The sequence below is a fragment of the Xiphophorus couchianus genome, chromosome 9 (assembly GCF_001444195.1).
Source record: "Xiphophorus couchianus chromosome 9, X_couchianus-1.0, whole genome shotgun sequence".
Lineage (NCBI taxonomy): Eukaryota > Metazoa > Chordata > Actinopteri > Cyprinodontiformes > Poeciliidae > Xiphophorus > Xiphophorus couchianus.
In genome coordinates this window covers 4,445,169-4,588,999 of record NC_040236.1, presented here as the reverse complement: position 1 = coordinate 4,588,999, position 143,831 = coordinate 4,445,169, and the positions used below count along the sequence as shown (strand labels likewise).

Sequence of the window (143,831 nt, the reverse complement as noted above, 5' to 3'; positions counted from 1 at the left end):
ATTTAAAAGAAAAATGGATATGAAAAGTAGAAATGTTTTTTTTTGTTGTTTTTTTTTGCTTGTTTCTTCTCTGGTTTGTAAAGCCAGAGAAGAAGAAACGACCAGAATTTCTTTGTGTTATTTACTAAATAAATAGATTTAAATGTTAAGCCAATAATTACTGGGGTTTCAAATCAAAATGACACAAAATAGATTTATTTTAAATAAAACTAATATACAGTAGAATACTGAAGTTACAAAAAGATTTTATGCTGTTATGTAAAATACATGTTTTGAAGGAATCCCTTTGATCTTATAAATTAGTAAGAAGACGTGGAGCTTCTGCTACATGAGGAAACATGGAAAGAGCTAATCAGAAATAAAAATAGATTTAAAAAAGTTTGACTGCTTTAAAGTCAGTCAATATTTTTTTATTGATTATTGAGGAATGTTATAAATAGTTGAGTTACTTTGAAATTCTTACATTATCTTTTGAGGTGCTGTTGTCATTTCCTATCAGAAATAAGTTTTTCATCTCCAATTGTCAGGTATGAAGATGTTTATGTTAGTGATGGGTAAATGAGGCGTCATGTATCGTTTTGACCCAAAGCAAAACTGTATTGATACCGCGTCAATACTGTGTCACTGAATACTGACACCTGCTGGACATTAAAAATCCCTACAGGCAACGCAGTTCACAGACTGATTTGATGCCCTAGTCCAGTGGTTCTCAAACTTTTTTCAGTGATGTACCCCCTTAAAAATATATTTTTAGTCAAGTACCCCCTGACACGGGCAAAACATTTTTGGAATAAAAAAGAGGTACAGTGCTGTAAAATTACTGTCTGATTTGTTAAAGCCAAACAACTTATATCAGTGAACCTGACAAATACATCCATATTGCAAACATTGCATGGTTAAACAAAAAAGAAAAGCAGAAGACGGTGACCACCAGGAAGGTATAAAACCAGTCAAAACTGAAACATGCAAAACGCTTCTAATTTATATTGGTCTCTGTAATGGTACAAAATTAAATCTATACATAAATAACTAAAATGTGTTCACAGAAATAAATCTATAACTTAACTATAAATAAATTATATTTTGTTTACAAAATAAATTAACTTAATAAATAAAGATTTGCTCACAAAAAAATAAACGTTACCTCTTTTAGGATAAAAAAAAAGAAGATTGCACTTTAATCACTTTGCATTGAACATTTGATTTGATTTGAACAGTATGTAACAGGCAGTGATTTATGAACAGGAAAAAATTACTGAGTACATTTTAGTGAGAAATATGGGCTTGCACCTCACTGAGGATCTTTGTCATTCTTGGTGGCAGGGAGGCAACTGCAGTGATCAAGCTCTTCTCCAGGTACAGTCTGTTTCTTTGCTTTGTTTTGATCAGCATCATTGCTGAGAAGGAGGCCTCACATAAATATGTTCGCCCCTCCATTTCTTTGCAGAATAGGATGTGTTCACAGATGTCGTCCGTGTCAATGTATCTTACAAATGCAACAAGTTGCGCATTTCCACTCACATCTGTGGATTCATCCAGCTGCAGTGAAAATGAGTCGCCAAGTTTCCCCACAACTTGTTCGACAATGTCTGTGCCCATGTTATTTATTCTGCGGCAAACGGTGTCATTGTGATGGATTGAAATGTGGTTATTTCAGAGGCTGGCTAGTCTGATTTGTCTGAAGCAGTGGTCAAATTCAACCAGCAGGGGGAGTCTAGCGCTTGCGCTAGCTATAGTGAAGAGCACCGGAACTTCCTCCTTAGTTAATAATAACCGTTGGAGCAGAAGCACCGTGTCCAGCTCTTTTATTAAAACACTCCCCTTCTTCAGGGCATTTACATTTGGAGGCACCGCTCGGATGTTGATGGTGAGGCGCTGGAATCCTACAGCAGAGGAGAACGCCCCATATCAACCATCCCATTATCAAAACCCAGGTAGTGGAGAGTGCAGCTACAACAAGGTGACGCCCAGCCAAGAGGACTTTGTATTCTGAGGTGCAGAAAAGCTACTAGGAAACAACAGTTCTGCAGTAACTGGCAAACACTATTCTTCAGCACACTTTACCACTGACGTAGAAGAAGAAAAATATATATATACATATATGAAAAAAATGGATTCAGAAATGGACAATCTACAGTTTGAGATTAAAGGAGCCCTCTTCCAACTTACCAGTGACCAGCTGAGCGAAATATGTGATTTCCTGGGAATTTCAGGAACAAGCAAAGACAATATTACAGGCAAAAGTCGTAATATTCTTGTTTCAATGATCATCAAGTATATTGAAAGTGACGAACTGAGACAATTAGAGGATGAAGGAATGTCAGCTTTGCTGAGTTTAATGGACATGATAAAATCAGTGCAGACAGTTGTCAAAAACAGCGCAGCAGAAAAAGAAAATGAGGAGGAGGAGAAATTAAGCAGAGAACTGGAACAACTAAAACTCATAGTTCAACAGAAAGAAACTGAAATGAAAACCCTGGCAAACAAAAATACAAAGGACATTAGAACAGCGTTTGCCCAGGCTTCCCCTGCCCATGAAAACAACCTCCCATGGAGAAAAGAATTTAAGATCTCAGGTCAAATTGGCGACCCTGGACAAAAGGATAGGTTAACATTTTCCAGTTTGGCCCGCCAAATAGAAAATGGTCTTAGCAAAGGTTACCCTGAACCAGAGATAGTGGATGCTGTCATTAGGGCAATAGTACCTGGCCTACAACTGCGCAGCTACTTAGAAGGAAAGAGTGACCTGTCCCTTCCCACTCTTAGGAGAATCCTTCGTTCACATTATCAAGAGAGAAGTGCAACTGAGTTATATAAACAACTTACCACAGAAGTGCAGAGCAGCAGAGAGACAACACAGAATTTTGTGATCAGAGCAATGGACTTGCGCCAAAAAATATTGTTTGCTTCACAAGAGGCTGAGTCTGGCCTTAAGTACGATCCAGCATTAGTGCAAAGCATGTTCATGCACACGGTTCTCACAGGCCTTCAGAGTGATAACATAAAGACTGATCTCCAACCTCACTTGTTGAAATCAAGTACTTCAGATGAGCTGCTCTTAGAGGTTCTCAATACTGCCTCTGCTAATGACAAAGAGAGACAGGATAAGAAGAGAAACACCACACAAAGGTCCACCGGTGTGCACGCAGTTCAGTCTAATGATACAAATAATGAAAGGAGACATGGGGGACACCAAAATGTTGCTGCACTTCCCCCAGATGTGCTGTCTGACCTGAAAGAAATCAAAGCAGATATGGTTTTGCTCAAAGATCTCAAAACTGAAGTTGCACAAATCAGAGAATCCATTTACAACAAAGAAGATAAAACTAAATTACAACCTGATGTGTGTCAAGAAGCAGAATATGGTTTTCCCCACCACAGGGCTTATGCTACTCCACAGCTTGCTCCCTGGAGCACCGAGGGTGCAGCTGCTCATCATCAAAGAGGACCTCTGCAGGAATATCAAGGAACCTATGATCCGAGGTCAATTAGAGGAACTACTCAATTTCAACAGAGATTTGCACCACAAAGATACCCAGTGCCACGCCCCAGACCAAGGTGCCTTGCATGTCAGCAGCAGGGAGAAAATTTCTGCCAGCACTGCTACAGGTGTGGAAGCAGCGAACATTTCCAGGCTGGATGTAGAGGATATCAACGCACGCCCTCCACTGCAAGAGAACACCCTTTAAACGAAGGAAGGTTGCCCCCGAGGGACAGGGAGTAACCATGTGCACCAAAACGTCCCAAAAATGTGCCAATTGTGGAAGAATGGAAGGATCCCAAACGTTTGGACAATGTTCAGTGTGCAAAAGAGTACTTTACTGTTCCAAGGAGTGCCAGGAGAGTCATTGGCCAGAACATAAAGAGTGTAAGCCACCCACAAACACTGAAACAACTGCTGAAAACATACATCTATGCACAACTATGACAGGTAAAAAGAAAAACACACTGTCACAGAAAGACTCTACATTAGTTGACCTTGTTGGGAAGAAGTGTCTTGTTAGCTGCTATCTACAGCAGAAGAAAACACAGGCGCTCTGGGATACTGGTTCGCAGGTTTCTGCAATTGATGAAGCCTGGAAAGCGGAGAACATCCCAGATGCGAAACTTCGAGATATAGCAGAAATTGTTAACTCAGATGATCCCCTACAACTTGAGGCTGCTAATGGCACAGAAATGCCATACATAGGATGGGTAGAAGTAATGTTTAAACTAGCAGCTGGTCTTGAAGGGTTCTATGTTCCAATGCTTGTTATGAGAGGCAGCCATCTTCCCCGTCCCATAATAGGCTTTAATGTTATTGAACGTATTATTATTAACAGACACAAACAAATGAACTATGAAGAGACAGAGGAACTTTTAAAAACAGTGAACATGGCTTTCCCAAAACTAAAAAAAGGAAATGAAAAAGCTTTCATTAAAGCAGTGAGTGTGGAGCGAACAAGTGAGTACCTAGTTAACACAGCATGTCAGAGAATGACTGTACCAAGCCGTAGTACCGTCCAAGTAAAATGCAGAATAAATGTCCGACCTTTCAAAGAGGACACAACTCTAGTGTTTGAGCCAGATGAAAACCCACTGTGGCCAGAGGGACTTCAGTTTTGTGACACACTATTTCGAATACACAGAGGTGCACAGCCCAATGTTATCCTTAGTGTACAAAACCCCACTGATCGTGACATTACACTAACAAAAAGAACAGTTATAGGCACAGCACAGTCAGTTACATCTGTGTATCCATTCAGCCTAAACGACGATTCACATTTGTCTGCTTCTGTAAATCAGATTCAGACCCACCATACCAAAGATGACGCTTCCACAGAACCCTGGGATCCACCGATTGATCTCAGTCACCTGAATGAGATTCAAAGACAGATCGTACGTGAGATGTTAAGAGAGGAGTCAGATTCTTTCTCCCTATCAGATAGTGATATTGGCTGTATAGAGAAACTACAGTTAAAAATTAAACTGAAAGATTCTGAACCGGTTGCTCGTACCTACATGTCTGTTCCTAAACCCTTGTACGATGAAATGAAGAACCACCTAACTGATTTGATTGTGCAAGGATGGATTGAGAAATCTCACTCATCCTATGCTTCCCCCATTGTTTGTGTCAGGAAAAAGTGTGGTTCGTTGCGTTTGTGCATCGACTACAGAGAACTAAATCGGAAAACTTACCCTGATCGACAGCCAATCCCCAGAGTTCAGGATATTATGGATGGACTTGGTGGAAACACCATGTTCTCACTGCTTGACCAGGGAAAGGCGTACCACCAGGGGTTCATGGCGAAAGACAGTAAGGAGTTGACAGCTTTTGTCACGCCCTGGGGCTTATATCAGTGGGCTAGGATTCCATTTGGGCTTATGAATGCCCCAGCAGCCTTCCAACGCTGCATGGAAGAGTGCCTAGAAGGGCTGCGTGACAAAATATGTGTACCATATTTAGATGATACACTAGTTTTTAGTAAAACATTTGAAAGTCATGTTAATAATGTTCGAAACGTTTTGCAAAGACTCAGACAACATGGGATAAAACTAAAACCCAGCAAATGTGAGCTGTTTAAGAATGAAGTCCGTTACCTCGGGAGGATTGTATCAGCCGAGGGAAATAAGATAGATCCTTCTGACACTGCAGCTGTCCAGGTTTTAAAAGACAAAGAACCAAAAACAGTCGGTGAGTTGAGGCAAATTTTGGGACTGTTAAGTTACTACCGTCAGTATATCAAAGATTTCTCCCGCATTGCTGCCCCTCTGTATGATCTAACTAAGGGGCCAGTTAAAGATCAGAACCAGTCGTGCTGTAAGGGGAGGAAGTCACAAAACTGCAGGAATGCAAAAGTAGTGCCATCCCACACTCCAATTGAGTGGACAGACAGTCACCAACAAGTTCTTGAGCAACTGATAAATTGTCTGACTCAGCCACCCATATTGGCATTTCCAGATTTTTCTCTCCCATTCGTTCTTCATACAGACGCATCCAGTAAAGGCCTTGGAGCCGTACTGTATCAAAAACAAAACGGAAAATTGCGCGTCATTGCATATGGATCGCGAACACTGTCAGCACCAGAAAAAAATTATAATCTTCATTCAGGCAAATTAGAATTTCTTGCTCTTAAATGGGCTATCACAGAGAAATTTTGCGATTATTTATACTATGCCCCCTTTTTCACCGTTTACAGTGACAACAACCCTCTAACTTATGTGTTATCAACTGCAAAGCTGAATGCCACAGGGAGTAGATGGGTTGCAGAGCTCGCCGACTTTAATTTCACAGTTAAATATCGTCCGGGCAAAGAAAACATTGATGCTGATAGCTTGTCTCGGATGCCACTGGATGTAGAGAACTTGATGGCTGAGTGCACAGAGGAGATGTCTTATGATGCTGTAGGAGCGACTGTAATGGCAGTAGAGACACAGTTCGAGCCAAATGCCTCCTGGTCAATGCCTACCTCTATTTGCAGTATGCTAGACACTCAGGGGAACTCTGTTTCATTAGCCCCAGCAGCTATACAACAAGACCAAAAAGATGATTTACTTACTGGGGTGGTGTTGCAGTCCAAATTGTCTGGAGTGAGACCCCCACGACATGAGCTAAACAGGCTTGGGCCACAGGGTCGGTGTTTAGTAAGGGAATGGGATAAATTGGAGTTGGATGAATCTGGGGTGCTTTGGAGAAAGACTGCCCACAGGAAGCAATTGGTTCTTCCAGAACAACACAAAGCAAGGGTCCTAAATGACCTACATGATCAGATGGGCCATCAGGGCACTGATAGGACAGTATCATTGATCAGGGATCGTTTTTTTTGGCCCTACATGCGGCGCGAAATAGAACAGTATGTAATGAGATGTACCTGTCTGAAACAGAAAAGACCTAGCCGTGAGACAAGGGCTCCCCTTGTAAACATAGTCACCACACAGCCCTTTGAACTTGTGTCAGTGGACTTTCTCCATCTAGATAGGTGTAAAGGTGGCTATGAATACATATTAGTGATTGTGGACCATTTCACACGATTCGCACAGGCATACCCTACAACATCAAAATCTGGAAAGACAGTAGCTAACAAAATATTCAATGATTATGCACTAAGATTTGGGTTCCCAGCACGGATCCACCATGACCAAGGTGGCGAGTTTGAAAACCAACTTTTCTCTCAGCTCTCCAAATATTGCAGTATGGCAGGATCAAAGACTTCCCCATACCACCCTCAGGGAAATGGTCAAGTCGAACGCTTTAATCGGACACTGATTCAGATGCTCAAAACCCTCACAGACAGGGACAAGACAAACTGGAAAGACTCTCTGAATAAACTTGTCTTTGCCTACAACTGCACACGCACAGAGGTGACAGGATTCTCACCATTTTATCTGTTATATGGCCGCTCCCCAAAACTACCCATTGACTTGTTGTTCGGCCTACCAGCAGAAACCGGTAACCAGGATCACCATGCTTATGTTGAACAGTGGAAAGAAAGGATGCAGCAGGCGTATGCCATTGCACAAGAAAATGTGCAGAAATCTGCCCAAAGAAACAAAAGAATCTATAATGCAAAAGTAAGGAGCTCAATGTTGTTTCCAGGAGACCGGGTGCTAGTGAGGAATTTGACTCCTCGTGGTGGTCCTGGTAAACTCAGGAATTATTGGGAGGATGTCATACATACCGTTGTTCGCCAAGTGGGAAAAGATGTCCCAGTGTATGAACTAAGACCTGAACATGGGAAAGGAAGATGTAGAACACTTCACAGGAATCACATCTTGCCTTGCGATCACTTACCACTGGAAACTAGGACAAACAGACCTGTAAAGAATAAAAGAAAAGCTACAGCAAAAGAGGACACTAGGGAGGAATGTGAGGAAGAGGACGATGAAGATGATTATTATCCCATGAACTTATTTCATTCATCAATTCAGCCAGCGACATCAGCAAGTGAGGCACCTGTAGCTACACCTGATTCTTCTGAACCAGCACCAATGGAGCGCGCATTGGAAGCTCACCAGCTTGACTTTGATTCTGAACATCAGTCAGGAAACCAGGTGATTCAAACTCAACACTCACCTGATACTGGTGCAGCGACATCCATGACCCCAACTGATCACACTTGTTGCTCTTCTGAATGTGAAATGGACATAAGACCACATCGACCACAAAGACTGCGTCGGCCCCCAAAGACACTAAAATATGATAAAATGGGTTCTCCATCGTGTTACAGTATTGCTGCACTTCCCTCTTATGCAAGACTTCCAACTTGGATGCATCCTGTACAGCTATGCAACAACCAGCACCTTTACTTGTATGGACTGTAAAATGAAATATGTGGACTTTTTCCAAATGTGGCACTTAAGAAGTGATAAGGAAAACAGACTGGTTTTGAGGATGCTTAAGGCACCAGAAGTGAGGACATTATAAACTTGCTTATATGATTTGTAAGAAATACTGTGAACTGACTTACGTGGAAATTTAAAATTTCAATGTTCTTTAGCAGTGTTCGTGAAGCTTTTCTAAGTTTTTCGAGTGACAAAATGTGACTCAAAAAAATTGTATGTTTCATAACTCCAGGTTTGTAAGACTCATTGTAGAACCGCCCTTATAAAAGTATTTCATGATGTTGAGGACAACATCTAACTTTGAGGGGGAGTATGTGATGGATTGAAATGTGGTTATTTCAGAGGCTGGCTAGTCTGATTTGTCTGAAGCAGTGGTCAAATTCAACCAGCAGGGGGAGTCTAGCGCTTGCGCTAGCTATAGTGAAGAGCACCGGAACTTCCTCCTTAGTTAATAATAACCGTTGGAGCAGAAGCACCGTGTCCAGCTCTTTTATTAAAACACTCCCCTTCTTCAGGGCATTTACATCATTAGACAGAGGCACAGTTTTTAATGTATCCGCTGATTTTTTGTCCAGCATAGTTTCCACCAATACAACAGCAGCGGGGAGCAGTAGGTCTTCCGCTATGGTGAACGGTTTTTTGGCTTTAGCAACGAGCAAAGACACCGCGTAAGAAGCCTCCAGGGCTTTGGCTGATGTAGTGGAGGCTTTTCGCATTGTGGCTTGGGATGACTTGAACTCAGAAAGTTTTCTCCTGAAGAACTCTGGTGACTTACCAACGTGACATCCATGTTTTGTGGTGAGATGCCGCTGGAGGTGTTCCGGCTTCATGCTAGCGTTGGCTAATTTCTCCCCGCAAAAAAAACATAGTGCCTGGGGGGGGAGGGGGTCAGAGATCGTGGACGTAAATCCCATTAAACCATACTTTTCCATGTACGTTCTGTACTTCGTCGGCTCTGGTTTTGCCTTCTTTTTCACTTTATCTGTACTTTCAGCAGCATTGCTGCTACGCTTTAGCCACGTCTCCATAGTTACAGTGTAATCATGATAACGACAGGTCGTTGACGAGTGCCCTGGGTCCGTGGGTCAAACTAACTTGGTGGGGGGGTCCTTTTTATTTTAAAGGATATTGAAACTAAATACTGAATATAAAATTCAGTACATTTATATTTTATCGAACTTTTTACAAAATAATTTTTCCCAAGACTTATTATGAGGAGCCTACTGATTTTTTAAAGATATTTTGAAAAGCTTCACGTACCCCCTGCAGTACCTCCACGTACCCCCAGGGGTACACGTACCCCCATTTGAGAACCACTGCCCTAGTCTATACAATAAGATTTAAGTCATTTAATTTCATCGTATATTGTATAATGTCATATCTTCAGTTAAAATCAAAATATATTTGATATTCTTCGATACAGTAAATAAGTAATGTGAACATGAACCAAGTGATGAAAATGAAAGCGATCGTGTTTGGAATGAGGATGCTTGTGGACTGGGGTTTTTTTGTTGTTGTTTTTTCCCACTAATTTTCATTAAAAAAAAAAAAAAAAAGTTTTTCTAAAATTTAGAAATTTAGTCTGTTCCGTTTTTTTGACACAACTTCTCCTGCTGTAGAAAAAATGAAGTAAACAAAACATTTATATGAAATAATTGATAAAAATCAGCTGAGTAATTTGTAGACTGGCTGTATACCTGAGTTTATCCAGGTGTATCTGTGACTTCATTCTGATGCCCTATGCCTCAGCATTGAGGAGGTGAATTTATTTAAATAAAACAGATTTTAGTGACACTGTATATTGTTCACATAACTTACATTTTTTCTTTTATATTTTGTACGCAGATCTTTATGGATGTGTTTTGCTGGAAATGTCTTTTTTGTATTTATTTATAGCGGGATTGTCTTTATTTCCCTTTTTTCTGCCTAAAGATTTTTATTTATGGAGGGTAATTTAAGAATAAAATTATGAAATGTATAATTTCAAAGGAGAAACATATGCAAAACGTCTTTTATTTTGTTTTTTTCTCTCTCCGAAGAGTTTTTGCGGCGCTAATGGCTCGTATTTTTTTTGACAGTAGGCAGACAGGAAGGAGGGTGGAAGACATGCGACAAAGGTCGTCCAGTTTTCAGGAAGAAGACTCACTTTGCTTGGCTGGATGGTAAGGACCTTTGACTTTTTTCACCTAAAACATTGATTTCAACTACATGAAATCAATTTTTCAGTAACAGGTGAGATCAACTGGGGAAAATTTTCAAAAACATTCAAGGCAGAAAACCGGATTCCTTTTGCGGTTGTAACGTGTTTTTCCTGCCACCGGTAAAATAAAGACTGTGGGCTTCACCGGCGATGGAAGACGAGGAGAGTACCCTGGTTACTACTGTGATGGCCGACCTGGACACTGCACTGACTGTCAATACTGAATGCAAGGAGAATATTAGTTGCTTTCCACTGTCTTTCACACATTTCAGTTGTCACACATTGTTAGTTTTTTTTTTTGTGACATGCCATTTGAAATCATTTCTGCTAAAGAATATTTGCTTTTTGACTTGTGCAGTCATCCTTTTTAATAATGTGCTCTTTCAATATTATTTACATTTTTGAATGTTCCTTTTGTTGTAGCTCAGTTGATTTACATTATTTAGTTTTCATAGAAATGGTGCCGTTTCCACACAAAGTTACAATGTGGCTGTAATTTGTTGGAGAGAGTAGAACCAATAATGTAGTTGTAAATATATTGTAGCAGCGTTGTTTAACAATAGGATGACCTTGTTTTAAAAATTTTAAATGCAAGCAAAGCTAATAACTTGCAATATTTTATATGTGTAAATACAATGTTTCCTACACTTTTAGAACAATGACTGGAATCAATACAAATTTTCTTTACAAACCTGACATACAGCCAAGTTGTTTATGTTTTAACAGAATCAACTGTTGGGGTTTTTTGTAATAAAGTAAGCACATACAGAAACATATTGTTCAGTTACAAAGTCATAATACAAACATAACATTAAAGGTATCCTGAGCCGGACTTGATGAAGGGAGATGAGCCCGGCGCCGTTAGGTTGGGATGGAGACACATGATCAGGTGATTGGCTGAGCAGGTGAGATGAAGACAGTTATATTTAGAAATTACACATCGGTTTAATTTATGTAACCAGTGACTTTATTCAAAAAGGTTTTCATATAGAAAAAAGATCATTCTCTCTGGCAGTTACCAGCGCAGTGTCTACTGCCGGGGTCCGAGTCCCAAAGATTATTTCTTGTCAAATAAACTTTCTAAAACCTACTTTCTGTGTGAGTCTTTCCAGGTTGAAGCTGCATTTAAAGTTTTAAATTAATCCCTTTGGGTTTTGCAACAATTGGATATTTAAGGTCTTTATTTTATGAATCGATTGCAATTGGTAGAATTGATATGGGATTTCTAAATGGAATAGTGGGACACCAATCAGTTTACTGGTTGAGCTGGAGTCCTTATAGCAAAAGTTTCCAATGAGACTTTATGGTAAAGAAGGATAATAGTTGAGCCAGGTCACCTGCAACCAAAAATATTCTAGTTTTCGGAATGGCACTTGTTAGAAGTTCAGATGTCCTTTGGTTTGTTTGTAAATTATATTCATAATGTGAATAATAAGAAAAATATTTGGCTAATAAGCAACAAAAGTGCACTGTGAATGGACGTACTAAGTTGGCCAAAATTGTTGACTAAATGTTTTACAGACCAAACCTCTTTTCCATCTAGTTCTTATTTAATAATCCATAGGCTATTATAGTTTAGATTGTAACTTATTTATTTTAAGAGTACCATTCACAACATCAAAATATATTATTTAAACTTCATGTGTTTATATCTGTTTTCTTAATCTGCGATGGACTGGCGATCTGTCCAGAGTCAGCAGCCCTCATGACCCACTATAGGGATAATTCATAATAATTAATGGATGGATAAATGTGCTCTTAATGTAATGTACATTTGTCTCCAAAATATTGATTTGATTCATGTTTTATTACTTTTGTTTGAGATAGATTGGGTGTAAGGATAGATAAATACATCTCCATAATGTTTCCTTATTGTTGCTTATTCTAGATTGTTTGTTACTAATATAATTTTAAATAAAGATTTAATACAGATTTGAAAATAAAAAAGTGACTTACCACGTGACAGACATACCACGTGACATATCACGTTTTGTAGCCATTTCTTTACTATTTAATTTGTATTTTTAATGTTGAAAGTCTTCTTGGGTGTTTTAAAAGGCGTTGGCAAATAAAATACGTTATTATTAGTATAATTATTATAACACGGTCGGTACAGGAAATAGTGTCACTAGCGCCCCCTTCATTTCCGGAATGAAATAGTCACATTTCCATATAAGGTATGAGACTGACAGTGGTCCGTCCCCGCCCCTTTCTGTTTGCTGCAGCGAGGTCCTTCTCGTTTGTGGCCATTTTCACGTGTCTGAGGCGCTAATGTAAAAACTGAGTTTAAGTTAAATAAAAGTGCTATGTAAGTCAGACAGTTTAAACTGTAATTCTGCTTCAAGGAAGTTCATTTTAAAGTCAAAATATAGATAAAATAATAATTTAAAAAAATGTCTGGCATGTAGCAAATCGTCCCTGTCCTACGAAATGTCCTTCGTCTTTTTTGTGCCAAAAGTGGGACAAAAAAACACCTGCTGGCCAAAACATAGGGTTTTGGCCAGCAGGTGCCAGTATTGCTCTGCAGTAGGGTCATTCGGAACCTGTGAAAAAGAGCCGTCATCATCAGAGCCTCAGGATGTTGCTGTGAGCTCATCAAATACAAAACCAGACCCCAAGGAGAAAAGTCCTGAGAACCTTGACATTTGGTACAAAAATGATCCAAAGACAGAATCAGGTATATGGAAAGTAATGACAAAAGACTTAAAAAGTTATCCTAAGTGGAAAAGTTGCATGACGTTTATAGATGAATTTAGCAAAGTTCACCAAGTTGAAGAAAAATAAAAACTCTATTACAGTTCAGTAAATTGTAAAGTAATATGAATTATTTTTATGATAAATAATACTATCCTTTAAGCCATTTAAGTATTCTGATGACTAGTATAATCACAGCTAAGCCCACATTTATTTATACCTCTTTATATTTGGAATTGTTTTCATTCAGCCAAGATATTTGTTTCTGATGAGTTGGGTATCTCAGAAAAGATCAAACGACTTCAAAGGAGTATTAGATTAATAAACGCTGAACATATGTATTTTTATCCAGATTTTAGTACCATTGTGTCAATAATTCAATTTGGTATTGTGGAAACTATGTAGTTTTCTCAATGATATAAAAAAGTTGTTGGGCGTGCCGTGGTGGCGTAGGGGTTAGCGCGACCCCTATTTGGAGGCCTTGAGTCCTCGACGCGTCCGTCCCGGACCCGACGACATTTGCCGCATGTCTTCCCCCCTCTCCTTCCCTGTTTCCTGTCAGCCTACTGTCATATAAGGGACAGTAGAGCCCACAAAAGACCCCCTGGAGGGGAAAAAAAAGTTGTTATAAGTATTGCAGTAATTATACAACCGTACATCCATGAAAAGCAGAAGTGGAGCCTCCTGCACAACCAACAAGAATGCAGCAAGTTTTCTTTCTGCCACTTTAAGTGGAGGAAAATTATTCATGGTTTTCAAAGTTTAAAAAAAAAGAAAAGAAGAAATCATTTTCAGTCCTATTTCCTCGGACACCCCTAAAGAAAATGCAAATGGATTCAGAAATTGCGTAGTGATAATGTCATTTTAATGCGGCCGTTCTGCGAAGGCCTCAGAGGTTTGTTTGAGAACATTATTGGTTGATACGTGATCAAGTGTCAAGAGAGACAGAATAGCATAACCTTAAAATAACAGACGCAGACATAATCAATGTTTCATATTTCAATTTATTTATAGCCTATCTATTGCAGTTGAGCAATTCTGTTTTCTTCTTCGTCTGCTTTGCTTCTTTCGCAAAGACACACTGAAGGGCCTTCAGGCACACAGAGATGATTACCCAGAGTGGAGAGGCAGGAAATGAGAGTGGCCCCATCAAGTCCTCTCAGGGAGCCTATTTATGTTGCCGTGAATCAGAAGACACCAGAAGGAACCTGCTGCAGCTCGTAGCAGACGAGGCGTGCAATATGTCAGCACATTTAACTTAGAGCACTTTTTTTTTTAAAGCTCCAACCGGCAGAATTGATTAGGGAATTAATGTTGCAGCTAATTATGTTGGATATTTATCTGTTTTTTTATATTTCAAGCTTATCTGACAAACAGTTTTTAATCGAATAACGTACACAAACACTCAGAAAAGAAAATTCTGTTTTACATGTTGAAGGTTTCAAATGTGCGACCGCAAGTGGTGGAGTAAAAAACAAAGAAAATGAAAAAAACCCCAAATACCTATGGTAAATTAAATAAGCCGTACACACTGCCCTTTATCCTAGACTGAATCATGTGAATGTTCTTCACTGAAAACATGAACATATCGTTTTGTTTTGGGAAACGTCTACAAAAAAAAAGAATCTAAAAATAGGCTGAGGTTGGAGAGGGGAGGAGTCTAAGAATGATGAAATGAAGCTGTGAACCTTTAGCATCCATCTGTGCTCTCTGAAAGAAATGTCGGTGTGATTTCTTTTTAAATTTTTTATTTTTTTAAATCTCCAGTCATGTGCACTTAGGCTCTGTTCACAGCTAACAAGTGGGCTCTGAGCACCAGACAACAAGCGTAGGCTGCAGGACAAGGCTGTTGGGTTTTTGTTTCTTCCATTAGGGGAACAAAACATTTCTGAGACATTTAATGTACTATCCCACTTTGGAATGGGGAAAACATCGACTTTTTGACGTCATTTAAACTTTAAGTTTATGACTCATGCCAGAAATCCAGCTTAATCAGAATACAAATTATAAAATAACCTAATTAATTTTTCATCTTTTGAAATATTAACACAGGTGTGTTATTGTTGTATCTGTTTAATTTGAGAAGGAAAGGAAATCATTTTTTAGTTGACCCATTGCACTGAAGAAATGACCTGTTAAAGATTTCTTGTTGGGTCACATGGCACTACTCACTTACAAGCCAAAGAAGAAACCTTTGGCAGCTAGCTGTTAGCAGCTAGCTGTTAGCAGCTAGCTTTTAGCTACTGTCTATTTCAGAGCTTCTTAGTGGCACCAGAAGGCTTTTTCACAGCTTTTTTTTAATGAGTGTCTGATCATCTCTTGTTCAAAATCTGAAATGCATAAACTGAACATGAATTATGTAATTCTACTTTGAAAATACAGTTTGAGATTCTTGACACCTTCCCATTATTTACATCACATGAGCTAAGTGTATCGCTGCTAAACAGGCTGATGTTAATTACAGTGATAGTAATTACAGTAGTAAGGCTTCTTTGTGCTGAATATTATTTTATTATTAATATTACTATCACTATTGTTGATGCTTTGTAACCCCGGGGGGGCGTTACCGCCCCCGTTGAGAAATGCTAATATAGACCCTCTCTGGACAGCTTCCCTTTGTTTTACCGTCAGCAGCAATTCAATCCACAGGGAGCTTGTTTCACCTTTAACTCTAGACAACCAATTGCCTGGGCAGGGTATGCCATACTATCGCTTTTGTTGATTTAAAAGGTGCAGAGGTTTTTTTTTGTTTTAAATCATGTGAGCTAATGCATGAGTGCAGAGCCCAGCTGGCGTGACCAAGTATTCCCTGGGAATCCCAGAAGCGACGTTCCCAAGAGATCCGAGGTTTTTGCCCCTGGTGTTGTGTAATGGAGTTATCTATCTATCTATCTATCTATCTATCTATCTATCTATCTATCTATCTATCTATCTATCTATCTATCTATCTATCTATCTACCTATCTATCTATCTATCTATCTATCTATCTATCTATCTATCTATCTATCTATCTATCTATCTATCTATCTATCTATCTATCTATCTATCTATCTATCTACCTATCTATCTATCTACCTATCTATCTATCTATCTATCTATCTATCTATCTATCTATCTATCTATCTATCTATCTATCTATCTATCTATCTATCTATCTATCTATCTATCTATCTATCTATCTATCTATCTATCTATCTATCTATCTATCTATCTATCTATCTATCTATCTATCTATCTATCTATCTATCTATCTATCTATCTATCTATCTATCTATCTATCTATCTATCTATCTATCTATCTATCTATCTATCTATCTATCTATCTATCTATCTATCTATCTATCTATCTATCTATCTATCTATCTATCTACCTATCTATCTATCTATCTATCTATCTATCTATCTATCTACCTATCTATCTATCTATCTATCTATCTATCTATCTACCTATCTATCTATCTATCTATCTATCTATCTATCTATCTATCTATCTATCTATCTATCTATCTACCTATCTATCTATCTATCTATCTATCTATCTATCTATCTATCTATCTATCTATCTATCTATCTATCTATCTATCTATCTATCTATCTATCTATCTATCTATCTATCTATCTATCTATCTATCTATCTATCTATCTATCTATCTATCTATCTATCTATCTATCTATCTATCTATCTATCTATCTATCTATCTATCTATCTATCTATCTATCTATCTATCTATCTATCTCTCTCTCTCTCTCTCTCTCTCTCTCTCTCTCTCTCTCTCTCTCTCTCTCTCTCTCTCTCTCTCTCTCTCTCTCTCTCTCTCTCTCTCTCTCTCTCTCTCTCTCTCTCTCTGTCTATTTGTCTCCTTTGGCCAGCGGGTTACATGGCAACGGTCTCCATATGGTAATTAATTGGTTCTACTTGCAGAACCCTTGATTGTGACGTGGGTCTGGTGCATCAGTAACAACCTTCACTGTTTATTCGGCCCAAGGGGACAGACTGAGAGAAGCTCACGTTTAGGCTTCAACAGACACCAGTTTTACGCTTCAGATTCTGTAACTTACTATATTAAGTTATGAACAGCACCCTTGATTACATAACTTAACAAAGATGGCGCAGGGATTTAACTCGCTGGAAGGAATTAGTTTAATTAAAGTCACAGTCTTTCCGCTATGGTTAGCTGCACCCGTCCCGTCCAAACTGAATCAGCCACGGCGTTCCGACGTCCAGTCACACAGTACGGCTCTCCGCTTTGATGTTACAGCTATCTGCAGACAGCTCATTTAGAGAGTCGGGTTTGAATCTGCGTTCTACCTGTGTGTTTAAGAAATCTACTATGTTTTTATGCATTGACCACTGTTCATCCCTAATTCCTCAATGCTGTTATTTTTATACACTGACCTGCAAAATTACCATCATCTCTGTACTTTTTTTTTTTTTTGAAGAAAAAGCAATGCAGTGTATTTTGCTGAGATTGTATGCTCTACGCTACCACAGGAATGATATAGAATTGTGATGGAAAATGATGTGTAATGTGCATAATGCATCATTGCATAATTTAACAATTAATTTTATTGCACAATCAAGTAACTATGTTAACCTCAGTAGTTAAAAAATGCATATTTTATTTTTTAAGTCATGAAAAAAGTTACATTGTAATTTAACGTCTGGAAATTGGGCCTCTGTCTCTTTAAGAACCTCCTGCTCTTTCTGAAACTCCGCCTACAGGAAGTCCTCCCTACATTGCTGTGGTCAGGAAGGCAGACACAAAGCAGCATTTCAAAGGCAAACTGATCAAACTCATAGGAAAAGGACTGAGATTTATTAAGGACCACCGGTAAGCCTTTCACTGGACGTAGCTGAAAATGTCGTCTGGCTTTGGTTTTATATTTGAGTAAAAGAAATGTAGAGTTTATTTATGGAACAGTTTGCACTGCTGGTTTTTAAAGTTCGACTCTTTTAAATGTATATCTGAAATATTTAATCTAGGTAAAATATATGTCCTGAAAGAGAATAAAAGAGTTTAAATCTAATCTAATCTGGGACGATGCTTGACTTCATGTAGGATTTGATTCAAACAAACGAAGGACTCAAGGATACAATCCTTGAATTAAAAGAAAAAATCTGTTTGATTAAAATTGCGAAAGACATGCATGTCTAAAGTTACTGATGGAATTGACAATTAAGATAGATTATTCAATTTAAACTAAATGTCTCTAAAATGTGTGTTTAGAATTTTTGTGTGTGTTTGGTTGGTTTTCACCACTTCGCCGATGTAAATGAAAGAGTGAAATCCTGAAGCGTCATTAAGTGTTGGAAGCCATGAAGTTATAAAACACTTGACATCCACTGAGGACGTTTCCTCCACATTGAGATGGAAATGATAAAGTAACGTAAATCCTAAAGCGCTGCATGTCTAGTTTTTCTTAAGATCGCCTCATGTTCCCATTTCTGCTCTAGTTTGGTTTTTTTCTTGTCTTTTCCTTTTTAAATGAAATTGACGACAAACTACAGTAAAACCACAAACGTTAATATTGCTCCGTCTCTTTCCATTGAACGCTCACAATTCCACTTTACAACACTCTTCAAAAACTTCCTCCATAGTTAATAACAGAAACTTCCTCCGAAGTGCGCTGCTGTATTGACACGACTAAGCATTTAACACAGTGAAACATGGAGTTGAGATTTGATTTTGGGAAAGAAACTGTGTTTTGTAGGCAGGTATTCCACCGTGTTTTGCTGTTTGTACGAATTGTTTCGAGAAATGCACCAAAATCAACCGAGGAAAAACTGTGATGCGGTGGAGCGAACTGAAAACACATCAATCCCTCGGCGAGGTCTTCAACTTGAAGGTTTTCCGAAACTTTAAGACTTCCTGTTGCGTTCATGATCACTCATGTGTTCATACATAAATCAGCTGCAACCCTTCTGACATTTTTTCCCCCCCCAGAAGGGCCAAAAGGCCCCTCAGCCCAATAGTTGTTCATGTGCTGCTGTGATTAACTGATGAGCCGTCTCGAATGAACGGCGCACCACCAGGGAGCCACTGAGTTTCTAACTGCAAGATAAAAAAACAAAACAAAACAGTAGTCTTTTTGTTTCACAGAAATTGTTTTTTTTTTTAATTGAAGAATTTGAATTTCTTTCAATGAAAATCAAACGTCCAGTAGACATTTTGCTGGACAGAGGAAGACTTCTACAGAGGTCAAAGTTTGTTTTTTTTCCTTGTTTTTTTTTCTTTCTTTCTTTCTCTCATTCATCCATTTAAAAGAAAAAAAGAAAATAAAACGGTTTGATCATGAAAATAGAGAGTTGAAAATAAAAACGGTTCAGACAAGAATACTGATTCTTAACTTACAGGTGTGATTTCATTTGTAATACTCTGGTAAAAACAGATAAATATTTATTGCTGCTTCTCTATCAAAAAAGAACCTTATATAAAAATAAGCAGGCTTAATCCGCCTGACAATGTTCATCGTAACATTGTTTTGTTAAACCTTTACATTTCATTAAAACCTTCATGTTTGCTTCCTCTTTAAGGGCTGGTGGGAACAATATTAAAGCTGAAACAACTTTTTGAAAACAAATCAAAAACAAATTGATCTAGTGAAGAAGTTGTTGACTCTTCACTTTTATTTCCTTTACAATTTAGTAATCAGGTGCAGAAATATTATACTTTAGTATACAGAACCTTCCCAGAAGGTAATGAGCATAACAAATAGTAAAGGTTGGGAAAAAAATGCTTATCAAACAACAACAAAAATATCTATGAACAGCAGGGAAAATAAGTGGTGAACATTTTCAGCTCCTTCTTTGACTTTCCTGGCAGATGTTGGCAACAACCAGAATATCCACAGAAATCTTACTTTTAAAAAGTCAATAAATGATGTGTCACAAAGTGAAACGACACAGGGAGCAAGCATTTAACACAGTACAGGAAATTCATTAAAAACTCAATAGAAAAGCTGTTAATAACTATGATCTGAGTTATGTGCTTCGCTCAGATTTGAGTTTTGACCCTTTAACATAAACCGTCTTTAGATTTTCAAATTTTTCCATAGATTTCCACAGATCGGTTGATTGACTAGTGGGGCGTTCTAGCAGCATTATTGACAGGCACCGAGATCCCCCTCGGCTGAGTGTTTGGTACCATTGCCTTGCTGAATTCATCTTTGGGTTTTTATCAAGAACATCTCTGCACATTTCTCCACATTTGATGCTTCTTCTTCAGCAGCGGAGTCTTGCGCTGCAGACATTGATGGAGGCAGTGGCGGTTGAGTGGACTTATTGTTTTCGTGAAACAATATGGAATCTGCTAATGGAAGTTGATCTGAAGCTCTCAGTGATTGGTCCGCGGCTCTTTGACAGCTGTTTTCATAATTCTTTTCCTTTCTCTGCCAAAAATCGTGGAAGGTGCTCGGCCATGACCACTTTGTGATGAAAATGTGCTCTTTCCAATTCTAGATGTTGACACCAATGGAACTATTGGAAGTTTAGAAATGCAACTGTTTTCTCTTACTCACCAGGACATGTTGAGAAACCTTCTTCTCTGCCAGCTATTTTAAAATTCTTAACTTTCTGTCCCTTTTTGCGCTGCTTTCATTCATTCATAGCTGGTGTCATCTCACTTTATGCCACATTATTACTTCATACAGTATGTGGACTTATTTGTTTTCATGATTTCCTACTTATGGATCGTATAGGTTGTTACCAACATCTGGTCTGAATCCCAAGTCAATATGTCGATTCTTTTCCTGCAAAATGAATTCAATACTTATTTTTGCCCAACTGCACATTTTTCTATTCTCTAGCAAATTACTAAGAAATATTATCATCAGACAAACCATTTAAATGACTATTAAGAAAATATTAGTCATTGTGACCAACGTAACAACCATTATATGGTTCTCCTTCTGTTGTCATATTTCACCACATTCCATTTTCTCTCTTCTGTAGATGAATGTGAACATCAACAAAAATCAGTTCAGGCGAGATATTGTTATTATTATTATTATTATTAGTGATGAATTCTGATGAAGCATCCAGTATGGGATCTATTACACTTCCTATTGTCCGTGGCAGGGGGAGACAATGTTGCTTTAAACTTGATTTTTTTTTCTTTTTTCAATGATTTCTGTCAACAACTGTCAGCCTAAATTTCTTTGGATGGTTGCTGTGGGAACCATCAGTTTTTAATCAGTTTTTAACTTAATTATAAGCAACACTTTGTTACTTTGGTATCAAATATATACAAAAACTAATAGCGATACAGGTATAGTCGAAATGAAAAAACAAAAAAAGACCATTTCCATTACACCCTTCAAAAACTTCTTTGGATTTATAAGCTCCACTAAGAGGAAATCGTAACACATTTAATTAAATCGGCTGAAAAATGATGTGCTTCAGTGTTTATTGCTGTTATTTATGCCTCTCTAAACTGACTCGGCTCTTTTTTTCTCAGCTAAATGTCTGTCTACAGTAGGATTTTAACCAATCAGATGAAGTCGGTCATTTGCTGCCTTTATGTTCACATTCCTATTATCTAACTAACGTTTACATCTCTCATTCTTGTAACAGCCACGGTGTTTCCCACCTTTTAAAGAATCAAAAACACATTAACTGTACGTTAATATGTTTTGTTAATCACAGCTGATGCAAACTGAATCATTCTTAACAACAGACATTTTCCATTTCCAGCTTATCTTCACCTTTGAATTTCCCTTTTTCGTCATGATGAAACATCTACCGATGGAAACCGATTTCACACCATTTTTCATTTCCTACAGTGGATATTGATTAAAGCAATGTCATCACACAATTGTTTAACATACAGATTAGATTAGCTGTTTATCCCCTGATTTGGGTAATATGCATAGATTCATTTTAAACAGAAAACAGGTTGTGTGGATTGATTACGAGCAGTAAATGTTTTACCTAAAAATAACTGGAGCTGTTCGCACAGAAGATACAAGCTAACAGCTTCCCAGTGCAGGGCCAGTTTCAGAGCCGTTATCCAGCATCCAGAACAACATAAGCTTAAAATATTCCTTGTGTTTTGAGGGAATGCTACAGTTGGTATTTTTACATCAAGACAAATTCACATGATGCATTACAATTGATTCTACTTTGTCTATTTTCTCAATCAATCGTCTTCTGTGTTACGACTTGATAAAACCTTGCGCATTTAAAAGACAGCCAGAGTTTTGTTTTTAAATTTGGTGTTACAATGACATAAATATTGCTCAGACATTTTAAATAAACATTTCCCTGATCAAATTTATGTCAACTTTTTCTTCAGTTTTATTTGTTAAAAAAATTGGTTCTTTATATTGAGGAGATTAAAGGATATTTGCCTGAGCTAAATGATAGTGATCAGATGAAGGATGTTTTTTTTTATCAGCACATGGTCTTTTCTGGATATAAAAAAAAATCTCATGATAAAATTATAATCTCTCAAAATACTTTATATAGCATTTGGATTTAGAATTTGAGTTGTTTTAACTGGTTGATTTGGCCGTGAGATCTCTGACTGAAGTTACTACACTGAGATTCCTGCTAAGATACTGATGCCTTGTAACTGCTCCACACAACCACATTTTAACAAAAATGCAAACTATTGCTTAAGTTTCATATGGAATATATATGAGTTTATGGATACCAGCCAAAAAAAAAAAAGACCTGGTTGCTTACATGCTATACACAAGTATGGTTGTAGTTCCTTTAGGTTGTTGTTCTTTGTCAGATTACAATGAACAGCTTTTCATGGGTGACCTTCATCAGGATAAGCCTGGATTGCTCCAGCATGTCCTTAAAGCATGTGAATGTTGCTTTTCATCACTTTTGCTTTTGTGGTTTTTATGTTAAAACCATGACATGAATGACACGTATGAATTCATCGCAAGTGCCGTAGTAAGTCATAAAGTGTTTGTTGCTGTTTCATTTTAGTTGATCGTTACATTCTTCGTCAAACTAAAAGCACATTTAATGTTTCCTGCTCTCCGGTAGAAATTAGAGTTTTTTAAAACAAAGCTGCGAAATGATGTTCTGCTTTTGTGACTGAATTCTTAATGTCTTCCTTTATGCTTGTCCAGCAAATTACAGCATTGCTAGACGAGCTGAAGAGAAGATCCAGAACATTACTACAGGTGGCCAAGAACACGTTCTACTTTTAAAGGTGCTTTTGAATCTGGTACTGCACACAAAACGGTTTATTTAGGAAATATATTTACACCTAAGATGTATCATAAGGTCCTGCCAAAAAAATAGCGTTCTTAACTCAAAATGACCGCATGAAAAAACATTCAAGTTTTGGTGAAGGAAGGAGGTCTATCTTTTCCTTAATTGTAGACGTTACTTACCATTGCCATCTACACACTTGCATTTTCAAAAAGAATCCCTTTTTAAGGGTTTTGTATTTGTTTTCAATTCTCTTACAATTCTTAGCTCTACCTATGGCACTTTGCATTGTTCTGCATTTTTACTCCATGGATAAAGTTAAAGGAATCTGTTGCTTGGTCAATGAGTTAGCGTCAAATTTCCGACTCTCTACGATATGATCTTTGATCCAACGACCTGGTGGCCTGTAAACGTTCAAACTCATGTCGGCTGTTCCTGTCCGGACTCTGATTTGCCAGTGCTCTGCTCCCGCCGCCTAAGTCGTCGTCCTCCTCCTCGTCGCGGTTAAGGAATGCCAGCTCGTTTTCATAGCAGAAGGTGTTGGAGCTGGGCATGAGGAACTTGTTCTCCACCATGTCCTTGGCACTGCAGCGAGGTGTGGACGGCACCTCGTACGTTTTGTGAAAGTGTGAATAATCCACCTTGTACAGGTTTTTTTCCTCAAACAGGACAGGTTCGAACCTGTGGCCCCAAAGAATCTCAGAGGCCAGGTAGGAGCTGCGAGCCTGCGTGGTCATGGCGGTCGCTTCAACCATTCCCTCTAGGATGACGACGATCTCAAAGTCTGCCGTCTCCAGGTCCTGCTTGCTGATTCCAAACAGAGGGCTGTCCTCGTCTATCTCATGGAGAATAGTGATGGGTGAAACCAAGAAGATCCTGTCCAAACCTTTGTCAAACCCTACATTAATGTCTATCTGGTCTAGCGGAATATATTCCCCTTCATCGGTTATCCGAGGTTTGATTAGCTGTGCTCTGACATGGGCTTCTACAATGTGACTCTTGCGAAGGTTTCCCACTCTCCACATAAGAGACAGCTTTCCATCCCGCATGGCAATGACCGCGTTGTGGCTAAACAAGAGCGTTTGCGCTCTCTTCTTAGGCCTCGCCATTTTAGCCATGATGGCGCCTATCATGAAGCAGTCAATGATGCAGCCAACTATCGACTGGAAGACGACCATGAAGACGGCCACTGGGCATTCCTCGGTCACGCAGCGGTAGCCATACCCTATGGTCGACTGTGTTTCAATGGAGAACAGAAACGCGGCCACAAATCCGTTGACCTGCAGTACGCAGGGAGTGAAGTTGTCGTCTCCAGCTGGGTTGTCCAAGTCCCCGTGCAGCAAAGCAATGACCCAAAAGGCCAACCCAAAGGCCAGCCAAGATATGACAAACACAAGAGTGAAGACTATCAGCATCCATCGCCAGCGGATGTCGACGCACGTGGTGAAGATGTCGGCCATGTAGCGCTGTGACTTGTCGTCCATGTTGGCAAACTGCACGTTGCACTGGCCATTCTTTTTCACAAAGCGGTTGCGGCACTTGCGGCGTGTGTGGATCTTGCCATTCCCAAAGCCGTTCATGCCATGCATGGTAGTGAGGCGGAGGCCCTCTTCCTCTGACGAAACAATGCTGTAGCGGTTGATTCTTCCCACACTCATGCTCCTTGATGTCGTCTCCAGCTGCAGGGCTTTTGTCAGACGGGCAGGCCTGGAGTCCAAGTGTGTGATCAAGGCCCCTAGCAGCTTGATCACTGGCTAAGCTGCATTTTAGTGAGTCATTTAGGGGGCAGAGTGGGAGCTCAGTGGATAAATCCAGTTCCTGTAGAGAGCGTCAGGAGAGAGTAGTGTGAGTAACATGATGGTCAGGTCATGTAAAACAGCACACCTGTTGGCAAATAATAAACAGTACAAGTTTTTATCTTTTTAAATTACAGAACCACTTATTTGCGAATAAGAGTTTTCTGCAGGGCATTGGCAACTGTGCCTGTTTCTTAATTTTTTTTGTTGGATATAAAGTCCATGGAATATTTTATTTGTGCCCTATTTACCAAATACATGTATGTATGGATTGAATCATAACTATTTTATAGATTTCTTTTATAAAATATTAATATAAAAAATAAAAAATATTTATATAAAATAAAAATATAAAATAGGAAAAAAATTTCCTTCTGGTTAATCCAGAAGGAAACAGGAATGAAGCCCTAAGGAGAAAAATTACACATCTAGTAGGAAGTGTTTGTCTGTAATTCCCAGTTCAGGGTCTTCAGTGTTAGAGCTCATCCAGTTACTGTGGTTACTATCCTCTTCTTCTCCTGCCCTCTTTAATCATCATGACATTAAATCCAATTAATGCTCCCAGAAGAGTCTTCCTGCCTTTTGATGTGAGCTGAACAAGAGCAGGGCTGGCCTCACACAGTCGCCACTTATGTCAAATTACCTTTCCTGTGTTTTTCTTTAGAATTATTAAGAAAGTTGGAAGTGACAGCTAATCAAAGGGATAGTTTGGGATTTTATAAATCATGTTCTGTGTGAGGCTTATAATTGGTTAGCATCTCTTGGATCCAGATTAGTCGGAAGGTGGAGGCTGAAACTACGACAAACTAAGAACAAAGCGGGCTTCTACCGTTTAAAGACAACTTCAGTCTCAAAGATTTAAAACGGTTTATGAGGAAACTGTTTCATAAACCTTGAAAACTTGATAAAATTGTTAATTTATGTAGGAGCTAAAGATTATGTATACTGGAAATAGGAGGTGACGGTGCACCACAACTGATCTTCCCAAAGTATTTCCATCCAGTAGTGAGCTAAAACTTTGTTACTGTACTTCAGTAGCTCTATTTATTTTTCTGATGATGCTTTACTCCCTTCAGTTGAACACAAATAACTGTCCTCTCTGCTGACTACATTCTCAAAACTGGCTTGTTGCTTCGATGTTTATCGATGAAGACAAAGTTGTAAGAAAAGAGGGAAACGAATTGGGCAAAGAGAAGTGATCCAGTAGGAGGACGTTTTGTCAAACAGAGAAAAATATTAACCGCAACATGGATGAAGACAGTAAACATTATAAACAATGACAAAACAGATTCAGATTACAAGGCATTGCCCATCTGTAGCTGTGTTTTCTGCGGACCAAAAAAAACAATTCTTTTAAGAACTCTTTTTTGTCAAATCAGAAAAAAAACAAAACAAACACTTTTAGGTAAACATGTTTCTAAGGGAGATTATGAGCAAACGAGGACAACTTTTTCTTTTGTAGATTTATAAAGGATTATTTTGTATGTTTGAAGGTGAAAGTTATATTTCTTTTACATTTAACTTTTCTACTATAATTTAAAACTTGTACTTTATTTTACTTTCACGTAAGGAAAGAATGGTAAACTCACCTTTTACTTCAGTTCTTTTACCGAAGTAAATAATGTGAACACTTTTGCCACCTCTCCCTAAAGGAAAGGTAAGGCAGTGAGAAAATAAAATAAAAGAGGATTTGCTGAACTGTCAGATTATATAAAGCAATAGTTTTGCTTTACACCTGAAAATCACCAGTGGCACACAGAATGCAACCTCTATTTTATGTGCTATTTCTTCTTAAATAACCAACCAGAGCAAATGGGACAGCAGTTCAAAGGTTCATAAAATAGTGTTAGCATTATGTTTTTTAGGATTGGATTGGATGTCAAGGCTGTAGAGAAGACGGTCAATTTAAATTTGCTCTTTCTCAGACTAGCCATTAGCTTCAAGCCATTAGCTTCAAACAACAAAATAGTTGACCACTGCAGATAAATTCAAGAGATTTTAACAGCCAATAGCTGGACAGCAGGAAGCTAAACTATAGTTTCTTGTGGAAGTGCAGATATTTAATATCCATAAATGTTTTCCCTTTGAGAGGTTTTGAATTGCCAAAGTCAGCTGAAACGATTGGCTAGACAAGCTAGCTGTTAGCATGTTACCACACATGGCAACATGCTAACAGTTTCACTGTTTCATAAACTCACTGTACTATAACATTTGGCTCCAATAGGTGAGGGAACTATGGCTGACAATAACATCACAGAACCTCATATCAGAAAGTCGAAACGATCCATTGAAGCCACAATAATTCAATGCAAAATGCCGTGATGACAGTTCGACTGTAAGATTGTAAATTGTTTTGCTAATTGAAGAGGCGCGTCGTACGTAATGTATGCTTATCAGAAATAAGGACGGCATGTCCTGGCTGTATTTCTGGTCTTTCAGCAACATGCTGTGCAGTCATCACACATCTAACAGACAAGGTGTGCTCCCCTGTTTGTTCGCCTGTGGCCTAAGTTTACCATTGTCCTCCGTTTACAATATTTATACTATGGGAGAACTGGGGGGGGGGGGGGGGGGGGGGTTGTGTGTACTGGAACTCCTGTGGGATTTGTGTGTCGGCCACTGATTCATTGGTCACGCAATTCCAGATGCTGCAGAGATGCAGACCGAAGGACTCTATTTATTTGACCTCATTCTGTAAAATTTGCAGTGTTATTAATCATGCAGTGAGGATGCACTGAAATAGGCTCCCCTTCCCTTGGTGCTTCCTACAAGAGTAAAGCAGATTTCTCACCAGTATCCTGGCCTTTACCATCTGTAATTAAACACATTGCAGAAATCCCGACCAGTAGGAAGCCAGTTACAGAGTTAGAATCCAATCTAACAATGTTCAGTGCTTCGTAGACATGTTCGGCCTTGAACTTTTTCACATTCTGTCATGTTCCAACCACAAACGTTATTATTTGGGGAGGACTACAAACTAATATACACATGCATTTTTGCTTGAAGGCCAAAAGATGTACACATTTCTATATGTAAAATTTTGAAAATTAGGTATTCTGGTAATTTCACCCTACAAATGTGAACAAATGTGCAATGTTCGGTTGCACATGAAACATTGTGGTTTTAACGTGACCAAAATTATAAAAAAATTTAAAGGGGCAGTGTGTTTTCCAGCCACATAGTATAAAGTAAAAATGTTACCTTCATTTGTATAAAAATGTTTCTGTCTGTCTGTCTGTGTCTGTGAAATGTGTATATCAAACATGACATTACAGAAGTTTGACTTCGTAATTTAACACCTTGAAATTGGCCTCTGTTTCTTTAAAAACTCCTGCTCTTTCTGAAACTCTCCTTCAGAAAATCATCACAACATGGCTCCTCTATTAACCCTTTAACAATGTTTTACCAGCAGAAAACTGAGAAACGGCTCCTATGATGAGATATGATGGCTGCTAATTGCTTGTGGCTAGTCTGAAGGAACTGAGTGGGGGACACGGGGGTCGCTGGTGATTGTAGAAACTTGGAAACTGCGTCCTTGAAAACTGCACTAGGTCCACCCAGGCATTTTGCACAGCTGAATGGTTGCCATGGGAGATTAAAGGATTTCTCATACATGCATGAAAGAATCAAAGCAACATTCCAGGTATGGTTTGAGGAGAGAATCACATTATAACATGATGTAAAGCTCAAAAAAGTTTACTTTACACAATACTGTCCCTTTAAGGGAATGAATACTTTTGAAAGGCACTAGATGTCCCAAAGAGTCTGGACAAAAAATGAGCAGCGGGGATGATTTTGGGACATCTCTTATATCATTGCCTCTGTCAGGCACGAGATAACCTTACCAAAGCGCTGAGTGCTGAGCCCTGGGGTCAAGATGTTTACCTCCTGGGAGGTGGACTGAAGTCAGACAGCTCAATTGTTTTGCATTGTCCGCTTTGTGGGTCTGCCTGTCTGATTTGGACCCCAAAGACCCGACAGTTCACTCATGTGCGCTCCCAAATCCCGAGTGCCTTGCCGTCTGCCACGCACACTACAGCCCCGGTGCTTTACGTGTGCGCTCCCTCACATGGAAGCTCTGCTGATCTGCGGCCGGATCTCCACGTTCCGTCCCTCGGGGTCAAACACATGACCTCCGCAGGAAAACGTACTGTAGCCAACGGAGCTATTTTAGTACTTTTGACGACATAGCTCATCACAGCAACAGCTGTCGGTGCTAAAAATAGGGTTCGTTTTGCTCAATTCATTACACCCTGAAACACACGTCGGACCTTTTTTTTTTTTTTCTTCTTATACAAATGTAACAGCTGGGGAGGTTTGTATTTTACAGACACACAACTTCACTGACTCTGTTATGTAACTGAAACTAATCAAGAACTCCAGCATTGTTTTGGTGTGTCGCACCAAAGCAGGCCTGACCTGAGCAGCCCCGTACGGCGCAGAGCCTCCACAGCCTACCGCAGCCACGCAGTGTCGGGTGTCCAACTGGTTCATTGAATGAAAGTAGAAATTCCTCCTGAGCCCTTGGAGTCAGTGGATAAGAGCCTGAAAATCCTAAACTCTACCTTGTAGGCCACATTGTGCCTCAACAATCAGTGCCACTCCAGGTAAAAACGTCCACAAAGCCCAAAGATTAGCTGTTTTCCTGTGAAACCAAAGTCCTTGCTTTCTTTAGATTAACTTCCGCACTGCAGGTGGCGGCTAAATAATCTCTGCTGCTTCCTTAACTTTCTCACAGGTCTGGATGTTCTGAACGTTTTAATTCTTGCTCTGACTGCAAATATGAGGAGACAAGTAGATTTTTTTCTTGTGACCATTTCCTGACTGGTGTAGATCAACAAGGACCCGGCTTGCATCAATGCTACAAGCTGTTGTCTTTCCCATTTTGAATAGTGGCTAAGAGATAACATTGCTAATGTAAAGTTGCTAGCCACTCAGATCTACTTAAAACGGCAAAGTACTGATTAAGAAAATGTTTAAGTTCAAGGCAACTGGACTTCTCTAGCTCCTGGAAACAGGAGGCGTCCACATGCTGCGACACGAAGCTGTTTAGGATCGTTTATGTCCCAGATGACTGAAAATGTATAAAAATGATCAGAAACACAATCTGAGAAATATGAACACCAAATTGGGATAAATCCTAAGAGAATTTACTGCAATAAATAAGTAACTGAAATAATAAATCATAGTTATCAGCCATCTTAATGACAAAGCATATTGGTGGATCAAAAGTTAAACCCTTTTTGAGCTCAATGACTTGATGATTCGGTTTAAATTACGTAAACTTACAGTTTCACAGTTTGTGTTCACAATGTTGCAATTTAATAAACAATAAAAAATAAATAAACTAATGATAATAAATTGACGTTTTATGTGTATGAAGTGCAGAGATGAACTGATCAGACCTGCTGTTGTTGCTGCTTGTTTTTTTCAGGTCTGACCTGCAGATTTTGACCCCCCAGAAAAAAAAAAAGCTTTGGGTTCTTTGATAGAGATCGCTGCTTTGACAGAATCTACCAGCATTATAAGTTTATCTCCATTTATGTACTGACCCTGAATAACTACTTTAAAAGAAATAAAAATGAAAAAAGTGCATGCTGATTCTGTTATAGATAAAAAACACAGGGAGTTCTTAATTTTAACAAATTTACTGTAAATAAAATAAACACTTTTTTCACCCATCTGGACCAATCAGTGGAACAACTCAAATTCCAAAAGTATTCACACCCCTTGAACTTTTGCATCCATATTTTGTCACATTACAACCGCAAACATAAATATATTTCTTTGGACGTTAATGTGAAAGACCAACACAAAGTGGTGTACAACTGTGAAAGAGAAAGAAAATGATACGAGTCAATGTTTTTTTAAAACAACTGAAAAGTGCGGTGTGCAAATGCATTCAGCTGCCTTTCCTCTGAGTGCAACAAGTTGCCTCCAGAAGTTGCCTGATGGCTGCGGGTAGAGTCCATCTGTGTAATCTAATCTCGGCAGTCCATAGACGTGCCAGAGAGAGCAATCTTGAATTTCTTCCAGAACTTTTTTCCGATACTTTTTTTTTTTTCATGGAATTTAAAAGAAGAGACCAACAGAACGCTGATAAATATACTCGATGCAATAAAAAATAAGTGGGATGGAATGGAGAGAACAACGAAGTCCGCTGGGAGAGGGGGGTCCATCTCAAGTAAGACGCACAGGAAACTGAGCTGCTGAGGATCCGCCTCAATCTCCCCCTTTATCCCCCCCAGAGACCATTGTGAAGGAAGCTCAGAGGCTCAGGTGTCACTTTATTTTCCTATAGCTTACCATGTGGAACTCAGCCGGTCTCAAGTGACCTAAAAGCACTTCCTCATAATAGGTAACGTAGCATCTTCAGACTGCAGAGATGCCACCTGAATGCGTTAGATTATTGAAATAATCAGGGTTGCCAGTTCTATAACTGCTGCTCACAAACATGATGAAATCCAACAGATTTTGGATGGTGACTGACCCTGCAGGCTCCTGAATCTAGGCCACTTCCTGTACATTATTCAGGCTGCTCTTCCCAAAAAAAAAATAAAAAAAATGCTAACTTACAGCAAACCGACAAAACTCCACAGAACCGAGCACTCCCACCCCCCCGCTTCACTGTTCTAATAAACGACTCGACTCGGCGTTTGCACCTGCAGTCGCTCCGTCGCACAAACACCTGACGGTTCCCTCATCACAGCTTCCTCCCTGGGCCGTGCTGCGCTGTGGTGGTGCAGCTTGTTTTATTATTTGTACGACTTCACAAAGCCCGACTCACCCACATCACACCTTCGCTCTGTAATTTTCTAATTTTAAACAACACTGGTTAGTTAGAGCACACACACCAGCTCCAGCCCGTTACCTAACACACCGCAGCCACGACGAGTCTTAAAAAGCAAAAGAACAACAAACAAACAAAAAAAATCAAACGATTTTAAGCTTTTGGAAAGTGACATATTCATGCTCGCATTTCGTCCTGGTGAGTAGGTGAATGAAATCGAAATAGTCTTAAGAAGACATGACCTGCAGATCTGCATTACATAACCTACATAACCGTCTTTTTCTGGGTTTTTTTTTTTTGCACCTGCACGTCAATGATTGTTTTAAGCGAGAGCAGCACCTGAAGCAACATGTTCATCCAGTAACACGTCAGCTTTCTGTTCTCAGATTCTTGTGCTTAACTGCTTCCTTACTGAGGCAAAATGTAAAACTTGCTGATTCAGACTTTATAGTTTGTTCACATTGACAGGATTTCTCAAACTTGAGCCATTTTTAAAAAAATATATAAGGTTTTATCATATTTCTCCAAGACCTAATTGGAAATTTGCATTGTAATTTACCAAATTTAATATCAAGATTCTAAACTTGGATATTTCATCAGCTACGTTAATACTCTGGCTGCTACTGTTATTAATTATAGCCATGATAATCATGATATAAGTGGACTTTATGTAGCCTGTTTGTGTCTTAGAGCAGCCATCTTGGTTTAGGTTGTTTCTGTTGCAGCTAATTTGTTTTTAAATTCTTAAACTGCCAGTTATTTTATTTTCATAAATGTGAAAATGGAATTGATTTGATAGGGTTTCTGTTTTAGAATATTGATAATTTTGTGATTAATTAAAATTTTATGAATATTTCAAACCTAAAAAACATTACATTATTGTGTCTAAATCATTGGTTTCTTCATCTTTTTATAGTAAAAAAAAAAAAAAGAAGCAACTTTGGACATTTTGACAATGTGTTCAAATAGAAGAGAGAGGAACTCAGAGTATGTATTTGTATAAAAATAATAAATAAATAAAATGTTATATTAAAATGCAGAAATGAGACCTATTCAATTGTTTAGGTTGCAAATTGATCTGATTTCTGAAGTTGTTTCATTTTTAATTTTTGCCATTTTCATTTCCATCAGGTGTTTTTTTTTTTTTTTTTTAAGTTTTCATCCCCCTGACAAACTAAATGGCTGAAATAACTCCATCTGGTTTAGTTTGCTGTCTTGATTTCAACTGATACTTCCGGCCTGTTTGGGAACGGATCTTTTTAAAAATGTCCTGTGAGATTTTAGTATTTACAGTGAAATGATTGAGGACGTGTTCCACTGGGACGCCCCTCCGCTGCTCCAAACAGTGACAGACGTCGATGTGACAGACGGGCTGAAAGTTTGCGGTAAACTTCCTCGTCTTACCTCTATCCCCACCTGTCTGAGACTGGGGCTCCAGAACCGCGGGGCGCTGCGTCCTCTCCCAGTGCTCCCATTAACCAAACTGAGGCATTCTGCACGTCTGCAGCCGCAGCTTGTTCTCCTCCTTCTACTCAAAAACAGAAGAGGGCCACTCCGTCATCCTCTGCACCTTTAGGTCTCATCATCCTTTTCCAGTGCAGATGAAATGCAGCTGCCACCCTTGAACCTCGGGACCCCCGCTGCTGCCACTCGCTCTCTGCCTGGACCTGCAAAGTGGGGTGCAAAGCTTTTTAAACAGAGCTATCCAAAAGACAATTCTGGTTTTTGCATCTCCATCCTTGAGGCAGTCGTTTCAGCAGGTCCTTCTTACTTTTAATCCTTCACTCTGTCCTTTTTTTTAAATCCTAAAAACCAGTAAATGTCCCCCAACTGCTCTCTCTATCAGTCTTTAGCAATCTGATCTATCTGGACGGCTGTTCCCTCTCTCCTCTCTCTCTCTTCCTGCTTCGTGTGGCATCACAGCCGCCCTCCTCTTTCTCTCCCTCCCCCTCCCTCTATCCTCCTCTCAGTGTCTCACCCTCCCTCCCACATCATGGCACTACCAGTTGACAGCAACTTGATGCACAGACTCATCATTCAGAAAACACCAGCAGACCTTCAGAGCTCCATCCGTGTTTCGTGAACAGTAGGTGAAGCATCCTCGTGAAGAATAGGAGCTTCATGTTGATGTTGCACACAAAAAAGGGCGGCTGAGTCACCGCACATCTCGTCTAGTGCATGTCTGCAGAGCCCTGCACAGGTGCATCTATGTACCGCTAAAAAGTCAAGTGCAACAGTTGTCTCCAGAAGTCACTTGATTGATCAGTTGTTAGAATAATTATTAGTACAACAGTACAGGACTTTCAAAATTTTTTACATTTACTAATTAAAGGACATCTGGACGAAACACGTGGACTGGATTTTACTCGTGGACTTGTTGCTGGACACTACGGTGTCCATAATTGTCCATAAAAGCAGTAGTTTTAACAAGCCATTCCTGTTGAGGTGAGAAAAAGATTTCTGTGCCTCAAAGAAACTGTGATCCATATGAAATATGTCTGTTTATTGAAGGTTTTGTGCTCGTCTCATTTTAGAATCGTCTAATGCAAATAAAAAAATAAGCTTCACTATGCTAACTTTGTGTTTTCACACAGAACAAATTGGCTTTATGTAATTTTTTCAGCGCATAATTACCCACAATAAGTGTAAGCTTATTAAATTTTGATATAGGGCAAACCAAATTACTCCTTTTTGTTTGTTTGTTTGTTTTGTGTTGATAGGAAGCTACAAAACAAATCATCATTAGCATCGTTAGCAGCTGGCTGCTAGCCACTAAGGGTATTCTCACTGCCATTACGTATATTGACATGCACTGCCTGTCACTCTGTTACCATTGGGTTTTTCTTTCCATCAAGTTTTCATTTAAAATGGTGCTAGACAAATCATGTAAAAGCTGGTGCTGGCTTCTTCTTCTGTGCTTTTGTTACCAAGCAGCGTCGGTCAAACAGTCTTTAGAAACCGACTCTATCAACACAGCAGGGTAGTTCAAGGACTGCTTTCTTTGTTACCTAAAAATAAGACTCCTAATTACAAAAATTGAGTGTCAAGCTTAAAGCACTCCCCTTTACATTAGGCATTAATTTGCCCCTACTTCGCCAGACAAAGTCATGGTGAGGAACCTAATAGTGCTTCCAAAATGTCAGATGAGAAATTTACTGGCATTTTCATCTCAATAATTTACACACACAAAAAATAGTTGTTTAGCAGTTTAGGTTTTGCCGGATTTTGTGCTCAACTGTTCCGTCACTTTTCTACTCTTGTGAATTGTTCGGGCTAGGAGTCATTGCTGCATGACATTGGTATGTGGAAGTCAGCAGTAGGAACCCCTCCGCCCCCAGCTAGATTCCCAATGAAAATAAAATTCTAAGTTAGGATGTTGAAAGTTTGTTTCTGACAACAACCTTAAAATCTGACATGGCTGCCTTCCCCAAAACAAGTGGTGACAGTAACGCATTGATTTGAGTTGTATCACTTCATGTGTCTTTAAATAAACTGACATGGACTGCATATAAACAGTAAAATTTTATTTTACTACCAATAGAAGTTAAAGTTTTAACTGTAAAAAAAATAAAAAAACAGGGAAATTCCACAAGATAGAAACACCACTGAGTTGTGTGTACTGTTAACTTTCTTTTTAAACAAATAACTCTTTATATGTTCACTTAAAACATGTATTGTTTACCATGGATTTAATGAACTGAACTAAACTGAAATGCTGAAAATATTCTGTAAGGATGTTTCCACACAAGACAATGTTCAGGGAACATATTTGTGCTGACAGGCTGTTATGACACTTTTTGCCAAAGGTTGGTGAATTCAGTCCTACTTCCATTTTACACTCTAGATAACCAACGCTCTAGAGGCATGCAGCAACTTCTGCAGCCATCAAGGTGTTTATGGGTGGTGGCCGCATCACGGTTTTGAAAATGCTTTTCTTCAGCATGGACGGTAAAGCCTGTCAGAAGATAAATGAAGCTAAAGAGAAGACGAACCTAAAGGACAACCTGGCATGAGCTGCAATAAGACAATGAGCCTTAAATACGCAGCCAGAGTTACCGTATGGTGGAGTGGTTTTCATATTAGAATGGTCCAGTTAAAGTCTACTGAGAAGAAAAGGCTTGAAAATCCTTGAGGAAAAAATGTCAGTATCCAGTTGGTGGAGAAATTCTCCCAACAGACTTGCAGCTACAATAGCAGCCAAATGTATTAAACTGAATCAGAGGCTATAAATACAACAGTGAGCCAGACTTTTCTGATTATAATTACTGTGTATACAGTATGCTTCAATGTGAAACAATGTGAAATTTACTTTTCATGTCATATGAAAATAATTTCAATGGTGCAGCGTTGTACGTAAGGTTATTTATAAGGTGATTTGTACGCCTGGGTGTCAGTCTCAAACGAAAAAAAGTAAAAAACTCAATCGAAAAATTTGTATCTCTCCAGTTGTGTGACTAAACCAGAGTTTTACCGTTTGTCCTACATCCACTTATCCTGCCATTAACCCTGATGCAAAGTTAATGAAGTCTGTCACATCAGCGTGAAAAAAATGGCCTTGTCTTTGTGGTGGAAGGTGAGATGTACAGCTGCACAGCGTGACCGGGTTGAGTCTTCACCTGTCTGTTTGACCTGTGTTAGCTCGTTACGCTAATGGCTAATGGCTAATGGCTGCCGCTGCGTCTTATTGCAGATTTGTCAACAACATCTAATCTACCAAGTTTGACCTGGTGATGTGTCTGTGTGTTCATGTGTATCTGATAGTTTCCTCCATGCTGGGACCCCCCGTGTTTTGATGAATTAGAGTTATTAACGCGCTGCCAATCGCGCATTGGCTCGCTTTTATGACGCCGTTTTAGTGCCATTGTAGATGGAAAAAAAGGAGTACATTCTTGTCAAAAAACTCCGACATTTTGAGATTAATCGCTGGATTTTTTTGGTAAAAAAAAAGAAGAAGAAACAAGGAAAATTTGGAGCTCCTGAAGTCAAAAATTTGTGAGGAAATTTTTTTTTGAGATGGTCAGAAATGTTCTGGGGGGAAAAAAAAAACTTGGAAAGTTCAGAATGTCAAAATTTTGAAAATTTTTGAACTATAAACTAACAACATTTCCAGAAGTCGAGGCCAGTTTTTTTTCTTCTTCTTCAGATTTTAACATTTTTAGCTCAGACATTTTCATGTCTTTTCTTCTAGAAGATTTCTGAGAACAATCCCAAAAATGTGTGGAGTTTTTTGGCGAAAATTGACTCCTTCTGTTTTTTTCTGTCTACAACGGCCCTAATATGTCATTATACACTTGTACACACTTTTACCTGAAGGAAAACAGACAACTCCTCCTAAGCAAGGGGTGTAGTCTTTGTCCACACTGAAAACACTGAGATAAACTCCGATACATTTTCTAGAAAACACTTGAGAAATTTCTGAGCTCCAGAATTCAGAACTTTTTGACTTTGGAAACTCAGAAATAGCCTCTATTTTTTCTCAAAAATTTCTGACATACATTTCAAATTTTGAGGATTTTTTTTGCTTGCAATTTTTTTTTTTTTTTTTTTTTTTGACTTTTCAAGCTTGGAAATGTTTTACTTTGTTTCTAGAACATTTTTGAGATTGGTCTCAAAATTGTTTTGCGGAAAAGTACTCCTTTGTCTTTCTGCCTACAGTGGCCATGCTTTCGCACACTTAATCCTGAAGGAGAACAAACCACCAGGTGTTGTCTTGCTTCTCACTGAAGGCCCTCCTTGGTGTGACACTGACCCAGCAGCATCTGCCGGCGTCTCCGCTGGTTCTGCTGCTGGACGGACGGGCTGCGGCTCTGAGAGGCTGAGTTCCTGTCTGCTTCCCTTGACAGACCAAGTGTGACATTATCCTCAGCGGTCCGCTTCTCTTCTCTCACATCGTTCCAGTGGTCCAGTCATCAGTCAAGTCCAAAAAAAATAAAAAATAGAAATGACAATTAGTAAAGGAGGGGGCTGAAAGAGTGAGAAGTTTCTAAATCCAGCCTCACTGGCTCGGCCCCAGCTTTATCACTAATGATTCATCAGTGCAGAAACCCTGTGTCTTTTTTTCTCTTTCTCTGCTCCTTTTCTGTTTTTTTTTTCTTTCTTTCTTTTCTCTCCCCACCATCCAGGCTCTGATTTCAGAGTTGTGAGAGGTGATTTGCAGTCGCTTGTGTGCGATCATCACCGGGCCATTGTGTTCGGCTGAGGGACGTCGACTAAATGGAGCTCCTTTTTCAGGCGCCTCTCGGTCTGCGTCGGCAACAGGTACCACGCCGGGCCCCGCATGAAGGGAGACTTCAGCTCTGGGAGAACAGTGGATCACAAGGTTCACACGTTGCATTCAGACTGTAAACCCTTGTTATGTAACGGCGGCATAATCACAGGTGGCTGCTCAGATATCCTTTGCATGTCTGCGTCTAAATGAGGAGGGCTTTGCCTCCCAGGGACGCCGCTAAGTGGGACTCGCTGCTGCTTCCATGGCTACAGTTATAACACATTTTCACTATTTTCAGAACCAGTAAGAGCTGGCGGAGATGTTAGAACAAGGGGGGGAGAGGGAGAGGGAAAAGGAAATCAAATCCTGCGCTTGTACGCTCTGATTACCACTGCCTAGAATTGTTCTCTCACCAGTGGAGATACTTTTAGTTTTGCCACTTGTTGGATTTCAATTTTGTATCATTTCATGTTAATCTGACTGCAAAAGCCAGACGACGGGTGCAGCTCGGTTAAAGAATCCGAATATGAGCGATGATGGAGAATGTCAGCAGTCATCATGGTGAAACGGCGGCCTGCGTTTGTTCTCGGGACTGTACTCCTGCCGCTTGCTTCAGCAGCAAGGTGTAATTTGCATTAATCAGGAGGGTCCTAAGAATAAACTTTTCATAATCTCTCTGGTGATGGTGACGGTGGCATTTCATCTTTTACAATGGCACTCACCTCCGGGAGTCGCTGCATGGGAGCTCTGTTGACTTATTGCTGCTGACAGCTCAATCTCTCTCCATCATAATCAAGAGCTATCAAGGAAAGGGTTTTGCCACACAAAGGAGAACATCCACTGTCCGTAGCTTGCGGTGCTAAAAAATGACATAGTGTTGGTGGGGGGTGGGAGAGGAAGTATTTGCCTCCAAACAGATTAGTTCCACTTTGTCAGTGTTTGAGGTTTCGCACACAAAATCAGGTGTCGGTAAGTATCAACTCTGAAGAAAGACTTCCAGAAAACTGCAAAACAGGTGAAACAACGAGTTCCTTTATAGCGAGGCTCAAAACTCCACCTGTTTTTAGTTGCTTTTGAACCATAATATAAATGGAACATTGACCAATGTGTGATGGATACGGTTTATTTTGACGATGGCACTTTGCTAAAATGTAATGTAGGTTAGTTAGTAAAACTGTGATGTGTTTATAATGGTTTTTTTTTATGTTTTCACAATGTAAAGAACTTTGAACTTCCGCGATGTGCTACACAAACAAACTTGACTGATTGATTGACTGATTGATTTATATTGTGGTGTTCAGGCATTTTCACACCTGTAGTTTATTGGTCCCAGTCAGTTTGTTGTCTTGCTCATTTTTCCAGAAAACTTTGATCAAATCAGAACCTGTCACTCCTGAGCATGTGAGAACGTCCAGGCCGTTCACCGGTCAGATGTCTCAGGAAGAAAATGTTGTGTAGTAGAAAAATATTGCTGTCATTAGTGGGATTCGCTGCACTATTCCTAAAACGATCTTATGAAGTACCCTGAAATGTTTTACGAAGGTGTTTTGTAGCGTAGGGTGGTGTGCTAAAAAAAAAAAAAAAAAGAAACAGAAGAAATCACAAGCTCTTCTTCACGATTCTGATAAATACTTCTCCTTTGACCCTTGACCTTTCGTCTCAGGAACTATTTGTCTGACAACAATGCCTCAGATTGGTCAGAGGACCTGAAGAGCCGTGGTCCCAGTTACACGCCCGTTTGATCTGACTTCATTTCTGTTCGGCAGGGATTAGAAATGTGATATTCTTGTACTCCCACTGACTGAAGCAGTTGTGAAAAGGCCTTCGTGTTTTCAGGTCCAGCTGGTTGTTGTTTACTGTGGCAAGAAACCAGCGAGTAGTAATAGCATCTTGCACCAAAAATAAAAAATAAAACAAATAAAAATAACTCACCCAGAGTATAATCACAAAGCAACAATTTATGCTTAGTGGAGATATATTTGATAAATTGCATATTTTGACTTCTGGATCTCTTTATTGAGTTTATTTTCACTGTTACATAAATATATGGATGCATCATAACGTTTTTCAGCTGAATAAAAATAAAATTGAAGTCATTATTTTTGGACCCAGACTTGAACAATCTGGACTCGGCATGCAGCTTCAGTTATTACACCTGGAAAGCAGCGATCAGGCCTGAAGTCTGGGTTTAGTGATGGGCTGAACCCTCAGAGGCACATAAACACAGTTACAAAGTCAGCCTTCTGTCACCTGGAGAACATTCCCAGGATTAAAGAACTAACGTCCTGCCAACTCCTTCAGGATTTCTTGGTCTGATAAAGTTTTTTGACAACTTTAAACTGGGTTTGTGAATCTATTTTAAGTCAGTTATTCTTGGGGAAATATCCCACCCTTATTATCAGTCCTTGAACGTTTCTCAAAGTCAGTGGACTAACTGCTAATTTACACGACTTTTGGGCCATAAACCCTGTTAATCAGTTAGTGACTATATATATATATATATATATATATATATATATACATATATATATATATATATATATATATATAAAAACTTTTCAAAAGGGGGCAAATATGTTTTCACAACCATATGTTCTTAAGAGAGCTAATTCTGTACAGATTTAAGAATAACTCTGGAGCTCAGATGTAGGTGGAAATAAACTGGCATATCGTCTGGATGTGGAATTAGCTGCTGAGTCACAATCTGTCTCACGATGAATGTTTGAAATGAAACTGTTTTCAGGAATACTAAGTGGTTTAATAATTGTTTAAATTGGAATTTGATTCATAAACTTTCATAAACCATCTATTTAACAACACAAAACAAGAATCAGACAAGGAGAACCAACATTTAGTTTTATCAGAACAAGAATCCAGAGAAAACCCTACTAGTTTATAAATTATGGACTACTTGTTGTTATTGAACATGGGGAACCAAGTTTTATACTTTTACCTTCTTGTCTTTCTTTTGGTTTGTTGTTTTGTTTGTATTTCCTTCCAATTTACATAAAGCACTTTGAGTTACCTTGTTGCTGAAAATCTACTATGTAAACAAAATTACCTTACCATAAATAATTCATAATTGAATCATTTATGGCATCTTAAAATACCACTAACTGTTAGATGGTAAATGTAACATATGATGAATGTCAGCACATATCCATCCAACCAACCAGCTCCATCTTTGCTGCTGGTCATAAGTACGTATCGTATATTTTAACATCTCCTTATAGATTTTCACATGATGAATACTTTGACTGAAAGACTTTTACCTCCTAATTGTAAGGTGGGATACGCAGATTTCAAACTGTTTTAAGGTTAGCTTAAAGCTTCTGGATGATTAGCGGTGCAGATCAAGGTACAGACTTTTAGCGGCTCAATCCAAGTCAGATTGGACCGGGCAGCGCCTCTGAACGTCCGGTTCAGGTTTAGCTACGGATTATGTCCAGGTTTTAGCTTAGATTTGCACTGGGCCATTGTGGCACAGAATGCTGAAAAGGATGTGGCATACTGCACTGTTCTCAGACAACTGAACAAGTCCGCCCAGTCAATTTAATAAACATCTGAAAGAAAGAGCAATTTTCTGAGGTACTATAAATGCACCATCCCTCAGTCTTGAACCTCTACGTTTCCACAGTTGTTTCATTTGGTTACAGAATCCAGGGGTTGTCGGCCGACTGTCCATGGATGCGTTTGGTCACATCTCTGCAGCTCCTGCACCGACATCCAGGGGGTGAAACATTAATCGGCTCAGTGTCCAGTGTCCTCCTCTGGCGACCTTGACCTTCCGTCAGAATACTAACTGAATCATTGGTGAACTAATCAGGAATATTAACTCATCAGTCATTTCGTTTAAAAACTTTCTCTAACACATTTACATCGTATTTCAAATGGCAAATATTCCTAATTGATGATCAAGTCTTCATGGATGTGCTTAGTCAGTGGGATTCATTTCTCTGTTCTCACCTGAACTCTGATCTTAAGGTGTGTTCATGTGAGCTGGATTTATATTACAGCTATTTGTAACATGAAACCTGTCAATAGGAGCAAGTTAGGCGTGGAAACATCAAGTCTGCTCTGTGTGGACGATGCCAAACAGCTAAGTGACAAAATTAGGGGGAAGAAAAAAAACAAGCTACTGTGACACGTTACCTTGAGAATGAGTTAGCTTGACGCTGCTGAGCGACAAGCTAACCTGTCCTTTTTAATGGTAGAAACCTCCATAAGAACCCGACTCCAGGTGTTCTGACTGACAAGAAGAGAGCAGTGAGAGTTAATGATGCGAGTGACAGGAACAGCTCCAGCATTGTCTCCGTCCAGTGAAGAGACGCAGCTAAACGCTGAGGCACCGAGCCAGGTGAACAGCAAACGGCATGCACATTTACACTTTGGGTTCCTGAACAATCTTTCAACAAATTTAACTTTCCTTGAACTTTTTAAAAAAAAATTTTTATTTACCCAGGCTGTTTTTGTGTGTGTCAGCTAAAAGCCAGGTAGTTTATGTAGGTACATTACAAAAATACAAAGTCTTACCAAGTATTTTTAGTCTAGTTTCTTGGCTGTATCGAAATTGGTGTATTTCACAAAACTGCAATGGAAACACTTTTTTCGCACCCCTTCAGTCACATGATCAATTTACGTTGTCACTGGCAAAAACCACAAAGAAGAAGACAGGAAGTAGTTGGAGGGTCATGGTGCTACATGTCTGTAATGACTTATCATGTGGACAAACTTATTCCCATGTGATTAATTGAGTTTCTCAGTGGAAATACTTCAATTGCAAATTTGTGTCTATTTTTTTCTGACATTAGCAGAATATTGGCAAAGTTTCACAAACCTTTGTAACAGAAACGCTGCTTCTGAATACATTGTGACTTCCATGTGTGTTGCCTCATCCTCCTGTTCTTCTAACCTTGGTGGCGGAGCAGCGACCATGGAACAGTCTCTATGTCTTTGACTTGGTTTCTAATAATGTGGCCAATCACTGAAGTGTGAACATGTGACTTCAGTGGAAGTGAGGAAAAGGGCAGAAAACGAGAACACGTGGCGTCACGCTCCACAAGGACGCGAAGTAGAATGAACATGACGTCCTCACCCAGAACTCTTCCTGAATTAAGAAAAAGAAAAAAAAGGTAATAAAAGCTGCTGTGTGTTTAAACTGTGAAGCGATCCATGTGCTCATGTTCACACCGGGATGTGTGGGCGGGCTCACATCTGCGCTCCAACTTGTCTCCTTGTTCCTAGCTTCTTTTATGATCGCATGATCCACACAGGAGAGTGTGTTTGTGTGTGTGTGTGTGTGTGTGTGTGTGTGCGGAGGTGGGTGTGTGTGTGTGCACGCACAGCTATTTGTAGCAGGTCTGGTTCCCTGGGAACCCATCCTCCATCTGTCGGTTTCACACAGCCCAGTCCCGCCAAGCCCTAATTTTACCCTAAATTTACCAGCAGCTGACCCCTTTTTTATTTCTTGGTGGCATCACTGATACCTTCTCCTTGCTCTCTCACTCACTCTCTCTCTGCTTTCTCCTCTTTCTGACCAACACACACGTGCACACGCACACACACCCATCAAGAACTATCTTTACTCTCCATATGCTCTTTCACACACTAAAGCACACTTTCACACCTCTACACTCTGTCCTGACATGAGAATAGACTGAAAATGGTACATTTATGCTAAGCGGCAGAGAGCTTTTGGAAGTCAGAAATACCACCAGCTGAAGGAAAAGCCATGACGAGTTTTCCCTGAGTGTTGGTTTCTGGCATATAAGAAGCAAACAATCAGGCCTTCAGCCATGGAGAAATTAATTAATCAGTGTTGCATATGGTGGAGGGAGGGGTTTTTTGTAAGCGTATGGCGAAATGTCGCTTGTCCCTTCAGCTCGGGGACTTTTGGAGGAAGCAGACAGGCCATTCATAAGACTGAACTGAGAGGTGCTGGTCTATATGAGAGACGGAAAAAGAAATAAAAATCAGGACATGCAAGAAGCTTGTGCTTCATTAATGACAAAAAAAAAAAAAGCTTTTTGTGTTTTTAAAATGATTGTGACTTGAAAAACACAATTCCTTTAAAGCTGCAGTATTGAACTTTTATAAAAATGTATGCTTTGTAGATATTTGTTCAAATTGTAATTATTTCGTGACGGTATATGACAGATAATCTGTCAACAGATTCTAGCTCCTCTGCCTTTTAAATGCATCTGTCTCAATCTGCTTTCAACTATCCCTTGATTAAAGTACAACGCATTCAGTTTTTTTTTAAGACGGATGATGCGCAGCAGCCGCTGGCAGCAGAGCGACAGCACTCTCTACGTGTCAGCTGGATTCTCTGCTGAGGCTTTAATTCACCTCATCCCATCCCAGCAAAAGGCGCTCAATGGCTCCGCTCGTCAGACCCAGGGGCCAAACATTTCTGCCTTTGTTCCCTCGGCAGAGATCGGGTTTAAAGGGATGACCAGGACAAGGGACGGTGTTCAGCAACCTTTTGGGTCGATTGTTGCTGTATGCATAGTGGGTTAAAGGGGGGATGTTAGACTGTACTTTCTGTCAATTGTTTGTATAAATCTGACAGAGAAGCAGATGCATTGTGTGGACTCCAGGTGCTGCTCGTGCTTTTGATTTCCAAAATCTGACCTCAGTCTCTCTTTGTAGGAAGTGCAGATTAGATTACGTTAGTAATCGCTGACCTTGTCCCCAATAATGAGTAAAATTCACTGTTGGCTTTTATTCCGGCCAATAACTTAGCAACGCCTTTAATCCTGTGTCAATCATTTGTTTATATGTAGATTTGTAAGCTTGAAACCCCTTCAGTATTAGTGTACCAATGGGCCCCAGGTGTTTGCTTTGAATTCAGAAATTACCCTCTTTGCAGATGGCCATAGAACTTAAAGGGGCAGTATTATGTGTTTTCCAGTCGCTATTTTATAGCATTATCAAGTAACTGTTACCATCAGTTGCTATAGAAAATGCTATATACCAAATATGACTTAGAAGAATTTTGACTTTGTAATGTAACACCTTGAAATTGAGCGTCTGTGTCTTTAAGAACTCCTGCTCTTTCTGAAACTCCGCCTTCAGGAAGCCGTCACAACATGGCTCCTCTATCAATCCTTTAACAAGGTTTTTACGAGCGTTACATTGAGACATAGTTCCTGTAATGAGCTCAGTAGAAGCTCAGTTCCAGGTGTTTGCTAATTGCTCCTGGCTAGTCTGAAGGAGCTGAGTGGAGGAGTCACAGGGAACGGTTGTTCCGTGACGAGAAAGCTAGGAAACTGCTACTCTGAAGTTGGGGCTAGGTCCAACCAGGTGTTTTGCACAGCTAAATGGTTGCCATGGAGATTAAATGACTTGTGTGAACTTTTAGTTTTATTGAGCCAGAGCTGAATTTGCTTCAGTCTTATCCAAAATATAAAAAGCTGACCAAACCTGAGCTGTAACTAGATTCAGTGATGAGTTATTCCTTACTGAGCAATCATCTTACTGTGTTTGTCAAAATATAATCAGAAATTTTTTTTCAGTCTTTTTTTCAGGTTTTAGCTTAACTTACAATTAGACAATCATAAACGGTGCAGTTTGTTGGCTGAACTGAAATGTTAATTCTACTAAACAAACTGTTTGTGAAATCAAACTTAGTTGGAACATTTCTTTTACTCTATGGTGTAAATATAAAAATTCTTTTACTTTTAAAGGAAGCCAAGTTTTTAATGATCAATGACGCTAAGGCTTTAGTGTAGGTTTTAAGCAGTCCGTGTGCCCAGAGACACCGTGGCATTCTAACCGTGTCTACCTGTGTGTAACTTGGTGTCGCTGACCCAGTGTAAGCTAACTGGGTGGAACGGTTCTTTTTTTACGCCACTGTCCCTCTAACAGCTCTCACCGTGGGCGTGTGGGTTAGAAGTGAGAAACAGACTGAGGCTGTGTGAAACGGTTGAAATCAGCCCTTAAATGATTTGTGGGAATCACGTCGTGTTTGGCTAAGTTTAAACCAGTCTGTCAAAAAAACACACTGAGGGACCTCAGTATCGACTGCTAATTCAGTTCTTCTAGCATGCAGATCAGGTTTCAGTGCCAATATTTAGTAAAACGTGAAGCTCTTGGTTTAGAACAGCATCACATTTTAGCTGTGAGCGAATGTGACTGTTGCCATTTTAGATCCTGACAAATAAATCTTGAAGGTGCAGTAACTTTTATGTTTGGTTTTTTTTTCAACATTTTTTTTTAAACTATACCTGGTTGAAGAAATGCATCAATCAAAAACAACCAATCAGAGCCAGGAGGAGTTTTATCAATCAACCTCATGTACTCGCTGCTAAATGTGCTAATGGTGGAGAAACAACCATTTATCCTCCATCATCGGTGGCTATGCTAGCTAGTTAGCTGTACTTGACGGGCTGTGGGAGAAAGGGAGAGAGGGGAATGAGCAGCACCATACGGAGGGATGATTGACAGTGCTAAGACCCGCCTCCTGGCTCTGATTGGTTGTTTCTAGTTAGCATGAAGGCAGAGGAGCTTGATTTTTTTTTTTTTTACAGATCATCTGTCTCATACTGCCATGACAGAGTGACAATTTCAACAAATATATAAAAAATATAAAACACTCAAAAGATATATTTGTATTTTCTTATATCACACATTGTGAAATTACAGTTTTCTTATAGATTTTCCATTTTGCCTTTTTCGCTTCTCACGGTGTGTTTCGTACGTATTTTATTTTTTTCTTGCTTTCGTTTCTTGATGCTATCTCTTTGGACTGCATGCTTTTTAAACGAGACGCCACATTTTAAACATTTTCAAATCAAATTTATACAATTTACAGTACTTGCAGAAAAAGTGCAAGCGTGCTTCACGTGGAAGAGGTTAGTTGGAACGAAACTAGCTGCAGACACGTCACACCTGCACCCATGGTGGTGGCAGCATCATGCTGAGGGAACACAGCTGGAAGGAGGATGCTGGTCTAGGTGGACTGAAGATGTTTGGAGTTAAACGACAAAAAATGCGACATTTTTAATACAGAAATGTGAGCTTAATGAAAAGTATGCTTGACCTACATAAGGGTTGTTATTTTGAAAATCTGACAAACATGCCTGCATATCCTAACGTGTTAACTATGACTGTATGGCTGCATGAAGAGCAACATTTTCTTTCCTCTTTTAACCCCTTAACTGGCGCCAAAAAAGGCAAAGTATTCAAACAAACTAGATTTGTCCCATGGATGGGATACCGCCAGTTAAGTGGTTAAAATATATGATTCCAACAACAACCTTTGTAACATGTAGCTAATTATATTTCTAAAGAAGTTTCTTTTTAGTGAGAAGAAAAAAAAACATTTCTGAAAGCTAAATAACTAGCCATGGCCTCTGAATGGCATGATGCTGCATCACCACTGGGATCTGGACTAATGACATTTTTAAATCTTAAATGACTTTGAATAAAGAATAGTTAATACAGAATATGTTTTTTTCATGTTTTGCTCCTTCAGAGCATCTCATGTTGATCTGTTAACAGCCAGAGCTTCCTCCTGCTGTGCTCCTGTTTCAGCCATCAGCCCCCTGCGTGTGTCGGCCCCGGGACTGAACCTGCAGCATCATGAAAGAAGAGGTGCAAATTGGGAACTCAGCACTGGTCTCTGTTACACTGCTATTAACCCTGATAATACACGCAGCGGGGAGATCAGAGACAGAGAACACCTCCTGAGGTGTCATCTCACCTGTAACTTCATCTCGTCTCTATTAAAGAATTAAGCTCTTTGAAAAAATAAAAATAAAAACAAAACACTCGAGGGCGATTCAGGTAAGATGGAACAAAGAGCGAACAGGGTTAGTGGAGGACTTGCTGCAATTTCAGATTTAGTCAGAAATACTCAGACCCTGTCTTTTTTTTTCGACCTGGTCAGTGTCCAAAATTTTGGATGCAGCTGCAACATCTCTGAAAATAATCCCCACCCACAGGCAGCTCTTAGTCCAAACCGGCAGCCTCCGCAGATGAGTTTGTCTTCTTTGCCGAGTTTTTATTTTGGGCCCCAAAGATAATCTGCATGTCAGAATCGTCCCAGTGGCTCAGAGTTACTCAGTGTGCTGCGTTGGAGCTGCGCAGGCCAACAGCAGCAGAGGACAGGAAGTTCCCTGTTGCTGATGTTCAACGCTCTCATTCTGGAGGACCGGTTTTATTTTTGGCCCATTTGCTCGCTTATGGAAGTTTGCATTTGCATTGAGGTCACCTGAGCCGAGATACCGACTGACACAAGCAGCAGTGTTTTTCCCTATTGCCACATGTGTTGTATTAGACAGCCTGGTGAAACACCAACATTATGTTAGGGAGAGTCTTAAAGTGCAACTAAACCCTGTGTGAAAGCATACTGCCGCGTGGAATGCTTGAAATACTCGCTTTGAACATTTCTAGAGATTTGTTTTAAAACATTTTGCTACTAACTTGTAGTTTTCACCTTGATATAATTTAAGTTTTTTGTGTTTTCCCCATTGGACAAATGATTTGGAAACAGTTTTTCCAGATCATTTGGTTCTCGGTAAGGAAACCAAAAAAGTTTGGAGGAAAGGCACTTGACCAAATTCACCCAGAAATCAGATGTCATTCTCCCTCCCACTTTGCTGCGATTTAAAAAAAAAATAAAAAAATGGTGTCACTTTGTATTTGTTCTCGTCTCTCCCTGAGGAATGATAAAGTGCTCTGTGCTCTCACAGAGCTCAGCACTGCTGAGCAGGCGTCTGTCCAGCAAAGTAACCGCAGCACTGTCACAGAAGTGAGATTCCCCAAGCACAGCAGGGCTTTCAGTATTTTGCAGGGTCATTGTATTGTTGTTTTGGTTTTTTCAGCTACTATTGAACTGCTGTGACACCCTGGTTACGCTACTGATTATTTTAAAACTGACACTTTTTTTTTTTAACAGTTTCTATTTTGTTCTGGATTCTAGTCAAAAAGTGTTTAACACCTATGCTGCACAAGTTCTAATATCGAAACTAATGACACCCAAAAGTTCAAAGAAGAAAACCCTGAGCATGGCTAAAGAAGTGTTAGTTAAACACTGGAAAACTTTCCCTGAGTTCTTTGACACTGTTTCTTATCAGCTTTTCACTTCTTCAGCGAACATGTGAGGTTTGATGGAAGCAGAATCAGGACAGCAGGAGATAAAAGTGGACCTTACAGGAAGAGGAGAATGTATATCTTACGTGAAATTAAACATTTTTATAAAGTTATTGCCAGAATAAATTTACTGACACTTTATACAGTTATGGTTCCAAAACTTCTACAATCTTCCATCATAGTATGCCTGCAGTTTAAAGTTGTTGAGAGACCAGAGAAAACATCAGTGGCACTATTTAAAATTTTTTGAATTGTTTTTTTTTTGTTGTTGTTTTTTTCTTTTTTAGAAAAAAGACAAATTTGGTTTGTTTTAACTAAAGTATAAGTATTTTTCAACATCTTGGCCTCAAGATAAATCAAGATAAGAATAAATGGTAGAATATTGTTGTAATAAACATGCTATATTATTTCAGCAGCTAATTTAATCAAATTAGAATAAGACCATGTTATACAATTTTGTGCACATTTTTTTAAATCTAAATGCCATGTGAAAACATGAAACCGAGGTCGGGTTTATAGCGTATTGTTGCACTTTGAATGTTGGAGCATTTAAAAAAAAAAAAAAAATTCCGTTGCAGCTTTGTGAAATAAACCAATTTCAATACACCTCATCCTAATGCCAAAATGTTTTTTAAAATAAAAAAAGAAGTTGTTTTCTTTTTAAATTGGCATGGTTTTATTGAGCAAATTTATTCTCAAAATGCCAAATTACACAATTGTACGGCCAATGGAAACGCAGCTCATGACATTTCTTGTTGTGGCATACCAACCACTGTTGTTGGCTTTTAATGATATAATAGTGTTGTAATGTGAACGTTTTACGTTCATAAATTTCACCCAAAAGGAGAAAAAAAAAAAGATTTTTCTGCGATTATTGTGTATGTAGTGATGTAGAAATTGGTATCTGTTGCTGTAATGAGTGAAAAAGACTTTTTGGTCGTGAACAAAATCTTCCTGCCATTCGGCCGTGGAAGTGACCTTGAAGAGGTCATGTGTTTTGAAGGAGCTGCGAGGCAGACTGAAGCCTGATGGGAAGTGACAGGAACGATCAGCACCGACCCGCCCATACAGGCAGACATCCAGCTGAGAAACTTTTAGCAAAAATTCACTCAGCATGGTGAAGTCACAATGCGATTTTCTAGGAAATATCCTGTTCTGATCTGTGTAGATCACTCCACCTATTATAGAAGTTTAACTTCTGAATTATTACTTAACAAAAAGTCCCAGCTTACAGCTGTAGTGTACAAATATTAGTGACACTTTGACACTTTAACATTACGCTTCTGGCACAAATTAGATATCTATTTTTAGCATCATCTCCAAATAAGTGTTGGCATGTTCACGGCTGCTTGAGAATTGAATCATGAGACGGCTTAGTCTTGTCTTTTCTTTAAGAAATGTCTCAGTATTTGGGCCCAAAACCCCAGTTTTCTGTTTGGCTGTAGGTCGAAGAGTCAAAAGCGTTAAATCTTGGCAAGTAAACGGGCATTTTGAAAGCCACCTAAAGGTGAGGAAATGGAGGCAACTTTGTGGAACATCTTATTCTGTTTTTGATGTGCTCTGGTTCACCATAATGTTTGCATATGGAGAACAATGGGGTGGAATTCACAGTGTTCTGCTGCGTCATGACAAGGTGCATTACTTTTCCATGTCATTTTTTTCCTTTAGTTAATGGGGTTATACATCTTAATCATCAGTACAACAGAATGCCTTCACTTGCACGTTCAGTCTGTAGCATCTGTCCACCTCAATCATCTTCCTACAGTAGCATGAGATCACACATTGCTTCTGAGAACTATTGTGCTCAATAGCTAAAATATTCAATATATCCAAACAACTTTCACATAAATGTATTTCTCTTTAATTTGGAGCCTGTAACATGATCCTTAGCTTTGCTTAGTAAAAAAAGGCTGTTTCACAATAAGACACTGAACACTGTGCAGTTTATATTAACATTGTCTACTGACATTTAAAACCACATCCACCAACTTTTGAGGACATTAACCTACACATAGCAACACATGTGCAGTAAAGATGAATCAGATTTCAGTTTAAATGCTTAGCTGCGAATTGTTAGTCTTCCTACTCATGCCGAGTGTTTTGTTCGACCACGCTCTCTTTGTCTGCTCTCCTGTAATCCCTCTCAAAGTGAATCATGCACCACTCCGAGTACCTCGTTTCTGACCAGGTTAGATGCTCTGACGGAACATGTGCAACATCACAACAAACACCAGCCAGACTCATCTCTGCGTCAATTCTTTGAGTTTGCACTCATTACCCTCCTTTCAGTTTAAATGAGCTAAACCATGGATGACGAACAACATGACCGTCTGCTTTTCTTTGAACAGACACAATCAGAGCAGAGTGGCAGAACGATCGTGGAGCATTTTTATAGATAATAAGAACGTTAACAATAGCAGAGAGGATAGAAAAACGTCACAGCTGAAAGGGAATCTCTGCTTTTGTTCCTGTTTGCGTACAAGCTAACATTAGCATTGCAGCATAGCTAATGTTAGATGAATAAGTGAATTTAAAACTTATGTGCTAATATTTAAAAGTAAGACATTGACTTGAAGGATTTTTTATGGATTTTGCTCATGTGTTAAGTGTGATGACCAAATCTATGGCCACACTCCTATGTCGGTAACTCTTTTTATGCACAAAACACAACACTTTAGTTTCAATAACAACATTTATTAGTTGATTTGGATACATTTGTTCCATTTGTTAGCACGCACATTTAGTTAACATAAGTATTTATATCAACTTAAAGTTAATTTTGTTTGCTTAGGATTAATTCTTTGTATGTTTTCCTGCTGGTACTTACCTGCCTTGGAGTTGCCAGACAAAAGATGGGGCCCAGGGCCCAGCAGGCTTAAATGCTGATTGGACTGCACCACTAGTTCCTGCTGGCAGGGGGAAATTGTAGTTTCTTTGTTTAGATAAGTTTTGTATCTAAGTAAATATTAGTATTTAAAGTTTAATATTTTAGATTTTCATTTTTGGGTCTTCGGCCAAGCTTAGCTGTACTGTTATTTGTTTTTGTGTTGTAACTGTATTCTGTTTAGTTACCCCTAATGTGTCTTAATTGGTCTTAATTGGTCACTAAATCCAGTATATAAACCTCTGTGTGTCATTTCTTTGTTAGGTCAGTTATGTTTGTTTGTGCAGCCAGTTTGTTTACATTTTTGCCTGAGTTCAATTTTGTTTCTTTGATCTCTTTTATGAGCTCAGTTTCTTTTGTCATTTATAATCTTTGGGTTCAAATAACACACACACACACACACACACACACATATATATATATATATTTCTAATATATCCTGTGACTCCTGTTTTTTACTCGGTCCATCACATTAAGTATTATAGGCAGATTAAAAAATTTTTTTTTTTCTATTAGTTTTCCATGTTGTGTTCACAAAGCTTATAGCCACTGTTATCAAAGTTTCTTGGTCAGAACATTACCACCATAACACTGCTGCATAGCTGGTTGTCATTTTAGTGCCAAAGAAAAACATGTTGCCATGGAGAAAATCACACTCAGTTGAATGTGGATTTAACAATATAGTGTGCTGAACCAGGCTGTGACAGACTTTTTGGACATGTTGAAAAATTCCCCAAAAACCCAAAGGTAACATTACCTAACGTCATGCTATTCTGTCTGCACTGATTAGAGGTGGGCAATGTGGACTTAGAATTTTATCACGATATTTTGAGGTATTGTTGTGACAACAATAAAGATCATGATTTAAAAAAAAACTATTTAGCCTACTACTTATTTTTTAGGTAGGTGCAACATTGTACTTAAAAAAAGATTCCCATTTGAAATAGGACGCTACTTACTTTAAAATAGGTCATGTATGTCATTAAACTACACACAGTAACAGCATGTAATAATAATTTGATATGGACATATATGTTTTTGCAAACGTGGAACAGTAGAGAACATAGCAAAAACAACATTTCCAATAATACTGTCAGAATTGTTTTTCTGAACTTCATAACTGATATTTATCATAACATTAAATCAGAAATGCTTATGGGAAGTTTTTCACGATAAATGATAATCAATACAATAATCGCCCAGCCCTAGCACTGATGAAGTGTGAGTCACCTCTTCATCAGAGTGAGACTTCATCCTGAGATATTTAATTAAAAAAAAGTAATAAAACTAGAAAACTAGACCACTGCTCCCCATTCTGTTGCAACAGAACACTAAATCCCCAACAAGTGTACACTATTCAGAACAACTTGTTTGGTAAATTGTATAGTAAAGGACAGAATGGTTGGTTTAATAATAATAAATTCTGTTGTTCTGTCTATTCTGCTGCATCATTTTTGTTTTGACCTAATTAACATACTACTACTAATAATAATAACTATCCCTCTGCCTTGAATCTGTCTTCAACAACTGAGCACCAACAGCTGAGATATAGGCTAAAATTACAGGAGCACATGGTGCCGCGTCTCTCATAGACGTAAAAAAGGAGCAGAAGCTCACACCTTAAGACCTGTGATTATTCATTTTCACTTCCATACTCCGGCTGACACTTTACAGCAGGAGGTGCTGCGCGTTAAGTCCAGGACTTCTGAACATGGCGACCATTTAGAAAGGTGTGTGCTGATTTGAGTTCTGCTTGTCCAGCTTTCCATGTTTTCCTGCCTGCAACAAACATGCCAGAATTCCTCCTGTTCATTTTGAACTTTAGCATGGGCGCCGGTTGCCATGCCTACAATGCCACACCGGTGCACTTGAACACAGTCAGGTGGAAACACCTGCATGCAGTCAGCATCATTTGTCACTTTCACCACGCAGCGCAACAGATCCACACTCTACCTGTTTATATGAGGATGTGAAGAAGCTTTTTCCATACGTTCTCACTTAGAAATTGAAAACACTTTGTTCATTCATGCTTTATTTATTGATTCATTATCTAGCGAACATATCATCAACTTCCTAAAATATTGACCTAAGTGATTTTTTTTTTTTTGCCAAAAGTGATTTTTGTCAAAAGAAAAATCTTTTGACAAAAAATGACTTATCCATTATTTTAGGAAGGTGACCATATATTTATTATGAATTAAATTGATTCCTGCAGTTAGACTCACATGCCTACAGTTCTGCTTCAAGTTACTAATTCAAAATCTGCTCTACTAATGGATGATTAAGCACCTTATCAAGGCCTCAACGGAACAATTCCTGCCCAGGCGGTTTTTTTCCTCCCCATACAATGAGGAAGGTTGTGTTTGCTGACATGGCTGCATTCCCTGCAGGGTCCGGTTTGGCCGCTTCACTTTTTTTCCATTTTTGCCTGATGAGGCTGGCGTTGGCCGCTCCTTTCAGCGGGGCTGTCTCCTCACTTTCACTGCACAGCGCTGAGACAACCTGGCGCGCTGCCCCGTCCGCCTGCCCTCATGCATTGTGTTTCCATCTCACCTGTTGTGTATCCTGCCTCCTCAGCCTCCCACCCCACCTCCATCCCCCCTCCACCCAGGGGAGCTACAACAGTGCTCCATCAAGTGAAGATGTAAACCAAGCTAGTCCAACGCCAACACACCCTCTTTCATTATTCATTTGCTCCTTTAATGAGTTTTCCATCCACCTTCAGGTGTCTGTCTCAAATGAAAAAAAAAATCATTATTGTGTTTGATCACTTTAAATTGATCTCATTAAAGCGTTATGTGTATATCTTGAATTATAATTAAATTCCTTGCTGTAACTGTAGGAGCTGTGGAGATCCACAGATAAAAGTCGGAGAATTTGTTGACAGGACAAATGTCGCTCCACGAATCTGGCCTTCATGAAAGAGTGAACAAAGTTGGAAGAAAGGAAGCCATAATGAGATCTATTTACATATATGTGTTAAAGACAAGAAATTACTTATCCATTAAGAAAAATCTGGCTAAAAATGACTGAAAACAAGGTGCATCCTGCAGTGGCGCCCCCAAGGGGTAGCCAGAGGAGGCCATAGCCACTCCAGGAACATTTCTGTTCACTTATTCTTATCACGTTCTTATCATCTTTTCTTAACAACATAATTTAAAATTTCTAATTATTCAAAGTCTTTTAATATGTTTATTTATTTTTTTAAGTTTCATTGTTGTGGATTATTTACAGAATAATCAACTGATCAGGGTACTCTGTTAAAAAAAACAACTAAAACTCAGACAATTAGATCAAACTGTTTGCTCACTGTGCAGAATGTAAACCGGCCTTCAGTCTGATCGAATCTCACTGAAATTAATTTGACAAATAATCCTCGTCTGTGACCGTCTTTCCTTCTATGACGCTGTAGTCCTGTCTAGGCTTTCACTGATGTGCCAGGCTAGGAGATCGAGTGTCAATCAAACAGATAATATGCTTGTTTACATACCATGATCATGAAAAGGAGGGCAGATAAATATTTGATGACTTCTTCAAGTTACTCAGGAACCTTGAGTTGGACCTAAGCAGTGAGGGTCATTGTTAAACACCTCTGGACAGAAGCAGCCTGCGCTTGAGGACAAGACTCTGGACGCTTTCTGTTTGCGCTTCCCAGATGCATTTCCGTCGAGGATACACTGCGCAGTTTCACATTTTGAAAATAAACGAGCTTCATGGGAATGCTTCACAATATTGGAAAGCAAAAAAAAGTCAGGGTTTTTGATAAAAAGGTTTTGGCGTTAGGACCGAGGTAGTTTTCCTAAGCCAAATTGAAATTTCGCAAAACTGCAACAGAAATGATGTCACACGATCATCAACCGGATGTTGCCACTGGTGCAAACCACAAAGAAAACAGGAAGTAGCTGGAGGATGACGGTGCAGCATGTTTTTTTGATGACTTATCACGTGAACAAGCTTATTGACATGCGATTTTAATTGCGTTTCTTATGTAATGGAAACACCTCAAATGCAAAATTGTGGGGGGTTTTCGGCAATAGTAGCATATCGACAAAGTTTTGCACACATTTGTAATGGAAACACGGCTAGTGTCGCAAACCATCAGCCTCTTTTTCTGGAGTGCACTCAAAAAACCCCGACATTCTCATCGGATTCTCATCCTGCTGACCTCAGGTCAACTTTTTTTTTTCTTTTTTTGCGCACTTGCCTTCACCCTTCACACAGTAATCCCAAGCAGCGTCCCAGTAGACGGAGCTTATCCACGTGACTCCGATCCGTCTGCACACGTTCGGCGAGACTTGCTGCCACGCTGCTCGGCTCAGCCCACGCTCGCCTCGGTCCTCCTCCTCTGAATGCACAGCGGCGTCTCTGAGAGCTCAGACAATGTGAAACGTATAGTCCAAACAAAAGGCCCAGAGAGAAGACAAAAAGCGAGTGGGACGGGAGCGAGGTAGAGAGCCAGAGATGAGACAAAAAGTCTTTCGACACGGCAAAAGAGCAATTAGACGCTTAGTCATGATAGACCGTCTCATCCTACTTTCTGTTGTTATTGTGTTGCGCTAAAGATAACGCTTGAAGCTGGAATATCAAGAAACTGTCAGACGGCTTTTGTGAAGTGATCATTTCTCGTTAATGATAGCGCTTTAAGATGGAAGCCTGCAGGCTGCTCCATAGCCTTGAAAAAAAGCTCCAGACTGTTTGAACTTTTTTCTAAATTTTTTTCTCTTTAATGTATTCTAGTATAATTTTATGTGACAGACCAACATAGAGTAGTGTATAGCTATAAAGAGAAAGGAAACAGACTCATTGTTTCCTAATAATAAATTGACATATTTCCCTGTTGAATACCTTTGTATTGTTTTTAATGACGGTCATCGGGACACCTGACGCTCCCATCTGTGTTAGAGCACAAGGTTGACCTGGTAAGACGAGGAGATCCCCCAATTACAAGCATCTAATTACCTCATTGCAGCTCCTTAATTACAACATAAGAAGCTCTTGCATTATTTTTTGCCCCTTCCCTTTCCTTTTTTTCCCCTCCATGCTGCTGCCTCAATGTTCCCTCCGCCATATTTCCCTCGGGGGTCTCTGAAACCCCTAAATAATGCACACAGAGTGAAGGGCTAAAAGGAGCTGCAAGATGGATCCAGGCTGAAGCCTATTCATCATTTCCATAATGACACGGCACTCAGGTGGATTTCTAAACAGCTATATTTACTCCCACCCCTCAATGATCCAGTTTTTAGTTTGTGACACCGCAGGAGAAATGGGTCATTCAGAAGCAATGAGGCAGTCTGCTTACTGGGTGAGACTTCACAAACTGTTTGTAAATTTACTGTAACTTAGGTTTTACATATGTTACAAGAGTGTGGAAAGTACTTTGCGTCTCTAAGATCTGATTTGAGTTTCAAACTGGTTTTACATTTTGTTTGTGATCATGGGAAATGTGTGCAATGAGTCATGAACTTTGGATAACCTCTGTGCTACCAAGGTTTTGGTGACACAAAAAGCTCTTGCAGTACAAACCAGCGAAAACAACAAACAAAACTTTGTTGTTATGTCTGTCAAAGCTGACCTTTGATCGTCTGCATTACAACTCACAAATGAAAACTTATGCTGCACTAATGATGACTAAGCCACCACAAACGTTTGACACCATTTGAAGAATCAGGTTGTAGTTTTTTGTAACGGCTCTTTGAAAATATTGTGAATGGTCTGATCACAGTAGCACGATCATAGTCATAAAGCTAGCTAGTGTGCTGCTTATCATACAGATTATTATTTCTTCATGCCGTTTAATTTCTTGGAGGAACACTGGGAGTTTGACAATTGTTTTAATTAGCCGGTCAACGCCTCAGTTAGCTTAGCCCTGCTTAGCACACCTGTTGCTTTATCTTCAATGTTACTCACTTACTGTACTCAGCCTCTTGTCCATCTCTGATTCAACAGCTGAGTCATCTTAGTATTTCTGTAGATGACAGAAGTCGGAGTTGTGCTGGAAGTCTGAAGTGTAGAGAGTGAAAAGGAATAGTGAGAGTACAGAGCCCTGTGGTGCTCCTGTGTTACTGACAAGCTGGTTGGACACACCGTCCTTCAGTCTCACAAACTGTGGTCTGTTAGTGAGGTGGCCATAGATCCAGGCGTTTGTTGAGGCCTCCACCTCTGTCTGCTGGAGTTTCTCACAGAGCAGATCAGACTGAATTGTGTTAAATGAAGAAATCAAAGAACATGATGCTCACAGCGCTGCCTGCTTTGTCCAGATGGCAATGGGTTTGTTGAAGCACGTGCATGATGGTGTCTTCAACTCCATGGCAATAAGCAAACTGGAGGGGGTCCTGACATGAGCTTGTCTGCTTAGTCAGGTGGGCCAACATGAGTCTTTCCAGGACCTTCATGATGTGGGATGTCAGGGCAACAGGGCTACAGTCGCTAATGACTGAAGGATCAGTTATAATCTCAGCAAGTCTTTAATTCTGTGAATAAAGGTCCAGTGAAGTCTGGTCAGGTTGTTGTGCGACTGGGATGAACGATAACACAACAAGCTGGGACCAAACCCAACATTTCGTTCAAGGAGTAAAAATTATTTTCTACTTTAAACTATTAAAGACTGCAGCACTGAACGCTTTGTGACCGTGACCACTGGAGGATAAAACATTGATGTCAGCGTTTTCTTTGTACTGTTAAATCTTCTCTGCGTCTTATCAGTTTTGACGTGAGGACGGAAACATTCCTCCCTGTTCGGTATCAGAGATGCGTCCGTCCTCACTTTGATTCAGCTAAGCCAGATGTAGTTGCAGGCTCAGCTTCCCACTCTTTCCTTGCCTGACCTCTTGTCATTTAGAAGATTACTTTACAATCCGTCTCCCTCGAGGATTCCGTTACAAACCTGATTTTCTCTTGGCGACACTCACAAGGTTCTGTAGCTGCCATGAAACATTTATCCAACCTTATTCTTCATCCCCCCCCAACCCCCTGTGCTGCGTGAGGACGTTTCTGTCTATGTAGGACGCGTTGGTTCCACATTTAAACCAGGGCCATTTAATTTGACCACGACTCTGTTCACTCCTGTAGACTTCACAGCCCAGATGCCTGAGGTGGTACCTACTGACGTCATGCTGCAGCGTCTCTGGACCTGCTGTTCAAATGGCTCCATCATGTGGCTGCATGCAGGCTGAGGACAAAGGAAAACGTCCCTAAAACTCTCCAGAGCGCAGGAGGGGGATTGTCTGCCAAGGTGACCCATTCCAAGGATTTCATCCAATCTACAGTGAATTCTGAGTTTGGGGATGCCAGAGCTCAGTTATTACACAGCTTTGTAGTGGATGAACGCAGAACAATAGTGAACAATGAATGTGTGAGATTACCAAACGTCACGCTCTTCTGGTTTTCCTTTTACGGCGAGAACATGAACCTAAGTCCCCACTGAAAAGCCCACAGGTTTTTATTATTTTATTTTGCATTTTTTTTGTTAGCTTCCTAAAATCCACCAGTGAACTCAAATCCACCGACAGTTTCTGTTTGTGTTGTAAAATGCATTTTTAGTTGTCCTTACTGTAACAACATTTACCCTGAAAGAAAGTTTTCTGCCTTTTGGCTCAGCAGGAAATAGTTTCATCAACATCGTCAGAGTTTGAAATGACTTAATCTTATCTTCCAGGTGTGGAAAAGTTTACAAATATTTTAAAGATAGAAATCTGATTTAGTTTTTGTCTTGTTCTAATCTATTGAAAAAGAAAAGAAAAAGAAAAACAAGTCTGTAAATAACCATTAAAAAAACTTTTTTTTTTTTTTTTTTTTACAAAGTTGCTTACAGTATGTCACTTAAATATGCTACAACAGCAAACTTCAATGCTGATTTCAAACCTACTGTATAAAAGTAGAAATGTGGTGCATTCCTGCAGAATCACTTTTTTTAACACTACTATAGCTCTAATTATTTTTGGGCAGTCTCTCTGCCAACCAGGTGTGGAAAAGTTTAAAATATTTTAAATATGATAATCTGATTTTATTTCTGTCTAGTTTTAAGTTACTTAGAAAGGTAGGGAAAAATTAAATCACTATATTACCATTTTTTATTCATTTATTTTTTATATATGTATATATAAGTAGCTTTATTCTGCTAAACATTATGATGCTGCAGCCACAAACTTCAATAGGGAATTCAAATCTGCAGCATAAAAATGTGGGGTACTTATACTAGTTTGTCTGAAAATTGTGTCCATTTTTAATGCAAAAATAACTACAGCTCAATTAAATTACTTTCAAAAAGTAAATGCTTGTAGCCGATTCATAAAACAGTAGAATTTATTTGTATTTTATGGGTCAAATCAATAAGTTGCACCCAATGGGAACTGATTGGTTTTAATTGCCATACACTTCCGCCCCAGGAACCGGAGCAACACAATTCACACCATTTTTCCTTACAGTTGAAGTTCTTAGAATCTATTAAATTATGTTAATTATCACTTTGTTGCCATCATTTCTTTTAAATGTTAGGACTGCATATTACATGTCAAAGCAACCTGTACCAACAAAGCAGAGTGAGTGAGTGCTCTGCATGCTCTGCCTCCAGATACTCACTCTGTTTTTTCATGAGTCATGATGGAGGAGAGAATCTTTGACCCACCTGCAGGCCACTGTTACCATTATCATGATTGTGTGAATCTTTTCTAATGGACAAACTGAGCTCCTGTTTCACCACCAATGTATCATTCTAATTCCAACAGCAGAAGGAAAGGTCAAAGTAAGCCTGCCATAATGTCACCGTATGATTGTTGAATAGTATTAAAACACTCTGGGCCGTTTGAGCTTACATAAACTCACAAAGGATAAATCTGACAATGAAAAATATTTGTGATTCGTTACACTGGTTTTATTTTATATATTTATATATATATATAAATATATATATATATATATATGAAAAAACAAACAACAGCGAGTCATGAAAAGGTGATAATATAAAATGATTTTGCACAAGTCTGCTGTTCTACATCTTTGTTTTTCTTGCAAAAGTTGTGACAGCGCTTTGTACTTTATGGAGAGGAAAAAATAAAAAGATGAAGCCTCAGAGTGAGCAAAACTTTTTGTTGTTGTTGTTACTGCCAGCATTTTCAATGATGACTGCACTGAGCCAGCCCAGGTAAGGTTGAAAAATGATTCAATTTAAGAAAGGTGAGGAAACTGAAACATTGAGGTCTTACTAAGAAAAAGAAAACACGTAACAATTTTTCATGCTACCGTTTGAAGATAGCACCTATGGTAGATTTTCAAATAAAATATTTAAAAAGTAAAAAATAATATATATATTAAAAAAGCGTTTTTTTATTTTATCCAAAGTGGATTATCGTATGCTTATTATCCCACAGAGACGTACTGTCCCCCACACACGGAGCTGTACTAGCTAGCATGAGGGTCTTTGCTAGTCACACAATCCCCCCTTTGTCCTTTAAAAACAATGGATATCAATCAGGTAAAAAAAAAAAACAAAACTGCAAAAAACAAACAAAGTGAATTTTAAAAAGAACCTAAGCTTTAAACATTTCACTGTACAGTACGTTCAGTCCACGTCAAGTGCCATCATAAACCTCACAAAGGTTTCAAGCTGTGAGAATACTTTTTCGAGGCGGAACATGCGACCAGTAGCTTGGTCAAGAGTGACACCTTGTGTTCAAATGGAGTCATGACTTTTTCCCTCATTGACTCAAATTCCTCCTCAGCCAGTCGTCAGTGAAGGTGCTCACCTGGCAGAATCGTGTATCAATCAATCAATCAATCAAATTTTATTTGTATAGCACATTTCAGCAGCAAGACATTTCAAAGTGCTTTACATCATTACAAACACAGAATCACAATGCAATATAGAATCAATAATCAAAACAAAGCATTAAGTCAAGTTCCATCCATAAATTTGTAATTGATTACATTTCAAATACAATTCTAAACAGGTGGGTTTTTATGGGTGGGTGTAGGTGAAATGTAACGAAAATATTAATATAAAGAAATGGGTTGGAAGTAAAGAACGAGAGTGTCTTTTAATTGATTAAAAGTTATATTGTTTTCTTGCGTACATTTATGCTTTTGTATTTCTTTCTTTAAAATACTCCAATAAGAACTTTTTTCTCTTTATGTATTACAGGAAGATTTAGTGGAAATGTCTGTGAAGCTAAAAATAAGTTGTTTTTTTTTTGTTTGTTTTTTTATGGTCAATTTGCAGGATTATGTGGGGAAAGATCTTGCAATGCAAATGCTTGATTCATCTTTGGGTCAAAAATTTTAACTTTGTAGGGTCGATCCCAATGACCAATTCTTATCTGTTGTACTGCCTTCAACTCCATGATTGTTGTTACCTTCCCCAAACCAAGATGTAGCATGTACAGACACCTGAGAAAAGAGAGACATAGACTCTGGAACAGCGATTCCAAATATTTTATTGATTACTGAATTCATCTTAAATGTAGATTTCGAAAAGCAACTTGAGGTCAGTAAATTCTCACACATGTGGCTCATTTGTAGTAATGTTCACAGCAAATATTTGAGATTACCTGTCACTTCTTATTGAAGAAATTTTGCAATAATTCTGCTCCATAAATTGACAATAGATGTTCGACTCCATGTTTTCTCTCAACTTTACAAAGTATTCAGTCTTCAGATTCACTTCAAAAGCAGGATGCTGCTTATGAAGCCACAATACTCTAATTTACAACACAAAAACCCGCAGATTGTTATTCAAGAATGGTTGACATACCCGGTAATATTCTAATAAAGTCTAGTGCCATGGAAAAATGTTTAGTAGTTTGTAAAACAACATCCCAAGCTTCAGATGGGACCAGCAGGCGGCGGTCACGCGCAATGTCCACTTCTATTCTAATACAAAGCCAGGAAGAAGAAAAACAATGCGGAAGATGTCAGAAAACCAACGAATAAGGGCCTACGTCTTTAAAAACCCTAGGTGACGTCACTTGATTGAACGCGTTGATTCTCTGGATGTATAAACAAAACCCGGTCACGCTTTAAGAAAGTCATAAGGCAAGGTAAGCGTTACATTAGGGGAGAGATATTTTCCCCGTACTTGAAGCAGCTGTATGTTTTACACTACGTAATATATATTTCTATATATTTTTAAAACTTAATTCACAAACTGGTGAATGCCATCTCTAGCTAACGGCTAAGATGCTAACATGTAGCCTATAATGCAGGGGTGGGCAACTCCAGGCCTCGAGGGCCGGTCTCCTGCAAATTTTAGATGTGTCTCTACTTCAACACACCTGAGTCAAATAATGAGGTCATTAGCAGGACTCTGGAGAACCTGACTGTTCTTAGGAGGTGATTCAGCTGTTGGATTCAAGTGTGTTGGATCAGGGAGACATCTAAGAGTTGCAGGACACCGGCCCTCGAGGACCAGGATTGCCCACCCCTGCTATAATGTAAATGGTTTGCGAAAGCCTGCAGTGGTTTTTTACAGTGAGTACTTTATAAGAAGCGGAGTTTTAATTTGTGGTTTTGTTATTCCAGGAGTGTGCGTTCATTCCCACCAGGATGAAGGTGGTGAATTTAAAGCAAGCCATTCTGCAGGCTTGGAAAGAGCGCTGGAGTGACTACCAATGGGCAGTCAACATTAAGAAAAACTTTCCAAAGGGAGCAACATGGGACTACCTTAACTTCGCAGGTTCTTTAAGCATACTTTACGTTGCATTGAGTCCGTTTATAGGCGTTTCCTCTTAATGTTTTCCCCTCTGTGTGTGTTTCAGAGGCTCTGATGGAGCAGGCGATGATTGGTCCATCTCCCAACCCACTCATTTTGTCTTACCTTAAATATGCCATAAGTTCACAGGTACGGCAAGAGCAGTCATAAAAACAGAGTACTAATCAGTGTTTTGCTCATTCTAAATATCTCCCTGTTTGTGTTAGATGGTGTCTTATTCCAGCGTTCTCACTGCCATCAGCAAGGTAAACGGCGGGCTGATAAATGTTACTGCAGCATCACGTTTACTGGAGGATTTTCACAGTTTTCTCAACCAACATGTCTTCCAGTTCGACGGCTTTTCCCGGGAGCTGTGTGTCAAATCGTTGTTGGAGATAATGGACATGTTCTGCCATCGTCTCAAGTATGTGCACAACTAACGTCAGGTTAATGCTACCACGTATAAAACAGAACTGCACAGTTTAATGTCTCCAATCAGTACAGCAACACCACAACAGACTGCTTGAGTTTGATATTTGGTAGAATATGAAGTGTATTTACTCACTGCGGTTGTAAATGCAGCCACTTAATGCTCAAACATCATTTGAATTTAAGAGTGACTTAATTTCCCTTTGGGATCAATGCGATATTTTTGATCTGAATTGAATTGAAAGCAGGTGCAGCAGCACAGATTTCTGAACATCAGAGATGGTGATGGGGGAATTATGAGGACAGATAAGAAAAAGATGAGAGGAAAATATGCATCCATACATTTGTGCAACATGGAGCAACTTTTAAATCCCACCAATTCAAAGTAGGACTTTGAATTTGATCACAAATTCAAAGTCCATGTGTCAGAGCATCCCTCCTCCACTCAACTCCTTCAGACTAGCCAGCAGCAATTAGCAAACACCTGGTGGAACTGCACATCATCTGAGCTCATTATGCAAGCTACTTCTTAGTGCAATACTGGTTAAAAGAAAAGTTGCTAGAGGGTTAATAGAGGAGCCATGTTGTGATGACTTTGTGAAGGCAGACTTTCAGAAAGAGCAGGAGTATCTTAAAGAGACAGAGGTCCAATTTCAAGGTGTTGAATTACAAAGTAAAATTTCTTAAGTCACCTTTGATATATCCATCACTTTTATAAGAAGGTTGTTTTCACTGAATTTCCAAAGGTAGTATTACATGTTTTCCAGGCACATAATACATATGTGCCTTGAAGTTAACATAGTTATTTGATTGTGCTACAAAATTGCACTATTTGCCTGGAAAACACATAATGCTGCCTCTTTAAATGCAGTGAACACAACCTTCTTGAGTAGCTTTACTGATAATCCAGCTGGTTTTCTGCATACCGTTCGTTCAGCTGCCACGGGAAGGCCGAGGAGTGCATCGGGCTGTGTCGGGCCCTGCTGGGAGTGGTGGTGTGGCTGCTGCAGGGCTGTGCGTTTTACTGTGACCAGCTGAGAGAGCTGGGGCCGTCGGCCAGCACCGAGGCCATCCTGAGAGCCTGCCAGGAGCGACTGCACGGCCTGATAAGCAGCACCAAGAACAAAGCTCTGGTCCACATCGCCCGGCTGGAAGACCCAGGTACCGCTAACCGCTAGCTGCATGACGACACCTACACCAAAGTGTATGGCTGATATATGTTTTGGAGTTAATAGTTTCATAGCAAAGGGTGCTGAATAGGAGATCATTATTATTATTGTATGAAAACTGTGTATATTTTTCATACAGTTTTGGCTTAGTTATTGCTCTCAGAATGTTCTTTCAAAAATTGGCCCTTTTTTTTGAGTCTGTGTACTCCAGTTAATGATTAATCGATACATACAGTATAATCGATTCCTTCTGATTAATTGCCCCAGCCTTACTTTGAGGTACTCTGATCACCATGTGAGATCTCCTTGTGTGTTTCTGCTGCCCCCTGCAGGTTCCTGGGGTAATGTTGAGGAAACGATGATTGCGGTGACAGACGGCCTCTGTAATGTTCCTAACGGGACACTGAGGACTTCCATAGAGGAAACGCTGGCTTTGGTGAAAAGGTGAGGGCTCCTGGATGAATTTGGTGTGGCTAAAGCGGGAATCTCAGTCCAACCTGATGATCTCTCTCTCTCTCTCTCTCATTCCTCAGTATTCCCCTGATGCTCTCTGCGCAGAGTGAGCCTCCACCTCACGCCTCCTTCCCATCTGTCCACGCCTTCATCATGCTGGAGGGCACCATGAACCTGACGGGGGAGACGCAGCCTCTGGTGGAGCAGCTGATGATGATTAAAAGGATGCAGGTGAATATGATGTGTGGAAGAAATCCTGCAACCAAATCTGCACACATGAAACTCTCGATAGTTTGAAATATTGTAAAGTTTCGCCTTTTAACTCAAAGCCTGACTTCCATCCATGTGCTTTAAGTCCAGCCTTCTAAGTTTTAGTTTGTATTGTTCTAATTATCATTTCAAACTAGAGATGCACCAATCTGCTTAGATTGGTGCTTAGATTATTAAAGAAAAATTTCCATATTTCTTTAATATTTAAGCTGGAAATGGTGCAAGATGCTGATTTTAAATACGTCAAACGAACAGGGAAATAGAACATTTCTGTGTTTGATTGCAGACCTCAGATCAATAAAGAGGAAACTGTTTGTTTGGTGGTGCATTTGCCAATGTCTGAGTCATCATAAACATTTGCTCAAAAATGACACGTTACACATCCAGGGTTAAGTAATTATTAGAGGGATTTCCCTGATCTGGTAATATTCAGGCTTAATGATAAATTTCAAGAGGTGAGAAGTTATGTTTGTAGTGTTTGGAAAAACAGTATTTATATCTCACACGTTTGTTGCAATTGAATGGAGAAATGTTAAACCACAGAGCATTAGTTGTATCATTTATCTTGTTTATTGATTTGAATTGTTTTCTTCAGAGAATTCCTGGTCCTCTGTTCGTCCTGGAGATCTGGAAGGCTTGTTTCACTGGCCTCATCGAGTCACCAGAGGGCACCGAAGAGCTGAAATGGACCGCCTTCACTTTCCTCAAAGTAAAACTCCTTTATGAACGTTGTTTCTTTTACTACATGCTCTTCTTCAGTCATATGCAACGGCGTATTTGGGGCATTCCAGATAGAAAAAAAAAGCTAATTTACAGCACAAAAAAATTTGAGATTAATCTCAGATATTTTCTAGAAAAAAGTTGGAAATTTGCTTTTTTATTTTTATTAGATTTTATTTTTTATAAAATTTCTGAGATTAATCTCAAAATTTCCAAGTGTTGTGGCGTAAATTTACTCCTCCCTTTTTTTCTATCTGCAATGGTCCTAATACGTCGTCATAGTCTTGACTGTGTTAAGCTATCACATATTCTTTAGGAGTATTTCACACTTTCGGAAAATTAATGTTCACTAATTCAGCTTTTTTCAACTTAATGAATCCAACATTATGACTTCACTGCAAAAAAACAGCCACAACAATCTTATTTCTTTGTCTTTTCTTAGATTCCTCAAGTTTTGCTCAGACTGAAGAAATATCCGCAAGGAGACAAGGGACAGGTCAAAGATTCACTCTTATCTTCAAAACAAATTGGTCATACATTAATGGACATTAATGGATATTTATTCTATTGGTTTTGTTCAGATGAACCTGTAAAGATTTCAGGCACCTGTCTACACATCTTATGTTTGTCTGTTGTTTTTTTTTGTTCTTTGGATGGACTGTACTAAAACAAATTTCGTTGTGCTTCTGTGTGATGACAGAAAAGGCTGATTCTGGTTCTGAAATCTCTTTTATTTTCAGGATTTTACAGAGGAGGTAAACATTGCATTTCAGTACCTCCTGAAACTGACGCCGCTGCTGGACAAGGCCGACCAGAGATGCAAGTAAGTCCTCAAAAATCATCACCATTGTTCCGTTGTTTTCTTTCCGTCTAAACCCGGAAAGCCCGCCTCAGATCCTGGAATCCGTTTTAACCTCGCCGCTGTGCTTGAAGTTGCGACTGCCTCGGCATGCTGCTGCAGGAGTGCAACAAGCTGGGCCTGCTGTCGGATTCCAACACCGAAGTCCTCACGTCCAAACGGTACGGCTCCGTTTCTGGAAATACTCACAACACCGAAACCGCTCCACGTTTTGTCACCTTGCAGCCACAACCCTCAGTTGATTTTATGTGATACAGCAACAGAACTGTAGTGTTAGTGTTTGGGGAAGGAAAGTGATGCACAATGATTAAAGTCATTAAGCCTGAATGCACTCAGCTTCTATTCACACCAAATCTGGAACAAGCTTCCAGAAAACTGCAAAACGTCTGAAACCCTGACTTCCTTCAAACCGAGACTTTAAGTCCCATCAAAATGGGAACCATAATAAATGGAACATTGACCAACATATTTGATGCAGGATCATTTTAACAGTGGCACTTGACAAAATGTAATGTCTGTTATTGGTTTTCACAACCTTCTGATGTGTTTACGATGTTTTTCACAATGTAAAACAATTTCAACTGCCTTGTCACTAAAATGTGCTTTACAAATAAGTGCAATTGATTAAAAAGAAAAATTAGAAAAGTGTACCTACATTCGTATTGAGCCATGAAATGTTTTCCGCTGGACACCTGCATTTATAATGAGATTAAACTTATTTGGACTCCGTTCTGAAGGCTGCACAGGATTTTTATTTCGGGATATTGCTGCTAACGGGGTTGTATGTGAAAATGAACGCTATACCTTTGAGATTTTTCTTTTGAGGGAAAAACAAAATCATTTTCCTTCCACTTCAGCTATTCACTACTTTCTCTTGGTCAAGCACACAAAAGCCCCCATTTCAAATGACATCCGTACTTTAACCTTCTGCACAGACTTTGTTGCGTGTTGAATTGATTTCTGCTGAGCTCGGTGTAAGATGGTGGAAGAAATGTAAAAACCCACATCTCTCCTCTTCCTCCTCTCCTCATCTTGTTTATTTTATTCAGGAACGAAGACAGGGAGTTTGCCCCACGGCTAAAAACAGCAGAAAACGCAAACATCCAGCCAAACCCGGGCCTCATCCTGAGAGCTGAACCAACTGTTACAAATATTCTCAAGGTAAACCACCAGGATGTCGCATGGATTGCAGTGTAGTGTAGGAAATTGAAGCAGCCATGTTAGACTGACAGTACGTCGCATCAGTAATGTTGATTCTTATCATGTTGGTGGCCAATTTAACGTTTTCTTTACTCCGTGTTCATTAGACAGTGGATGCGGACCACTCAAAATCCCCTGAGGGCCTCCTGGGGGTTCTGGGTCACATGCTGTCTGGGAAGAGTCTGGATCTGCTCCTGGCAGCAGCAGCAGCCACCGGCAAACTCAAATCCTTCGCCCGGAAATTTATTAAGTGAGTATATCCACACTGCCTTGTCCGTGACATCCAGAACGTTTATTTCACCAGTGTTTTGTTTAGTTTTTGGAGGTTTTTTCCCTCGGCTGAACATTTTTAATGATGTTTAAAACAAAACGTAAAATGTTTCCCTTCTTCTTCCAGGCTCAACGAGTTTCCAAAGCACATCAGCGGCGAAGGATGTGAGTTCATTTATGAGAGTCATGTTCCAGTGGGTGATTAAAAAAAAACTGATGCTAACACTGTGGGCGTCTTCTGTTCTGTCCTTCAGCGAAGTCTGCGTCTGTACGCGCCCAGCTCTTTGACATTTCCTTCCTCATGCTCTGTCATGTTGTGCAGACGTACGGTTCAGAGGTAAGCTCACGAGATCCAGGAGACATTTTGGCCTTTTTCTTTTTATATATATCCAAGTCATTTTTTTTTTCTGTGATGAATGACTGAAGCTGAGGTTTGCCAGAACATAACTGTTTTAAGACGTTAGAATAATAAAGGAATTTACTTGAATCTGGCTAAGTTTATTAAATTTTACAAAAAACCAATACAATTGTTTCAAATGGAACAGGAAAAGTCCCTTTGAGAACTATTTGAAATAACATTTGTGTTCAGACATTTATCTTAGCAAGGAGTAAAAATGTTTCATTTTTGGAATACAGTGAACCCTCGTGTTTCGCGGGGGTTACATTCCAAAAAGAACCTGTGATAGGCGAAATCCGCGAAGCAGTAACCTTTATTTTTATACAATGAAATACTCCATAATACATTGAAACCAAAGAACAAAACCTTTTTACAGGCCCAAACATTTGTGTAACAAATAAAATGTACTGTATAAACCTTTTTTTTTTTTTTTTATAAATAACTACTGTACTGTAAAATAATAATTTTAATACAAATTCAAGGCGGATTTCCGTGCCCGAATTGCGAAGATCAGCACCCCCCCACCGCGACATGAATTATTGGATTAGAACGGGAGAAAATAAAAAAATGATTATGGAAAAAAAAAAAAAAAGTACAGCAGGACAAATAGTGACTCACGTGTATTTCGCTGCTCTTCTGACTGAGCCGCTGCATCCTGACTCCGCTCTGTAGCGTTTTTTCTTTTCTTCTAAAGCCCGTGGTGCAGGTGTGTTTTTTCGAGAGAACAACATAGTTATCGGTAGTTGTTGTCGCTCTTTTTTCTTCTGGGCAAAAAAATTCTTATAAACCGACATGCCACCATCAATTACGTTAAATTTGGCAAGCTGTTTTACGTACGTGTACATATTAAACCGCAACGTTGTTGACACACAGGTAGAGAAGAAGCTGAGAGACTGTTTAGCCAATGAGAATGCAGAACACGATGCAACTCTGTGAAGCAGCAAGACTGTGAATGTACATATTTATTTTAAGTTTGTCCACCAGATGGCACTACTTTCACTCAGAAAGCATTCAACAAAAATTTCAACTTTTTGTTGAGAGCATGACACCACTAGTGATGTTAGGTAGCAAATTTTAGCCATTTATTTGACAAAACAGCAAAGCTCCTTGTGGAAGGGCAAAATGAAAATATAAAGCCCCACGTCTCTGCTGGGCTTTCTGACTATATGAAAGAAGAGTGGGCAGAAGCGGTGGATTAGCAGTTCATGTGAACAACATATGTTGTAATCCAAGACATGCTACTGTGAACTGTCATCATTAAGTCTCTGTCCATATTACAAAGCGTTCACCTGTGTTATTTTCGCAACTATTTACATCCCACCATCGGCCATTGCACAATCTTTTGTGCATCATAATGCATGTGATGTCCTCATTTCCATTGTTGCTAAGCTACAGATGGGTTTGCGACAACATTTGGGATTTTAATCATACCTCACCCTCTGCTACATTTCCAACATTTCAACACGTTTGTTAGAAGGTTTACCAGAGAAAACAAAAATGTTGGGTTTGTTTTATGCAAATGTCAAAAGTCATACATCTCCAAAGCAAGGCCTCCTATGGGCAAATCCGATGGCGGTCTCATCTGTCTCTTACCTGAAGGTTACCTGTGGGTTGCCGGTTCGAACCCCTGTTATGCTCATCTCAGACTTTAAAGAACCTCTAGAGTTAAAGTAGCTGCGTTAATTATGTGTTTTACAACAAGGCTACACTATGTCCTCCAAAAAAAAAAAAAGATTAAATGACCTTATTAAATGGCCTAACCACTGTTACTCTTTACTGGTTTCCACGCAGAGTTATTTAATTTCAACAGAGACTTGATAAATTACTGATGTCCATATTTCCCATATTGTAGGTGATCTTGTCCGACCCCAGTCCTTCAGTGGAGACGCCCTTTTTTGAAACATGGCTGCAGACGTGCATGCCTGAGGAGGGCAAGACTCTGAATCCAGACCACCCATGCTTCAGACCCGAGCCGGGTAAAGTGGAGAGCCTGGTGACCCTGCTGAACAACTCCTCAGAAATGAAACTAGTGTACGTTGCATCCGAATGAGTGTTTTTTGTGAGGAATATGTGTTGCGAATGCTCCTAGGTGACATGTGTTTTTTTATTTTTTATTTTTTTTACTATTAATTTGACCTGTTGTAAAAGTCAGGTGAAGTGGCATGAAATCTGCCTCAGCACTCCGGCGGCCATTTTGGAAGTTCTCAACGCGTGGGAGAACGGAGTTCTTTCCGTGGAGGCGGTGCAGGTCAGTCCTCTCCTCACTGTCGTCTTCTTTCTATTTTTATCTTTTGCGTCGCTGGAATGTATTGTTTTGAAATTTCCAAAATGATTGCGGCTCACATTATTTTATTGCTTTATCCTTTTTGACTCATCACGATATTTCACATTAAATGACACTTCCACTCTCGTCACACTCCATGACGTCACATTTTCACCCACTTCTCCTTTCTTTCCTGCTTCATTTAGTGTGGACGGATGTCACTTTGCTCATCTTTTTTTGATGAGCACAATTCTTACCAGTTGTCTTCCTTCCTTCCTTTTTTTTTCTTGCATTGAGAGTAGAAGATCACTGATAACATCAAGGGGAAAGTGTGCAGCATGGCCATTTGTGCGGTGGCGTGGCTGGTGGCGCACGTCCGGATGTTGGGACGGGACGAGAGAGAGAAGCCTCAGACTATGATCCGACAGCTTGTGACTCCCCTGTACGCGGAGAACACGATGCAGTTCTACAACGAACGGTACAAAAGCACACAGCACGTCTCTTCTCACTACTGTTACCCGCAATCGTCCGAGGGTAGACGGCTAAGTCTTGCCTTCTTCATCCTCTCTCAAACTGCGTTTAGCGTGGTCATAATGAGCTCCATCATGGAGCACATGTGCGCCGACGTCTTCCAACAAACGGGCGCCATGCTGCGTTCGCCCATAGAAGGCCAAGAGCCGATCGCGTACCGCAACCTGCTGCCTCCCAAGGAACCCATCCACCATTCCCTCAGCAAGCAGTTCCAGGTGGTGCTGCGCAAAGGCTGGGTGGACAGTCGGGCTCTGCACCTGTTTGAGAGTCTCCTCAGCATGGGAGGGGTCTTCTGGTTTACTAACAATCTCATCAAGGTAACGCGACTGTTGTTACGGTGCCTCCAATCGTCGTCATAACATACATTGTCCTTGCAAGGAGCTGCTTGGGGCAGTATTTTTTAATTTGTTATTCACGCTGCAGGATGTAATTTCCCTTTTGGGATCAATGAAGTAGTTTAGAATTGGATAGATTGTTGCTGTTTAGATAGACTTCTGCAGAATTGTATGCTGTCACCTAAAGTATTATTTGCCAAAATGATGGTGACATCAAGATATGGTTTGAACACAGTCCATGTTATTGCATTGTTCAACATTACAGCGTCTTGTTTCCCTAACATTGTGCAGTCCCATGCAGCTCTGCTTGAATTAGACTGGGGTGAAACTTTTTCAGCCTCTAACAGAGTTGTGTCCAGGATTGTCCTGCATCCTTAAAAAGTCTTAATTTCATGTGTCTGAAATCAAGGCCTTAAAATGTTTTAAATTCATTTAAAAAATGTAAGTTGGCCTTAAATACATTAATCACAGGTCTTTAATTTTGTCATGGCAACACTATTTAGTCTTGCATATTCTCATATACATGTATGTAGTTTTTTTTTGTTTTTGTCTTGGGACTTTACTGTCAGACAAAAGTTTTGAGCTAAAAAGCTAACTAGCTAGCTTTTTTTTGCCTCTCTCATAGGTAACTGTTATTTTATCGCAATTTGGCTGGACGGCCTTCATTTTTGCCACTTCTGTTGCCAACCCATTTGAGGATAGGTGCAAACATTTAAGCTAGGCACTGCGGATCTTTAGGCTGTACAGATTCATATGCAGTGTGAGAAGTACAAAGCCGCTGCCAAGAGACGCAAACAGAAGTTTCACAGTTTTTCTTATGCTTGTAATGCAACAGGATCCCCCAAACATCCCTTGTATTTCTAGTTTTTTCAGTTCTAAATTGCATTCAAAATGGCATTAAAAAGTCTTAAATTTGATAGAAAAGCTGTTTTTCACTGAAATTGAACTACACACAGATTTCTCTAACTACAAGTCTGTAGCTAGTTAGGGGTGTTTAGGTGTGTGAGAGTAAAAGGGTCTAGATAAAAGTCTAGGACATACTTTTTTTTTGTAAAAAAAAAACCAATCAAAGACAAACAACCCATCATTTTCTTTCCACTTCACGTTTGGCGTTTCTGCTCGTTAGTGTTTTACTGTGACGTAAGGTCACAGTAAAACAGCTTTGGAGCTGGTGGCGTCTCCATTGTTAGTCCTGATCTTATACATGCTGGATTTCTTTACCCACTGCTGACCGATTGTGAATCATAACTGCTCCCGGGGTCTTGTTTCAGGAACTGCTGAAGGAAACCCGGCAGGAGTGGGCCACCCGGGTCGTAGAGTTGCTGTACAGCATCTTCTGCCTGGACATGCAGCAGATCACGCTGACTCTGCTGGGAACCATCCTGCCCAACCTCCTGACCGACTCTGCTCACTGGCACAGCCTGGCCGACCCTCCCGGAAAGGCCTTGGCCAAGTAAGACGGGATTTATGATTGGTGCTCTTTGTGACGGAGGTTACGCTATTTCTTGAAACTGTTCTTGACCTTTAACCCCAGGCTGTCAGTGTGGTGTGCTCTCAGCTCTTACTCCTCGCACCACAAAGGCCCCTTCTCAGCTCGTCAGCGGAAAAGGCAGAGAGAAGATATCGAGGTAAAACATCCAGTCAGGTCTCACACAAGCTACCATTGTTATCTCCTTCTTTCTTTTTTTTTTCCTAACACAGATCTGGTTCTATTTGTGTTATTTTTGGAAACACAGGACTACAACAGTCTCTTCCCATTGGACGACACTCAGCCGTCTAAACTCATGCGGCTCCTCAGCTCCAACGAGGACGAGCCCGTCGCTCTCTCCAGTCCAGGTCCGGTTACTAACCCGAACGTTTGAGTTTGACTTTCTAAGATCAGGCTAGCAACAGCTTTCATCCTGCGAGCTCTGTTCAAAACCCAAAACAGATGAGCTTTGCCAAAGCTTTGGCTCTGGCAAACAGCCCGTCTCTCTAGACAATGACTCCCCCGTCGGCAAACTCTGTACTAGGCTGTCTCTTGGGAAGTTTTTTTTTTTTTTTTTTTTTTAAAAGACCTGCGTTACGCAACAGTAGTGAGATTTTAACAGAGAGCTAAAGCGGCACTGTGTTGTACCCACTTATTCCCAGCCACATAACTGTTTTAATGAGCTTTTAGACTTTGAGCTTTCGGGAATGAACTTTTTCTTTTTTTCCTTTTGAGTTGCAGCTACTGAGAAATTCCCAGACAAGCCGTTGCATGACTGTGGACAAGAAATGCACAACGTCTCTTGCAGTGTTTTCAAAAACCGGGGTTTCATTTCCTGACCGATGTCAAGAGCTCATTTAGAAACTTTTGAGTATTGGAAGAAAAAAAAAACAACAAACAAGCATCACGTGAGGATGATGGGTTTGTTTAATGCCTTGTTTGTATTCAGTTGTTTCTGTTTTTCCAAGCCAGAAAAAGATCCCAAACATCAGCAGCCTTCCCAAAACCCCCATCTAACGGGCTTTAGAACCCCTTAGATGAGAAATGTTGCTCACAATTCACCCAATAAGCACAGAAAAGTGCATAAAAGTTTGACCCAACAAACTCAAATGTTCCTAAATCAACAAGTTGTGCCAGAATGAGCCCCATCAGTGGAGTCTTCAGCACATTAGGAGCCAATAGCACATTAGGAAACCATTAACATCCAGCGTTTACTATGTACTTTGGTAGGTGCGGGTTAAATGTTCTCATTCTTATCGTCAAGGTGACTGGTGGACATGTTTCTTCCTGTTGGACAGTTTGGATCCGGGGGCCTGTGATGAGGCTTGTTGTTCTGCTGCGTGTTGCTGGTTGACAGTGAAGGCGGCGTGTCGGTTGACCTGAACTGGTGTTTTTGATTCGGGTTGGAAGTGTTTGGTTTCATGTTGGCTGGTGTGGTTTTGCAACGTTAAAACGTCTCTAGCTGCGTTTCCTTTAACCATTAAATGATGCATATTGAAATTCTGAAAATTAATTTGCCGAATTGAAACATGCCAACTTAAAAAAACCCAACAACTTCTGTTTGTTCGATAGGTTTTTGCAGCAGTAGAAGCGAAAGTGGAACTCTTGAATCTTCAGTAAAAAAAATAATCTTGTGTAAATAACCCCAACCATCGTGGCTTCCCTCTTTTTTTAAAAACTGTTTCTGGAGCTTGTGCTTTTTCCTGGAGGCACTATAAATAAATAAAAAAGCTTGTGACTTCATCAGCTGTTTTGTCATCTCTCCTGTTGCCTCACAGGGGACCGGTCCATGAGCAGCTCCCTGTCTCCGTCTCAGCTGCACACCGTCAACATGAGGGACCCTCTCAATAGAGTCCTGGGTGAGCCTGTTCTCCGTCACGTATAAAGAAATAAGAACTAAAATCCTAATATCCTGCATTTATTAGTGGTTCCGAAATGATAATTGTATGATTTAAATGAAATGGAAGAAAATGTGTCTAAAATAAACCAACAAACTGAGCTGACTGAAGCGACGGCCTCGGAGGAAACGCACCACACGTTTCTGTAGAAATGCACCTGTTGCTGTTTTGTTCACATTGACTTCCTATTATAGTAAAAAAAATCAGTTCCCATTTTGAATTTTGATTCCAATTTCTTTATGGGGATAATGAATCAGCATTATTAGTAAGCATTCTGATGTCATCAAGTCGGTTGCCAATACTAGGGGAATGCCAAAGTTCCAAAACTTCCAACATTTTCCATCTTGCCTTGTCAGCTGGCTGAAAGAGGAATGCTGCTGCATTCATCCTTCACTTTCAGAAAGGAAGCAGAAATGTTGGTTGACCAATGAATCGGCTAATATGTGATTTTTAAAAAATTTTTTATTTGTTATACTCCCTGTATTGATCTCTAGAATAGAACAAAATATACTTTATTTAGCCCCAATGGGAAATTGGGGCTCAATTTCCCATTGAAAAACAAGTATATACTTTATACTTTACTCAAAGTAGTATACTTTGAGTAAAGTATATTAGTATATATACTTTAGTAATATACTTCCTCAGCCAAGTGTGTTACTTTGAGTAAAGTATATTACTTTATTGAGTAACATACTTTACTATAAAGTATATTGGGGCTCAATATACTTTATTGAGCTCCAATGGGAAATTGCTTATTTGTGGACAAGCTACTCTATCCAAGGTGTTAAATATTATTAAATACAAATATAACCATATTGCTTATGGTTATATTTGTATTTAATATAAAAAAAATATTATTTGTAAAAAAAAAATAAAATTATAAAACAGATATATACATAAGTGTGATATTTTAAGTAATTTAAGTATTACTAAATATAAAATAAAATTATTGTCTAGTTGACTGGCGGACATGTTTCTTCCCGTCCACAGTGCAGGAATAACGCAACATGATGTTTGTTAAAAAGGAAAACATTTTTCGTGCTTTGTCGGTAATCGTTCACAATCTAAGGTCGTCACATCACCCACAACTATTAATGCATGACTGCTGTTATGAGTATTTAAGATAAGTAGTAGATAGTAGTTTTAAGAGAAGTCACTGCTCGTCTGATTGGAATCAAAACTGTTTACCTTCATTTTTAATTTTTTTTTATTTCTGTGTAACTCTGAATCTGTGGTCGTTTTAGTCAGTTATCACACTTTTTACTGCTGACATTTTTATATCTTAGCATTTTTTTCCACAGAATTTTCTAGAGATAAAGTATTGAATAAAAGTATTTATGCGAATAAAGTCAAGCTACAGTTGAACTGCAACATATCTTACACTGTATCACAGTTAAACACCAAATTACGGCTTTCTAACTGGATCTTCAGTTTATTTTACTATTCAAGATATAAATATGCTTCATATTACAGGATCATCTTTCCTGCTGATATAAGTTACCACTCTATACAACATATGTGTGAAGAGAAGTTCTGATTTATTTTTTTATATGTAGTTAAATAGCCTATTTAGTCATTTTTTGTAACTTTAGTTTAATATAACCTGTTTTCTTTACTTGACTGTTAGTTTAGGTTTTAGGAAAAAACGCATATAGAGAAAAAGGATACAACTCTACCAGCATAATTCTGTTTTATAGAAATTATTAAACATGTGGACTGGTTTAAGACATTTAATTAAGTTCTCGTTTTTAAGTTTCCTATAAACGGTTTCTAATGCAAGATGTTCTGTGACAGATTAGCCTCGGTGCACCGCAATCTGGCAACCCGGCTGAACAGCTGACATGCCTCCACAGAAAACGGTTTCCTCTTATCGAACATCTCAATTGTGGTGAAAAGAAAGCAAAAAAACCCCACTTAGTAATCATTTCCAAACTGAAGATAAGATATGTGGTTGGAAACATGAATATCTTCTGTCATCAGGCCTATTTTGAAAAGGTTTAGTTCACTGTAGAAACACAATTAAAAAAATTTTTAAGTCACTTTATATGATTAGTGTAGATAAAGCAGGGATGTTTGGCTATAAAATGGGGAAAAAACTGGCTGAACGAGTGAGACAGGAAGCTGTTCAACTCTTACATTTAGTTTGTGCAACACGCATTGCATTATAAATGACTGCTACAGTGAGATTGCATTTCCACTTTCATTTGAAGCATTAACCAACTGTTAGATGAAAATGAGTATTGGTTGAAATTGAGATATTTCTGTAGGACCTGTGTGCCAGCTCTGCTAACTGAAAACAAACGTTCTGTTTTCTGCTCCTCAGCCAACCTCTTCCTCCTGTTCTCCTCCATCTTGGGCTCCAAGATGGCGGGGCCTCACACCCAGTTTGTGCAGAGTTTTCTTGAGGAGTGCGTCGAGTGCTTGGAGCAGGGAAGCCGTGGGAGCATTCTGCAGTTCATGCCTTTCACCATGGTGAGTTATGAGCTGGGAGGCGAAAACAACAAGAAAAAAGAAAAAAAACAAAAAAGCGTGGTTGGACAGGAGTCAGTGTTGCATCAGGCTTTACTGAGAAAAGGTTTGGAATCCCTCCCCTTAAATTTAGCGCTTGCGGTAAAAAGCGAGCGCCTTATCAGACAGCATCAAAAGATTACCAGTCAAGGGTGCTGTGAGGTGTTTGCATAAGTTGAATAAAAACCAGTAAGATAGTTTAAGAACGCAAAAATAGACGAGCTTAAGACATTTGCCCTCAAGTCAGTTACAGGTGTATTTACGCGAAAGCTGACTCATTGCTGCTATAATAAAATTGTGCTGACTCATCTTTTTCTGTAAATTTTTTGTCACACTGGTAGCTTGACAGAATCAAGTGAACAATCAGAGAAAAATGTTTCGAGCAGCACAGATGACAGCTGGAGTGATGCAAACGCATCCAGGGTTTTAGAAACACTCAGACCCTTTGAACCCTGTTGCTATGGATGCACCGATAGCAGTTTTCTGGCCAATCACTGAAAAGCCTGACTGTTTTTTTTTTGTTTGTTTTGTTTTTTTGGATCTGAAAAGCAGGAAGTGGACAATAGTGCAGGGCATTCTGGGTAAATACACCTGGCATCAGAGAAATGGCTCGAGGTCTTTTGCTAAAGAGAAATCCTCCAGCCGCTAAAATCTGACGCCACTTCATTTGTGTTTACATTTTGTGAATAAAGGCAGTTGCGCTCACGCCGTTTTTAAAGGTTTTTGGGTTGTTTCCTTCAGTGGTTCTTGCTGCAGCGCCTCCACTGGTGAGGAGGGGAACAGTTTTTACAAGTGTTTTGGTTGATTAGGCACAGCGCAGTGTAAAAGAGAACCACAGCACCTGAAAATGGAGCAAATGTTGCAGTTTTGGTTCCCATTCGAACCACATCTACCAGACTATCAGGTGTAAAAACACCCTTAGACTTAAAGCCCTGAAAATTATTTTTCTTTATTTATCATTGTACAGTTCTGTTGGTGTGTAAGATGCTGCTCCTTGAGTTTTATTTTTTACATACAAAGTTGTAAAATTGTTATGTTCAATTAGGCTTATTGGAATAAGATTTGAATTCTTGTTCTAGATCAATTTATTACAAGAATAAATAACATTTGAGAAAATATTTCAGTCCCTTCTTCTATAGAGAGTTTGCCATTACACTGATCAAATACTTTCTTTAATATAGTAGGTCATGAGTATGATTGGTGCCTGTTGGCTGAACCTCTTTGTGTAAAAGGAAAAAAAACAAAAACAAAACGTAGACGTTGATAGAGCACAAACAGTCTCACCCAGCAGTGTGTGTAAAGTGAGTGTGTGTTTTTGTGTGTGTTCAGGTGTCGGAGCTGGTGAAGCTGCCGGCGCTGGCCAAGCCCAAAGTGGTCCTGGCCATCACTGACCTGAATCTGCCCCTGGGAAGGAGAGTGGCTGCCAAAGCCATCTCGGCTCTCTAAACTCTTCCAGTTTCCAGTTCCTCCAGCCCCGGACTCACCCGCCCGACCAATCTAACATGTTCTGAGAAGCGAAGATGAAGGACGAAGGGTAAAAACAAAACTTAAGCCTGAACGGACCGACTGGAGTATTAGACTTCCCTTTTTTTTTCTTTACACACAGTATCCTTTTGAGCTTTTTTCATACATCTTTGACTTTATAAATAGGTTTTTGAATAAAAAAAATAGTTTGTTTTGCCAGTTATTTACTTCTGTGACGTTTTTATTTTTGACCAGATCACATTTGTTTAAACAGTTTCGCCTGTTCTTGTGGTCACTTTGTGCCTTAGTCAGACTGATGACACTGTGAGGTTTTTCACATGACATGCTGAGGGAGTCATCGTCCTGGTGACAGTTGGTCATCTGCCACTGGCGACACACCTGCAGGAACTCTGTCTGACGTGACGCCGGAGCCGCCGTTTCACTTTTAGTTGCACTTCTGTGTCCTTTGCTGGAATTTCGGAAACAAATTCACCAGCTAGACAGCACGTGTCAGCAGGTTTCACTGCACCATCATTATGAAAATGGAACAGTTGTATTTTCAAGAAAAACAGTTTTATTTTTGTATTGGGATGTAGGAAAATAACAACATATTAGATTTTAAATAGCAATACAAAAATAGTTTCTTTTTAAATGTTACACCATCTATAATCGTCGTTAAAGCTGTAGTTCATAACTTTTACAAAAAATGTGTTTTTCCATATTTATTAAAACTGTCAAAATGTTGTGACATTATTTTATGAGACAAGTAATCTGAAAAAATTGAGGTCCTCCATCTCCTCCTAGTGCTAATATTGCATCGCTCCGGGTCAAAATCAGCCAATCAGAGCCAGGAGGTGGGGCTTAGCGCTGTAAATCAACCTCCTTACTGTTACAGAAAAACTGTTAATCCACTGTCATCAGTGGCTATGCTAAATAGCATTAGCATTCATGGCATTCTATGTTGTGGAGAACCAGGTGTAGCGTAGCAAAGTGCAATCAGGAGGAGCTGGGCACGAGAATGATTGACAGCGCTGAGACCCTCCTCGCTCTGATTGGTTGTTTCTGAGTGGTGAATTTCTGCATTTGGTATTGGGAGAAGCTGTATTTTTTTTTTTCAAAGGTTGTGTTTTATACTGTCATGACATAATGATAATTTTAACAAATATGTTAAAAAAAACATTTTTTTAAAAGGTTACATACTGCTGCTTAAATATGTTCCCACAACTCACTAATATGTGTGTTAATAGCTGGTCATATGTCTGACGAGTGCAAAGGTTTTTCAAAAAAATAGATTTCCTAAATAAATACAATCTGTCTCTAGAAATAAATATATAAATAAAAATAGATTTAACAAATAAATAGCAGATCAATAAATATAACAAAACCGGCAACGTAGGTTTTCAGCTCAGGCCGAAAGAAGAATACAACGATCTTTGGTCAGCTCTGGTTGTCGTCGTCGGCGCTGCGGTCCAGACTCCTGAGGCAACGCTCCACGTCCCGGCTGAACGCCTGCAGCTGGACCAGGGTCAGGTGAGCCGCCACCTTGACCTCAAATTCCCCCGGGAGGCGCAGTTCCACTGAGCCCGACGTGGGGGGCGCTGCAGTGTGCGATTGGTTCATTTTCTGCATCTGTGAAATGTATCAGGAAGTTGTGATTGCAAGATGTGATACGAAGCGGGGGTTTTGTTTGTTTTTTTCTTTTAGCTGCGATACAAACTTCAAAAATAAATTTACCTTAGCAATCTGGTTTTTTAGATCTCTGACATCGGACATCAACGCAACCACTTTGCCTTTCTCTGCTAGTCGAGGGGCGATGGAGCTCAGTAACCCTTGGTGCAGCTGCAGCCCATCATGCATCACTCTCAAAACGGTTTCCTAATACAGAACGAGGGGAGCAACCTGAGTATGTCTTTTTTTTTTCTTTAATAAATATATATATTTATGATTACATTAAAAAAAAAGTTTTCTACGAATGGAAGACGCTTACCAGAGTGAAGTTTTCTGAAACCACTACAGGAGCCGGGGGGAAGCCAATGTTGGTGGCCATGGTTGAAAACCTGCCGATGTCTGAAGAATCCAACTTTAGAGTCTGTGATGAAGAAATTATATGTAGATTGAGAATGTTAAATAGATACGCTTAGATTCTCTGTTGAAGTTGTTTTGATTCAGCATTAAGCCACAAACAAACTCAAACGTCTACAATATTTTCATAATTATGAAAAAATTATTTGCAATAACCACAAAGTACTGTTCACCTATTTCGTAAGATAAACTGTACTTATATTTATTTCAAGTATCATGTAAAGTACTAATGTTAAATTTTATTTTTACCTATGCTTAATGGTAATTTTTTATTTGATATTAAAGCATAAAGCTTTAATGTAGAGTAAACATAGCTTCACAGCAAATAAAGGTCGTAAGACTTTGTATTTTCTGAAAAATTCGCCAACATCAATTTTCTCTCTGATGCTTTCTGAACAGCAGCTTCACTAGTCTGATTGTTTAAAGTCAGAAATCTAAGAATCATAATTCAAAAGCTACTTGTTCATTTGAACACTTTATGCCCCATGTGTCTGTACTGGAGTCATGTTTTAAAACAACAAAATTGATGACTTATTTTTTTTCATTTATTAAACACTTTCCTCAATGTAAAATAAAAACCAATCAAGCTCAAGAATTTTTAAACAAATATTAATGTGATGAAGGGCTTTGGGCCCCCCAAATTATATTCTGCTCTGGGCCCTGTGTGACTTTCGGTCGCCTCTGGCAAAGTATGTTACTTTTTGTTAATTTGTGAAAAAAAAAAAGTTGTTTTAAAAGAACCAGCATGTAAAGAGAAAACCGAGAATACTCCTTCTTGTGGATTTATTCTTGTAATCTCTGAGAGAAAGTGACGGGCACTGAAATGTTAACCGCGCTTCTAAATAGTGCATTTTAAGTTCCAGAATGGTTCCGTCTGCAGCCCAGAAAACAATAAACACATTTCAGACGGACCGAACAACAGAGCCTCATTTCTCCTGACTGAACCCTTCAGCTCAGAGCGTTATTCATTGTTTTGTGTTGTTCCTTACAATGACGCAGCAGTATTGCCCGCATATATTCAGCCGAAACGCAAAAAAAAAAACAACAACAACGTGCCAGGTTGCAGCGCCTCACCTCTGTGTGAACGCAGGAGCTGTGCGTGTCGGCTATGGAGTCCAGGATCTTGTGCGTCAAGCTGCGGCTCCTCTGCAGGATCTCCTGGAACTGCGGATCCTCAACAAGTGCGCTGGCGCTCTCCCGCAGAGGCGCGCTGCGGGCGGCGGAGGCCATGAAGCAGGCGAAGACTGCGGGGAGGAAACGGCCGAATAGTTAAGAAGAAGAAGAAGACGCAGAACAACCGTCTTTACAGACAGAACAAAGCCCGTCTCTGTCAGCTCCTGTGTCCTGCAGAACTGAGCCCGAACCCTCACCCAATCCCCCCCCTCCTCAGCCTTCCTCTCTCCGCCAATAAACACAAGAGGCTGCAAGAGTTTTATAAGACTCTCTGCAACATGAAACCCGAGGCAAAAAACCAAAACTGGACACGTCTATCTGAGCCCATGTGAAGGAGTGTTTCTATTTAAGATTAAACGGTCCGGTACCAGCCGGAGCGGATCCCTCCCGCCCCCAGTGCCCGGGTCAGAGCTGTCTGTGTGGGAGCTCTCTCCAGAGATGAGCAGCAAAGGAGGGGAAGCAGCAGTTTTACAACGATTTCCTCACTACTCACCAATCAGGACATGCATGGCCTCAGCTGGGTCAGGTTTCACAAGTATTGACCTGAAAATGAGCACTATTACTGATTTACTCTACCCTTATTGACATATTTATAGAAACACCCAGAGGGGGTGGAGGGGTTTCCATCATCATCATCCTCTTCATCATCTTATCTCACAATCCATGACACAAATTCCGTTGAAATGTACAAATGACTGTTTTCTTTTTTTCTGAAATGATGGCCCAAATACAACTTGTGACTAATTAGAAATTGGCTGATTTTTGTTGTTGTGATGGGATTATAACATGTATAATTGATGTAAATCTGAAAGTTGGGGTAGAACCGGAACCAATAAGGTACTAACTGGTGAACTAGTTTGTCTTCCTTTTCTTACAGTTAATGGGAATTCATTTATTTGCTTCATGGACAAAATAACGATTCGTTGCCAGTAAAAACCTATAATCTTAGCTTGGATTTAATTTTTATTTGTTTTATTCTATTTTTTTTTCTAAACTAAAACTAAGAGAATGCGTCATGACAATCTTCTGAGACAATGAAGCATCTCTGAACAAAAAAAAAAAAAAAAAATCTCAAACTCAACATGTTTTGTAATGAATTCAGTGGGATGGTTAGGTTCACCACCTGTCCAGGCCGTTCCCCGCCTCTCGCCCAGAACGTTAGCTGGAGATGGGCACCAGCACCTTCTGACCCCACGAGGGTCAAAGGTGTTAGAAAATGGATGGATGGATGGATAGACTACAGCCCATCACTGTACAGTATATATACTTGTGTACTGTATTGTACTGGTGTACTTGCATTTAAATGTACTTCAATTGTAAAGTACATTTAAAGTACTTTACATTTACTTTAAATGTAAAGTACTTTACTATTCAAATGTACATTTAAGTAAAATGTACTTTACTCAAGAAAAGAACATTTTTACCTTACTTGAGTTTGTACTGTATGAGGAACTTATGACTTTCACTCCACTACATTTAAAATAAATGCGGTACGTTTGACTCTACATCTCCAGTTGGCTTGTCGTTTCTCGTTCCTTTCGGCGTTTTTACTCCGCTGTTGCTGTTTTTCTTTACTGAAGTGAAATGGATGCACGTCATGGTCTTTGCAAGAACAGGAACCAATCACAGCTGCCGCTCACACCTGGGATTTGGAGTGAGGTCACCTTGGTTAAGTGTCTCGAGCTGACATCCCGCGCGCGCGCGCGTTATTCAGCAATGGAAACTGTTGGAGAAACAAAAGCGGAGAAGCCAATGCAGCCATAGCCGTGTCTGTCTGAGCTCGACGTTTGAATTTTCGGGACTAAATAAGGATTGTTCGTATCAAATGTCTTCTGTGTTTAACATAAACAAGCTATATTCCTGTATTTAAGAACTCGCCTTACAACCCGACAAAGCACACTGAGGTAAGTGCTTTTTTTTTCTTCCAATTTTCAAAAATCGTAAAATGAAGTTTTTTAAACTGAGGTTTAAGTGGTTGCAGTTAAATACCATGACTAATTATTGAAATACAACCGACAATTAATGTTCTAAGCTTGGTGACACAAGTTTGAGCGAAAATATGGCGCAATTTGAGCGCCAAAATGACAAACGTTGCGCACCCACAGGTGGCTGCATTGTCGCAGCACAGGAAGCTAGATCCATTCTGAGGTCAGATAGTGACCCAATTGAGAGGCTGACATCGGTAACAGCGGCCGGTGTTCTGCTGTTTCCTGCTGAGAATTTCTCTGAGACATATTTTACAATGGTCATTAAATTACCATATATATTATTAAACTGTGAATCCTTTCACTCATTGTAAAATTAACAAATGCTCTTGTATTATAAAAAAAAATATTTGCAACAGTAACTTTTAAGTTGACTATAATAAGAAATAAAAGAATATGAATATAGTTGCTGATTACTTGTAAAGAAGGTAACATGTTAAATGAATTGTGATATTATTTGAAGTTATTTCCCCCAGCCATACTCTACAAAATATGGTCAAATTGCATTATTTTATTAAAGGTGAGAAGTAATAAAACTTTTTATTGCAATTTTGTTATTTACCTAGTTGTCTACCGCCATCATTGTGTGTTGTACTTTTGATGCCATTTGAGTTAGCTCTCTTTAACCAAAGTTCTGTGTTTTTTTAGAGGAAGTGTACAAGGCAGCTGGAGAAATGTAATGAATTGACTACAGCAACCTGCAAGAGAAAATCTGAAGGTTTTCTCACAAACCTCACACAGACGAAACGGTGCAAGTCTCTCACAAGAGTGTCAACAAGGCAGTTCTGAACTTCATAGTTCATGGTCTCCAGCCGTTCTCTCTTGTTGAGCAGCCAGCGTTTCAGAGCCTTATCCGAGATCTGCAGCCGAACTGCTCCATCATGTCTTGAACCACTGCGCGGCTCCAGCTTGATAAAGCCACATTAGCAATGAGGAAGGTGCCATACATAGCCACAACGACTGATTGCTGGACTGCGAGGAGGAGGAGTTTCATTGGCATCACAGCTCATTGGCTGGATCTAAGCAGCTTCTCTTGGTCTTGTATGCATGCAGTTAAAGGGCACTCACACGTTTGACGTCTTGGCAAGCACTTGAATGACGTACACTGTTAATATGCAATCTGTGAGAATATAGCCAGAACCACAATTGATCAAACTTCGTTAAAGCCGTCTGAGTGCTTGGAGGAGACGAAAACAACAACGTTACTGGTGAGGAGAAGATCCAACACAAGATTGTCAGGATGAGGAAGTAGAATTCATCCAAGTTGGCATCATGATGACTGAAGATGATGGTCTCAAATATCAGCTTCTGAAGCATCTTTATTGTGCTTGCCATTTGTTCAATTTGGTGGATACAAAAAACGCGAACAAGGCAGAGGCCTTGAAGAAATCGTCGAGGTCGGCCTTTTCCAAATGTCAGGCTCTCTGGAACAAGACTGTGAGGTCTACTGTTGCTGAAGAAGTGGTTGAAGAACATTGTAAACTGCAGCTGGTGCAACCTAACATGACAAGGTGAAACTCCTTTTACTTGGCTGTAGAGCGGATCCTGAGAATCCTCAAAGAGCAAGGAGAGGGAGCGGTGAGAGCTGTCTGTGCTGCACTTGATGTTCCAGTGTAAGTAGTCAATATTTGGTGTTTTACTATTCACACAAAGGGTGCAATCACACCAGGCCTGTTTAATCTGCCTTAATTGAACTGGAGTTGGTTTGCCTAGAAAGTCTGGTTTGTTTTGAGAGGTGTGAATGCGTAATCAAACTCTAATGCAGACCAAAAAGGCGAACAGTGGTCCGGTTAAAAACTTAGATCTTGGTTCTATTAAAGTGAACTCCTGTATGGTTCAAATGCAAAAGTGGATGCAAGTGTACCAGAGATAGCTCCAAAAGCAGAAAGTGGATTATAGTGCAGGGCATTCTGGGTAAATACAACCAAAACAAACATGCAAGTCTTGCACTAGTGACAAAAATTGCTTGTCGTCTTTTACCAAAGACAAAAAAGAAATCCTACAACCGCTAAAATCTGACACTTTTCCAATATTTGTTTACATTTTGTGAAGAAGGAAGTTGTACTCATCTCTTCTTCTGAAGTTTTTGTGTTGCTTCCTTCAGGAGTTCTTGCAATAGCGCCTCCACAGGTGAGGGAGGGAAGAGGTTTTTCAACTAGTTTGGAGCGTTTGACTCAGTGCAGTGTGAAAGACAACCCCACCAGCTGAAAAAATGTAACAAATGTTGCAATTTTAGTTCCCAATCAAATTGAGTCTACCGGACTATCAGGTGTGAAAACACCCTAGCACTTAATACTTAATAATTACCTAATGCTGCGCCTATTGAAATTATTCCAAGTAAATCTTAGAATTGGTCAGATACCCTGTGGAAAAGAAATTCCGATGGGATGGCTGCTCCCTACAGTCAACGCTCTCATCTCCAAGCTTGACAAAACCAGAGCGTCGCTGAAATTATGCAAGCCACTGGTCGATGCCCTGCAAGATGGAGTGAAGAAACAATTTGGGGAAATGATATCCGACCCGGACCTGGTCACTGAAACCATTTTGCATTTGAGATTTAAGAAATCCTGGACTGCAGATGAAGAGGATGTAAAACTGGGCAGGAAAATGTCAGTCATTAAATCTTGCCCCATCATGTTCCGATTTTGACTTTTTTTGTTTTAGTTAAATGAATCAGAAATCTTATGTAGACACAGAAGACTTGAGAAATCCAGGTCGTTCTTTCCTTAAAAGTCAATTGGACAAATGACTTAGAGCATGTTATTAAGAGTTTTATAGAAAATGCAATGATTGTTTTATTTAGGTCTCAGTTGCATCAAGGAGCATCTTCCTGAACACAAGACTCCTCTGCAGCCAACAAATCCCTCAAGCGGTTCTGATCAAGCAGATTTTTTCTCCAACATGAAGCACGTACACACCCAGGAAACAACCAAACAACTTGATGCATACCTGCCTGTGCATCAAGTTGCATACCGAGACCTTAACATACCGGGTAAGACCTTAAGGTATGTTAAGGTCTTACCCGGCTGTATGCACCCTGTTGCTCAACACTGACAGCTTTTCTTTTGAGTGACCCCCATCATAAGCAACTTGTACACTATTATTTTTTTATACACAATCCTTTGGAAGATATTCATACGCGTCGCACTTTGACCTCACGTCACGACAAATACATGCAGCACTTTTGCAGACCACCAGTGGTTTGGTCATTGCAGTTTGAGAAAGACTGATCTAGATTAATCTGTGCAGAGCGTTCACTGTGTAGTAAGTGTCTACGTTAATATTGACCATACTTATAGCTACTGGTGTTTTTTCTTTTGTTTGGTGGAGTGGGGATTATATAAGGTTAAAAAAATGATGAAAATAGCTTATGGTTTTTTTTATTGCACTTTTATGTCGAAGTTCTACAGATGGCATAGACTTTTTGTTGTACAGGATCAGGTGGTTTGAACAAGTTACAAGGTTCTGCAAAAGCACTTGGAAAACATTACAACAGTTTACTGATACGAGTAAAAATCATTAAACTTTTCAATAATATTCTATTATATATAATTATAGAATATTATGATTAATGTTGTAATAATTTATTGTTTGTCTAATAGTCTCCTAATATGGTCCTAAAAACACTTTCCATTTCCAAGAACAGGAACTTAAGCAAATCTCTCTAGTAAATTCCGTCTTTACCGTTGGTGATTCAGCTGAGCTAGTAGTTTATGAATGAGCTTGTCTAACTGAATGAAATCCCAAGCAGCATAACAAAGAAGCCTGGAGGAAGCGGGCATTTTCTCTGACGACGGGAGAGTGAAATTGAAAGTCAGTCCCATTTATGTGGGATTTTCTTTTCTTAATATGCTTTGTGTTTTCCTGGACTGACCAACATTTGCACTCGGCTTTGTTGGTTACCTCTTGTTTGAACCGGGAAAAGGTGAAGTGTGACGTACAAGTGTTGTGTGTGGAGCTATGAATATGTGGGACAAAGTTTTAACTAATTCATGCATCTAAGGAGGCAACTTGAGGCTGCTGCTCTGATTCACTCATGAATAAAATCCACTTACCTGCATGATGGACAGAGAAAATAAAAATGCAGGTACACAACGTTAATCTCTGCTGACTCCCTGCCTGCAGCAGGTTCTGATGTGGGACTAACAACAAGAGTCATTAGAGCAGAAACATCCATCCATTATCTATAACCTATAGCTACCTATCTTCAAAGGGTCATCGTGGGCTGATGTCATTGAGGCAGCGTACGTCCTGGAAAGGTCATCAGTTCAACACTGTTGACCTGTCCAGGATATTAAGCTGTCACAACCTAGAGACAGTTTTAACAAATATGTAAAAAAAAACCCATTTTGTTTTACATATAAAAAACATATTACAGCTTTAACAGTCTGAAACTCACTTGCTCACAGATAGGTGAGTTTCAGACTCACTTGTCTCTGCCACCTTGACAAGCTCTTTAGTTGCAACTGTTCCATGCAGAAAGTTGATATAGTTAGAACTAAATGTTTCTCAGCTTATTGTGAGCTCACCCTCTAGTATGTCACTGTTTAGTGGTGCTCAGTTCAAGTTCAAAGAGCAGGACCTTTAAGTTTAATGTTGTGCATGCAGTTTAATTCCACTCATTAAGGCTCTCTTCTGAATGCAGTTGTAGGCCACTTTGGGTTTCGTAATCTGTTTACATGTAACTGCTTCAAGTATACACACAATGCAGAGGAGAGATGAGAAACTGTCTATGAGAACTTTCTAACATCAGCTGCTAAGAAAGTAGCTCTGAATTAGAGTTTTAGTTTTGTAACCATATTATACTGTCAGAAGCAAATCAAAGGAATTTTATTAAGACTCCAGGAAATGTCATGTCATGGAAAACTGATACATAATATCACTAAAAGCAGCAGATAAATAAAAAGGTTACATTTCATTAATGCAGATCTCCACTGGGTATGATTCAGGGAGCACACCAGACTTTAGATATCAACATAAGGACACGATGGGAGCGCCCTCTGGTGGTGGTAATATTCTTGACAACCTTTAGATCTACAATGCAAAAGTTTCAGTCTCTCTCTCTTTCTCTCGCTCGCTCTCTCAGATTCTCTCTTGAAATGTAGTTTTATGTTTGTATTGTAGTTTCTCAATTCTACTTCAAAAAAGATTTTGTTTCCATTTGCTCTCAAATGATTTTTTTTGCACTTTGTTTATTTAGGATAAAGCCCCACAAATCATGTTAATTTCCATCCATCCATTTTCTAACATGCTTATCCCTAGTGGGGTTATGAGGGGAGCTGATGTCTATCTCCAGCAGTCAACGGGTGAGAGGTGGGTCACCCTGGACAGGTCACCAGTTCATGGCAAATCATGTAAATATGTTTCAAATCTTCTTTTTTTTTCTTTTTTCAACTTAAAGTTGTTGGTTTTTTTTAGCAAACTTTATGGCCCCAATCTAGCTCCACAGAAAGGGGCTGCGTATTTACGTCATATCGGTTTGACGCAATAATTTTCAGTATCTCACCCCTCCAGTATTGGAGCAGAGACATCGATAACTGGCCCGACTGGAGCTGGACACCCACGGATTGGAGAAACGTTTCAAAGATTCAGATTACTTCACTATATGTTGCTGCATGATTCCTTGTGGATTTAGTGCGGTGCATCTGTGGCCTCTGAATATACTAAAACATTGCAGTGAGTTTATTTTGAGGCTAAGCACAGCTGGACACGTCTTGGCTCTCTCTTCAAGCAGTTGATCTATTCACCAGTCAGTAAAGCTCCCTAAAACAAAGCTGGCCCTATTTTATTTTTACCTCCTGAATCTTCAGAATGTGTAGCTTTTTGTTTTTCTCCATTTCTTTTCTTTCTCTATTCTTATGCTATATTGCAAAGGAAGCCAACGATAAGAATGTTTTTGGAATGTAATTGGCCATCTAATGTCAGTTTTCTGACTTTTGAATGTGCTTGACATTAATCTACAGTCACTGCTGTTCAGACACCATAATGTGTTAAAACACACTTGAAATAAGTCGGATGCATTAGCATTCAGGTGAGAACTTCTCTGCCTTCAATTCACAATCATGTGCTAAAACATTGTTGCCACTGTTATGCCTGCATACAAATGCAGACATATTTATTCACTCTGTGTTGGAAGACATGTGAAAAGCCTTGAAATGAATCCGTCTTTTAGAGCTGTAGATAAATGTTAAACAGGAACATTTGGAAAAGATCCAACCTTGGATTTCAGTAGTGGGGGAAATCCCAGATTGAGAAATAACAGTTTTTAACAAAGTCAATAATTACACAACTAGTTGCTACTTCTTAAAATTCCTTGAAGCACAATTTGTACTTGAACTCTAAATTAGAAATCCATGAGTCAGAGGTTAGTTTCTTTCAGCCACTAGGCTTGAGGAAAAGACCCACTGTAGACTTACTGTATGTTGTATGTGAAAAAATTAAAGTCATAATCAGTATCATGATCTTTCAAAAAAATTGAATGAAGGTTGAATTCTTTCAATTCAAATTTAGTTATTTACTAGATTTGCACCAATCTGACAGATAATCATCAGATAATCTGTGAAAAGATCCATCTTCTGCACTTCCTGTCTGAGCTACTTTTGCTGTCTGAAGAAATGCACCGCTCACGACCAAAAACAACCAATCAGAGCCAGGAGGAGGGGCTTAGTGCTGTTAATCACTCTCAGGTATGCGCTCCTAAATGTGATAATGGTGGAGAAACAACTTGCCCTTAATGATAAAACGCTTTTTTGCTGTCATTGGTGGGAGGCATACACAGGAATGATTGACAGCGCTAAGACCTAATGCTAACACTGGTAGGAAGCAGAGGAGCTGGATTTTTTTTCACAGATTATCTATGTCATATAATACTGTCACAACATAGTGACAGTTTCAACGAATAAATAAAAACATATATTTTTTTGTTATAAAAGTTACATACTGCAGCTTTAACCAGACACAAAATCATTGGGCCTGTGGGCAACTTCGCATGAGATATGCTTCCTTACTGTGGATGCCAATGATTTTTTCTGAATCTGCATAAAGGTTGCTCCGAGTTTAGCCACCGCTCTGTAAAATTTGCAAGGCAACACCAGATCACCGACTTTGACATACTTGGATCAGATCCAGAGAGTTTCGTGTTTACGCTGGATGCCTGACACCATTGATCCTACAACACTTTTTTTTCTTCTTCTCTGCGACTGACGTTACTAAGCATGTGATTTCATGTGAAGTGAAAGCAACACTGTGATTACGTTGGAAAACGATGTTTCACTGGAGCCGGCCCAGTCAGGAGATAATGTGTGGAAACTGTGGAAACGGAGCCAGACAGCTCGTCCTCAGGACGGATGTGTAGACATGAAAGGATGTTGCTCAGGAAATGATTTCACAGCAGACAGCATGACAGTGATAAGACGTAAATTTTCCATGAGAGCCTCTATAGCTACTCACTTTGGCACGACTTTTACACAACATAGCTTTTGTCCTTAATGTGGGTTTACAAACAGTCTTGTGCAAATGTTTTAGACCATATCAAAGAACTTCCAAAGGAGCAAGACTTTCTTTTGATAAAATTGTTTATGCTTTCTGGAAACATTTCAAGTTTTTCCTGAACTTCAGCTGCTCTTTTACTTAGTTTCAGTTCATGTCCTTGTACCTGACTATTGCAATACATTGTGCAGCGTGTATAAAATAAGCAGGCAAATGGAGGCCAACTATAAACACCAGTAGAACAGTATTTTAAGATGGTGTATTAGGGCCATTGTAGATAAAAAAGGAGTACATTTTCGCCAAAAAACTAAAAAATGTTGAGATTAGTCTTACAAATTTTCTAGAAAAAACAAGAAAAGTTCTGAATTTGATAAGTCAAAAATTTGCTAGAAAAAACTCAGAAATTTTGTGATTATTGTCATAAATTGTTGATTTTCAAAATTCAACAATGTCAGCTTTTTGGAATATCTGAGATTTTGTCTCAAAAAATGTTCAGACTTTTGGGTGGAACTTTAATCAAGTAAAAGTAACTTCACTGGATGAAGAAAAAAACTTGTTTTAGCCAAAAATAAACCAAACGCATACCTGCAGCTTTTGTTAAAGTTGAAAGATATTGAGTTGGAATTTTTTTTGTCTGATTTTGCTGTTTTGCAATTATCCTATTTAGATCAATTATTTACATGTTGGTTACATGTAGTCAAATTAAGTTCATCAAACTTAATTTAATTAATTTTGTTTAACATGACAAGTTAATAATGTAATATGTTTACTTGGATAAACTTAATTTGAGTACTTGTAATAAATCAACTTTTTAAAAAAAAAAGTTGGATCACCTTTCTTTTTTCAGTGTATTTTTAGCAAATGGGTTCATATTTAAGCCTCTCACATAGGGGGAGCTGTAAAACATAAAATGAACATATGCAACGATTTATGTTTCTTTAACATAACTGGTGACAGAACTTGCCCAAAGCAGGTGGATGCAAGGGAATTGAATGCTCCAATCTTTAGATTTAAAAAAAAAAAAATTCATCTTTTATCGCTTCACTTTTTCTCTAAAAGATGCCACTTCTCAGGCGGCCCATCGGATCCTTGCCTCAAGAGATTTCAGACCCAGAAAGGACTTCAGCTGCAACTGAACTCCGAGCCGGCCTGCGCTCTGTGGGATTGGATGAGTCACCTTATCCCCCACTTTGTGTCCCATTACCCAGCAGTTGTAATGCTCACACCAGTGTAACGTGTCCCAGGTTGCAGATGGGGCAAGCCGAGCTGCCTTGAAATTTAAATTAACCTCAGCAACATTGATGTGTGTGTCGGAGAACACAGGCGTCGGGTTACCTCCACCCTCGCTCCCGCCATGCAAACACACCTGTCGTACATACGGCCGAACAAAAGAAGGAACACACTCGAATCGGCCGGGAGAAATACTGACACGCACGTCTGCTAATAGTTTTCGGTTTGTCCGTTCTTGTGGCGAGTGGCTTTCCTTTAGGAGCGGCTGCTTTCAAAACCACCGCCAGAGTGTGTTAACAAGAGCAGGGGTGTGTGCTCATGCGTGTGTGTTAGTGTGTGTGTGTGTGGCAGGAAATGTCAGGGAGAGAGGCTTACCATCTATTTTTTAGTACTGTTGAGCCTCCTGCTCGTCACGGGAGACTGCTTCAGGGCTTCCTTGAGATCAATATCATTTTCTGCACAACCAACTCCACAAATCAGAACATAGGAGCTGATTAAATGGGGCGTGGGTGAGAAAACATATGGCATATTCAAAAAACAGCCAGCATATCAATTAATAATTATCTGCACGTGTCTCCCTGTACATATGTGGGTTCTCTTTGGGTACTCCAGCTCTCTCCCTCCCACCTCCCACAGTCCAAAAACAGCTGCGATTCCATTACAAATGTGCACAACACTTTGTTAATGTCAGAAATACAAAATTTTGCAATTGCAGTGTTTCCATTAAATAAGAAATACAATTAAGATTACACCTGAATAAGTTTAAGTCACTAAAAATAACATGCCGCGCCATCATCCTGTTCTGTTACTTCTTTGTCTTTTCCATCAGTAGTAACATCCGGTTGTTGATCACATGACTCAAAAAAGTGCTTTGTGGTTTTGTGAAATAAAATAATTTTGATACAGTCGAAAAATTACCTTATCTTAGCAGAAATCTTTTTCATTAAAAATGTAAGCTGTTTTTTTTTCTTTTTTTAAAAATTGACATGTTTCCATTAAACGAATTTATTTTTGGAATTCCAATTTGCACTATTATATGATCAATGGAAACACAGCTTGATTACTGTAAATTGTTCCTATAAGGTTCTTAAGGCATAAGTTAATATGTTGCTGTAAAGGACTCTACTTCTCTCTCAGAGTCAGAGACAGAGTCTAACTTTGCTTTTCTAAAACACTTTAAGTTTTTTATTGTTGGAAGGAGCCAGTGGCCCATTTTGCCACCAAGTCAGTATTGATGTTCCCATCATATTTGAAAAAAGTTATTAAAAAAGTCTTATTAATTATAAGAAACACTAAATAGGCGCTGTAATTACAGTCTTTCCCCGTTGCTCTAGTTTCTTTTTATTGTGATGATTTTGTGAGGGCACTAAATGGCTGTTTATGTGGCCCTGAAGACTCAAGAGGGCCACACAATAAAGCTGCGCAAATATTATTTTATCAGTCAAATCAAATCTGTTTTTATTTCTGTAGTGCCAAATGACATAAATGGGGAAATATGTCCAATATTATTACATTTTAAGAACTACTCACTGAATACATAGAAAGGTATAGAATAACATAATATTTTAATAGGTTATTCGTATGTTCTGCCATAAACAGCCCTTTGAGGACCTTCATGATCTTGATGTGGCCCGAAATGAACATGAGTTTGAGCCTTAAAGGGCTCTTTTTGCTGTTTTGTCACGCTTGAATGTTTTAGATCATCGAACAAATTTCCTGCTTAATTTTAATTTTATTGAGATATTTTCTAATTTACTTGTGTTTGTGCTGCTGTAGTACTTTTAATTTGTCCCCACTGGGTTCAGTAAAGGAATATCTTTGTCTTATCTTAAAAAGACAGCATGTTTCTGTCTGGAGTTGTTGTTGCAGTGAACACTACAAATGAATCCAAACCCTGAACAATCATCATTCTCTTAACAACCCAGTTGTTTCTACCATATTTTCATATTACATTAGCGCATTATATTATACTTAATTAAATATTCTTTTTTTTTTTACAGTCCTCGATAGTTGCTATTTTAAAAATGTTGTTGTGCTTTCTTGCACAGTGACAGTAAAGGAATTTCCACTGTAAATCTCTGTCTGGCTGATGGGTTAGACAGCCAGGTGGAGAGATGTTGGAGTAGGGGATAAGATCCGTGACCACTGTGATTGACAGAAGAAATGGTTTGAACTTCCTCCACGTCTCTCCTTCAATAGACCAATGTATTATTCCCAACTCCTTTGCGAGACTCTTGTTTCACATTTCCCTCTCGGTTAGCTCGACTCCTACATTAACCTACGTCAGATGTCATTGAATGGTATAAAATCACTAGAAGTCTAAAGTGTATCCATATTTCCAGTGAAATGATTTTGAAGTGGTACTGCATTTACACAACTACATGATGTCCTGTGCTGGTAATGAACATTAAAGAACCAAAACGAGAGCCTAAAATGACTCCTCAGGAAACTCCCCAGCAGCTCAAGGGCATTTGGAAAGTGCTTCACCCAACGAATGTAAGTCAGACAGCAGAGAGGCGCTGATCCCGTGTGGCACTATCCTCTCATTTCTCCCAAGAAGTAGGTCACAGAAGATGATGGGTGCAGTCCCGGCCTTTCTGCACAAGTTATTTTTTTGTGATATTCATGAATAACTTATTGGTCTCGCTCTGCTCTGGAGGCATTAGTGAGTCGAACACAAGGAAAACCCTTGTTGACAAACCTTTTCCCACATCTCGGACATCGGATTTCATTATTCAGCACCACATCAGGCTGTTTTCCGCTGGAGAAAGAGCCGATGAGTACATCTCGGGGTTTAGGCCGTAATGGATTCAATTATGCCTCCCTTTCAAATGCATTTCCCTGTTTTTGCAGTCTTGGTCTGGTATTGACTGTTTCATCAGTAGGAGCTCAAATGCATTTGTGCGTGTTGCTCTTTGCCATATGCTCCGGCGAAATGGAAAGTTCACTTCCCTGCTGCCTCCTTTAATGGACTGACCGGCCACGACCTCTTAAATGTTATTTATAAAGCACACGGGAGTGACTGCATTATAGATAATTCATAGAGACACCCTGGCTGCTTAATAAGGATGTTAGATGGAAAGAAAACAGCAGCTGGGGTAATCTAGTTAAGAGGACCAAAAGCTTCCAGTTTTACAACCACAAAATAACAAACCCGCCAAGTCCTGCATGACGTAGAAAATACATGTGACAAAGACATGCTGACAACACAAATAACCTAAAAAAAATATAGTAATTACATTTTCTCTCATCATTTGTAAAGTGTTATCACCTGTGCCAAAAATAATGCACTTTGCAATCATTTAGAATTTTTATTTCAGCCTCCACTGTCTGACATAGTGAGGTCTGAGCCCCCCAAATTGTAATCACAGATCCAAATAAGATGGTCATTAGTGAGTCCTTCATGTTCCTGTAATTACTTCGAGTGACAGCCATTTTCTAATCTCAATATAAAAACTGTCCTTGTTTAGATTTCTGTTCTCACATTTCTTGCACCATTTGAATATTTACTTGTCAGCCCAATGTAATTTGACATCTTGATAATTAAGTGGGATGTCTGAAGCATTTTCTATGCCATCCATCTGGTTTAAATGAAAAATTAAATATAAATCACAGAAGTAAATTTTTATATAAGTAAGATTGACTGCCTTGGAAAAAGTATTTTTAGCCCTAAACCTTTTCGCGCTTCTTCTCCACATTGCAGTCACAAACTTCCACACTTGCATAGGAATTTAAAACTGATTGACCAACACAAAGTACTGCATGACTGTAAAGGAGAAGGACAGTTTTAACATGTTTTCATACATAAAAATCAGAAAAGTGTGGTTTGCATTTGTAATTAGCCTCACTGAGTCAATTAGAGCCATTTTTTATACCTGCTAGTCATTTGGGGTTTATCTCTCTAAACTCATCTAGAAACTGATTTTTTTTTCTTTTGCAAAATAGCTAAAGCTCAGCCAGGTTGGGTAGATTATCTGATCTGACTATCCTTCCCATAGATTCTTAGTTGGATTTACATCTATGCTTTGATAGAGCCATTCTAACAGATGAATACACTTGGATCTAAACTATTCCATTGTGACTGAATGTTTAGCGTTGTTTCCCTGTTGGAAGGTGAACTTTCGCTCCAGTCTCAAGTCTTTTGCTGCCTCAAAATCTTTCCTCCTGGATTGTCCTGTATTTAACTGCAGCCATCTTCCCTTGTAGCCTCCTTCAGTAATGAAGGGGTCTACGCATCATGTGGCATGTCTGAAAATAATTGCCACATGATGCTGCCACCATTATGTCTGACAATGGGGATGGTGTATTCACACTCCTCCACTTCTCCCCCCCATTCCCTGCTGACCTCTCCCCCCTACACACACACCCACACACACACACACACACACACACACACAGAGTTTTGGATGTAGTTAAGTGTTGGTCACATCCAACGAGACCTTCTTCCACATTTGCCCACAGCCCTCCAGACACCCATCCATGGTGGCAAGCTGGAAATGAAACCTTTTAGCAATGGTTTTCTTAATGCTACTCTTCTACAAAGGCCAGATATGTAAAACTGAAAACTTCTTGTCCCATTAAACGGATTATTCTTCTTGAGCTGTGAATGTCTGCGGCTTCTAGAGTTACAGTTGGGCTGTTAGCTACTTCTTGTCAATTTATGTAGTTGGCTATGTCTTGTTCAATTAGCAGTTGTGTCATTCCATCTGTCCGTCTGTCCGTCCATCATCTTACATACTCATCCCTAGTAGGGTCAGGAGGGGTACTGGTGCCCATCTCCAGCGGTCAATGGGCGAGAGGCGGGGTTCACCCCAGGCAGGTCGTCAGTCCATCACAGTCCATTTCAGATAATGGATTAAAAATGTACAAAGCTTGGGATATCATTTTAGAACTTAGATTTACTGCAGAAAAATTAGTTGAACACATATGTACACCTACCCTGGTACAATCCACCCCCTTGTTCTACTCCTTGCTTCGTCCAAAGGGTCTGGACCTACAGCTATTGTGAAATGACTGCTTCCTAGAGGGGTGGACTCTCTTTTAAGTTTGACCTGATTTTATCCAAAGACTAACGTTTGGACATGATACATTTCCAGTAAGCTTTGAAAGTTACTGGAAATTATTTTCGTTGTAAACTACCGTCCCCCAAGGATTCCAAGGGAGAAGTGCCGAGCTGAACAACATATTTGCCAGCAATAAAATGTCTCAAACATTCCTCTTGCTCCAATTTTAATTTCTCAATATTTGGAAGCATGGCCAATGCGGACTGAATGTCTTTGTTCACATCCTCCGTCATTGCCAAACTACAATCCTATTTAGGCAGACTGCAATTCTAAAACAGCACAGAAACTCAACGCCATTGTTCACAACTCTTCCTTTTCGCTGATTGGCCCAGTTGAAAATCAACTAGAGAAATGAACTCAGAGAAATTCCAGATGATGCAGTGAAGTGAGATGAGAATCAAGTGGAATTGCATAGGAAGGCAGTTGTCATTGTGGTTAATGTGCACCACACAAAACACATATTTCATGTTCATTTCACAGTTATGCTTTATCTTGTGTTGAGCTAGGAACATACACCAACGTTTGCAGTTGTAACAAAATGTGTTAAAGTTCCAAACGTTTGATTAACTGCTCTGAAGCAGTGTGTCTTTATTGTTTTCAATAAGACAAACTCACAGAACATCATATTAACTTGAAAATGCCGTTTTTACTTGTATTAGATGGGTCTATAATATTAGGACTCTGCTGAGAAACATATTACGCAGAGCATGATAATAGCACTGTCAGACCATTGATATTGCTAACTGTGTCTTGACCACTGTAGAGGAGCATTGAGATACATGCACCACTGGATAAAACCCATTTGTATCCCATTTCTGGAGTTCACTGCTTTTACTTGCTTAGTGTACAGACAAGGCCATCAACTCAGCCAACAAAAAGTTCTAATGGCCTCCAGAAAGATTAATTATTTATCCGGACTACATTACATCCACCTCAGTCTGTCTGTGTACGAAAATGTTTTATTTCCTCTCTTCAACAGCAAGGAAATCCTTGAGATTCCCTATTATTGTCTAGATACATGCCACACCTGCTTGTGGTGATTTAGGATTTTAGGTTCTGTTTGTGACTACACCACAGTGCTGATGGTGGAGGACTCCTCTGACTTGCCCTGCCTGCTGGGCAACGATTTGAGATACTCCAAGTGTCTGCGGGCATCCTCCTGATTTGCACGGACATAGTAGACCAGGTAGGAAATGACCATGGTGAACCAGCCAAACATAACAACCAGCATAGCTACATCTGTAGTCCTCTTCATCACCACACACAGGTCTATATCCGGTTCCAACAGGAACGCAAGTCCTTGAACTCCTATTTCCTCTGGATCAGACGTCTGGCACACTATACCCGTCAGCGAGGCTGGCTCCAGGTCCACACGGGGCAATGCCATCTGCAAATTGCAGTCGCAAAGCCACGGGTTGTTCGTCAGGTTGGCGCGAGCTCGAAGGCCCTCAAAGGCGTCAGGGTTAAAGTTCACCAACTTGTTTGAAGACAGATCCAGGAACTGCAGGGAGGAGCCGAGTCCTCTGAATGCTCCAGGCTCCAGCTGGCTTATCTCGTTGTGCGACAGGTCCAGTTCTACTAAGTGGGTCAAACCAGCAAACGCATTCGTTGGAACTGCGGATAGAAGATTGAAGTCAAGGTAGACACGTTGCGTGTCGTTGGGGATGTCCTCTGGGATCTCCGTGAGCTGCAGATTGCTGCAACGCATCGTCTTGCCTCCACTCTCCGTCTCAGAGCAGTAGCACCTCTTGGAGCAAGTGGTGGCAGCATGATGGAAGCAGAAGGCCATCAAGACCAAGCTGTGCAACAGCAAACACATGACCACCGAGTAACGCAGCAGCCAGACTGCAGCCAGGTGCATGGTGGGCAACGGGCATGCTCCAGGGAAGACCGCAGGAGTTCAGGGTGGAAGTCCACATCAACCTCCCCTGGTGCTGACGAACCTACAGCGGGAAAAGCAACAGATGGTCAGAAGCGAAGGAGAGAGAGGTCTACGTTTTGAACAACAAAAAATGGAAAAATATAAAATGCAAGTGATTAGCACCATTCTTCAAACAGAGTTGTCATCTATTGGTGGTACAGCCTTTTATCTAATTGCAGTGTGGAGGCAGCAGGAAAGCTGCATGCTCAAAAAACAGGATCAAACACAGGCTTTAACTCTGCACAATAAACAAGCACAAAAAAGTGGATGATGTTGCTCTGTCTCTTTTATAATTGACGGACCTGCAGCGCGAGGCTATTTCGGTCCCCGGGCCCTTGCATTAACATACTGATCTAACACCATGTGAAACAAAATGTTACAAGCTGAACCTGATCTAAATCTGGCCGGATTGTCAGAGTTAACAGTTTACCACTCTGCTTATTGCTAGAATGTCCTTCTTTGGATTGTTTGAGCAAGTCACTAAAAGGCGCAGTTGCTCAGAAGTGCAAGTAACACAAAGCTTGTCCATCTGTCCTCTAAATTACAGTTTATTTTCTGTACCTCTGCTATTGAAAATAGCAGGCCCTACCCACCCTAACACACTTCATTAATACCTGATCAGGACTACTGCCTATACTGTTACTAATCCTCCTAAAGAAAAGTCTCTCAGTGAGTGTAGCATCACCGTTGGCCATGCAATCCTTTTGTTGAGGTAAATGCTAACATCGTAAACAGCAACGAGGCCAACAAACCTGACAGTGTGATCAGTGTGATCTTTGTGCTCGGACAAAATGAAAAAAAAAAAACAAACAAAAAAACAAAACGTAATTCAATCACGCTTGTTAATTTCTTCTAAATGCCAAGAGACTGGGTAAGATCTGCTTACCGAGATAACAAAATGAAATGGACCTCTATGTACCTTGAAGTATCGCATGACACGGGTGGGTTGAGGACAGTGCTGCTTCTGTGTGATTGCTGGAAAAACAGCTAAGCAGTCGTATCTTCGTTTGGAAAACAGGAGAAATGTTTTGATCCAAAAAGCCAATGGAATTTCACTTTTCCGTGCAAAAGTATCCATACACTTTTTTTTTTTTTACATTTTGTCCTGGACTGACTTTAAGATTTTATAAAATAGTTTAAGTAAGTAGTTCACAGTTAAACAAAAGGAACTATAGTTTGTTTACCTAGAAAGCTTGGTTCATTTGGGGAGATGCGAATTAAACTTTGATGTGGACCAAAAAAGTTAACTGGTCTGTCTGAAAACCGAGGTCTCTGATTGGTTGAAGTAAACTCTTGGTGCGGTTCAAATGCTATGCAGACTGGAGACCACTCAACAAACAATAAGTAAACTACTGTATAGCGCAGGGCATTCTGGGTAAATACTACTAAAATAAATGCTAGGGTCTAGTGCTAGCAGGAGAAATGGCTTGTAGACAAATGAGATGTCCTACAACCACTAAAATCTGATACCATTCCATTTTTGTTTACATTTCGTGAAGAAGGAAGTTGCGCTTGGTGTCTTCTTCAGAGGTTTTCATGTTGTTTCTTTCAGTGGTCCTTGGTGCAGCGTCACCACAGGCAAGGGGGCAAAAAGGGCAGGTTTTCCAAAGAGTTTGTTTTCACACAGTGCAGTGTGAAAGAGAGCCACACCAACTGAAAATGTAACAAATGTTGCAATTTTGATTTGATCCCCAATCGACCCTAGTCTATTAGACGATCAGGTATGAAAACACCTTAAATTTCTTCTTTTCTGCCTGTCCACACATGGCATCTTTATGCTGGATTTCCAGCTGTACATTTAATCAAATGAAGCTTAATCTGCAGCTTCAGTTGGTGCAAGTTAAACATCTCAAAGGGAAGCTGGATCATCTCTGCAATCAGCAGATTGTTTCTCATTGGTTACCAACGGATGAGGAATCTAAATTGAAACTGAGTACAGAAAGCCCCACAAGTGTGCTCTTTTTGCATCTTAACCTAAAAGCTTGCACAGTAAGAACCCCACTTGTGCTTGGTCTACATCCCCAGAATAGAAAAGTTGCCTTCTAAAATAGATTCAGAGTACTGCCGAGAGATCAGTTAGACACTTTTATGATCTGTAATAATTCATCAGTGCGTGGCATGTCGGTCTTTCAATCTTTGACAGAAATCTCAACCTGCCAGTGAAAATTACAACTTCAAACAGACAAATTAAAAAACCCCAGATGTGCTGTCAGTGATTTAAAAGCATGGAGAATCCTAAATGTTAGCTCATTTAAATTAGATTTCTTTTATCTGCTCTTTGTCCATAGCAGTAAAGTTAACAAGGAAGATAAATATGCAAATTATGCACTACTTTATGTTGGTCTATTCCATAAAATCCTTATTAATAACACTGGTGTTTGTGTTTGCAGTGCATAAAGCAGCTATTTTTTTACAGCACTGTATCCCTGCACCTTCCTCAAGGCCAAGATAAGACACTTTCAAATGTTTAATCGCATGGAGAAAAAAAAAGACAACAGCATGCAAGTACATTTGACACTAGGCCTTTGCAAAAGGGTGCATTTTTCCCTTCCTGTTTGCCAGGCTGGTATTTCAGCGAGAGATAATTGGGGAGCAGAAGAGGGCTACCGATGAAGGAGGAAGAGGAGGAGGACGAGGAGGAGGTGAAAACATGTGAACAAGAAGTGAAATTGGACACATGAGGAGCTCAGGCTTGTGGGAGAAAGAATGATATCAAGGGGATTTAAAGCGAGGGGTAAGATTACAGTGACAACACAGAGGACATTGCAAGACACTAATGAGATATGGAGGAAAGGGGCAAATGTTTGGCAGGAGGAAGAGTTAAGTGGTTGAAGATGGAGGCAAGTTCTGGATGAGATCAAGGCGGAAATGGATAGAGTGTAAGGGTGGCACAGCAAACACAATAAGTCAGACGGAGGCTCTGCTGGCGTCTCCCTAAAATTGATGGAGTTTTGCTCTCATTGTTATTTATGCCGCTTTTAATTTACGCAGGAAATGCAACGCTCTGGGAATAAATCCGGCGCTGTCGCAGCAGCCGCAGGTCAGACTCACTTCATAAATCCCCCGCTGTCGGGGCCGCTCTGTAAAAAGCCACCAGCTGCATAAGGGAGCCATTATGGGGGACTCAAACCCAACCATCACAGCAAATGAAATGCAGCAAATATTTATCAAAGCGGTCAGTTTTAATGTATGGATCAGGCATTTTAATGGAATCCATTCACTGCTTGGTTCTGAATTGGATAAAAAGCAATTAGAAAAGGTGGGGGGGGGATGAAAATAAAACAAAATGAAAATAAAACAAATTTACTTTTGAAGTTATGCAACCTGAATTTATGCTCCTTAGCTGATTAATGATGATGACAGGCTTTGCATAGAACTGCTAAAACAACCTTTTGGACTTCATGAATCTACAAGCAGTAAATCGGCTCTTTAATAATAATAATAATAATAATAGTAATAGCTCAAATTTATATAGCGCTTGAAAACAGTGCTTTTAATTTTTAAAAATGAGCTTCGGATAGACTATAAAAAGTAATAATACCGTCAATATAGTGAAGATATTTTAAGACTTAGCAGACACAAAAAAAATCAATAACGTTTAAATGCTTGGTCAAATAAAAAAAAATTAATAGAAAATGTACTCAAAATATTAAAATAAATGTAAGTTCGGTTTAATATTAGTTTCTTCTTTTTGGGGTAAGAACTCATTTTGACGCTAAAAACTCTGCAGTGACACCTTTACGCGTAATGATTGGCATCGCGCGCACTCACGTCGCTGCTCCAGTTTCTGCTCTCCTCTCCATGGCGCGTCTCTGGGTGGATGGAGCGGCTCCCCCGCTGGTCAGCGCCGCGGATCGGTCCGCGCCAACCAGGCGGCTCCGCTCAACCTCTGCACCCGATCCGCTGCGGGAAACCCGCGGACGCGTCTCTGGAAATGGCTCCTGCGCTCCGCGGCTCCTCTCCGCTGACCGAAAACCTTCTCCTCTTTTGTTGTCGTTGTAGTTTATGTTTCCACGCAACCACAAAACCCGGGCAACGTGAACTGACCCCGCGGGGGTTATGCGGTCTCATGGATTCTTAAAAAAAAAAAAAAAAAGTGCACATAAAACCCCCCCGTTTGTTCCCCCTTCCCGGTGAATGCAGAGCGAGTGAAGCGCGCGGGACGCACGGTGCGACTCAAGAGTGAGCGCGCGCACTGAAGGCGCTCCTCTGCAGCTGCAGCTGCAGCTGAACGCGTGCAGAGCAAATTCATGTAAATAGCTTGTTTTGTGATAGTCCAGCTGAACGCGTTCACTCGCTGTGCTGATTGCCGGGACTGAAGGGGGCCTGATGTGCGTCGAGCATCAGGTGCCACTAAGTGAGCGGCCCCTCCCACACACGCTCACTCACACACACACAAAACACGCAGAAATGATCTCATGCGATGCTAGCAGCCCACACTAATCATGTTTGATCTGAAAGCTTGTTGTTTCTAACATGCCAGCCTGGCTGCCAGGTTTGGGGATCCTCGGCCTGCTGCGAGCCGATAAGGAAGCTCAAATCAAATTCACTATAAAAACAGCTATAAGAGAGAGAGAGAGAGAGAGAGTCAGCCGAGCAGCGAGGCCTGAGGTATTAAAGGAATTAAAATCAATAAAGTGGGATACTCCACCCAGGCTCGCCCTGGTGCTGTCAGAGTTTTTTTTATGATTAACTTCTTTTGCTTTCTTTGTGGGATGCACTTAAAATCATATTTCGTTGCTCTTTAAGTGAGATATAATATCCCCCTTTCGACAATTTGAAATGTATTAATAAAATGTATGAGACAGTACTGTAGGCCCAACACACTCCTTTATTTGCTGCTGGGCTTTTTTTCTTCTTTTTCTTGCATTTGATTTTGGAAGACAATTACTTCACTGCTGTCTGTCTGTCAGCAAGCATGTGCTTTGTGATGTTTTCTATACAGCCGTGTTCAGCAAATGACACGGCTGTATGGACCTTTTAAATATTATTTAATTTTAGTTACTCCATCCACCAAGTGAAACAAGATCATTTCATACAGACTGATGTTTTATTTCTGTTAATTCTGATCATTTTCTGCTTACTTACACAAAACACAACATTGTAAAAATACAACGTGACATCGGACTATTATTTTTACCAACATTTTTAATTCAGAAATGTTGGATTAAAGCTGCAGTTTGTAACTTTTATTTAAAAATATATATATATTTTGTACATATTTGTTAAAATTATCATTATGTCACAACAGTATAAAAAAGACAGATAATCTGTGGAAAAAAATCGAGCTCCTCTGTCTTCTCCCAGTTCTCACATTACCGACTGTAGAAACACACAACTCAGTCAGAAACAACCAATCAGAGCCAGGAGGAGGGTCTTAGCGCTGTCAATCACTCTTGTGCTCACTGCCTGCTCTTGCTCTCTGCTACTCAGCCTGCCAAGGATGGGAAGGTTAGTTAGGATGGCCACCAATGATGGCGGTTAGATGGTTTTCCTGGAACTGTGAGTTGTTTCTCTGCCATTAGCACATTGAGAAGCATTGATTGACAGCGCTAATACCCTCAAACCTCTTGGCTCTGATTGGTTGTTTTTGGTCGGGAGTGGTGCATTTCTTCAGACGACAGTAACAGCACAAGGAGGGGATAGAAGAGATAAATCTTTTCATATTTTAGCTGTCTGATAACATTCTGTCACAACATGGTGACAATTTTAACAAATATGGAAAAAACATATTTTCTATAAAAGTTACATGCTGCAGCTTTAATGAATAGTATGTTTAACACTTCCTTAAGGGCTGTTCTTTTCAAAAGGAATAGTCTTTTGAAAAGGATAAAGCACTCACAGGGTACAAAAATACAGAATTAAAAAATATATATATTACCAAAATAATAATTTTTTTCAGTGTACCCGCTCAACAAAAGAACTAAACATGCAACATTTTCATCAAACAAGTAAAGTCGTTGGGTCATTACATAATGTAGCTGTGGAGTAAATGCTCCATGTACAGTCATGTCTTCTGCCCTGTCAATAAAAGCCTCTAGTCCTGAAAACAACACAAAGTCATCAGATTTTGCTGGAAATGCAGCTGTAAGTCATTGCGGCAAAGTCACTGACTGAACTGCAATCAGCTTGGACTTGATAGTTTTATTTTATAACTTGGCTCGGATTGCATTTGAATCAGTCTATATAATTGGACTGAATGGACTATATGTTCCTCTGTAAATTGGAGCTGTTTGGTTTGTAAAATGATTTGAGAGGACAATTGTTGTGGATTGATGCCACAAAAATAATAAAACATTGAACTTGTATGCTTTAATGTCCAATCGAAAGATCCAATTGTGCTTACACATCAACTTCAGTAGTTCTACATAAAGTTTTTTCCTCATGATGCCATCAGTTTTATAAAGTACACCACTTCCTAATACAATCAAGTAACCTTCTCTGTACTTAGTGTTCTCAGGCTTACAAGCTTCAGCCGTATTGCTCTTAATATAATGATGGTCATTATAGTAATTGGAATAGAATTTATACAGCACTCTAGTCATGCTGACCACTGAAAGCTCTTCACACATCCTCTTTACTCGCTAACATTAAAGCCACTGATAAGCAGATGAGTAGGCAACTTTGAGTTGCTCTTTCCAGGGTCACATTGCTATATGGCAGGGGAGGAAGCAGGAATCAATCCCGCAACTTCCAGAAGCAAGGCAGCTGTAGAAACTTGCCCCTTGTTCCATGCTTTGCTCCTACTGAGAAATGATGGTGTGGATTCTGTTGAAGGTTGAGACGATTGGATCTCATTTTGCCAAGTTGCTAACGTTTGGCTGTGATGTACGTAGCGCGACAACACTATTATGAAGGAAGCTATGAAGAAGCTTAGTGGAGGCTACGTGATGATTTATTTTTTAAGTGATGAAAATAAATCTCTGCTGATTTATTTTCATGTTATTGCCAGCAATAAGATGTCTTAATCATTCTTCTTGCTCCAACATTAATGGCTCAATATTTGGTAGCGTGGCCAACATGGACTGAATGCCTTCGATAACTTCCTCCGCTGCCGTTGCCAAACTGCAACCAGAAGCAGATTACAATTCTGAAACGGCACCGGAACTCGACACCATTGTTCACAACTCCTCCTTTTCGCTGATTGGACAGAATTAAACATATCTTGAGAAAATGGGCTTTGCACATGCAAAATGTGAGCGACACCGCATTCACACTCACATCCAACGAGACTTTGCTTCCCTCATCGTTTTTCGTCTTGGCGTTTATTGTTGAATTCTCTGTTGTTTCCCGCAAATAACCTTACAGACGTGATGCACGACTAGCTGGAGAATTTTCTTGCCCGTCGTCTTTGTCTCATTGTTGACTGGTAAGGCAGAAATGACTCAAAAAATGTGTCAGGAAACACAATGACTTGCACTACCTCTGTCAACGTAACATTGTTTGACATGGGTTTGCTCGATAAATGCTCTACTTCCTCACAGGTGTGGAAGTAGAGGATTATGCCAATTGCATAGGATGGCAGTGGCCTAGTCAGTAGACCCAATTTAATTTTAGGTTTAAAATGGCCACAGGACATGCCTCTAAAAATAAAGATCTTCGACCTAAAGTACAGTCTCAAATAAAAATCTTGAGTCTGTATTGCTTTTGAAATAATGGCTTCTTCCTTGCAAAGTGACCTTTCGGCATAAAAGAATAGTTTTCTCTGGATAATGGCAATCTTTTGCCAGTTTTGGTTAGCATACGCACATTTCACACAAAAACATATTAATCTTCTAAACAAAATATTCGTCGGCTCTCTGAATAGTGGGATGGCTGGATGTTTCCATGGTGTTCACATGTGCGTATGTTTGTTTGAACAGATAAAAGTGGCAACGTTGGGTGAAACTGTACCCAACTGGCCCAAAGCGGCGAAGCTCTGCAATTCTTTTCCTGAAATCTCGGCTGATTTATTGTCATTTTTATCCCATGATGTCACAGAGTCCTCACCACCTCATCACCACTACAGCAAATCATGACATTTTTATTCAAGAAAAAGCTAATAGAAAATTCTTTAAACTCCTCTATTTCTCATTATTCTGTCATTTGGCAAATAAAAACAAATTCTGGTAACCCTGAAAACACGAGCAGTTTGGTCTAACTTACTATGAGAAAAAATTTATTTTGTGTCTTTGTCACTATGTGGTTTTAACGTGAATTAAATTAAATGAATGCTATTGTTGCTAAACCTTTTACAGCACGTTGTCTAAGTGGATGTCTTTGTCAATTAAAGGAGGATCAGATAGACGCAAAAGCACATGACGGGGAAACAGGGGAAATAGGATTACTGTCTTCATAGACAGAGAAGAGCGCTCTGGCAGTCGGTCCATCTCAGCTTTATTAAATTACGTTAGACGCTCCAACGTGGTTGGCGGCTTCAGGCTCCCTTTGCATTCAAAAACGAGTGTTACTCTTTCAAGAAGATCTGACATGAAAAGGTTTGCCCTCCAGTTTGTTAAGTGTCTCAAAGCAGAATCGAGCATCCTTTGATATCTTTTTGCAGGTAGCAGAGTGAGAGTCTTGGAGAAAAAAAACAGCTGCTGCCCTGAGAAAGACTGCACAATGTCACCGCTGTGTGCCCTGAGCTGCAGCAGAACAAAAAAACAAAAAAACCCACTTATATTAAGGAGACCTCTACCTTTCACTTTCATTTCTTATCCTAATTTTTTCTCCTCCACCAACTTGTCCACACAAACTTTCACACTTTTAGCTTCTTGCAGACGTTACGGCGAGTGCTCGGGCACACAGTAGCAGGACCGCACACACGAGTCTCCCCTCCCCCCTGAGCGAGATCAAAGTGCTGCCTTGTGTTTGTGAATGCATTAACCTGCGTCATTTTTTTATTTCTTTGCCTGTCTTGGGCCTTTTAATCAAAAGCTCTCAGAGCGCTGTGTTAAAATGATTTCCCTGCTATTGCAAATAACAGTCGGGCACCTCAGCCTGCCTGTCTTTGAAGTCTGCTGCCGTTCACATTGAAGGAAGAGATTAAGAGCCAATATAAAACTGTTATACATGTTCAGAGCTTTAGATAACTAAACACTTGTCAAAAAATAAATAAATCCACGAGCCTGCTTATGGATTTCTGCTGAAGCACATTATTATTACACTTATCCTGCACTGACATTCTGCGTTACTGTTTTTAATCCAAAAAGCTTTGAAGGTATTTATAAAAGAAGAAAACAAAGCGAATACAATTTTTATAAAGCCCATATGTTCATGTACATGTTCCTAATCATTTTTTTTATTGACATGTTTTATTGACTTGCTTTAGTGTTCAGAAAACATTTACACCCAACACATCGACGTCCACTTCTTCTGATCTTGTGCCTGAACGTGTTTTGAGAGCATGATAACGTTTCTATCTTCATAAAACTTGCCTAACTCTAAGCTGCTGTTGTCAAAGTAAAAATTCACGCATTTTATTTTAAGCTGTAGCTGCGTTCCCATTGACCATAAAATGCAAAACCTGAAGTTCAGAAAAATAAATCTGCTTATTGGAAACATGTCAGTTTTAGAAGAGGTGTTTTTTAAAAAAATGTTTTATTTGGCCATATCAAAATAGATGTGTTTCACGAAACTGCAATGAAAACACATTTTTTCGCATCACTTGATCAACAGCAGGACGTTACTACAGGCAGAAATGGCGAAAAAGACGACTGGAAGCTGTAGGAGGATGAGCCCAGAACATTAACCAGCAGTGCCTCCAACATGTTCAGATGAATAAGTGAATGACATTAATGAATATGCTAATGAATAAATGTTAGGGAATTTGATATTGTGGTTCTGACTGAAATGCATATCAGCAGATTATCATATGAATAATTACAGTTAGCCATTTTGGTTCATTACACAGTACAGACTAGCTCTGCAGAATATTAATCATAGTGAAATATGTAAAGATCCAATTCTCATCTTTTTTAGACACTCTCCTCAAATACACACACACACACACACCCACTCACACTCCACAACTCGATCTCTTCAAACAATCACACAGTCAGACACTCACCTTAGAAACATTCTCCTCTCTCTCTCTTTCCTTCTTTTGCATAGATTGAGTTGAAATCAAACTCCTGCTGTAAATCTGTCTGAAGAAACTTCTCTTCCAAAGCATAAATGGAGCCTAATATGGTTGTTAAATTGTTAATTGATTTTACCTCTGAAATTTTGATAAAGAAATTGTTTTATTTTACCCTGGTCAATAGTTTTTTTCCCACCAGTCACCACTGAGCCCTGACCAGTGTCATATTATGAGGACTTCCATGATCTCATTTATTGCACATTCTCCTTTTATTCTAAGAGGAAGGTACCTCTTACTTACAGTTTTTTAAATTTTTTTTTACAGTTGCTGAGATTGTGATTTTTACTGAAGTACTCCATTTTGCAAATAAGCTAAAGTGTAGTGCTAATTGTTTAAAGTGAAACGGAAAACTACTTTGAAAATTTTGCTTGAGCAATTGTAAAAACAATAACTGTAAAACTTATAACCAGCAAGCAGTTGTACACAAAAGAGGAAACTCAGAAAGGGAGTCAGATGTGTTGGAGTGTGAACCTCCTGCTGTAAATGGACTTCCCTTTGATTTTTAATAAAATATTCCAGTTTTAGAGCAAGCTTCCTGCTCGCAAATCTGTGATTCACAGGAACCTAAAGTGCTTTTCAGATATGGGATACAGAACACTGGGCGTATGCACAAGTCGTTACAGAAATAATTACATTAGTCAGAGAATTATTTTTGCCTGACTCCATTTCGACTAAATCAAATTTCCTCAAAATTGAAGCAATCACCCCATATACTGAGACTGTGAGATCAGTTTTTCTTACAAACGTGCCATCATGTAACCAAAGAGGGGCATATTGTGGATCCTAAATCATAGCAGAAACAGAAATATTCATGTCCATCAATTGATTCTTCTGCCATATAGAAAAATATACTGGAAGAAAATTTAATTAATCTGCTAAAACAGAATCTTTCCAGATTGACTCGCTGATTTACTCTTTCATATAAAGCTATGAATTATTGGGGATCGTCCAGTTGCACTCCGAACCTACGTTTTGTATGATTACACCAAGACCTGGGAGCTTAAGCAATATTATGCTGCATAAATAAACTGAATAAAGTGGAATTATACCAATATGATATTAACTACTTAATAAATTAGCTACATAAGTGAAACTGTAGTTTGAAAACCATGCTACATTGATAAGAGTGGACAAGTGGCACATTTTTAGCTTTAGAAATATTTCTAAGCAGCTGACTTTATGTCCCCTGTAAATGAGGGAATAGTGTAATTGTCTTCCTAGATACAGCAACACGTGGGGGTGGGGCAGGGCTTTCCCTTCCATTTTTATTTATGTTTGCTTTTGGCGTTTTTAAACCCGTTTTAAAGTGTGACATCAATAAACAACCTTCGCCTCGCGCTAACCTGCTGACCAGTGTGACAGACGAAATTATGCTTCGTTTGAACAAGAGCCCACAAAACCAAACGGCTGCTTGGGAAGCGGCTCCTGGCGGTTTCCCGTGCCAAAACCTTTAAATGTTAAGTTGTTATCCTCGCCTGGAGTTTCACGTCTGTCATGATTGATGCAGTTCAAGCTGTTTTCCTCTGCCCTTTTAAAGTAATTAATAATTCTCCTTCTCTCATTGTGTCTTTCAGACCGGTTCACAATGACAGCCAGGAAGGGGTGTTCACCCTAAAGGTCACGTTGTGGACTTCCAAGGGCACTGCTGAGCAGAGTAAACATGAACCAAAAGAAAGCTAAAAGAATGTTTTTTTTTATAATGCCTTACTGCTGTAAAGATGTGGAGTTTGGCGACATATTCCAAGTTCCTGTCTTGGTCTTCTGTACGCGCATCACGCCCTACTTCCTGTGTATTTTCTAACACCCACATGGAGACAAGGGTGTTGCCTGGAAAAAAATACACTCAGACACTGTGATGTCAAATGAATATTCAAGCTAAACCCATGCTAATTCATCATTCTGCAAGATATTCTTGAGAAACTGGTGTTAATCACAAAATGTAGCTTTGTACCAATGCAATAGTGTAAGTTAGCTTAGCTTGCTAGCTTAATCTAGTTTGCCTTGTTAAGATGAAAGCCTTCCTTCCTTTTTCTGTTAAAAACAAATACTTTTTTTTTTGTCTGGACTATTTGCAGTTTTATAAATGTGTGTTTTAAAAACTACCTAATGAACTCCATTTAACTATATAACACTGTTTTGTTTCATTGACCACTCAGAGCTGCATTCATCCTTGGAAGCTGACATTTATACAACTCTCCTTACAGTTTCTCACAGACCACTGTGTGCTTCTCCTCACTGCAAATTGAAAGTCGATGAGAAAATCAGAAATGAAGATGTGCTCAGCGCTTTGCCCTAAAACCTTTAAGAGTTGAGAGTTGCGTTGTTATCCTCCTCTGCTCGGTTCCTCTCATGATTGAAGATCGAGGTCAAACTTTCACAGTCAGACTGAAAAGTTTGTGGCAGTGCTTTTAGAACTTGGTCTGGCAACACTCTACGTACAACTAATAATAATTTATTGGGACGGACTTCAATCATACCCCCAATAAAGGAACATAAATGTATCCATTTATCTGTAATGTATTATGATGTGTTACATGTCCAAGTTTAAACCCTCTGATTCAAGCTATCCCTCTAAGATGAATTATTGTTTGTTAGTCTCAAGCCTGACATAAACTTGAAATGCTGAAACACTTCTTCCCTTCTTCCACAGAGAAACTACCAGACCCAGTCACTGAGAGGATGCTGACCCAAAGACTGACTCCTACTGCAGCCTGGACACCTTCAAACCTGAGCCCACTTAACAACTGTCCACAGAAAAGCCTAAATACTTTATTGAGAAAAGATTTCAAATTGAACAATTTAGCCACAATGATAAATATGTTTGAAAAAGTAAAGATTAGGTTGGCAAACCAAATAACACTGGGCCAACTGTTGAGCATAGCATCACGTTGTGGGCCTGTTCTGGTGCCAGAAAGGTTGGTGTGTCATAGAAGGTCGATAGCGTGATTAAGACGAAAGACTAGCTTCGATCTTTTGAAAGTTGGACCTCGTTGGGTGTTCTAACAGGACAGTGATCCTGTTTGTACGATGGGCCATTGTAGATTTGGAAGAGAAAAGAGGAGTACGTTTCAAACAAAAAACTCAGATTTTGTTTAGATTATTGTCAGAAATTTGCTAGAAAAGTAAGTACAATTTCTAAGTTTGAAAAGTTGAACATTTTCAAGAAAAAACTCTGAAATATTGAGATTAGTATTAAAATTTATGAGGGGAAAAAACTTGTAAATCTCTAAGTTTAAAAAGTCAAAAAGTTTAGACTATTGCAAATTCTCTGAGTTTCAAAAGTTGAAAATGTTCAACTTCTGAAGGTCAGAAATGTCCATGTTTTTTAAAATGTATATAAACTTACTCTGAGTTTTTAACAGAACAACTATTTCAGAGAACAGCGGCCAAATACTCAGCCAGAGTTTTACCTGCATTAATGGCCACAACAACCTGATCGAACTGATCAAATGCGTCCTGAAAGGGACGGGCGTTTTGCAGTTGAATCACTCGTTTACCTCTCATTCTAATACCTGTAAAGTTTTAGTGTATTTCTGGCTGCAGCAACTCATTCTTTCAAGTAGCCGTCAACAGATCTGTGACACATGAAGTTTCTGTCTGCTTCACTTCCCCAACATTCAGGCTTCATCAGGCAGCAGAAAACACGGAGCCATCAATAAATAAGCAGGAAAGCAGGTCGGGCTGAGAGGACGTCCATCTACTCTGCTGGGTGACTATTTTTGGATGCTGAGTACTTAGTATTCAAACTGCCCACTTGCACATGGCAAAAGGAGGAGGGCTGTGTGAGTGGATTCCAGAGATGGTGGAGTAACGGCCCAGCTGCAGCTAAGAAAAAATTATCCACTGGAATTAAAATCAACTCTGATGAGATTCATTTTGTAAAAACAGATACTTTTAGTAAAGTAGCAAATAACTACCTATATGATGTCTGTACACAGGTTCCTGATGATGAAGTGGCAGATTTTAGACTCACTGGATTAAGTAATAAGTACTGTTGGAGCTATTTATTCTTTATGCATTTGAATTTTGTTAGTTTATTTTTTACATTTCTAGTTTTTGTATTATTTGCAGGTTAATAATGTCGATTTTATTTATCTTTTGTTTTTTATTATTTGTTCTTATTTATTTGTTTTCTAAAGACAGGAAGTGTGGTGGATCAATCCACTTTCTATAAGTGTAGGGGCCTGGTAAAGACAAGCAGGCATTTGGGTTTGGGGCCTATGGTTTTTACCAGAGCACCAGTGCAACAGAGCGACAGAAGTAGACAGGAGCAACAAAGGAAAGTTTGAACGTTATAAGTGTTTTGCTGAAAAGGAAAATAAAAGCTACCAAGATAATCAACAAGTTTGGACATTAAACTTCTTGTGCCTGCGTGAAGAATCTGGACCCCAGTACCTCATAGTGGCGGATGGAACTTTTTATTGGATGTTTGGTTTGACAAACAATCGCCATTACAAGTACTAAGTTATTCCACGCTACTTCATATAATTTATGAATCAATTTGTATTTGCTTTTTACTCAGGTTGCTGCCAACATCAGGTGTGAATTTCACACAAACAAATCCAATTAGAATTTCTTTTTTTTCACGAGAAATTATGTTGATGTTTTCAAGACATATTCTGTAACCAGCAGCACATACTGTATATCAGCTAAAAGTTCAAATTATTTGAGGTAGTCAAGAGAACCACCACTCATCAATCAGCACCACTGCTGGTTACCTTGGAGACGGAACACAGCTGGTGGCTAGACATTGCTGATCACACTAATTTCTCTGGCAACATCTGTTGCCGTGTTGCTAGCAGATGTTGCTGCTTTATACATTTTAATATAGATTAAACGACAAATAAATAACATTCTACTTGCTGTTTTATATAGCCTAATCCTCCACTATTTAAATTGAGCATATACTGTATCTTTTTGTCTGTCTTCTGCCAGCATCTTTTATTTCTAATTGAAAGTCTTGAAGAACCAAAGTGCATGCCTTGTGTACTTCGAAGATTATTTGTGGATCACCTCCTCATATGTACGGTAACATTTAGGACCAAAAAGGGGGGTTACTAGTGTTTTTGCATTAACTTTGACTTTCCATCCATATGTTTCCCATTTCTCTGAAAGGAAGGTTGAGCACTTCTGCAAACGACTCCAGCTGCTACGGAAAGCAATGTTCGAAACAAACAGCATCTAATCACATGAGAGGAGGCAATCAAAATCTGATTTAATTGCTGAGTTGATATAATTTCGTACCACGCAGCGCATTCAAGGTAATTATTAATCCACCCTTGTCATGTTGGCTCTCCACTTTGCTTGCAAAATCTGCACAGTATCACATTTTGGCGGTGAAGTACCTATTTGCAGGGACGGAGGAGTAAAAACATCCTGTTTTTTTACTGAATAGAGAGGATGATGACAGCCGACACGTTCTTTTGTAACAACATAAATCGTTTTTGCGTTTGAAGATACCTGGTGTTGTGAATCAAAAAGTGTTGTGTACTTGTGTGTTTACGTGCGCTATGGATGCACCTGTGTGCATACGTTCCTGCTGGCCGACAGCATTTCCATCCCGCCCTGTTATTGTGCCGAAGTCAGCTGGGTGGGCAACAGAGAAAAGACTCAACTGACTCAAAACTGCAGGTCAGGGAAATATAAAGATCCTCATTAGTTTGGATCCTGAATAGATTTCTCGCTTCCTTTCAGAGAGACTGACTTCTCAGACGCGTTACCTTAGCAGAGTGAAGCTGTGTGTGATGAGCAACACATTAGCTAAAGGCTATCACTGAAATACATCAGTGCATCTCTGGGGAAATAAAGCCATTAACCGGCAAACGGCTTTCAGACTGCTGTCATGTGTGCTTATGGGGTGTATGCGTGTGGGCGTGTGTGTGTGTGGGTGTGTGTGTGTGTGGGCGTGTGTGTGTGTGGGCGTGTGTGTGTGTGGGTGTGTGTGACTGAATAAATGGAGGAAATCAGGAAGGAAGTCCAGTCAAAGAGGATTGTAATGAATGAAGCAAAAAATCAAAACTTTGGCCAAGAAAAAAGAAGGAATGTTTCTTAAGGAAAAAGAATCCTGTCTGTGGATGAGTTTTTCAATAAAATGAAGAAAATATCTTCAGAAATATGTAAATCTTTTTGTAATCCTTAAGTTTTCTATACCTGTATTTTTTATGTTGTTGTATCATGACTGTGGTTGCATGTTTAGGTTGATCAACTTGTTGTACGGTCAACCTTCACCCAGCCTTGAATTTTTTTCAGTATTTAATGTTGGCCTGATATATATATATATTTTTTTTTTACCAACTATGGCAGGTTTCCTGTTCCTGCTAAAGGAAAGCTTCCACACAGCATGATGCTGCCACTACTGTGTTTCACCATGAAAATTGTGCGCTTTCAAGGTAATTTCTACTGCTTGTTTCCAAGGCCAAAAAAAGTTTCATTTTGCTATTTGATAAGTGTGCTTTCTTCCACATGTACAAAATATTTTTGGCAAACTACAAAACTAGATTTTCTTTTCTTTTTTTTACTTTACTCCAATAATGTTTTTTTTCTGTCCATAAAGTACAGATTTATGGAGAGCACCACTAACAGTTATCCTTTCTCCATATCCTTCCACCTCAGCTGTTGATTTCTGCGGCTCCTGCAGAGCCTCTGCCCTCTTGTTAAACTTTGAAACAGTCGAAGTTTAGAGTATAGTTGTGTTATCTGCTTAATACATTTGTAGTCATCAAGCACTCAACAATTAGAGTCTTGTTTGTGCAAATCTGTCACATAAAATCCCCAAAAGTACATGTCACAGTATGTGAAATAGGTTAAAAGGTAATAATAAAACATTAGGGATACACTTTAAACATCATTGCAATTAAATAAGCTGCAATTGAAATAATGGAGAAATCTTTTGGTGTTTTTCAAGTTCAGTAAATTCTAAACATATGACTGAACAGGAGTCTGCAGCCGTTAGAATCCAGAGAGCCGTTTTACGCTTAGCGCCTCTATGTCAAAGTTCTTTGGAGCTACAAATGTTCCTTTACTTTTTGAAAAAGGCAGCTTATATTTTCTGATAAATAGGGAATTTAAAGTCAGTTTTTAAAGAATCATCATATTATTTCTATTTTCAAGTTTTAAAGTAATGGAAAAAGTATCTTGCAAAATTTTCTCCTATGGGAAGCTTGTAAACTTCTTGAAAAAACACCTGGTTTCCTACTCTGGCAGTAAAAGTAGATAAAAATAATAATACAGGTACTTTTACTGTCACTCAGTTGTGGAAATTCAATACTATTATTCCACAGGAAAAAAAAAACCACCAAAATTTTTACTTATTACATTCATTTATATATATTATTTAGTTCATCATTTTTTGCTAAAGTTATTAAAGAGCCATTGTGAAAAGTTCAAAGAGACACTTGAGGCTCCAGAGCCACATTTTGTAAACCCTTTTACTTTTTATTGTTGACATATAGCAAACCGTTGTTTACAATAATGTAGCTGTTGTTTGTAATAAAAACTACCAGTTTAGTGGCACTGAAGAAAATATTACTGAAAGTGTTGAACGGAAACAGAAATACCACGACGCATGTTGATTGGCTTGTGAGTATCAAAGAGGCGGGTTAATTTTACTTTTTCTGCCAACTATTGGTTGGCGTTTGGTTTGTGTCCCTCATTGGAGGAAACAAGTCTGGGTGGTCGCAATGTTCTCTCGTCTAATTGGTCAAAGTAGCGAGCGGGAGCTGTTGCCTCAAAATTCGAATTTTTAGTCAGGGTCGCGGTAGGGTTTAGTTCGGAGTTTAAAAGTTACTTCTCCAGGTTTAGCCGTATTTTATTTACATTGTTGCAAGCACAAGGCACCAGAAGAATGGCTCAACCACTCAAGGTAACGTTAATGTCACATGTTCTACTTGTAACTTTCAGTTGTGTAACTGCTTTTGAGTGGTTAAAGTTAGCGACCTAGCAACGTGTGCAATTGTTAACGACCTTAGCAAGACTTTAGCTCGCAAACTAAAAAGCTACAAACACAAAGCATGGAGGGTAGTGGCAAAAAACAGGTAATTTTATTGTTCCTATAGCTTGTGTCCAAGCATATAACATGCACAAAATAATAAGATATCATTTCGTTCCTATTGAAAATGTTGCAAACAAGTATTTATTTATTTAACTAACCGTGCTAATTTTATACCGATTGGATAAAATTAGCTACGCAAACATTTCTGTTAGTGGCATTAACATATTAATTTACTGTTATGAAAGTTGTTAAACTTAGAAATGTAAAGAGCAGATAAATATATTGCGTTAGGGTTAGCACGATAAATGTCCTTGAACCGTTTTTATGAAATTAATAATTCTACCATTTTGCAACTTTTCGATGCATCACAGCTTTTGAAAGAAATGCACAACACAGAACAGGACAACAAAAGGGAAACGAGAGTTTAACAAAAACGAGTAAACCTGCATTTTTCAGCACAAAACATTAAATTATGCAAGTAATTCACAATAAGCGCTGTGAAATTGCACTTTGCAAGACAGATTCCGTGTACAAACACATGTAAACAGTCCAGTCGCATTCTAGTTCATTTCTACTTATGATCTACGGTAATTCAGTTTAATAAGAAAATTGATAAGTAAATATTTTCTTTTATTTATATGTACAGTGCAGACCAAAAGTTTGGACACACCTTTTAATTCAATGAGTTTCCTTTATTTTCATGACTATTGACATTGTAGATTCACACTGAAGGCATCAAAACTATGAATAACACATGTGGAAATATGCACTAAACAAAAAAGTGTAAAACAACTGAAAATACCCTTTATATTCTAGTTTCTTCAAAGTAGCAACCTTTTGCTGTGATTACTGCTTTACACACACTCTGCATTTTTTTGATGAGCTTCAAGAGGTCGTCACCTGAAATGGTTTTCACTTCATAGGTCAACCTGCTCTGTCAGGTTAATAAGTGGGATTTCTTGCCTTATAAATAGTCATGAAAATAAAGAAAACCCATTGAATTAGAAAGGTGTGTCCAAACTTTTGGTCTGTACTGTATATATTAGCTATTCATTTTAAAGTTACAAAACACATAGGGTTGAAGCAAAATATCAGTTCTGCCAGACAGAGAAAAGAAAAAAAAATTGTCTAAGGAAGCCAATCAGATTGAATCAAGTCTGATTTGGAGTTGATTGCATAGAGTTATTAATCGTGGGGATATAATCAACTTAGACAAACTTTATGGTGTGTCCTGCAGGCCTTTTTGGAAAATAACCCGATGGAAAAGACAAAGAAGGATCCGAAGCGACTGTCGGTGGAGAGGATCTACCAGAAGAAGACGCAGCTGGAGCACATTCTGCTCAGGCCAGACACCTACATAGGCTCTGTAGAGCCTGTCAGCCAAGTAAGAAATCACTTCACTGTTTTCCAAGATTTTGTGTGTTGTCACTTTTGCCGCTGCAGGAGGTTGATTGGGAGCGCCTAATGGAGTGCGCGCGCATCACTGTAATCGCTAATTGGCATCTTTCCCCAGCAAATGTGGGTGTATGACGAGGGCGTAGGACTGAACTGCCGCGACGTGACGTTTGTTCCCGGGCTCTACAAGATTTTTGATGAGATACTCGGTGAGTGATTAGCATGTATGATTTTAAAAAGAAGAGCAACGTCAATCATCCCGTGTTGTGTTCCCTTTTCTTTTATTAAAAGTTGTATTTTTCTTTTTAGTAAATGCAGCTGACAATAAGCAAAGGGATAAGAGCATGTCCTGCATCCGAGTCAACATCGACGTGTGAGTCATCTCTGCTCATCAGTTCACACTGCAGCTCATAGTTCCTCACAGAGAAGTTGGACGGTAACGTGCGTTTGTTTAAAGGGAGAACAACACCATCAGCGTGTGGAATAACGGGAAGGGGATCCCTGTGGTGGAGCACAAGGTGGAGAAGGTCTACGTGCCTGCGCTCATCTTCGGGCAGCTCCTCACGTCCAGTAACTATGACGACGACGAGAAGAAGGTCACCGGTGAGGCTGATTGTGTTGCGTTTATTGTTTTTTTATTAGGCCAGCAAATTTAGCTGGTCGATGAGTTGTCCCAGAAGGTATCGCGTTAAATAATATTATTGTTTTGAGACCATTTTCAAATGATATGATGGCATAATGATGCAGGTACGCAACTTTAATTTGTAATGCACATGTAACACTGGAACTGTAAGATGTTTTAAATTTCCAAATAATAATAATAAACGAAACACCAAAAATGACAAATCAAAGAAATACTCAAGTCTGTACATAAAATTTTCTTTAAAAAAATTGAACTAGTTGAGACCAAATCACCAAACTGAAGACTTGTGTCATCCATGATTTGGTAGAAAGAGAGAGAGAAACACACACATGGAAATTATCTGACTCGTTTTAATTTATTATGCAATTCATTGATTTATTTCCAACATAAAGGCTTTGGAAAAACAGGAATGCTGGAAAATAATTTCCTCCTTGTTTTCATGTAGGTGGCCGCAACGGATACGGCGCCAAACTTTGCAATATCTTCAGTACAAAGTTCACCGTGGAAACTGCTTGTAAGGAGTCCAAGAAGGTGTTCAAGCAGGTGGGAGGAGCTACGAGTTATATTTATCTGTTTTATTGTTTTCTAAAAGGAGAAAATTCAGTTTAACATCAGTACTCTGTTAACACAGACCTGGTACGACAACATGGGCAGAGCGGGAGACACCAGCATCAAACCTTTTGAAGGAGAGGAGTACACTTGCATCACCTTCAGGCCGGACCTGGCCAAGTTTAAGATGAGCATCCTGGACAAAGACACGGTGGCTCTGATGACCAGGAGAGCGTACGACATCGCTGGCTCCTCCAAGGGAGTCAAAGTGTTCCTCAACAGCAAGAGGCTGCCTGTAAGTCCCTTCAGGTCCCCCCTGCAGGGTGTTTTTATTTGACTAGTTTCAGGTCATAATTTAGGATGATTTTGACTTGAATTTAAAAACATGCAGCTTTTGTGCATCTTCCTGTGGACTGTCTCCTCAAAAGCCAACTTTAACTTAGGCTAACTGACGTAAAAACACTGTAGTATCATGAGGTTAAAACAAAATCAACATTTCTTCTTGTTTTGTAGATTTCCTGGTATATGGCTAATCTTTAATGCTGTATGTAGCTGCAGGCTTCCTACAGAGTCTTAACTCTAGAATTACTTTGTGCCTCTTAATAACTTTGACCAAAACTACTAAAGAATTAAACAATATTTTAAAGTGTACAGGTAATCATGCTATGAATGCTAGCTTTAGCAGTTTTTCTGGTGTGTTTTTGTGCAATATATTCATAAGATTTTCCCAAAGAATAACCTTAATAGTGTAAGAAATATTTATTTTATGACGAACTTTTCTTTCTTTTCTTTTGTTTTTTGTCAATAGGTTGTTCGTATTTGGTTTTTTGCACTGAAGTTCAAAAGTTTACAAAAATTGAACACCTCATAGACAAAACTGTTTGTTAAATTCCAAAACAAAATGTAATATACCACTTACTATTAGGACCACGCTAATAAAATAAAATAACAAAAATACAGTCACAATATCAAGAGAATAAAGTTATGTGAGAATAAAGTCAAAATCCTGCAAAAGTCTTGTTTTGACTTTTTCTTGGAGAATTTCGACTTTATTCTCGTACGACGTCGTGTGATTTGATGTCCTTATTCTTGTAATTTACATTTTTCTTAGTATGGTCCTAATATTCCATCACAGTAATAAACCCCAAAAATAAATTGTTTAAAAATCTGAACAAATTTCCTGGGTCTCATAGAGAAGAGCTTTTTCTCATCGATGAGTCATGTTGCGTTTGTGTCTAAACAAATTCTGTTGAGCTGGAAAGAAGGCAAACATGGCTCTGAGTTATTGAGGTTTCTGACCCGTGTTCTAGAATATTGGATTTGATTAGATCGTTTTTAAAGTCTGAACAGGGAGGAAAAAAGAAAACCTTGAGTTATAGTTAGAGTTGAATTTCTTCTAAACACGTTCCTTTGTATATTCCTTTAATATCAGATGGTGTCCATTATCTTTGATACGAGGCAATGTATCTCGAGTATTTTTTAGTAGTTGAAGGATAAATACAAAATCATTTTAAAAAATAAATCTGTCTCACCACCATCTTTGGCCTCTAGATGCCCTTAGATCAAAGCTTTTAAACTAGACAAGTATGTTGTATTTGTGCTACAAACTGAATCCTGCTGTTCCACTCCAGGTGTCAGGTTTTCGAAGCTATGTGGACATGTATGTGAAGGACAAGGTGGACGAGCTGGGCAGTCCCCTCTCTGTGGTCCATGAGGTGGTCAATGAGCGCTGGGAGGTCTGCCTCACCATGAGCGAGAAAGGCTTCCAGCAAGTCAGCTTCGTCAACAGCATTGCTACCACAAAGGTATTCCCTCATATTCATAACTTCATGGTCCAGATTCTTGAGATTCGTTGTTTTATTCGTAAGAATGTATAGCTGAACTGACTGGCTGTGTTTTGGTAACTAAGTTTAGAATTGGCTGCTCTCCAGAACTCTGTCATTTCTGACCGAAAACGTTTCTTGTGTTGATAAGATGTGCTGAATGTTTCCTTTGGCTCTCAGGGAGGCAGACATGTAGACTATGTGGGTGACCAGGTGGTTGGAAAGCTCATTGAAGTGGTGAAGAAGAAGAACAAAGCCGGCGTGACTGTCAAGCCTTTCCAGGTATTTCAGTTTACATTTTCTGTTCTAATATTTTTCTTGTAAAAATATTTCCCGTGGGCTCACATTGTTTCAAAGTTTACCTTGTACTTTAAATCCAGTCCTTCCTGTTTCTCCTTCTCCTTTTCTATGTATAAAATTATACATGTTGATGAAGGGCTGGACAATAAATCAGTAGCAATTAGGGCTGTTGTAAACAAATATTTTAGTAATCGAGTATCGATTATTCTTACGATTAATCGTGTAATTGTGGGTTCGACTCCCGGTCCCGACAACCTTTGCCGCATGTCTTCCCCCTCTCCTCGCCCTCCTTCCTGTCTGCCTACTGTCGCAAAAATACGAGCCACTAGCGCCACAAAAACTCTTCGAAGAAAAAAAAAAAGAATCTGGAGTTATATTCAATTTAACAATAAAGAGGCAGGCTCACATACTGTATATACTAATGAAGAAATGCTAATTTATAGTTTTTGTGTTCGTGTTGGCGACGGGATTTAACACCTTCGTTCGTCACACACAGAAACATCTACCAGTTACGTTGAGACCGGGATGATATGAAAAAAAATTTTCTGGTTCATCCGTAAAGCTACACTTACGTTAATCATCTAATGCGCAGCTGCCTGCAGCGTTCAGTCTATCGGCTCACCTGTATAAATACACCTGCAGCGCTGCACCCAGCTGTTCGCTCTGAACCAGCAGCTCCAGGAGGAGAAAAGCTGCCGTACTCCAGGCATCGTTCCCGTCATTTTAAAGATGCTTATTGGTCCCCCGAAAAATGACAAAAACCCAGACATTATCATCAATCAATAAAATCTTTCCAGGCCGAACGTGAAAACTGGACATTATGCTGCTAACACTTAGCTTTTGTTGCCAACTCAGGCGGAAGTGAGAATTCTGCACAGCGCTAATAATAACCCAGCCGGAACACGGTGCGTTAAATAATGAAGCTTCAAGGCAGATAAATTTTCCTCGAGGAATTTTAATAATCGAGGTACTGTAATCGTTCGAGGAATCGTTTCAACACTACTAACAATATGTGTACAGTACATCGCTATAGACACATGATCAATATCAATAGATGATACATCTGATAAAATTTCCAATATTTTTGCTAAACTCCGATCAAGACCCACACAGCATTCTGGGGGATGTAGGCAGAGGAAAGGCTTTAGCAGCTCAACCTCTCTCGGCCTGCTATGCAAGGCTGGTGGCATCAACTGACTCACACTTTGGTTACCTAGCAACAACCTGCTGAGTGACTTTCTGCAGCAGCAATTTAAGGTTTTGCCATCCTGCCTCACAACTGCTTAAAAATAATTTTTTAAAAATGGATAAACCAGGAAGAGGCATGTGATCAGTTTGGCAGTATTCCAGATATTTAAAATAAAAAACTAATCAATAGTTATAAATATAAACTGAAGTGAAATGCTTGTATATGGATCTATTTTTTAGCCATGTAGCCTGTGTTAGAAATATATATATTTTTAGTTGCAAATGCACAATAAACAAATGCTGTTTTATTTTAGGCAATAAAGTGTTTATTTAAAAAAAGAGGAATTGAATTATTATTTTTTTCTGCATTTCTAGCTTTGTATATAATAAGCTCATGTAGTTGATCGAGAATTTGATTGTGCCAATTTTATCTGCTTAATTATCAGAATAATTTATGGCTATCAGTTGCTAAAATTATCATAAGCCGCAGCCTCATTTCCTACATATCTTTGACTTTCCAGGTGAAAAACCACATGTGGCTGTTTGTCAACTGCCTGATCGAAAACCCCACCTTTGACTCTCAGACGAAAGAGAATATGACTCTACAGCAGAAGAAGTTTGGCTCCACTTGTCCACTGGGTGACAAGTTCATAAAACAGGTGCTGGGTTAACAAAGCGGTTTGTGTAGAACTCGGATATCTGTCTGTCTCTAAACGCTCCTTGTCCGCTCATTCTCTTAGGCTACAGGATGTGGGATTGTGGAAAGCATCATGAACTGGGTGAAGTTCAAAGCTCAGTCTCAGCTTAACAAGAAATGCTCAGCGGTGAAGCACACCAAGATCAAAGGAGTCCCGAAACTGGACGACGCCAATGATGCAGGTAATGTCTCTCACCCCTGTTATCTTAAAAAAACAGAGACTGCAGCCATTCGGTGTTAACTGTGTTCTGACAGGTGGGAAAAACTCCATCGGCTGCACGCTGATCCTTACTGAGGGAGACTCAGCCAAGACGCTGGCTGTGTCTGGGCTGGGAGTGGTGGGACGGGACCGCTACGGTGTGTTCCCCCTCCGGGGAAAGATGCTCAACGTCCGGGAGGCTTCTCACAAACAGGTGGCGCTCCACAGCAGGAAGTTCAGACCAGAGGTGGTAGAGAGTCAAAGGGGCAGCGTTATGTAAAGTCCACTTTTTTTTCAGCTTTGCATCCCCCATCAAAAACATACCTTTAATCTCCCATGGCAACCACTCAGCTGTGAAAAACGGCTGGGTGGACCTAGCGCCTCCTTCAAGGCAAAGCTGCAGTTTCCAAGTTTTTGAGCTTCTCTGTCCTTCAACTCCTCCACTCAGCTCCTTCAGACTAGCCAGCAGCAATTAGCAAACACCTGGTGGAACTGAGCGTCTGCTGAGCTCGTCATAGGAGCTGCTTCTCAGTGCAACGCTGGTTAAAGACTTTAACCAGCGTCCAATTTCAAGGCGTTTAAATTACAAAGTTGTTTTTGATGTATAGCATTTTTATAACAACTGAAGGTAACCTAGTGCCTTTTTATAGCATAATCAATTAACTATGTGCCTGGAAAGTGCATAACGCTGCCCCTTTAAAGGTTTTTGGTGAATTACGTTTGTGACATTCAAAGCTTGAACACATTGACTGGTCTCATCAGAAAAACCAAGTCTAGCATGGAGAACTGAGGATGACTTTTTTGTCGTCTTTATCCTCAGATTATGGAAAATGCTGAAATCAACAATATCATCAAGATCCTCGGTCTTCAGTACAAGAAAAACTACAGTGACCCAGAATCCCTGAAGACGCTGCGTTACGGGAAGATCATGATCATGACAGATCAGGTGACCTAGCTTCTTATTCTTTTTTTATGTCCAGACTTTATTCCCCGGCCCTTGTCAGCATAATAAATATCTGAAGTAAAAAAATCTTTTCATTCATTTACCTTTGTATTTGTCCATCTATTCTTTAATGCATCTGTCATTCCCTTTGTCCGTCCTGTATTTACTGTGGTGTCTATCTGGTGTAAGCTATGAACTGCCAACTGATACCCAATAGAAACAGCAACACACGTGTAGAGGCATTATAATCACAGAGAGCTTTGGTCAGATTACCCATAATGCATGTTTACCCCAACATTAAGAGGACTCCGTAGAATTTAAAAGCTGTGAAAAGTTATGCAGAACCTTTGACATCAGTTTTCATATATCTTTACAATGTGACTGAATTGCATTTGTTGTTTGGACAGGATCAAGATGGATCCCACATTAAGGGCTTGTTGATCAACTTCATCCATCACAACTGGCCGTCGCTGCTTCGCCATAACTTTCTGGAAGAGTTCATCACACCCATCATCAAGGTAAATGGACTCAAGATTAGGGTTTAAAGCGATTAATCATGATGCATCGATTATCAAAAATAATTCTCAACGTATTTAGCAATTGATTAATTGTTAGTTGGAGTACACAGACTACAAAAATGGCTGAAAATATGACATATTCAGAGTAGTAATTAAGCAAAAGCTGTACAAAAACATGTAAATATGTTTTGCATTTAACAGAAAAAAACTGTCTGTAAATGCATTCTACCCAGAACTCATCAAATGGCAGTTTTAGCTTCACCTGGTTCAAATTCTGTAAAAAAAATTAAAAAAAATCTCCTATTAACCATTTTTGCTGTTCAGTTATTAATCTGTCAACAGATGAGCCCTATGCTATATTGATGTCAAGTCCAACAGAAGGCTGAGCTTTTCACATGTTGTTAGAAATATTTTTTTAGCTGTACAAATGATCTAGCACTCACTAAGGAATGCTCTTGTTGAATTTTAGGCAATAAAAAGATTTTCTTGTTTTTTTTAAAAAAAAGGTGCCTAAATGAAATATCTGACTAATGTTCCCATTTTTGTATCCAGTTAGTTGTCAAAATAACAAATGACTAAAATGATCATTAGTTACAGACCCACACACAATGTAATTTTTCCAGTTTTAGTTGTTTTAAGTTGAATAACTTACAGCTGAAGTTCACAATTTTGAGTTTCAGTGGAGTTTATTAAACCACATGGAACAATGATTTCATAAGGCCCACCATATTTATAGCAGCACTGCCCCCTAGTGTCAAAAACAGTATAGGATGCAATTTTTTAGTAAAAAAAATTTTTTTTGTCCATTTTCTGCTTTTGTCTAGTTTCCCTGAACAGAATCATTTTTCCATTCCTTTAGGTGTCTCTCAAGAAAAGCCAGCTGTCCTTCTACAGCATCCCTGAATTCAACGCATGGAAGGAGAGCCAACCTAACCACAGATCCTGGAAAGTCAAATACTACAAAGGTTTGTTCCAAACCCCTGTGTGGTAGTAGAAGACAGACAAGTAAGCAGTGCAGTTATTGTCAAGAATACAGCTTCTGGCTGTTGACTCTGTGTTATTTCTATAACTTCTGTTGTGCTGCACAATCCCTCCAGGTTTGGGAACTAGCACATCACAGGAAGCCAAGGAGTACTTCTTGGATATGCAGAGACATCGTATCCCTTTTAAGTACTCTGGCCCTGCTGATGACGACGCTATCACCCTTGTAAGAGCTTCCTAATTGACTTTGATATGCTGACAGACATAACTAATAGTTTGTCTCATATTTGATGGACTGACATTGTTTAATAGGCCTTTAGCAAGAAGAAGGTGGATGAGAGGAAAGAATGGCTCACCAGCTTCATGAATGACAGGCGCCAGCGCAAGGAGCACAACCTTCCAGAGGTAAAGGCCCAATGGTTTAATAAACTTACTGCTTTATAGACATTTAAAATGAAACATCACACCTCTACCTGGTTTCCAGGACTACCTGTACGGTCAGTCAACAAAGTCCTTGTCCTACAATGACTTTGTCAACAAGGAGCTCGTTCTTTTCTCCAACTCTGACAATGAGAGGTCCATTCCTTGCTTGGTGGATGGTAAGTGGAATTATTTCTGTGCTTTAAAAACAAACCTGACTTCAGTCCAGTAGGTTGGTGTAACATGCTTGTGTTCTGCATGTTAAAGGGTTGAAACCCGGACAGAGGAAGGTGTTGTACTGCTGCTTTAAGAGGAATGATAAGCGGGAGGTGAAGGTCGCCCAGCTGGCCGGCTCAGTGGCTGAGATGTCAGCTTACCATCATGGGGAGGTGAGAGACTCTAAATCAGATTACAATAAATCCATTTTACCAATTAATCACATTTTAGGTGATTTTTGGAAAATATGGAAATTTTGGGTTTCCATAGTTCAGAGTGACGGTCGACATCTTGCTTAACAAAAGTTTGAACATTTATTTGAAGTTTGAATATTAGGGCCAAGCTAATTTTTTTTCAGTTATTTTGTTTGTAATTTTGATTTTCATAAAAGAAAGTGAGGAGAAGAAAATAGATTAAAATGGGATCTAGTATGTAAATAAATCTGCAATTTTTATTTTTAAGCCATATTGCCCTAACGTCCATTATCAAATGTTATTTGGGTTAAAGAATAAGGTTTTAAAAAAGGTCATTGGTCGTAGTTATTAACTCGTTATTTTCAGCTTGAAATAGATTTTTATTTGACCTGCTTGACATTGCGATCAGTTCTGATTTTCATTAAAAGTTCATTCTTAATTTCCAGGTATCTCTGATGATGACGATCGTCGGTTTAGCCCAGAACTTTGTGGGAAGCAACAACATGAACCTGCTGCAGCCTCTGGGACAGTTTGGAACCAGGCTGCACGGCGGCAAGGACTCAGCCAGCCCTCGATACATCTTCACCATGCTCAGGTCCCAACACGCTTTCATCGGCTCCAAGTCGAAGACGCTGCTGGTTATTTACAACGTGACGCTAACTTCTGGCCTTTTTTCTGCTTTTAGCCCCTTGGCTCGCCTCGTTTTCCCAGCAGTGGACGACAACCTGCTCAAGTACAACTACGACGATAATCAGCGCGTTGAGCCCGAGTGGTACATTCCCATCATCCCCACCGTGCTGATTAATGGTTCTGAAGGTATCGGGACCGGCTGGGCCAGCAAGATCCCCAACTACGACATCCGCGAGATCATCAGCAACATCCACCGGATGCTCAACGGCCAGGAACCATTGCCCATGGTGAGAAGAGGGAGTGGGGGTCTGCAATGTCACCAGAGATGCAGAAAAAAAATCTATTCTGTAGAAAATTGCAACTCCTAGTCCTGGAATTTTGAATTTTGAATAATTCTTTAATGCTTTTTATTCAAGAAAAAGTTACGCTAACCTAACACCGGTAATTTAAGTTACAGAATTTTATGCAAAATCCTTTTTTATATATATAAATTGATGGAATTTGTTACCATATGGAAACTTATAGAATTGTTTCAAATAAATGTTTTGTGTTTAAATTGTCTTTTCCTTGTCAGTAACGTAATTTAAGCAAAATCTCCAGACCGTTTTTGAATAGAAAAATTGGTTTCTGAATTGAAAATCATTTCAGAATCAAATGGGATTGCTGGACACTGAAGGACTCGCATCTTTAAATGTCACACCTAGAGTTCAAAACCGATGAATTAATTGTCCTTTCTCTCCCCTAGCTTCCAAACTACAAGAACTTCAGAGGCACGATCGAGCAGGTGATGGATAACCAGTACATGAACAGCGGAGAGGTGGCCATCATTGATTCCACCACCATTGAGATCTCTGAGTTGCCCGTCAAAACCTGGACCCAGGTCAGTCGTTTTAAGCCCGGGCGCGTTAAGGACCCGCTTAGTGGAAGCGTTCTTTCCTCGGAACGTCGAGTTTGTTTTACTGAACTTTGTGCGTCATGTGTTAGGCCTTCAAAGAGAACGTTCTGGAGCCAATGTTGAACGGAACAGAGAAGGTTCCTCCTCTGATCACCGACTACAAGGACTATCACACCGACACCACGGTCCGCTTCGTCATCAAGATGTCTGAGGAGAAGCTGAGGGAGGCGGAGGCTGCCGGCCTCCACAAAGTCTTCAAGCTGCAGAGCCCGCTCACCTGCAACTCCATGGTAACGGCTGCAGCTTAGGGTCACGCACCCACAACACACAACTACAAATACAAATATTGAACAAAATTTTGCGTATATCACCCATTTTAGGTTCTGTTTGACCATGTGGGCAGCTTGAAGAAGTACGAGTCTGTCCAGGATATCCTCAAAGACTTTTTTGAATTGAGGATGAAGTACTATGTCCTGAGGAAGGACTGGTTGGTTGGGATGCTCGGCGCAGAAAGCGCCAAACTGTCAAACCAGGCCCGTTTCATCCTGGAGAAAATTCAGGGCACCTTGGTCATTGGTAAGTTGCAAGTTTGATATTTAAAGGGGCAGCATTATGTAAAAATTGACTTTTGAGCTTTACACAGTGGCATAATGTTATTCTCTCATCAAAAACATCTGGCTTTTAAATATAAATTCTTACTTTATAGCAGTGGAAGTCCAAACAGATGTGAAGGATGATCAATGCAATTTATTTTTACAAGAAAACAAATGACTAAAAACAGAGATGCAAGGTTTTAATTGTTTTGTATTTCAGTTAACAGTAAATCAAAAGTTTTAGCAGGTTATTAGTAAATCTCCTTATAACTTCAGGGTGACATTCTTAAAATGTCTTGAATTCGTGTACCTAATATTAAGGGCCTTAAAATGTCTTAAATTCAGTGAACAAGCTGACCTTCAATGAATAAATCACAGGTCTTAAATTGTGTGGTGGCAGAACTATGTCGTCTCATTCTAATGTAGTTTTCTTTCTTGTGGAACTTTAACGTTACGCAAAACTTTGAATAGCGCGCAGACATCATTGCCTTCTGTGACTCAAGGCAGTTTCAGCTAACAGTAACTAGCTGCTAATATACCCCTGATTGATTCTGATTCCCTCTCATCTTGTAGAAAACAAGCCTAAAAAGGAACTGATTCGCATGCTTCAGAAAATGGGCTACGACTCGGACCCAGTTAAAGCTTGGAAACAGGCTCAGGAAAAGGTAGGACCCTTTCTAAAGAAATATTTAGCTGAAGCAACAGGACCGACAAACCTGTACTTTTATTCCATTTGTTTTTTGTTTTTTTTTTTTAGAATGAGGAGGAGTTAGAGGATGAAGAGGAGGAAGGAGCAGAAAAAGAGGATGACAGTGGACCCGACTACAACTACCTGCTGAGCATGCCCATGTGGTTCCTCACCAAGGAGAAGAAGGAGGAGCTGTGCCGACAGAGGGATGCTAAGGTGACTATATTACTGAGCTGATTAACATGGGTGTCCCACACGGCTGGGTTCTTGAACCATTTGCTGTTTGCACTTTACAGGCAGTCAGTGTGCAGTGTATCATGGTAAACATATTTGGACTCAATAGCCGTTTTTTGAAGGACAGTTTTGTTTACAGAGATCTCATTCATTTTATTTATTTCTGTTGTCTTTGTTTAATTATTTTGGATATTTAAAATGCCTTCCAGTTCCAGTGTTAAATGTTTCTTAGAGTTTAAAGTTTACTGATCTTTGAGAATGAATTCTTCCATTACCATTAAATTACTTGAAAATGCTCTCGAAACAACAATGTTATAGTTTATTGCAGTAACCTCTGGGACAATTTATCATCCAACAAAATTTATAGTGACAAACCTATTTATATTGTTATAATCTTATGACATTGTAAAGTGATTGTACATCGGTTTCAATATATGTTTTATGATATTCAGCTGTTTTATTACTCACCTGCTAAGGGACTGCAAATGGAATCTAGCTTCAGCTAAATCTGGCGCAAAACAAAGTGTTTTCAGCACATTGTCCCTGTTTTAAATGAATTTTAAAAAAAGGTAAAACTCTGATCTTCATGATGGAATCCTGTAAAAACTGACTGAAACTACATTGGTTGGTTTAATTAAGTTTAGATTGTGTCCCACACAGATGACTGAGCTGAACACCCTGAAGAAAAAGAGTCCAGAAGACCTGTGGAGGGAGGACCTGGCTGCGTTCTCAGAGGAGCTGGAGGTATTTCTGCCTGCTCCTTCACATGAATAGTTTTCAGTTTGCTTTAGTAACTCTGGTTTTACTCGTTGCTTAGCGCATTGAGGCCAAAGAAAAGGAGAGCGACGGCATCCCAGTGAAGGGGGCCGGCAAAGGCAAAGCTGTGAAGGTGAAGAAGGAGACGCTGCCCACGCCGCAGGGCCGGCGGGTCATTCCTCGCGTCACCAGCACCATGAAGGCCGAAGCCAACAGGAAGGCCGACCTGAAGAAAGGAGAGGGCAGGAGAGGCAGGAAAGTCAAGGTTAGCCACTGCTGGACTGCTGCTACATGGTCTGGTGGTTATTACAGCTGTTGGAGTCCAACTCATTTCGTTCTTCCTTCGTCTTGGCGATAGACTGAAGACGTGGTGATGCAGATGGAATTTGATGAGGAGGCTGAGAACGTGGAGCCAGAGGAAATGGGCTTGGCTTCACGGCTGGCCAAGAAAGCCAAACCAGAGCCCAAACAGAAAGGTGAGTGTCGGGTCTACAACCTTAAAATAGACAAAAGAAGAAAGACAAATGAATTGGATTTTACTCGCGAGGAGAGCAGAGAGGAGGGTCTGAGTTTCACAGTCTCCAAACTCGCTCTGAGAATCCTCTCTTGCTTCTCCTCCTTCATTTGCATCATGATGCCCTAATTTCCATTGGCCAGCAGCTGATAAAAGAGGTGAAAAAACAAAACCCAGCTGCTAACACACAGTCATAAATCTTTCTATACAATGAAACCTCCTGTCTTAGTACATGTGAGGACTTCAAAGCAGTTCCTGTGTCTCTGGGTCACAACCTTTGATCCTTTAGTGTTTGGGTGTTTTACTAAGAGCAGCTCTTAGTTCTGTCTCCAGAGTGGCTGGTATCTGCTTCCAATCTGGCACGCTTATCAGTTTCCTGCAGACAGCTCTCAGAATAATACAAAGAATCTCACAGTCCTTAAAGTAAATTTTGAGTATCTAGGGGATAAAAGATATTTACAGTTCTAACAGTGAGGAGAACTCTGTTCACTTTACTAGCAGAGATGCACTGAACCAGCTTTCTTTGAGGTCCCACTTGTTGCTTCCAATTTTGACCATGTACTTAAACATATATTAGTTTACTTTATCAAAGAAGTATGTTTAATTTCAACTTAAAGAAAAATCTTTATTATATTCAATTCATCAAAACTGTAGCTGGACAATAGATCAACAGTATATGTTGTGATACGGGTCACGATATATATTGTCGTGAAATGGAAAAGATTTCTTGAATTCATAAAAGGCTGAACATGATGCAAAGTCTTAGTTTTGACTCCTTTAATTGACAGGAAATTTGACATTTTGACCCGATTGAACATATGGAGCCGATCAACCCTGATGATCTATGGTTCATCTATTTTCACATCCTGTTTATCAATATATATGCAACATATACATGCAATTTAACGCTGTGGAATAAAACATCGAAACAGATTTGATATATATCACAAGTCGATTTCAACCCAATGCGTGCTAGTTCTCATTTTAACCGTATTCAGTGTTTTCTAAATGGTGAAACTAGAGAGAAAAAAAAATACCAGGATCATCTGTAAGGTTCCCAAACATTTGGTGTTGAGAGCAAACAAATGATTTTGTTGATTTTTCTTTTTTATACTGTAACCATAGATACACACGTCTCTGAGAACTCCAACCTTCTGTTTATAAGTTAATCAGACATGTTTAGAAATAACAACTTCCATGGTAATTGTGGCTGCATTGTCCTTTATGACAGTTTCATGCTTCAACAAAGTTCCCAAAGCATTTAGGAGAAAAAAACCGCATCCATCATGATGGGGAGTGGGGTTTTTTGTATTTAAAGGAATAAATGGGTTGAAGTCGACCCACAAATGTTACTCCTCTCTTTCATCTTGTGATATAGCAACAAACCCGTAAGTGTTGTGGAACTGTTGAAATATGATCCTTCAGTGTCTGACCTGAGAAACACTCTGCTCAGTAGAATCAGGTGCTGATGAAACCCGTCAGCCCCATTCAGACCTGCCACTAACGGGTCTGAATGTTGGAGGCATCCTGAGTGACCCGATTGTCTCCAAGCAACATCAACACACACGACGCACTGAAAACTGTTCTCTTCATGTGTGAAGTTAGAAAATAAAGCTTCTAAAGAAAATGAACTCGACAAGCTGCTCTGATGAATCTCAGCTATGTTGATCTGTAGAATAATAACAAAGCTCAGATGATTTAAAGTGTCTGCAGTGCTCCAGGAACCTTTGTTTATGTCGTGTCGATTGTCTCTCTGTGAAGTGGCTGTGTGTGTGTGTGTGTGTGTGTGTGTGTGTGTGTGTGTGTGTGTGTGTGTGTGTGTGTGTTTGCATGTTGATCAGACAGCTGAAATCTGGTTGCCCTGGATGGATTCTGGGTGCCAAGTTTGAATTGCAGCTGAACTTAAAATGGGATCAGCAACATGCACACGTTTATATTAATTGGATCAAAGCTCACGGTTCTAGTAAGGTTTATCAGCAACCAGTTGGAAATACGATGTCATCTGTTTACGGTGAAGAGAAATTGGTCAGTATTATGTAAAATCTACTTATCTTTGCTTACAATATCATTCCCTCGTCCAAAACTCATACCTAGAGAGGTGCCTTGATTCTGTCATGCATGTTTGAGAAATCTTTTCGTCTCCATGGCAACTATTTAACTTGTTCAAACGCCTGAGTAGACCTAGTTCTGCCTTCGAGGTGAACTTCCTCCTCAGAGCTGCAGTTTTCAAGCTTCTGCCTCACATAGCAACCCTTCTCTGTGACTCCCCCACTCAGCTCCTTCAGACTAGCCAGCAGCAATTAGCAAACATCTGGTGGAACTGCACATCTGCTGAGCTCATTATAGGAGCTGCTTCTCAGAGCAACGCTGATAAAAACATTACAGGGTTGATGGAGGAGCCATGTTGTGATGATTTCCTGAAGGCAGAGTTTCTTAAAGAGACAGAGGCCCAATTTCGACGTGTTAAGTTACGAACGCAAATTTCTTTTGTCATATTTGACTTATGCAGCATTTGTTTTATGACACCTGAGGTTATAACACAGCTACTTAATTCTGCTGTAAAATGGTACCTGGAAAACACAACAGTAATAATAAACTTTATTGTCATAGAAACCTTGCAATAAAATTACATGAGTTATAACAAAGTACTGCCCTTTAAAGGATTTATTTGGGGTGTTTTTGTTTGTTTGTTTTCACCCCACTTCCTACTGAAGAAATTCAAAGCTCGATTTTCTCTTTTTTCAGGTTTTATTTTAAGGCTTCTTGCACATCTAGACCAGGAACACTAACAGATGTTTGCTTCTCAGGGAAACGTGTCATCAGACCTTTTCTGTCGATCACTTTGTCTTGAGCCCTTTGTGTTTATTTGCAGGTAAAGCCGGTAGCTGTGACATGTTGTCATCCAATTATAATGCCTGGTTTGATCTTTTTTATTGAGTCGTACTTTAAATAGATTTGCACAACAGGCTCATTAAAGCTGGTTCCTATCAGCTCCTTACTGTGCTGAGAACTTTTACTCTTCGCTGTTACAGAACTGCCCTGAAGGGCTGTTACTCAAAAACCATTCAAAGCTACAGTTGTGCTTGAAGGGTCATTCTGAGCCAACAGAACTAGTTATCTTAAGGAACTATCGTTTAGTCGGTTCTTATGTCGTTACATCACAACAACTTGAACCAAAAACTGAACCTACATATTACCTGTGTGGACCACAGTTCAACATCAGAAATATTCTGTAAATGTTTCCTGACCAAAATCTAACAGCAAACATTTCCAAAGGTAAAAAGTAACAAGACTTTAAATGGCTCACTATGAATACGCTTTCATACGCAAACAAAAACTGAGAACACCAGAAAATGATTGATCACATTACTTCTGGCGTAGGGATATGTGATGCAACACTTGCCTGTTTGGTCCCAAGAGGCATCTAAGAACTAAAACGGTTTTCTTTTAACTACATCTATATCTAAATACTGTCATGCGTTTATTAAAATGTAAAACAAATCTTCTTCCAGCCACATCAAAGGTTGGTAAGCAGACCACTCTCCAGTTCAAGCCCGTTGCCAAGAAGCCAAAGAAGAATTCGCGGTCGGATGATGAGCCTGAAGGCATGTCAGGAAGTGACATGGAGGCAGAGGAAGCGGCGGCCCCTAGGGAGCACATAGAACGCAAAACTAAAGGTGAATCTGCTTCATTATGTTTCCCAGCATCCCTCATTGAGAGCTTAGCTCATCTAGATCCCAATCGCCCCAAGAATGTGGTCAGTGTTCACTCTTATCTCCAGCTGCCTGCAGCAGAGACTGTTCCTATCTTCAACGGTCATTTCTAAATCTTGTTTATTTAGAATATTTCTGTAAATGAGTGTGTTTCTAAACTCTCCCCCTCCTCTGTTACGTAACGCTCCAGCCCCGGTGAAGTACAGCCTGTCGGACAGCGAAGATGAATTTGATGACTGGGGAAAGAAGAGTTCCCCAAAGAGGAAAGCTGTTATCAGTGACGAGGATTCAAGCTTCGCCCTGGCGCCCAGCACTATGTCGGACAGCGACGTCGACTCCCCTCCGCCCCCTCCCAAAGCTCCAGAGCCAGCGTAAGAACCGGCTAAAACTTTCACACACAGTTTTAGCCCTGTTATCTCACCTGCAGTCCTGTCTTTTTTTCTTTTTTTTATGTTTAGGAAAAAGACAATAAAAAGCAAAATGACGGTTAAAAAGACAGAAACCAAGACATCTGGTAAGAACTTGTCGGCTACTTTTGGCCTGTGTTGAGCTAAAGATGTGAAGGTGAATCGTTTCATCCTGGTTGGGTTTCAGTTTCCTCTGATGATGCGGCGCCAGCATCCAAACCTCCAGCTCAACGGAAACCCAAAGAGACGGCAGCCAAAAAAGCTCCAGCCAAGAAACCCACTGCCTCCAAGAAGAAGGCATCAGGTACAGCAGAGAATGCAGTTTATACATCCCACTATTATGTCACTACAGATACATGTTATTGATTAATGAGTATTGTTTACATTTTGTCACATTACAACCACCAAATATTTTTTCTTTTTTTTTTTTTACTGGGATTTTATGCAGTAAACTGTTGGTGTAAATTCAGGAATTGAATCCTCATCCGTTGATCAGTTTAAATGTCACGATTCCTTTTTCCCCTCCCCCCCCAGATGAAAAGCAGCCTTCTATTCTAGATGCTCTCTCCAAACCCAAAGCTTCCTCCAAGACCGCTCCCAAAAAAATCCCCACGTTTGGCTCCAGCGACTCGGAGGACGAAGGGACCGTTCCAGCAAAAAAGCAAAGCAAAGTCGCCGTGAAGAGGAAGCAGATGATCAGCGACGAGTCGGACAGCAGCTCAGACGACCTCATGTCGCGTCTGAAGGCTAAACCGCAGGCCGGCGTAAAGGTTGGTCTCTTACCCAAAAGCGCTTGATTTCTACGTCAACTCATTATTGCAAAAAAAAAATGCTACTAAAAATAAATACTTTTAAATAAGACTGTAATAATACTTTTTGTAGAAATCGAAGAAGTGGATGGAAGATGACATCTTCCAGATTTCAGACCAAGAGGAAGAGGCTCTCGTTGCCGTGGCACCTCGGGATAAACCCTCACGTGCTCGGAAACCCGTCACCTACAACGTGGACTCAGACTCTGATGAAGACTTTTAAACATCTTTTAGACTTATTTCGATATAACACACGGCTTAGGTAAACATTTCATGCTTTTGCTTACTGCTTGAGAAATTCTCAGAACTCATCGCTGAGTGTAGTTTATGAAGAGTTAAAGTTTTTATAGATCTGTTTTCAGCAAAACTTCTAGTTTTGAAGTAACGAAAATTGTTTTTTGACTGTTTTCTGATGTATGCTGTTGTGTCTTGTAAATATTTTAGTGGTTACTCATAATTGTTCTAAAATAAAGTTTGTTCTGAGTTTTGAAATCATGTGTGAGGACTTTCTGTTTGAGCTGCAAATCTGGTTCCCAGCAGTGAGAGGGGGCGGGGCTTAAGTCACAAAAGGTTAGAAACCAATTACAGGAAAATGAAACCTTTGATGAGAGCGAGGCTTTGGTATTGTGAGATTCTGACGGGATGAAACCCTTCAGGGGAAAATATCAAAATGTTGATATTTCCAAACTGAACAATGTCAAACATGTATAACATGATCTAATTCCCAGGGCTTTTATGCACTCTGGGGAAGAGTGAAAATTGTACATTTTCATGTATGGAAAAATGAAATCTGGATGTGGGAATACACTTCAATTTGAATATAAAATAATTCAATATTTTCTGCCAATTATTTCAGAAAGAGAAGCTTCTATATATGTTCCTTACACAAAATAATTCAAGCTTTCTTGTAGTTTTGTTGACTGGCTGACAGATTATGAAAACCCAAATAAAAATATTGAGAAGAGGTTCAATAATGACAATTACCGTAATTGTATCTCTCCCTAATCAGCTAGTTGGCTCAAAACAACTGCAGAGGTTTCCTGAGTGCCTGATTAAATAATAAATAAAAACACAGTAAATCAGACCAACCTTCTCTTTTTTTAGGACCATCAGAATGACCACAGTTGGGTCTATTCGATACGTCAGAAAAAGTTTTTCAGAGATTTTATTTTTTTAACCAAAATCTTAACAGTTTTCAGGTAATTATTCCTGATACTGACCGAATATATGCAAACTTCTGAATTTAAAGAAAAAAATACAAAGCAAAAAATCTAAAAATGTTCTCGTTAAGTTTTCTGACATTTAGCAAACAAATAATTTTTGCAATTCTAACTGACCCAAAACAAGAATTTTGGTCTTATTTAGTTTCAGTAAGAAAAAACATCTTTATTCGGTGTATGTCATTCCTACTATTGCAGCATTATGTAGATTTTTTTTTTCCCAGTTAACTTCCGATGTAAATTCACAACAAATATCAAAAGTAATCCATCAAATTTATGTGCAGATATAAAAATTCAGATCAATAAGAATCCGATTACATATAAAGATTTACATGTATGAAATTAATAGATTTCCCAGCTATAACACAATACAGGTAATTTCAGTTTATTGGGACAGTTGGTAATAAATTGTCATCTCATTGTATCATGTAATTGATTTTGATTTTAATACCTCGTAAGCTACAGTCATCTCTTTGCACCAGTTGCTGCGTTTCCATTACAAATGTGAGCAAAACTTTGTTGACATTCCGCTAGTGTCAAAAAAAAAACAAAAAAAAACAATTTTGCAATTGCGATGTTTCCATTAAATAACAAATGAAGTTAAAATGTCACGTGAGTAAGTTTGTGCGATAATTCATTAAAAAACGCAGCGCCAAGATCTTCCTCCGACTTCCTGTCGTCTTCGTCTTTTCCACCGGTAGTAATACTTGGCTGTCCATCACGTGGCTTTTGATGCGATAAATGTTTCCGTTGAAGTTGTGTAAAGAAAGACCTACAGCCTAACACAAAGTACTTATCAAAAAACTTTTTTTTTTTATTGGCAAATTTTAAGGTCAAGAGAAACGCAGCGAGTGTAGGCATATGTTTGTGACGTGACCTGCTTGTGACTGACAAGAGGACTGAGAGAGCAAAGCTAGGATATTTACACCAAACATTTTCATATAGACTTAAATGACTTTAAAACTTTCACATACATTGGTTCTGGTAACTGTTGAACACAGCCATCACTGAAATCAAAGTGTTCTGTATTAACTAGGTGATTTCTGGTTCTGAAGCCTTTATCACTGAGCACAACAAACTTTTAACCACCAGCTGTAAATATTTTGCGATTCATTATTGTGCTTGTGATTTCCAGCTGTTTCTATAATTAATTTTATTTATGATTCTCCCACTGTACGTCATGTGTTCTCATGCTAGCCCCTTGTGATCAGGGAAACTGGTGGTACAACATGAAGCAAATCCTTCCTGCCATTTAGGAAGCACTTTGAAATGTCCATCAAGAGTTGCCTTTCTTGGATAAACATCGTCTCTTGCCTGGGACTCTGGATGCAGATTAGGGCGTAGAAGGAATTTCCTTAAAACTACTGCCGCCCGCCCAGTTAAAAGTCATGGCAAACCTCATACTTGAGTCATTTGGAGAGACCGGCCGAGGCCTGGGCTGTGTGGCGTTAGCGACCGACGGGCTTTTGTAATGCCTTCGGGTTTATCCCACGATCTTTAAGCCCTTCAGGCTTGAGGAAATCATTCGTGCCGAAACAAGAATGCGGACAGAACAGACCGGACCTGTTTTGTTGTCTTGTAGCAGGTACCGTAAATGACATGGCATTTTATCTCTACTGGCAGTCGGTGTGTTTTAAAGGCAGCAGGTGGTTGAGGACTACATCATTTTTAAAAGAAGATTCAGATTTGAAGAGGAAATACAGATTTTTAAAAATTTGTTTCTTGGCAGAAAAGAACTGGACAAAAGGAAACTGTAAGTAATGTCATAATGGGTTCTACTTTAATTTGAGATTAAATTTGAGCAAACTTAATATTGGATTTTGAGTCTGTAACAATCTCAGGATATTTCCTTTTTTGGTAAGTCACTGTAATCAACAGGAAGTTGAATGAAAGCCAGTCTTTACTATCTTACATGTGTCAATTGGACATTTTCTAATGTTTGGTTTTGTTTTTGGTTTCAGGTTAATTAACAACAACACAATGAAGTAGCCTTTGAACCACACTTTCAGTCCTGAGCAGGATATATTAGTGTCCCATTCAGTTTCTTTTTAAGCCAGAGACACTTTTCATTGTGTGAGGCACAGGTGAAGACATCTCCAGCCTCCCTCCGACAGATCCCTGACCTCTGCAGCCATGGGTGAATGGGGGTTCCTCAGGAGCGTCTTCGACAACCTCCAGGCTCACTCTCCGATGCTCGGACGCTTCTGGCTCTTCCTCATGCTCATGTTTCGGATCCTAATCCTGGGGACTGTGGCCAGCGACCTGTTTGAGGACGAACAATTGGAATTTACTTGCAACACCCTCCAGCCGGGCTGCAAGCAGGTGTGCTACGACAAGGCGTTCCCCATCTCCCAGTACAGGTTTTGGGTGTTTCACATAGTTCTGATTGCTACGCCGTCCATAGTCTTCCTCTTGTACGCCACACATCAAAATAAAAAAAAAGCCTTGCGGCCCAAGTCGAGGCGCAGCAGCATTCAGAACTACCAAGACGACCGCCGTTTGAGGAGGCTGTACATCATCAACGTCATCTTTCGAATCATAGCGGAGGTGGCCTTCTTGGTGGCCCAGTGCAAGCTGTACAGCTTCAAGGTGCCAGCCCAGTACCCCTGCGATCGCTTTCCCTGCCCCTACACCGTGGACTGCTTCACCTCCCGCCCTATGGAGAAAACGATCTTCCTCTACTTCTACTTTGGCGTGGGGGTCCTATCTGCCTTTTCTAGCATTGTAGAGCTGTTCTACAGCTCCATAAAGTGGTTCTGCTGCAACCAGGAAGACTTTGATCTGGAAGACAGAGCCTGCAAGAATCTCCAGAACTTCAGGCAAGATGAGTCGGGCAAGAAGACGATGTCAGACAGTGCATCCGGCAGCGTGCAGCTAAAGAAAGGATCAGTGAAGAGCAGCAAGACGATCTCCACTAAAGGCAAGAGAGGCAAATATGTGAGCACCAGGACGTGCACGGTTTGACACGTCAACATTTCCTGCTCAAAAAATGTTGGGTTTTTTTTATCTAACGGTGTACGTCATTTCATCTTAAAATGCCATGTATGTATGTGTGACAGAGTTTCCCTGATTGGAGACATAATAAGGACGCCTTAGGAACGAGGTCAGGAAATGAGTGTAAAGACGAGGCCTGGTTGACCTGCAGGGATCGTGAATCACGCCCAACTCTAAACACTTGAGAGAGAAAAATCTGACAGCAAGGCCCTTGTTAGACCTGTTTAACGCTTCCTTGGTTGCTGCAGAGCTCACTCTGACACTCTCATTGTAGTGAAAAAAATCCACCCTCAAGTGTGCTTTTATGAAGTGTTTCTCTCCATCACTGAAAGTGTCTGAAATGAAACGTTTTCCAAAATAGAAAGAAAAATTTGACATCAGAAAAAATACACTTCTGTTGTTTTGTTGTTGAATGAGTTAGCTGCTTAGCTTAGGCTTTGCTAAATTTGAGCCAACTCAAAAGCAATACTACATTTGAATTTTTGTGAAAGTATTCTACCTGCTGACAAGTTAGGTTTTTATTTTACATTTGTAAGTGTATTGGTCATATGTCAGGCAGAATTTTTCAGTTTGCTACTTAGAAATAAAAGTTTAAAATGTAGTTTACGTCTGCTACTAGCATAAATTTGTTTATTGTGGATGGAATTTGAAAAAAGGGCCATTTTGTTTCTTTTGAATTTTATAAAACAGTATTATTGTCTGCATTATACTTTAAATCTATAGTAAACATAAATGTGACTTGTTTTGGAAATAAGGCACCGATTTTAGACTGAAGTAAATACCATATGTGAGCAATACATATTACCCAATACTTTAGCTGATTTCTTTTTCCAACTGGTTCAAACACATTTTTATATCAGTGGTGGGTCATCAGGGCCTGCATGCAGTATCAAAATGCCTACCATTCACAACCTAACTTATTTTTTGTTCAATTAAATTGTATTAATTTACTTCCACGAGTCTATTCTCTTTTTTTCTATATTGTCTCTCTTGGCTGCGCTGCTTCCTGTATGTCTGTGTGGATCGTCGGTATTCCGTCCAATCAGATTTCAGTGCTTTTGTGTTGCCGACGTAGCCCAGGGTGGTAAGTAGAAAAGCTGTGTGATATCGCTAATTTGCCCGTCAGCTTCCGTGTTCGGGGAAAAGCGACTCAGTCGCTTCCAGTCTATTGAAAATGGCATTT

At 39.5% G+C, this 143,831-nt stretch overlaps 6 protein-coding genes and 1 long non-coding RNA gene across 7 annotated transcripts; 4 read left to right on the top strand and 3 right to left on the bottom strand.

The window, feature by feature from the left end:
• Positions 1-19,321: 19,321 nt before the first annotated feature.
• On the bottom strand, positions 19,322-33,839 carry LOC114150437 (ATP-sensitive inward rectifier potassium channel 12). The gene is made up of 2 exons (XM_028026831.1): positions 33,379-33,839; positions 19,322-25,206 (listed from the first exon to the last, which is right to left on the bottom strand). The coding sequence occupies exon 2, from the start codon at positions 25,044-25,046 to the stop codon at positions 23,742-23,744; it is 1,305 nt and encodes a 434-aa protein (XP_027882632.1). The 5' UTR covers positions 25,047-25,206; positions 33,379-33,839; the 3' UTR covers positions 19,322-23,741.
• A 29,244-nt stretch (positions 33,840-63,083) lies between these two features.
• med24 (mediator complex subunit 24) lies at positions 63,084-80,300 on the top strand. The gene is made up of 26 exons (XM_028028392.1): positions 63,084-63,193; positions 63,675-63,828; positions 63,911-63,993; positions 64,071-64,109; positions 64,194-64,267; positions 65,210-65,433; positions 65,774-65,885; positions 65,975-66,125; positions 66,760-66,873; positions 67,327-67,380; positions 67,625-67,707; positions 67,818-67,904; positions 68,793-68,904; positions 69,051-69,193; positions 69,341-69,378; positions 69,468-69,550; positions 71,463-71,641; positions 71,759-71,858; positions 72,176-72,351; positions 72,457-72,721; positions 74,011-74,192; positions 74,274-74,367; positions 74,476-74,575; positions 75,986-76,066; positions 78,429-78,577; positions 79,943-80,300. Exons 2-26 carry the CDS (start codon positions 63,699-63,701, stop codon positions 80,057-80,059), a joined length of 2,970 nt encoding a protein of 989 aa, XP_027884193.1. The 5' UTR covers positions 63,084-63,193; positions 63,675-63,698; the 3' UTR covers positions 80,060-80,300.
• A 331-nt stretch (positions 80,301-80,631) lies between these two features.
• On the bottom strand, positions 80,632-84,177 carry csf3a (colony stimulating factor 3 (granulocyte) a). Its single transcript, XM_028028393.1, has 5 exons — positions 83,826-84,177; positions 83,234-83,403; positions 82,065-82,166; positions 81,812-81,952; positions 80,632-81,706 (listed from the first exon to the last, which is right to left on the bottom strand). The coding sequence occupies exons 1-5, from the start codon at positions 83,839-83,841 to the stop codon at positions 81,515-81,517; spliced, it is 621 nt and encodes a 206-aa protein (XP_027884194.1). The 5' UTR covers positions 83,842-84,177; the 3' UTR covers positions 80,632-81,514.
• Positions 84,178-84,988: 811 nt separating this feature from the next.
• On the top strand, positions 84,989-114,192 carry LOC114150347 (uncharacterized). Its single transcript, XR_003596725.1, has 3 exons — positions 84,989-85,236; positions 85,966-86,930; positions 112,714-114,192. It is a non-coding gene; the product is annotated as an uncharacterized LOC114150347 (long non-coding RNA).
• lrrc3ca (leucine rich repeat containing 3Ca) lies at positions 97,333-105,502 on the bottom strand. Its single transcript, XM_028026700.1, has 2 exons — positions 104,791-105,502; positions 97,333-101,041 (listed from the first exon to the last, which is right to left on the bottom strand). Exon 2 carries the CDS (start codon positions 100,957-100,959, stop codon positions 100,165-100,167), a length of 795 nt encoding a protein of 264 aa, XP_027882501.1. The 5' UTR covers positions 100,960-101,041; positions 104,791-105,502; the 3' UTR covers positions 97,333-100,164.
• Positions 114,193-118,857: 4,665 nt separating the features above from the next.
• top2a (DNA topoisomerase II alpha) lies at positions 118,858-138,926 on the top strand. Its single transcript, XM_028028535.1, has 35 exons — positions 118,858-119,000; positions 120,367-120,513; positions 120,643-120,733; positions 120,834-120,897; positions 120,982-121,127; positions 121,613-121,710; positions 121,799-122,011; positions 123,348-123,521; positions 123,720-123,821; positions 125,549-125,686; positions 125,768-125,906; positions 125,980-126,137; positions 126,744-126,869; positions 127,274-127,384; positions 128,244-128,349; positions 128,482-128,591; positions 128,678-128,770; positions 128,850-128,964; positions 129,053-129,174; positions 129,642-129,790; positions 129,881-130,112; positions 130,571-130,705; positions 130,810-131,010; positions 131,101-131,296; positions 131,887-131,978; positions 132,071-132,217; positions 132,896-132,979; positions 133,053-133,256; positions 133,350-133,467; positions 137,018-137,182; positions 137,409-137,589; positions 137,677-137,732; positions 137,813-137,929; positions 138,160-138,395; positions 138,508-138,926. Exons 1-35 carry the CDS (start codon positions 118,983-118,985, stop codon positions 138,655-138,657), a joined length of 4,734 nt encoding a protein of 1,577 aa, XP_027884336.1. The 5' UTR covers positions 118,858-118,982; the 3' UTR covers positions 138,658-138,926.
• Positions 138,927-141,059: 2,133 nt separating this feature from the next.
• LOC114150414 (gap junction delta-3 protein) lies at positions 141,060-143,598 on the top strand. The gene is made up of 2 exons (XM_028026797.1): positions 141,060-141,407; positions 141,616-143,598. Exon 2 carries the CDS (start codon positions 141,788-141,790, stop codon positions 142,616-142,618), a length of 831 nt encoding a protein of 276 aa, XP_027882598.1. The 5' UTR covers positions 141,060-141,407; positions 141,616-141,787; the 3' UTR covers positions 142,619-143,598.
• Positions 143,599-143,831: the final 233 nt, after the last annotated feature.

What these genes read in the sequence shown, in the direction of transcription:
- LOC114150437 (XM_028026831.1), bottom strand. Translation starts at nt 25,046, where the DNA reads ATGAGTGTGGGAAGAATCAACCGCTACAGCATTGTTTCGTCAGAGGAA.
- med24 (XM_028028392.1), top strand. Translation starts at nt 63,699, where the DNA reads ATGAAGGTGGTGAATTTAAAGCAAGCCATTCTGCAGGCTTGGAAAGAG. An exon ending in TTCGCCCGGAAATTTATTAA is followed by an intron (nt 69,194 to 69,340) that starts GTGAGTATATCC and finishes TTCTTCTTCCAG; the next exon opens with GCTCAACGAGTTTCCAAAGC. An exon ending in CCCTCTCAATAGAGTCCTGG is followed by an intron (nt 76,067 to 78,428) that starts GTGAGCCTGTTC and finishes TCTGCTCCTCAG; the next exon opens with CCAACCTCTTCCTCCTGTTC.
- csf3a (XM_028028393.1), bottom strand. An exon ending in GCTCCTGCGTTCACACAGAG is followed by an intron (nt 82,167 to 83,233) that starts GTGAGGCGCTGC and finishes TCTTCATCACAG; the next exon opens with ACTCTAAAGTTGGATTCTTC. An exon ending in TTTCAGAAAACTTCACTCTG is followed by an intron (nt 81,953 to 82,064) that starts GTAAGCGTCTTC and finishes GTTCTGTATTAG; the next exon opens with GAAACCGTTTTGAGAGTGAT.
- lrrc3ca (XM_028026700.1), bottom strand. Translation starts at nt 100,959, where the DNA reads ATGCACCTGGCTGCAGTCTGGCTGCTGCGTTACTCGGTGGTCATGTGT.
- top2a (XM_028028535.1), top strand. An exon ending in ACAGCATTGCTACCACAAAG is followed by an intron (nt 123,522 to 123,719) that starts GTATTCCCTCAT and finishes TTTGGCTCTCAG; the next exon opens with GGAGGCAGACATGTAGACTA. An exon ending in GCCGACAGAGGGATGCTAAG is followed by an intron (nt 132,218 to 132,895) that starts GTGACTATATTA and finishes TGTCCCACACAG; the next exon opens with ATGACTGAGCTGAACACCCT.
- LOC114150414 (XM_028026797.1), top strand. Translation starts at nt 141,788, where the DNA reads ATGGGTGAATGGGGGTTCCTCAGGAGCGTCTTCGACAACCTCCAGGCT.